Raw genomic sequence first — 141,275 nt, 5'->3', positions numbered from 1 at the left:
CAATGATCGCCGCTAACTTGGATGGCTTGAAAAGTGCATTGGGAAAATACATGGAGGAGAGGAACTCTTTTTAATAGCTCTTAGACATCATGGTAAGTGTGTGTGTGTGTGTGTGTGTGTGTGTGCGCCCCTCCGACCAGCAACCACTGCCGAATAAAGCTGACTAGTGTGCCTGTTCCTTTAAGTTTTAAATAGCAAATACAGTCATACCTCATGTTATGTCCGCTTCATGTTACATTATTTCAGGTTACGTCCCGCAGCGACCCAGAAGTACCAGAAAGGGTTACTCCCAGGTTTTGCCACTTGCGCATGCACAAAAGCGCAAAATGACGTCACGCGCATGTGCAGAAGTGGTGAATCGCAACCCGTGCGTGCGCAGACGTGCCGCTGTGGGTTGCACTCTTTTCATGTTGCGAACAGGCCTCCGGAATGGATTCCGTTCACAACCAAACGTACCACTGTATAATGGGGAGAGGGTTAATCAGGACCACAACCCAGGAGGGGCTAAATCATTTCTCCTCCTGCTGCTGCCCCAAAGAAAATTGATCTCCTGAGGCTATTCCTGGACACAGCACCTACTTCACCACTCCCTCTACCACACCTAGTCCTAAAGCCCCTTCCCCAGCACCTCTTATTTACGTTTTTAATCTGAGACACCTTAGTTGCAAGTACTGTATGCAGTTAACTTCATGAACAGATTTGCCCTTTACAAGGAGCTACAAGCCCAGTGATGAGGTTCAACCAACCAACCAACCAATCAGTTTATTACAGCCAGCAATGATGAGATTCCTGACACTGCAGTCCTGAGGTTGCATGTTTTCTTTCCTGGTTGATTTATGTAGCAGTGGCTGGTCCACACTTCTGTCACTGGAGAAGCATGACTAAGGAAATACTGTATTGTAAACACAGTGAGAGGGATGACAAGGGCATTTAAACTCACTGTGGATGGCAATGTGACCTAGAATCATAAAATTGGAAGGTACCGCCAAAGGTCATCCAGGCCAACCCCCTGCAGGAATCACAGGGAAAATCCATCACAGATGGCCAGCCTGTAAAAGATATACATTTAATGTGCATGAAGTGCTCTGTTTGTGTCCGTTGTGTATGAAACTTAGTGCAGCTTTGTACTTGCAGAATGTCTGTTTTCCAGGGAGCTGTATCAAGTGCAAAGGAAGTGGAGAAAGATGCTTGTGTAGCTTAAAGCTGTAACAAGAGAGTGGAATATTTGTTTCTGTGCTACTGATGTTAAATTGATGGCTCATCCCTGGGAGTCAAAAGCAGAAACATTTATCCCAACAATTACATCTGTGGGTGCTAAAAACTTGATGACTTAAAGAAAAAACATGAATCCCTTTGAATATGCTTGATAGTGAAAGATTCTGCATGTTTCTTTTCTTTTCTTTTCTTTTTATATTTCATTCTCATCCCGTACTTCTACCTGTTAACTTACTCTGATAAAGACTCTGGGCATATTGCCAGTACAAGAGGTTTGGGCACTCTTCCAGCATGTATATCAATCTACCACAATTCTGTTTTAATTAATTATTTTCATGGTTTTAATAGATTTTTATCTGTATACATTCAGTTTTAATTATATAGATGTCTAATTGTTTTTTTAATTATTCCCCTCCCCCATGTTTTTAGCTTTCTTATTTTTATCTGTAAGCCCTATCAGGGGAAAAAGGTGAGGTATGTATGAATAAATAAGAAAATAAGCAAATGTTCCATTTCCAGTCTGAAAGCTTGTTTCATGCTTCCTTGCAATGTGACATTTTCCAAAAGTCCCTTTTATTTATACACCCTGATTGTGGCATCACTTCCTGGGTGTGCAATGCTGGTACAGTGCCCGTGTTTAAAGAGGAACACATCAGAACTGTAAAAATAAACCTGGCTGCCCTTGTTCACTAGGCATGATCCCAAAGAGGGAGGGAGGGAGGGAGAAAATCAAGAGTGGAAGCTGTTCTGGCACGGTCCTTCCTGAGGGTTAAAAAGTAAACTCAGACGTGCAGGATACAGAGGACTCGTTGTTTGTAGCTCAGCTTCTGGAAGGGATTCCATGCAAATGAGTAAACACCTCTTTCTGTAGCCTGTTTTAAGCAACCACACATAGAATGGAATAGCTTGTTGATGCTGGAACTTGGAACATAGCAGGGAGCTTTGCTGTAACCTTGCCATTGGTCTATCTTGCTTCATAGGTCTCCTCTCCTGATTACGGCAATAGCCCATGAGGATTTCAGGCAGGTGGTATTCTCAGCCCTGCCTGCCGGGGCGGAACCTGGGACCTTCTGCATGCAAAGCAGGTGTTCTGCCCCTGAGCTACATAGGCCCTTTCCCAGGCCCACTGACATTGCTCTCAAGGGAAGGGTGGCAGTATACAACACACAGACCTCCTCCGAGCCTTTGGAGTTGAGGAAGGTGCAGGAGATCGCCAGGGCAACCCCATCTCTGCTGCACCTAGGTTGGCAGGAGGGCTGGGTGCCAAAGGGCAATGGTGTCACTTGGACTGTCGCGTGTGCAGATGCAGAAGGCTGGTGATGACAATGATTTGCCCCTGCTGGATCAGGCCCTCTTACACCAGTGTGTCATTCATTGGCAGAGCCAGGGGGCAGGCAGCGAAGCCATAGGGGTGTCTTTGCTAGTGGAGCCATAGAAGGGGTTGATTGCACAACGCCCTGGGCCAAGTGTCCCCATGCCCTTCAGCTCAGCCTCCTCCCTTTCCACAAGACTGCAGCAAGCACATCGTTGTGAAGATCCCTGCTCTTGCCAGGCCTCCTCTGCTGAGCCTATGATTTTGATTTGCCCAGGAGCCCAATGGGCAGATGACACTGGCAAAGGCAGTCCTGATGGCTTTGTGGGCTTGGCACCTCCCCCACCCCCCTGCTTCTGAGAAGGAGGAGTGTAGGCATCTACTCTGCCCTTGGCATTGGACAGAAGTCCCCCCCTCCGGGGACAGGGGGCGGCAGTGAGAAGAGCTTAGCTGAAAATCTGATTAAAACAGGAGTTTGAGGGCACTTCCTCTACTTTCCTTTTTTAACTCCAGCCCTTAAACTTTCTTCTTCGCCTCGGAGAGGGGAATGGCAAGCATTTGGATTAAGGGATTGCAGGGCTGTCTGCTTTAATTACAGCTGCCACCCGTGACTCTGGCGTCCTCTGCTGAACTCTTGCACAGAGTAGAAGGAAAAGGCCAGGTTTCCAAGGGTAAGTTAATGCGTGAGCCTGTTTCCTTGGTGCACCCATGTCTCCAGGCCCAGGGCTTACACATGACCAGAGGCACGGGAGTGGCTTTTCAACCGTGTATCGAGCATAACTGTCAAGTCCTTTCCCTGGGGGAGCACAAAGCCGCCTTCTCTCTTGTTCAGGTGAGCTGAGCAAAGAGGCTCGAGGAGGCTGTATGGTCAGGAGTTGTACCAGCGTGTGCAGGAGATCACAGCCTTCCAGGGTCAAGCCTGGAAGTGCCCCAGAAACTCTGATGTGAGAGCAGGGAAGTTCAGAGGGAAGAGAAGAAGGAAGGCGGCTTCTCTGCTCCGATGCTACTCACTCTTTGTCCTCCTGTCAACTCATACCCAGTCACCAAATTCTAAGCACAACAAACACCCATGGTGAAGTTTCCTCTTTTGCTGCTGCCCAGGCCCCCTGAAGCTTGGGAGTCTGTGCGGAAGCTGTGTCTGCCCAGCTCCCGTTAAAGCTGCCCACCTGGACAACCTAGTGCTGTTCTGTGCACTTTTGTCTCTACTGTTGCTCTTTGTGGGCCTTACCTCTTCTGTCTCTTCTGCCCCACTTCTGCCTGCAGGTAAGCAGTGCCCACCAGCGAAAATAGGCAAATTGGTACCAAATGCATCTCTCATTGCCCTCACCTGGACCAGCCCTTTTAACAAATTCTTGGCGGAGAGAAATAAGGGCAAACGGAGGTGTGAAATATGCTTTATGAACAGCCTCCAGTAGCTGAAAGCGGGGTGGGGGAGCATTTTGCTAGGAACTCCCTGATAAAAACAGCATCTTCGTGTTCCAGCTTTTGGGGAGCTGCAGTACTTGGGTCTCTCCACTGGGTGACACCCTATGCCCACATTGGCTGCAAGAGCTTTTCAGGTGAAAATGTGTGCGTGGTTTTCAATTGTGCCTTACACGAGGTTCTCTCTCTCCCCGCTCCCCACATCTCCACCCCACTGCTACCCAAACTCTCACACCACCCACCATTACTGCTTCTTCCACATCATGGCAGGGTCTGGTTCTTGCCTTTCTCTGGAGGAGCAGCAGCCAGTTTGACCAAGGGAGTGAGGATGCTTGCTTCTTCTTCTGCTGCAACATCTGGAGGGTTATTGTGTTGCAGTAAGAAGAAACAAAGCAATTTGAAGCTGGCGTTCAGCAGGGTTTGTAGGCAGAGGAAGGGCTGGTGTTTCCTTCCCGGAGTGAGATGCAATTACAGGGTGCTCAGGTAGCAGGCCACAGAGACGCCCCCGTAGCCCTGACACATGCGGCTTCCAGGGAACCCCCAACTTTGTGCTGTTCGGCCCAGCTCTGCCCTGAGAGCTAAGGGCAAAGTTACACACAGTCTGAACTCCTGGAATTAAACTGAAAGCTTTGTGGACACACCGTAGGTCAAGCAGACAACTCCCACCCTCCTTGACCATGCTGGCTAAAGGGCCTTGTCTTCCAGAGAGGCACAGCCCCTGCTCCCCACAACTGGCGGGGCTGATGTAGCCCAGCCCGAGTGGGTGTTCAGCATGGTCCATGTGTGTTCCTCTTCCTCCTCCTCCAGAGAGAGAAGGGGTTGTCTCAACTAAAGATAAGGCCCTGCTACTCTTTTCTGATCGGAGGCATCACTGCCCATTTAATGACACTTAATGACGTCTGATTTCCCAGATAAAAACATATTTGTTTATAACGGGGCTCAGGGATCAAAGCTCAGGGATCAAAGCAGAGCTGTGTTGGCTTTTGCCCTTCCTGTTGCTGGGGAGGGGAAGAGAAGGTGCCCCCTCACACTCAGGGATCCTTTGGTTGTGTTCCCTTGAACAGTGGCAACGTGGTTGGAGCCACCCTAGGCGGCAGCTGCTTGGACTCTGCTCCTTGCTTGGAGCGGAATGTGTAGAAGACCCAGAAGAGAGATGTTTAACTTGTCTTGTGAGCCACCTTGGGATTCTCCTGGTTCCTCAAATGTTCCTGCAATCCCAGACAATGACCCCCATTCCAGACACTCCAGGCCAGCCTAGTGCAAAGTTCCTTGATGGAAGGGAGAGCAGGGAAGGAGAGCAGAGGAGAGAGAGAGAGAGAGAGAGAGAGAGAGAGAGAGAGATCTAAAAGGTTATTCTTAGCAGCCCAGGTGGGTGAATGTCGCCAGGTAGCTTTTGCTGCTGCTGATCTGCCCCCTTCATTCCACCCACCCCACCTCTTATGAGATGTTTCTGCCCTTCCAGCTCATTGATCACAGCCCCTCTCTCAGCACCATCATGTTCCCTTCTGGCATGGCTAATATTTGGCTCCAGGGACTCCAGCCAAAACACTCTTATGGGCTGATGCTGCCTATTGCCCAAAGTGAAGGGGGTGATGGTGGGCCAGAGAACAGCCCTTTCCCTTCCAGAGAGACACTCTCAGGAAGTGACCGGGGCCTTCTTGGACTCTGTTGTCAGCCTGCTTCCAAGGAGTCCACCCAGTCTTTCCCTGTGCTTGTTTTTTGCCTTCTGCTCAGGCTCGGAGTAATCCTGACTGGTGCCCAGGACTTGTCACACAAGAGCCCGTTCCCATCATTGCAGAGGAATGGTGAAACCTCCAGAGCACCAGTGATGCTGCGGCATGTGGGGGACCTTCCCACTGGCTGCAATATTTACATAGAATCATAGTTGTAAGGGACCCTGAGGATAATCTAGAGGATCATCTTTTCTGCTTTCTCAGAAAGTCAGAAAGGGCTGTAGCTTCGTGGCAAGCGTGAACCCCTGCTGCCTGTTATTTCAGGCCATTGTGAGTTAGGTGGCCTGTTGGTCTGACTCAGGAGAAGGCAGCTCCCTTCCCACTTCTGCCTGCAAAGGAATCTGACCTCAGCACAAGCCATGGGGCAGCCTTCTCCATACAGCACCTGAAGGCAGCAGGCCAGTGCTCAGGGTGAAGGTCAGGCAGGGTGGCACCTGTAGCTGCATCTGCTCAGTTCCCATCAGCACCTGCCACTTCAGACTGCCTGATGGCAGGGGTGGCCCTTCGTTGTAAGGGAGACAGAGGAGGGATGTCTTACATGCCCTACACTCCCTAAGGGAGCATCTTGGCCACTGCTGTCTCTGCTTCAGGCAACAGGGGCTACAAAGTCCCCTGGAGCCAGCTTTCAAGTCCCTGCTTAGCCATGGAACTCACAGAGGGGGTGGCACCTTAGTCCCATCACACTCTTTCGTGTGAGACTGAAACACAAGCAATGAACATAAGAACGTAAGAAGAGCCTGCTGGATCAGGCCAATGGCCCATTGGAGCACAGGAGCCCTCTCCCCTCCTGTGGTTTCCAGCAACTGGAATTCAGAAGCATTACTTGTCCCATCCTCTTAAAGTAAGGTTACCAGATTTTTTCAATGAATCTGGGAACACTTTTCAACTTCAATGGATTTTGTATGGGGACTGATTTGTAAATCCGGGGACTGTCCCCAGGAAACGGCGATGTCTGGTAACCTTATTTTAAAGCCATTCATACTGATGACCCTCACTGCCTCCTGTGGGAGGCAGTTCCATAGGTTAACGAAGAAGGACTTTCTTTTCTCTGTCCTGCATCTTCCAGCACTCAGCTTCCCTGGAGGCCAACCACTCCTAGTGTTAGGTGATAGGAAGAGGTCAAGGGCAACAAGTGATCCACTAACAACCACTTTCAAGCTGTCTCCCCTCTTGCCTCTTCCGGGAGCAGCAGAGGGTCTATGCATTGTCTTGCATAGGTCTATGTATTGGGGCAGGGCCTCGCCCTCTGCCCCAGTGGGATTCAAGCACCTTGGTCTCTGTTTACTCTGTTATGCCCCTATTATCTGGGGCATTCCGGAGGCAGCTTTGACTGTTATCAAGGTTGGTGCGGGAGTCATGGCAGTGAACTTCATGCCCCCTCACCTTCTTATGTTATTTTATGGTTGGGAATCTTTGAAATCAGCCGACTCCTGTGTGTCATTAGGAAGCCTGGAAGGGAGAGGCTTTGGGAAGTGGCTGGCTGCCTGGCATAGAGGGGTCACACAGTTCGTGGCAGTGCCAGGCAATTGCTGCAAACCACCCGCCCCCCGCCTGCTTCCTTTTGCAGCCAGTGTGCACAATGGTTCATAGAAAGCAACAAATTTAAGTAGAATACTAGTAGCCCCAACAGATAATACCAGCGCAATGCAACATTTGACAGTTTGCCAATTAGCAGTTCATTGTAAAGCACATCATACATTCAAAGCACATGGCTTTCCCCCAAAGAATTCAGGGAACTGTGATGTACTGCTCAGTGCTGCAATTCCCAGCACCCTGAACAAACCACAGTTCCTAGAATTCTCTGGGGGGAAGCTGTGCGCGTTGAATGTATGGTGCATGCACCGTCCGCTGCACGTCTTGACAAGTCTGACCACCGTTAAGTTTACTGATGATTTTCTCTGCTGCTCTAGACCTTGGCAAGGCTTGTTACTAAATGCCAGAGGCATAAGCTAGAGGCTGGCGAAACTGGCAACTGGTGGTGGTGGTGGTGGGAAATGAAGACCCAAAAATCACCGTTGCAGATTGACTGGGAGAGATCCTGCAACAATTGGCAGGAGAGGAGAGAAAGTGCTTTCAGGATATGAGTCTATCCTGCTGGGAGATCTGAGAGTAAACCCTATTGAACTCCATGGGGCTTCTTTCTGAGTAGGCTTGCAGAGGATTGCGCCGTTGGCATTGCTGATGCAACGTTTTGCGAGCCTTGCCCAATATATAGGTCGAGGTGCACAGGGGCGGGTTGTTACTTTGCAAGTATTTTGGACTGATGCACACTGGAAAACTTGCTTTCAGAAAATAAACTGCACCCCAAAATAGTTCAGTTAGTAAAGGACTCTGCTTGTGTGCCAGTGTACAAGGCTTGCCAGATTTTCAAGTACTTGGGCCACCTAAACTGTAGTAATTTCTAATGTGGCTACTGTGGTAAAAGCCCCCCCCCCCCGATGGGGGGCACCGATACCCCTCTTTGTCAAGGAAGCAAAGGACTCCAGGAACACCTCTGCCAGTCAGTGTAGGCAGTACTAAGTTTGATGTACTAAGAGTTCGACATTCCCTGTCCCAGGTGGCAGGGGTAGGGGTGGAATGCAATGAGCTCTGGCATAGGTGCCAACGCCATGGGGCCCTGTCCATTTGGCTCCCCAATAAAATATTTAGGGACACTGCCCCTCAGTATTTTCTGCAAATTGATGCCTCCCTCCCTCCCTTCTTTGGCAGCCATCTCCCCCCCCCAGCCAACCACTGCCCTCTTTTCCTGGCTTGCCCTCCTCCAATATTTTGTTCAGATTGGCACCTATGAGCTCTGAGCAGCTGGCTAGCCTTGCACCCGTGCTCTTCCTTGGGAGATTCCAGGAGGTCCCAGGAGGCCTGATTTTCATGCACCTCCCTATCAAATTGGGCCCTGAATGTGTGTGTGTGTTCCGTTCAACTCTACCCCTCCCTGCCACCACCCAAAGCCTCAAGTCCCCCCTGGGCCCCCCTTCGTGTCCTGGTTTTTGCTCCCTCCTCTTGCCCCATTGATTCAGTGCTGCCTGTCTTGACACTGATGCTTCTTTGAAGCCCACAGACCAGGGCTCTCTGGCCCAACCACAAGGACTGGCACTTTTGCTGCCCCAAATCAGAAGCACCCAATCAGCCAGTCTCTCTCCTGTCAGGTTCTTTATTGTGAAGCCAGCCCCTCTGCCAAAGCCACGCTGCACCCACCCACCCACCCGTGGATGAGAGGCACAGCTCTTCAAAGGCAGAAGCCCAAATGGACATCATGAGATCTTGCTATGAGCACGCTATGAGTCCTCTTCAAAATACTCCAACAAGGGAGACATTCTTCCCACTTCATGGGCAGCCTGGTCTCGCCACGATGGGCTGTGATATGTGTCGGAGAACAGCTGCTAAGCAGTGCAAGGGCCCATCTGAGGCAGCCTCAGCCCCATACACTGTGTGACCTGGTATTTGGTTTTCTGTTGCGCCATCATTAGTCCCCGGTGAACTTCCCCTGGTTCCTGAAGCCAGCAGCCATGCAGGTCCCAAGAGGCACAACATTTCCCTCCCCCACAACTTTCCAAGTTCCCTAGGTATCCCTTGGGTACAGTGTCCCATACAGATCCGCATACATTTGGGAGACGGCCACTGAGTTTTTGGCAGGTGCCGTAGCCATGTCCTCATCTGCTCCATGTTCAGCACCAGCAACTTGATGCTTCAGAGATGTGGACTATGGACACCTTGCTTGGTTCTTCAGGGTGCAGAGAGGCTTTTACCAAAGAGGATTCAGCTCTGAGTTCCTCAAAGAGGCTGCAGCTACCAGGCTGTTTGCAAGCTGCACCCATGAGAAGGGCCTCTGGTGAGTTAGGGAGGAAATAGGTCCTTAAGGAAGAAGCTGTGTCCAGGGAAGAACAGCAAGGGTGGGAAAGATGAGCCCAACTGCCTGCCTCCTTACCTGGCCGGTCCATCCAAGCGGGCAACAGGATCCCCAGGAAGGTGTGCAGCACCCCAGCACCCTTAGACGTAGCCTGTCAGGTTATAAGCGTTGAACTCGCTCTTAGCCTTTGGAGAGGTAGCTGGCACTGGTTGGCTCCTGCCCACCATGGTTCGAGAACGGTAAGGGCTGTAATAGGTGGCATGTGGGTCTCGGGGTGGGCAGGAAGCGCAGAGGATGAAGCCCCCAATGAGAGACACCAGGGAAGAGAGGACGCCCAGGTACAGGGACTCCCCAAGCTCAAACTTCATGCTGTCAGGAACGATAGGGTTGTAGAAGTCACGGAGCACCACGTGGATGTTCCACACCACAGGGATGAAGCAGAGGAGCCCCCCGAGGACAAAGGCTACCCCACCTGCCACCGCCACCTTGTCTTTGGCCGGGGAGCCTTGCGAGAAGATGGTGCACCTCATCCCCACCACACAGATGATGGAGGCCAGCAAGGAGACAGCAATGGAGGAGGACATCATCGCCTGGGCTGCCTGGATGTCAGTGGGCAGGTTGAGCAGCGAGCTGTAGATGTCACACTGGGTGATGCCTGTGCTGTAAGTGGCGCACTCCATCCAGAGGCCTTTGGAGAAGCCGACCGCCGTGACGATGCTGGAGCCGATGTAGGAGCTGGTCCTCCAGCTAGGCAGCAGGGTGGCCACGAAGGCACACAGCAAGCCCAAGAGCCCCAGGGCATATCCCACCAGCTGGAGGCCCACAGAGACCATTTCCTCTCCCTCTCTTGCTGGGAGCTGCCTTTTCTGTGCCTGCCTGGCCTTCGGTGAGAGGCTGGCGTTGGCTGCCGTCTCCTTAGTCTCTCTTCTGCTGCTGGGGCTGCCAGGAGGTCCGTGTCTGCTGGTCTTCTTGTGGGGGAGAAAAGGTTATCTAGGAGGGAGGGAGGGAGGAAACCACATTTGGTTAATGATTGACTGGTAGCTTCTGAGAAATGCCAAACGCCCTTTTGATCCCTGTTATTGATAGAAATCACATTTGGAAAACCCCAATAATACTAATAATAAGCAGGGTGAAGGGAGAGAGAACAGCAGCCAGCTATGATGGTTCCTAAAAGTAAGAGATGCAGATAATGGGAGAGGGGTGGGGCCTCACAGAACCCTCCCCACCCTGCCATTTCTGCTGCTGGGTCAGCATCTGACAACCGAAGGGGGTGGGATGGGGGACAAGTGGTGGGGGAGCAGAGAATGCAACCAGCCTGTGAGGAGGAATTGCTCCCTTCTGCGCCTCTTCAAGAAGCCCCATTTTGACACTGCTGCCTTCTTTCCCAAGAAGAGCCCTGCTGTAGCTGGATCAAGCAAAAGAGAGCCCATATAGTCCAGCATCATGTTCTGACAGTTGCCAACCAGATGCCCCTGCACAGGACCTGAGCACAGCAGCTACACTCTGCCCATATGTGCTCCCCAGCAACTGTGACACTGGAGGGAGAAGGTAGCCATTGAGGCTCGTAGCCACTAATAGTCATGTTGCCTGCTTCTCCTCATGGGAGATAAAGTTTTGTGCTCAGGTTCCAGACCTTCCTCACTTTATTTTCAGCCATTGTTGCATCAATGGAGTTTTATTAGGCAAAGGCAGTTGATTTTGGGGGTGGGGCGGGGCTGAGGGGCTTTGCTGACTGCAGGGTGGGAGGGGGAGTTTTGCTGCTCCACTGCTGCCATGTTTCCCTCCCCAAATCTGCTGTTTGCATTTCAGTGGGGTCTTCCACTTGGCACCAGTGGAGGCTTCCTAACAGCTCCAGTGGATATGTTTTGTCCAGACCATCAGGTGAACTCAGGGAGCTCCCTAATAACGTGACACAGACCATCAGTCCATCCAGATTCTAGGATAGTATTGTCTATACCAGCAGTGACCAACACCCTGCCAATCTGATGTTTTGAACTAGGACTCCGATCAAGTCAGGATAGCCCAAAGGGGAGGGGGGCTGAGAATTGTAGCATCATGCTGGCAGACGGGTCTTTCCCAGCCTCACCTGGGGACTGAACCTGGGACCTTCTGCATACAGAGTAGCACTGGCCCCAAGGTGGCTCAGCTATTTACAGAGCAAAAAGAAATGTGCACAGCAGGTCATTGCCTTCACACAGTAAACATCATGCTTAGTTTGCTCCTGAGAACTGCAGTATTGGTGGGGTTGGCATTGTATGGAGCACTGTGGCAAATGCGCTGTTTTCTAGGGTACCAAAACAACAGAAACATGAATTTTCATGGTGGTACGTAAGAATCTAAGAGGAGCCCTGTGAAGTCAGATGCACTAATGGGAAGTCCACAAGCAGGGCATGAGGTGCTTCTGATCATGAAAGCATACCTTCCAAGTGTCCCGATTCTCCAGGGACAGTCCTGGAATTGCAGACGCCACCCTGGTTTTTTATTTGATCCCAGAATGTTCCAGTTTTCCTCCCCCTGTTCCACGTCCCAGAGAACGAACGTAGTGGAGTGATCTGGAACACACACACACCATTTTTTGAAACAGGAGCCGCCCCCCCCCTCTGTGTATGTAGGTGCAAAGCGGACTTTTGCTTATACTGAAAATATATTACCTGCACAAAATGAAGGAAATGGTGAAGCTGGCAAAAGAAACCCTTCCTATAATTTTGAAGGAAAATGTAACTAATCCACTTTTAATGCTTCTGATGCATTAAAAAATATACATGCTACTCTTAATGTAGTTTCATTAACTTTTTCTGGGCATCAGCGTCTCCCAGCACCAACCATTCTCTGAAGTCATGTTCTGGTTTGGGGCCTCACAGGGCTCCAGCTTTTGTCCCAGAAATCCTCTTAGACTCCTAGCCTCCCCCCCCCCCCCCGTGCACACACACTCTCTCTCTCTCTCTCATGCTCTCTCTCTCTCTCTTTCATGCCTCCCCCATCCCCCAGCTTTCCTTGCCTGCCTCTTCAGGTCTGGGGGTTGGTCCTTGATTAAGGGGGAAATGTCTGCAGGGTTCAGCCCCCTTGGAGCTTTGCCCTTCCTAAGGGACAGATTTATCCCTTTTTCTCCACACTTTCTCCAGGCTGCTCTGGCCTGCTACAGGTGACTCACATGCCTCCAGGTACCTGAAGGGTTGTCAGTCATGCAGGTGACAGGTCAGCATCCTCTTTCTTCTGTTGCCCCAGAGGGCAAGGGCAGAACCAGTAGGAAGGAAATGGCAGGGGAGCAGATTTCAGCAGAATGTTTGGAGAAAGTTTTTAGCACCAAGTGCTGTGCTGGGACGGAGGCTGCCTGTCTCAGAGACGCTAAGCTCTTCTTTCTGCTGCAAGCATTTTAGCAGCGCTTGTGTAGCTGCCTGTCAGGGATGCTGTAGCTGCACTGAGAAGGTGGAGCGTGGAAATACATTAGATGGCTTCTAAAGGACCTTCCAGCTTATAAATAAAGGTTCAAACTGCCTGGCTGGATCAGACCAGTTTCTGCCTTGTCCAGCATCCAACCATGGTGTTTTTAGGAAGCCCACAATTGGTGGGCGTGAAGGCAAGCCAGTGGCTAGCCACCATGCCTAATAACCTCATCCTCCCCCTTCCCTCACCAAGTCATTGTTCTAACTCCCTTTAGGAGGCATCTAAGCCACAGCCCATCATCATGTCTCAGGGCAGCAGCCACTCTCATTGCTGGCCACCTGAGGAAGTGAGATTCTCCTCGTTGGCACAGACAGGATCCCTGTAGGCCAGAGGGTGGCCCAGGAGGGAAGAGGAGAAATGAGAGCTATTTCTGGAGGGTCCCTCATAGCCCCTGCCTCCAACTCACTTGAGAACTTAAGTGGAGTGAGGAATGAGGAATAAGGAAGTGGGGGGGGGTGTCGGGTCTCAGGGGAGACAGACAAGGAGGTGGGCGACACATGGCTCTGGGAGACTTACCAAGGGAGCACCAGAGCTGCAGCCCCCAAGACGCCTGGGTGCCCACGGTCGGACATCGGCTGTGGCAGCTGCGGGAGGGTGCCTCAGTGGATGAGGGAGGAGAGGGCTGGGCCCAGAGGGTTAAGGGCTGCCTGATTGTTCACTGCTGCTTTGCCAAATCCATCTGCAAATCGTTGCCTGGGTCAGAGGCTTAGTCCAGATCAGAATTAAACCCTTTAAGGGCTATAAAAATCGAGGAGCCACCAGACCTCCCCTCCCCTCCCCATTACTTGTGTTTAGCTGCAATGAATTTTCCTAGACTTCCTGGGGGACGGGAAAGAGGAGGCACCATCAAACTTTCTTGTGAAGAGACAGGCACGAACAGCCCATGATCAGGGGAAGGGGCCCCTCCATTGTTGGGTTGAGTTGTTGGGTTTGAGTACAGTGCCCATAACAGGGGGGGTTCTTGCTCTGTGCCAGTAGAGTGGCCCAGCAGTCTGGGAGGAGAATTCACAGAGGGGGAGCAATTTTCCCTGGTATCATTCTTCTTAGGCTAGTGAAGAAGCCAAGAGGCGTGCATCTTTGCTCCCAAAAGACAGAGTCCATTTTCTCCCAGACGTGAAGGGAGGAGGGAAGCCAGAGAGAAAAAGATGGAAAGACAGTGTTCTGTGTATCACAAGTTGCCACATTTGCCTCGCCAGAAATTGGCAGCATGGCAGGGAATCTAGCAATTCTAAAGTAACAGTCAAGAATAGCTGTGGAAAGATTGGAGAAGTGTTTTCATGGTTCTTTGACCATGGGCTGTGAACAGTTGTCTCTGGAGGTGTCTTTGAGGTTCTTTGGAGCCAGGTAGTGGTTCCACATTGTCAGTGTCAGGAAGTTTGACCTGCAACTGTGGGTGCAGCCAGTGATGTCAAGACTTGAGGGGGATAGCTCAGAGCCAGTGGATTTTGGGCCATATCACTCTGGTATTGGAAGTTTGCTATATATTTCTCAATAGAGTAGACCAGATTAAGTTACTCTGTTAGAATCTTGATTAGGGTTTGTAAGTAGTAGCCTGGAGGGGGACACAAGTTTTTGTTATTTGTAGTTATTGCTTTAAGAGGTCATCCTCAAGACCAGAGAAGCTGAAGTGCTTTGTACTGTATATAGTGACTGGTCCAACTTGCCTGACTGGGAGCCAGTGTCTAGTATGGCGTTTCAGTTTGGCAATTCCTTGGTATGGTAGAAGTTCAGGGAGCAAACTGATTATTGCTGGTGTGTAACCAAATCTCTTAGTTTTTCCAGAGACATGCTCAACTGATTAAAATGTTGGGGTTTGCAGTGCATGATGTGTACATGGTCATGGTTCCTACTGTTTCGGTAAAAATGAGAGGGGGTGTTGGATATTCTGTGTGTGAGAGAATAATTTGTTCCAGAAATGGAGAAGAAGTTTCAAGAAGCAGCAGAAGGCTGATATTGTTTTGTCTATGCAAGGACGTTTTCTGTGGGAAGTGTTCTCTGGACATGTGCAGTGTGACAGGAAGTACTGATGACGGTTCTGTGTAACTTGTGACTTGCTTGTACCTTGCAAGAAGCAGACAGGGAGTCTTGGACTCTTGTTGGATTCTAAGCATGCCTTGACCACAGCATTGGTGAATGTCTATATATACTGTATTTGCTACCAATATGCTTTTATGGCTGTCAAGTAAACTTCTACAGTTGATTGAATCTTTATGGCATCCATGAGTGTTTATTGCCTACTGTGTATACCTTCAGCCCCGAAGATGCTTTCATGGAAGGAGCTGCGTTGAGATGTAATTGTGCTCAGTATGAATACTGGCACACACATGCAACAAAAGTGATACTGGACCCAGTCCTTCTAAATCATCCATCAGAGGTTGATGGATTGATCCAACACATTGTACGTCCTAGTTCATAATTTTGCTTATTTCTGTAAATGGCCTTTCCCAAAGTGGTTGCACTGATTCACATGTCCACCACATGTGGAAAGTTGTGCCAATCGCCTTGCACCCTCTCCAGCATGCTGAAGATGCTTTGTCTATATACCGTAGCTGAATCCAGAAACTCCAAGTGCCCCTATTTTCCAGGGACATCCCTGATTTACAGAAGCTGTGCCAGTTTCCGCTTTGATCCCAGAATATCCTGCTTTTCCTTAAAGGTAAAGGTAAAGGGACCCCTGACCATTAGGTCCAGTCATGACTGACTCTGGTGTTGCGGTGCTCATCTCGCTTTACTGGCCGAGGGAGCCGGCATACAGCTTCCGGGTCATGTGGCCAGCATGACTAAGCCGCTTCTGGTGAACCAGAGCAGCACACAGAAACACCGTTTACCTTCCCGCCGGAGTGGTACCTATTTATCTACTTGCACTTTGACGTGCTTTCGAACTGCTAGGTTGGCAGGAGCAGGGACCGAGCAACGGGAGCTCACCCAGTCACAGGGATTCGAACCGCCGACCTTCTGATCGGCAAGTCCTAGGCTCTGTGGTTTAACCCACAGCGCCACCTGCTTTTCCTTAGGATATCCCTATTTTCATCGGGGAAATGTTGGAGGGTATGGAGTTATCCAATTCCCAAGCCATCTGAAGGCAGCCCTGTATTGTAAAGTTTTTAAATGTTTAATGTTTTATTATGTGTTATATATGTTGGAAGCCACTCAGAGTAACGTTGTTGTTGTTGTTGTTGTTGATGATGATGATGATGATGATGATGAATAGGACGTCCTTGTTATCATCAGAGAAATCTTGGAGGTTATGTGATTCTTAGAGTTGTTAGATGCCACCTACATATTAATATGAAATAGTTTTCTCTAACGCGGGTTGATGTTGAAGAGGGTGGGGTTGTTGCTATGGTGTTCCAGTTTGTTTCTTCAATTTCTATACCTAGGCAGAGCCGTAGCTAGGTGATCTTGCACTCCTGGCAGAACCATCCAGATTGCACCTCCAGCCACAGACAAGTTAGCTCTTCTTTCCATCTCTCCTCCAACCCCCTTCCTCTACTCATTCAATTCACCCTCTATTTAAAACCTTTTCTTATGAGGCAATAATCAATATTTTTATTTATAGACATATTTATGGACATATTTTAGCTGATTTTGCGTGCCCCCTCCCTCGCTTGTGCCCCTGGTGGGGCCCCACTTCACCACTCCCTAACTATGGCCCTGTACCTAGTCCTTTGTTCAATAGCCAAGCATTGTCCAATAGCTAGGCCAGTATTTTGTACAAAATGGACGATTTTAGTACAGTCATTTTCAGAATCAGTTTTTCAAAGGGTGTCAATGGTCTAACTGCTTGAGATTTAACTGTTGAATCTGAGATAAAATATATCACCTGATAGATTAATAGCCAATTCATACTACATCCCTCCTTTCTTCCCAAAATTTCCCCTGCGGTAAGAGAAATATCATTTTCATAGAAGTGTACCAATCTATATGGGTCTTTTTCTTTCAATTTCATATAAATCAGTTTTTTATCAGATGCATAGAAAGAGGGGTGCAATGCAAAGGGAATCAATTGTGATGTAGGTGGTGTTAATTTTGATATCTAAAATCACCAGAAGACATTTAATTCTGCTTTTGAAAATGGAGTTGTTAATATTTCTAAGATAGTTTTGTTACGAATCAAGACTGGGATACCAGGTGTTCTGTGTTGCACAGGTTTATCAAATTCCAATTGTATGATACAATTTTTATCCAAATCTTCTCTTTTACAATATTTATCATACTAATAACATGTTGTATATGGGCAGCATCATGATCTTTGCAAATGTGGTAGACCCATGCCCCATCTCTAGGGGTGTTGATATAATACAGTCAGTGCTATTTTTCTAGAAAAAGAGGTTCCAGAACTCACTACGACTCTTCCCTTGGTCTCTTATAATGGCAACAGAGCCTACCTGAGAGGTGCCAGAACTGACTTCTAGTGAGTTCCAGCTGGAAAAAAAGAGCCCTGAATACTGTTAATCTCAGCCTAGGTTTCTTGCCTTGATGAATAAAACTTAAAATCATTTTTTTGCCATTTCTTTAGAGTCGTTGTTGAAATACATATATGCAGAGTTTGAAACAAGAACAATTTATGTTGGTAATATCATCATTTAAACTGATGCTACTCTTCCCATACAGGAGACAGATGTCTTTGACCATATTTCTATATATATATATATTTAATGGTTTTCACCATTGGTAAAAAATTAACTTTAAATAATTGCATCTGTGCCTTTGTGATGTTGATTCCAAAATGTGAAATATATTGTAGGCCAAGTTTAAAACTTGTTTTAAATTGTAGAACTTTTTTTATGTATGCCACAACAGCAGCAAGAATACTTATCGCAAAATACTGGAAGACACAAGATTTACCCACTTTGGAAGAATGGCAGATGAAGGTGATGGACTATATGGAATTGGCGGAAATGACCAGCAGGATCCGAGATCAGGGAGAAGAGTCAGTGGAAGAAGACTGGAAGAAATTTAAAGACTATTTACAGAAACATTGCAAAATTAATGAATTTTAGAATAATGTTGGATTGGAACTAAGTGGTTTCTAGCTGTAATGGGTTAAAAGAGTATGAAAAAATGGGTTTATACAAGTAAAAATTTAAGATTGTAATAATTTAAAAATAAGATTTGGGTAGTGTAAAGAGGGAAAGAAATTGTTGAATTAATAATTTGATTTGGAATACAAAAAAGGGAGGTATGAGGAGGTCCGAGAAACAAGTAAATGAAAAATAATGTGATGGAAAGATTGATTGTTTTTAACAATTTTTATTTTGTATTTTGTATTTTGTATTTTTTGTAATGTAAAAACCTTAATAATTTTTTTATAAAAAAATAAAAAATAAAACTTGTTTTAAATTGGTATAATTTTCAAAGTTCATTTTAGAATTGAAAGAAACATTTCCAATGAACTTTGTTGAAAGCTTAGTGGGCGTCTAGAGAGGTTATTACCTCGAGGCTTTTCCATAACACACTGCATTTTGCATTTTGCATATACAGTCTGTAATATGTCTATTTTAAACAAATCCTGCTTGATCAGTGTTGTGCACTGGTTGGATGCAGAGGAATGGTGGGAGAAACCAGTTGGGGAACCCCTAAGGGAAGAAGGCTCAGAGGCGGAAGAATGGTTGTGGGGCAACAGAGAGGGAAAACCCTGGGAAGAGGAGGTGTCAGAAGCTGAAGAGATAACAGGGCTTAGTGAGGTGGGCGAGTTTGCTGCAGAGAGAAGTCCAGAATCAGAGGCAGGAGCTGGAACAGAAGAATAGGATAAGGGAAGAGACAGAGAGGAGTCAGGCTAGTGAAGAGTCATGGGTGTCTCCCCCTCCTGCAGTGACAATCTCGCCTCCTCCCTAGTCTCCCAGAACCAGTAGAGACATGAAGAGGGCAGAGAAGAGACTGGTGACACACAGTCTCTGATTGCTTGTGGGGGAGGGAGAGAAAGCCTGGAGATGTGGGGACTTAGGCAGTTGTGGGGATGGGGGGAACAGCTACTCTCAGCTACTGCTTTGTGGGGGCAAGAGTTACCGGGGATGAACTGCTGTGTCATTAGCCATGACACTCCGACAAGTCTGAGCAGAATTTATTTATTACTACTTCAAGGAATTCTTTTTGAAATGAGCTCTTGGTCTTTTCAAGTTCTGTCTTCTTCAAATGAAATATTTACGAGCTCAGTTGGTAGAGCACAAGACTCTTAATTTCAGGGTCATGGGTTTGAGGTACATGTTGGGCGGAAGGTTCCTGCATTGCAGGGGTTGGACTAGATGACTCTCATGGTCCCTCCCAACTCTACAATTCTGTTATTCTATGTGGGGAAATCCAAATGCTGTACTGACACCTCTTTTTGTTTTGGAATTTCCAGAAGCTTGTAGCAGGGTTGTATATTTTGGGGGTTTCTTCATTTTTGTAGTGTCCCTACACATAAATCATTATACATTTGAATTTTCTGCCCTTCCATGTTCAATTCTATTGTTTCAGTTGCTGCTTTCATAATTGCTTCTTTTCAGGAATAATGTGCAATTTTTGCTAATATATAGCACGGTTGATGCTGTTATATTGCACGGTTGGGAGGTGGTGCCAAAACCTTATGTACTCTCTTCACATTGTTTAAATTTACATTTAAGATTGGAAACTGCTGATTTAGCCAATTAACAAAAAAGACTTTTACTGTATATCTGCTTTCTCAATGCCTTCCAGAGTGCCTTTAAGTTGTAAATTATTTCATCTACTTGTATCTTCTAAGAACTGCATACAAAGTTGTTGGTCTGATGTTGTTTTAGTGAATCTCTTAATGGCAGATTTGTTGCTTAGTCCTAGTACCGAAACCTCATTAGCTGAAGCAGACAATTAAGTAAATTTTGTAGATAAGTATTTCAGTTCCATTTTGATTTCGTCTCTGAAGTCTTTGAAGGCTGCATTCCATTCCGCTGCTAAATCTTTTTGAAATTGTTTTAAGAGGTCCTGGAAAGGTTCAAAGTCTTCTTTATTGAGACACGTTTTCGGAGCCATTGATCTTGCTTCTTCCTCACTTATGTCTGATCTTCCACTGTTATTTCTAGAGCTAAAATAGCTTCTGAATGCCATTTTTCTTTAGCTATTTGGTGTGAGATGGGCATACCTGTTTAGAGTCCAGGTATCCTTTAGCTTTTAGAAGCTTATAATAGCTTATAATAGCTGGAGGGTTGGAGCTAACAGATTATTCCGCCATTTTAGACAATGATGTCGCCATCCTCTTAATTCTACTGTTATTGCTCCTTTTGTTTCTTACTAATTGAAATTTATTGTTTCACAATTTGAATTCCATAGAATAAAATGCAAATATGGGAATTAAAATAAGGAATAAAATACTTACAAATCAATATGAATATTGAATGTGCCACAAATAAAGGTGTAAATGAACATAAGACATTTCTATCACATAAATTTATGTACATACTTTGTACATATGGTAATTTTTAAAATCTTTATGGAAAACAGGCCTATAGCTGACAGCCAACAGAATGTACCAAGTGTTGGCTGTGCAATACAGTCGACTCTCACCGCATGCTGGGGTGATGTTCTGGGGATAGAATGCAAAGCCAAAATTGTGCATAGTAAAAACACATTGGATTCAGTAGCAGGTAGGATCCCCAGTCTTTTACCCCCCCCCTCACTTTCCATGTATTTATTTATTTGCCAAGCATGTAAAGCTGAATGTGTGCAAGTTGTGAGCTACCTGTATTGCAACACAAGCCTGGGTGTGTGCCTTATTAGCTAAGTGGGGTTTTCTAAAATAAGAATAAAAAAAATTTGGCCACTTTGCCTGCCTTTCACATGTTAAGATACAGGGCAGATTTCTTGAAATGCACCTTTTGCAGTCCTCTTTCATCTTTTGGATTTCAAGGTTTCAGCCTATTGTTCCTTTGGGCTCTTTTGTTGTTGGGTGCTTAAAATGTGTGAGCCTTTGGTACATTCTGTTGGCTATGAGCCATAGACCATTTTGGGGGTAAAGCTTTTACTTTCCTGTATATCTAAGGGATAGAAATATATTGTGTTCACTTAGACCTGATTAGTATCAGCGATGACACTCTGTAGGTTTGGTATCTCCCGCCTTTAGCCACAAATCCAGATGTGTTGCTGAATAAAAAACCCCTCTCGCGGCCCCACCGCCACCCTTGCCGGAACATGGGCGTACCCAGGATTTTTGTTGCGGGCGGGAGCAGAACCTCAGATTTGTATTTATTTGATTTAGGCTACGCCCATATGCAGGAACAGTTCGTTATACCCTCAACACTGATGGTGGGTGTAGAAGAAGAGGCGCCAGGGTGGCTCCCAAGACTCCTCACATTCGCAGGCAAACGTACGGAGAAGAGCCGAATTGTAAGGGGCCTCGGCTCAGTGGTAGAGCAGGCGCTTTGCTGAGGCAGCTAGAGCCCCCACCCCGTGCCCTGGGATCGGGGCAACTTCCCAGGAACACACACACAGATATCCTGCCCAGGGCTTGATTTGCGTTCCATGCCAGTGAATATTCGAGAGACAATATTGCGCCTGAGTACAGTATAGCTAGAATGCCCGAAGCAGCGGCGGATCCTAGCAGGAGGAGCTCTCCCGTGGCTCCTTTTAGAGTAACAAGGGCTATTAGGGAACAGATGCACGCGAATGCCAATTCTCTGCCAGGTTTCAATATCCCACGGCGGCTCGGCTCAGCCCTGCCTCGTGGAGGGCGGAGCCTATTGTGGCTGGGCAGGCAGAAATCAACAGGTGAAGCAGCTCCCCCAGCAGCGGGGAGAGAAGCCTCGCCTGTGGACTGACTGCCTGCTTGCCTGCAGACGTCCTCCCTGTTGTGTTGCTTGGCTCTGAGCGCGCGGCTCGCTTGGCCTGCAGTGACCCGGCCCGGGCATGGCTATTTCGGGCTCGGCCGGCCCAGGCCAGCCTGCTGGAGCAGGGGGCGCGGGTTAGCGCCCAGCCAATCGCGGCGCGGGGCGACGTCACGGGCGACGGATGCTTGGCCGCGGTGGCAGCAGCAGCAGCAGCAGCAGCAGGTGCGTCAAAAAAAGTCCCGTTAAGAAAAGGGGGAAAAGATAAAGAAAGAAAAAAAAGATAAAGAAAGAAAAAAGAGAAGGGAGGGAAGCAGCAAGCAGGCCAAGCCCCTCCGGCATCTGCTCTCGCCCTCTGGCGGAAGGCCGAGGCAAATATCGAGGTGGGAGGCGCCTCTGAGCATGTGCTGAGTGCTGCCGCTCGCTGCCGAGGCGTTGCTCGCGAGGAGCCTTTCGCTTTGCGAGCTCCCCTGGAGCGGCCGAGCGTTGTCGAACAAAACTTACGAAGGTCTCCTCTGGTTCAAACCCGGGGTGGGGGTGGGGCTAGTGGGCCAGTGGGCCAGTGGGCCTTCCCTACTGCTTCCGGTAGACTGCTCCTATCTACGGAAGTTTCTTTGAGTTGCCTCGAGCGCGAAGAACGCTGGCGCACCTGGATGGTCTTCCTGCGTGTTCCTCATCACGTCTCAGGTTCATTCTGGTTGGTGGTGGTGGTGGTGGGTTTATTTATCTCTGCATCTCTCTCCCCCTCTTTTTGTAAAAGCTTCCCTGGCTTTTTGTGCTGCGAAGTTGTTTCAGCACATCGGCAAAGCCTCTTTCCCCTGCTGGCAAGGAAACAGCCAAGTCCAGAGGTCTTTCTCAGGACACAACAGAAGAACATTAGGAGAGCATCTGTTGGATAAGGCAAAAAGGGACCCATCTCTAGTCCAGGATCCTATTCTCACAGTAGTCAAAGGCCCCTATGAACTTAAAGGTAAAGGGACCACTGACCATTAGGTCCAGTCGTGACCAACTCTGGGGTTGCAGCGCTCATCTCGCTTTATTGGCCGAGGGAGCCGGCGTACAGCTTCCAGATCATGTGGCCAGCATGACTAAGCCACTTCTGGTGAACCAGAGCAGCGCACAGAAACGCCGTTTACCTTCCCGCCAGAGCGGTACCTATTTATCTACTTGCACTTTGACGTGCTTTTGAACTGCTAGGTTGGCAGGAGCAGGGACTGAGCAACGGGAGCTCACCCTGTTGCGGGGATTCGAACCACCAACCTTTTGATCAGCAAGTCCTAGGCTCTGTGGTTTAACCCACAGCGCCACCCGTGTCCCTCCTATAACTTAGCAATCCATATAGACTCCTTCCGGACCTGGAGGTTCCATAAGAGCATCAGAAGAACCCTGTTGGATCAGTTTGACATCATCCTGTTCTCATAGGGGCCAACCAGATGCCCATTATGGGAAGTTCACAAGCAGAATTTGAGCACAAGAGCACTCTTCTCTCTCCTGTGGCTTCCAGAAACTGAGATTCAGAAGCAGTTTTTGGAGACTGAAACAAATGTTCTGTTATAGCACGTTGTGATCCCATCTTTCTAAAGCAAAACATACGGGCTCTGCGTCCCAGCCAGTGGGGCCCACTTAGATTTGTGCCAGCAGCAATCCCTCCCTGCTCTCCCCTCCCCTGGGGGCTCCAGTCTGTGCTGCTTTTCTCCACCAGCCTGTAGTTGGGTGTGGCTCAGGGGGGCTAGTCTGTAGAGATTACACAACTCCTGGAGAAGCCACATGGGCCATCAGCCATAGGAGTTTCAGGATGCTCAAAAGGACATCCTCTTCTTGAACCATGATCAGAGGTAGGGATGCTTCTGAAAGCCAGTTGCTAGAAGCCACAGGTAGGGAGAGTGTTGCTGTTGCACTCAGGGTCCTGCTTGTAGAAGACTTCCCATTGGAGCATCAGGTTGGCCACTGTATGAACAGGAGGCTGGACTAGCTGGGCTCTCTTTGGCCTGATCCACTTATATCCAGGCTCTTCTTATGTCCTCTTGTTTTTGGCAGACATTGGAGAAATTGCTTTTCTAGCCTGCCTTACCTAGAAAGGTACCTAGGCTTCCTTGTGCCTTGGCAAAGAGCTGTATTGTGAACTCCTGAGGGCAGAGAGAGATGATCTGTTCCTCCATGCCAGCCCTTTGCCACAGGTTCACCAGCTTTTCTCTGCCAGTAAGGTGACCCAAGGGAGTAGGCTTGGAAGAGGCTGTGTCTTTGATGCAGGAAGGAAGGAAGCCCACCTGCATTCATTCACTGAGATGAATAGAGGTATAACAGAGGCCTGTGGGTTGGTAGCCCTCGCCAGAAGAGCCAGGTGATCTTCATACTCTCTTTATTGCTCTCAAACCTTATTGCTGTTGTTAAACAGCACAAGAACCTGGTGGTTGGATTCTTATTTATTTATAAAGAATATTTACATGCCACTGTCTCAAAAATGTATCACACTGGTTTGTAGTAAAAACGTACGGTAAATTGAAAGCAAACTAAAAGCAAAATAATTAAAAACAAACATCAATAGACCTTTGTTGGGGGATGTAGTATTATTAATGTTTATCCACACTTCTGCTTGTCTAGTGCTTAGAAAGCATGGGTCCAAGCAGTTTTCTGTTTGCCCCACTGCTTTTCCTGGGAAAACAATTAGATTGTGGCAAAACTCAGTCCGTGAAAAGCCTGATTGACATTTGCAGCCCTCTCCTGCTGCAGTTCCCCAGCATCCTGCCTCTGATGCTGAAGAGAGTTGTTTGTTTGTTTAATATATTGTCCTATTCCCGCAGGTCTCAGGGTTGTTCATAGGCAGCTTTATCCACTATTAACTTGACTAGCCTACTCCCCCCCCCGCCCAAAATGGCGGACCTTGGAGTTTCCATTGTACATCATTGTTGCAGCGCCCCCCCCCCGGGCTCCACACCCAGTGGGACTGCACCAGTTGGAATCCCCTAAATCTGCCTCTGCCCCCCACCCTGCTTATACACAGTATCTCCCACCTGTTGCAATCTCCCATCAGCCCACCAGAGGGGGCCAGAAGAGCTCTTTCCTTATGTACTTGCTTGCTTCCTTTTGCAACTGTACAAAAGCCTTGGGCTGTATTATTCATCTTATTTCTTGCTCCCTTTTGTAGGGGAGTTTCTCTTTCTGAGCTCCCTACATATGACAAGGGTAGACAATTCAGGGGGAGTTTGCTCAAGCGTTGAGCGCAGGGCCCAGAAGGGCAGCCCAGCCTGAGCTGCTAATATCCTCAGCAGAAGCCTTGAAGGGGTTTTTAGGCTGAATGAACGAGCATCATTCACGCTGAGGCTGGGTTAGGAGAAGTGGGTGCTGCAGGAGCCCTTGGGTGGAGGGCTTATTGGTGGTGGTGCTGAGGCCCCACAGGGGCTCCAGAGGAGATGCTAGCTTTTAGGAGGCTGGTGGAGGCTTCTGACCTAAATTTTTGCCTCTCGTTTCATCCTCACTGATGGAAAAAGCCTCAGAGCTCCTTCCTTCTCAGTGCACCCATAAAAAGAACAAAGCTGTGGGTTTAAAATTTCTTTATTTTTATTTACCAAGCAAATGTATTTTGGACGAATATTTCTGCCAGTCTGCACAACTGACCCTGAAGCTTACTCTGTTTAACATGTCAAGCCTTCTGGTTGTTTGCATTATTAAAAGCAGTGCATAAACAAAGCTTCTAGTGAAGTTCCTGGAAGGAAAAAAAAACCCCCTCCCTAAAACCTCAGGCCTGACCGTCCAAAGCACCCTGAGCAAAGGGTCCAAGAGAGCAAGGTGAGCAAGGGGGGGGGGGAAGGTGGATGCACTGGTCACCTGCTCCAGCCTTTGAGAGAAGGGGCCATAATGAAATAAGCAGCATCTGACTGGCCACTGTAAGAACAGGATGCTGAGCTAAATGGGGGGTCCCTTCAGCCTGATGCAGCCACAGGGCTTTTCTGATTTTCTTAAAGATCAGGAACAACCTAGTGTCCAGCAACTGCTGTTGTCCTCTCCGACCACTGGCCATGCTGGCTGATGGAAGTTGGAGCCCAAGACATCTGAGCAAAGGCTGGGCCCAAACCATGTGAAGCTTGATAGATAAAGGCCAGTGGTGATGTAACAGTTAGAGTGTTGGGTCTAGGATGTGGAAGAGACCAGAGTTCAAATCCTCACTTGGCTATATGAACTTCATTGGGTGACATTAGGACCAGTGCCCCACCTTACAAGGTTGTTGTGAGCATAAAATGGAAGGGGGCAGAGGAGTGGAACTACATATGTCACCTTGAGCTCCTTGGAGGAAAGGTGGGTTCTGAATGCAATAAATTCAGAGCTGCAGCTCCAATGTCATGGGTGTGCATTGCTTGTGGAAGATTGCAGTCAAATCCAACAAGGCATGCTGCTAGCTAGTAAGTTTAGAGGTATGCAGCCACAGAGCTGTATTGCGGAGAGGCAGAGACTCAGACCACAGAAGGAGCATATGCAACTTCCTTCCCCCTCCATTTTCTCTCTCTCTTCTCTGCAAGAGCCACAATAGCCATGGGCAGAATATGCCATCTGTGGATTCACGTCCATGTCGAACATCCATTTTAGGGAGAGGAGCAGCCCCCCAAGGCATATGTGAAGCCTGGAGAGCATCTCTGTGAGAGCACTTAAAGGTAGTCGCTGAATAGGCTTTTTTTTGCCTGCAGGAGCAGGAGGTATGTGGTCAGTGAGATTCCCTGCCCAATGCATAGGAACACCCAGTCCTTCCGAAGGGATTAATCTTGGTTTCCCCTTTTAATTTTTTAGCAGGAAGGAGGTGTCGTGCTCCATAAGTGTAACTGCCCCCCACTGCCTTGACCCCTGGGGCTAAGGAAGAGAGAACAGATGTGGCCCAGTTGGAGCATGCAGCTGGAGAAGTCTTCCTGCGACCTGGGCTTCACTGAAGCCATCAACAAAAGGATGCAGGTCCCCAGCCGGCTGAAGGTGGCAGAGGACCCCAGTGCAGGAGACCTGCAGGGGGCAACCCTGAAGGAATGCCCCCCATCCTACCAGATGCACATCCCTGACAGGATCCTTGTGGCAGGTAGGAAGAAGTGGCTGCTGTACACTAGGGAGTGAGATGGTGGATGAGATAGAACCCTTCTGTGCAGCATCTGTGCACTGGGGTATTGTATAGAGCAGGGATGGGGAACCCCAGACTCCGGGAACTGAATGCACCAAAGCTTAGGCTGAATGCCCTTAGGGGACAGTCTCTGCAGGCCACACCCCTCCCCAGGCCACAACTCCTGCCTGCCCCTCTCTGCATCCCTCCTGGTTGGAAGGTGCCTTTGAACTAAGATGACAAGTCTTCTTGCTTGCCTGGATGGAGAGTGGTGTGTGTGTGTGTGTGTGTGTGTGTGTGTGTTTGGTCACACACCCTTTGGCCAACCCACTCCTGGAAGGGAACATGCCCCATGGGCTGAAAACACCACCCCTCTGGTGTAGGGTAAGGTCTGAAGGCAAAAGCACTTAGTGCTGAAGCTCGAAGGTGAAGATGTCCCTGGGTCCAAGCAGACAAGGGGGTGATTGTGGGAATCGTGCTGTCTACAGAGGCAAGCTTTTCATAGCACAACCCACAAAATCCCATCAGTATCAAAATGCCTGCCTGTATTCCTGCATCTGCCAAGAAAACCTCAGGTGTACGCAGCAAGGTGGTGGAGACCAGCACCAGACTCTGGATAAAAGCCCTTTTTGGTCCCTGCGGGGAGATTGTACAGAGTGGTATTCCATCTGTGGGGCTATGTGAACAGCCTGCCATCAGCTGCCTTGCAGGGCAGATGGCGGTCCTTCCCCATCCCTCTCTCATCTCTTCCTTCCTCTGTAGAAATGACAACGAATGCTGCTGTCCAGCCTCACTTCCTTAGCCAGCTGTCGCACCAGCCCCCGATTCTTGAGGAGCCTCTGCTGGAGCCAGCCATCCAGCCAGCCATTTACGGAGAGCACCCCTTCCTCACCTTCATCTCTGGACCTGGATCCCCAAGGCGCAAACGGCTGGTACTGTGCTCGGGACAGGTTGAGGGAATAGCCACAGTTTTGGGAGGGACGGAGATTGGATCTTGTGGCTTTGCAGAAAGGTCCCCAAGGAGCCATGGGGTGGAGTTGTCAGGATCTAGTCTCATGGGCCACCTGTCAACCACCCAAATCACATTAGCACCAGGTGCTTCCAAGTCCCATAGTTGGGACTTCAAAGAACCATGTGCTGCCAGCCAGCAGACTTTGGCTCCTCAGCCCATCAGCTCTCCCACTTTGAGGCTCTCAGTTGTTGCTTGACGGCTGCATCTCTCTCTGCCCCTCACCTCACCTTATATATGATGCCAGGTGCAAGGCAGGTGGGCATGACTCATGGGGAATGTCCACTTGGGCCATATTTGAAACCCTGTAAGGCCAAGATTGACCCATGGGGTGGGGGTTCCCAACCCCTGCATAGGTGGGTCTTTGAGGAGAGAATCTCCCTTCATGCAGCTGCAGTGTGAGGAACAACAGGCAGGGCCAGGTAAGCCTTTTAAGGGGGGGCACCTGCAACAGGTTTTAATGGGGGGGGGAGGCACTTCATGCAGAGATTTAGCAAGGTGCTCTGTGGAGCCGCTTCCCCCTCCTTTAAAAGGAAGTAAAGCTAAGAGAAAGCTGTGAGGAGACAGGAGGGGGGATTGGTTAGGAGGGGAGGGCAAGGGGGTAGGTGGGGTTGCAAAGTGGTTTAAGCAGGGGTGGTAGAACCTAGTGTGTGGATTTATATCGTGTGTCTGCCGCACAGACCCTTTGGCAGTGCCGGCTGGTGTGACATGGTGCCCCACCCAAAGAGGCACTCCTTAGGGATGGTGACCAGCGGTGTTGCCTTTTGTGGCAGCACTAGGGAATAGTGTGCCCTGCCAGGCTGCTCTGTCCTACTGGGCTCCAAGTGCACCTGGAGTGACTGCCTGTGGTCCGCGTTGCCTAAGGGCAACCATTTTTGGAGAAAAGGGGTCCTGCTTTTAGCCCCCCCAGCTGGAGCTTTGCCTCTTGCTCCCTCACCCAGGCACATCAAAGCAGGGCCAGAAAGGAGAGGGCGCTGGCGAAGAATCCTCACCGGGGCTTGGGAACTCTCAACCAGAGGCAAGACTGGTAAGGGAAAGCTGCGGAGTGGCTTTGGCCAGTTCCTTCTTGAGTGTCCTGCTGCCCTTGTGGGGCAGGCAGGGGTGGGGTGTTGGGCTTTAGGGGCATTTGCAGCCACCCTCCCTTGCTCATCCATCCTCGCAGGCTGCCAGGTGGGAGTCTGCCTCTCTCCCCAGACATGCCAAGGGCTCCTGGCATGTTCAGTGGAGGTGGTGGCATCTTCTGGGGTAGCTGTGCCAAGGCAAAGCAGGTGCTGGCAGAGCCTTTTCTGACCGTGGTGCAGGTTGTGGCTGCTCTGGAGGCCAGGAAGTTCCCTTCTGGTGCCAGAGGAAGTGACCACTCTGGTTGTCTCCCTGTGCCCCTGCAGGCAGAAGCCAAGTGCACCGCCCCCTGCCTCCTCCACCCCCCAGCTTCCTCCGTTCCCTTTGGAGGGCAGGATCTACTCCCTGCAGAATATCCTTCAGGTGCTGTGGTTCCTGGGGCACCAGATGTTCCAGCTGTTTTGCAAGCCTGACCAAGCCCAATGCAGGTGATTCTCTCTGGCTTTGCTCAGGGCAGCATGCAGCTGGCTGGGATGTGTGCGAAGCAGGAGGGTTGTATGGTGCCTCTGGTTGGGAATGGGTGCTTCCAGCTGGCTGGGCCTCTCTTTCTTGCCCTGGTGGTATGTTCTATGCTCTGCTTTCCTGGGTTCCACATCTGCATGGCCAGCTCCAGCTCCATTACTGGTGAGGAAGAGACCATTGTCCTGGGGATTGTAAGAGTTTTGTGGGTAGAACTTTGCCTTCAGACCCAAGGTAGGACCCCAAAACTCCACCAACTTCTACACCTCACGAGTGAACCCCAGTTGAAATCATGAAGATGAATCACTTGGGCAGTTCAGAAAAGCTTTGGTGATAAATTCGGGAGCTTCTTGCGCACTATTTGTACAATAGCTGGATCTTGTCCCTTGTTTCTTAAAGAGGTCCCCCTACCTGACGGGCTACCTGTGGGTTATCTCTGGGCCCATACAATCGGTGTTATAATTTTATTATTTATATGCCACCCATCTGACAGGGTTGCCCTAGCCACTCTGGGCAGCTTCCAGCAAAATACCAAAACACTAAAAAACACCGAACGTTAAAAACTTAGGCCCTCGGAGAGAAGGTGGGGGCTTAGGCAAGATAAATAAATAGTAATAAATAATTTTATTATTTATATGCATAGGACCTCCTTATTAGTGGCACCCACCCTGTGGAGCACCCTCGCATCAGATGTCAAGGAGATGAGTAACGATATAACCAACTGGTTCAGTCATACTGGGTGCAGAGCCTGGGGGTGGGGGCCACAGGGAAACCACAACTATAACATAGGATGGAAGGCGAGAGGCGGTAGGGAGCGTCAAATTCTGGCGTTGCACAGGTCATCTGAGATTTGAGACCCCAAGGTCTGCCACTGGCACACTTGTGCAGGTACAGGAGGGGAAGGAAGGAAGCCTGAGGAAACCAGAGAGTGGTTGTTCTGCCTTCTGGCCTTGACAGCCTTTGTGCCCTAGGCAGAATGAAGCAGTGAGCTCAGAAAGCAGGTTGTAGGCAGCAGCCATGGCAATCTGGATGCCAGCAGTGATGCTCCTTCTAGTTGGCCTGGACTGACTTGCATCATCACCCTTTCCAAATGCATACTGGGAGAGCTGTATCCATCCATCCATCCATCCATCCATCCATCCATCCATCCATCCAGAGAACCATCCTATGCTACAGGGGGAGGCTTCCTCTACATTAGAACCAGCAAAGCTTCAAAACTCATGGAGACATTTAACCAGAGGAGATCTCTGTCTGATGTCTCAGCCTTCACGGTCAGAGGCAGTGGTGCTTCCAGATGCCAGCTGCTGCAAACCACAGGAGGGCTTTTGTGCTCGGCTCCTACTTGCTGGTTTCCCATTGTGGCATCTGGTTGGCCACTGAGAGGAGGCTGGACTAGGTGGGTCCCCTTTGACTTGACCCAGCAGGGCTCTTCTCATGAGTAGGCAGAGAAGTGGCCAGCAGGTGTCACGTGGCCACACTGCTGCATCGGTCAGAGAACTGGCACCGGCTGGCAGTGGTCAGCAAGGAAACAGGGAGGTGGTGTCGGAGGAGAGAGCTAAGTGTGCTGTCTGTGTGGCCTGCTTTGCACCTCCTTGGCTTCTCCTGCTGCTCTCAGGTGTGGTGGTGGAGCCTGTCACTCCAGCAATGTTTAAGCCAAATTCAGATTGTGCATCTTCTGTGGCACGGGGTGGTGTCATCTCACCTGAACAAAATGTCTTGGGCTGGCCTAGCTTTGGGGACTCACCATGTCTCTCTCACCCCTTCAAAACCTCTTATGCAGCTGCACCTCATCAGCTGTCCCCATATTTTCTCTCAAGCTCTTGTTTTCTCCTTCCACCTTTTAGTTCCCTGCAGAAAAGTGTGGCCTCAGAGAGCTCTCCGAAGGACTTCGGCACCACAGAGGCTCTGGCAATGAAGAAGCAGGTGATGGTTTAGTTATTTGTGAAAATATTGTTATTTGTTTTTGTTTTTTATTAAAAAAATAATACCAGGGCCATTTACAGCAATTATACATGACACTCTATTAGACTTAGAATCGGAAATCAGATGCTGTGGGAAGATGCCTTCTTAACTGCCTGCATAAGCTTGACAGAGACATTTTCAGCAGGCATTTAAAAGTGGCAGGGTGTTCCACAGGACTGGGCCAAAGACAGTAACAGCTGAGTTTTTCTCTGTTGCCAAAAGAGCCTCACCAACTCAGAGAATGACCAATGACGCTCCTGCTGCTGATGGGCTAGAATGGAAGGGTTCAGGCACACAGGACCTTGAGCCTGGTTCAGTTGTAGGTGGGCAGCCAGTGCAGGCATTTTAACAAGGCTATTGCATGTTCTCGGCCTGGTGCCCCCATCAGCAATCTGGTCCATCAGCAGGTAGCGGACGGGTGGGGAGGGTGGGAGGGGAAGCACTGAAAGTGACATATTTGTCTTGTCCCCCTGCATGGGATTGTGCTTGCCCTCTTGTTCTGGTGGATGGGCTTTGAGTGTTGCTACCCTTCCCTCTGGTGAGGCTTTTCCCTCTTACTGCGTCATTCCCCAGCAAAGCTTTTCCCTCAATGGCCTCTGTTTCGCATAGCAACCCGAGGCTGACCTCCTCTCTGTTGCTCTTTTTTTCCTCCGGGCTGCAGCTGATGAAGATCGCAGGGCGGCTTCAGCACCTGGAGAAGCAGCGTATGGGCTGGCACCAGAAGGAGCTGCTGTTCTACTCTGTGCTGGCCTCTTCCTGCCTTATCAACATGTGGCTTTGGCACAAAAGATGAGGAAGCCACCCTGCTCCAAGCAGCAAGACTTGCTGCCAGCAGTCAACCTTGTGCTTGTTAGTTTTCACTGAGCACTTGCCTAGGTGTCCTGGGGCTTCCTTGTTTGGGGTTGCAGCCAAAAGGGAAATGGGCTGGAGGGGATGTGCCTTGTGTGTGCAGAAGGAGGAAGGCCAGAAACTGGGCAGGGCTGGGGGTCCTCCAGAGGGCAGCTACTCCTTAGTCGGGACTCACCTTTCTTTTGAATATGGCTTCATATGTGTGATTCATCCAGGCATGATGTGATATACTTTCTTTAGGGAGGGGTCCAAGGCAGCTCTAGCTGCAGTTATGATGATGGGATTTCACCGATACAAGGGATGTTGAGTTGCCTTAAGATGATGGCTTCGGGATAAGTGTGGGTTGGTGTGCTTCTTAATGCTAGTTACCATTAAGGCAGGGTTGGGGAGTGAAGGAGAAGGATTAGGTTCTCACCTGCAGGAGGGTTGATGGGAACAAGAAGGGTAGGAAGAGATCACTGGAAAGTCTCAGGACCTCAGATCCTATAGTAAAATAGACTTAAAGCAGTGGGCAGTATTTGTGGTCAGCTTCTGATAGAAGTACAGGAGTAGGACTGAGCCAAACAGTCCCTGGGAAGGTCACAACCTCAGGGTTTCTCCAAGGCTTCTCAGGGTCCTTCAGCGCATGCCAAGTTCTCCTTAGTGCTCTGATGGTTTCCTGGCCAGTGGGCCTGTATGTAACAGTTTGGGTGTCCTAAAATTAAAATTAAAATTAAAATTAATGGTAAAGAGCTTCTGCCTCTGTCTCTCTCTGTGTGTGGGAGTGATGAAAAGGAGGGGTGGTGTCGGAAGAAGGTCTGTTTCTTCTCTGGGCTCCTATGGTGCCCACAGTCATTGGCATCAGAGGGAGAGACAAATGTCTCAGCCTCCCAGCTCTCCACAAAGTACAGAAGGGCATGCTTGGCAAGGAAATTGGGCAGCTCTGCAACCTTGCAAAATGATTCAAAGTTTGGAGTGAGACAGTGGCCAAAATAATTAACAGAGCATGAAATAACATGAGAGAAAAGCAAGCTGCAAAAGTCCACTGGCTCTTCAAGATGGTCTGATGAAGTTGATTCCCCCATAAATGCAACATCCTTTATATCTTGGGGGTAGAATCCCATCCATAGGGAGAGAGAGGCTGTGACAGTGTGAGGCAGGTCATACACATGGGGGAAACTTTAGGAATCAGTGCTGGGGTGTGTGTGATTATCATTGCTTTGCTTTGGAAAGGGAACAGGTATGAATTGGAAGGGCTTTCTCTTGAGTTCCAGTCAGGCAGATTTAACTAGAGTGTTGGTGGTAGTGCTTCAGGCATGGTCTGTCCATATGTGGAACAATGGTATCTTGGCACGAGGAAATGGGAGTGAAGAGATACAGGCAGGATTTGGGCCAGGCATGGTGACTCTGGTCTCTTTACGCTGAACTCCAGTTGCTGGAAACCACAGGAGGGGAGAAGGCTCTTGTGCTCACGTTCTTCTCCCTGGTTTTCCACAGACATCTGTTAGGCCACTGTGAGAACAGGATGCTGGCCTAGACGGCTCTCCTTATCTCTCCTTATCTCTCTGTTCACCTAGCCTGGAGAGATATTTTTGCAACTTCTCCCACCCTGAGCAAACTGGCATCATCAGTGAATGTGGCCACCTCAATGCTCATCCCTAACTCTTGGTCACTGATGCACAAGGCAAAAAAGCACAAGGGCTTTCTGCTTACCTGTACATGGTGGACCCCACTCCTTGCATCCCTGGGTTGGGAGAGGATTGTCCATTTTTTGTTTCTGCCTCTCTGGCCCCTCCCACTATGAAGAGCCTTGGCCATTTGCTCTGCCCCCTGGACTGACAGAGCCCACCTCACTAACCATTGGGGCGGTGTGTTTATTTGTTGCCAAAGGATGCACATTTCAGAGAAGACATGAGTAGCGCAAGGTGGTTGCTTGAGGGGGCACGGTGGACTCTCCAGTAAGTCTCTGACTGTCACTTACATCAGGCAAAGTGAGAACAGCACTGGGGGTGTTGTGCCCCCACTTCCTGTGATTCTGCTGGGAACAATCCAGCCAAAGGGAAGCTGTATCTCTATGGGAAAAAGAAGCACAGAAGCTGGGAGAGAGAGGGGGGAGAAGAGACCATTCTCCTTTTAGGTAGGTAGGTTGGCAGCCACCTGAACAGAAGTGGGAGTGCAAGGGAGGCCTAAAGATGAGCTGCTCGTCATGCCTTGAAACAACATACTTGTCCTCCCTGAGTGAGCTGCCTGGTGCATGCCTCAGTTTCCCCTCTGTGATCCCCTCTGTTTATTCAGCCAATCTGGGAAGCAACAAGCATGTTTAACATTCTCATGCTGCCCTTCCTTCAGCTGGCATTTTGCCTGAGCTGCCACTGCCGTTCACTTTCATCTTTCCCCAAGAGAGGAGGGTTGTTGTGTGTTCGGGAGTGTGTTTTGCAACAGAAGAGCACCAGGAGGCCAGAGGCATGCTTCAAAGGAGTGGCAACCTGAGGGCAGCTACTGCTGCTCCAGCTTAGGATTCCTCTGCCATCTGCCACACATACAAAGTGCCCCCCCCCCCGGAAGCAGATTGAGGATCTCCTTTGCAGCAAACAGCAAGCCCTGGGGAGAGGAAGAAGATGGAGGTGGGGGTAGGGGTCTTCCTCCAGCAGACTTGGCACTGGGCTCTGAGTCTGCCACATAAATGCAGGTTCAGTTCCAGACCACCAGAGTAAAGCGAATACAGTCATACCTCGGGTTGAATACGCTTCAAGTTGAGTGCGTTCAATTTGCACTCCGTGGCAACCCGGAAGTAATGGAGTGCGTTACTTCCGGGTTTCGCCGCTTGCGCATGCGCAGACGCTCAAAATGATGTCACGCGGATGTGCAGAAGCGGCGAAAAGTGATGCGCGCATGCGCAGATGTGCTGTCGCTAGTTACGTTTACCTCTAGATGTGAATGGGGCTCTGGAACGGATCCCATCCGTATCTAGAGGTACCACTGTATCACAGTGGGCTGTGGTCTTCCTTCCCCTGGAAGCAACTGGGCTGCCTTCAGGGGCACCTGTGTCCAAGAAAGGAGCAATATCTGTGGAGCACAATCCCTTAGCCTAACCTACCTCACAGGGTTGTCATGAAGATAAAATAGGGAGTGGGAAGCCGCATGCTCCACCTTGAGCTCCTTTGAGGAAAAGGGAGAAACAAATATGGCATGCATGTGTGTATTTATACACACATATATATATGGACAAACACATGCCTATTTGCAACAATTACAGATGGTTTGCAGTGATACTTTTATGCAAGGGATAGCTTGGTAGAGCATGAGAATATTAATCCCTGGTTCATGGGTTCGAGCCCAAAATGGGACAAAAGATTCCTTCATTGCAGGGGGTTGGACTAGATGCTCCTCATGATCTCTTCCAACTCTATGATTCTTAAGAGTGGCATGTGTCCCCCAGAGAGGATGTTTCTTACCAGGTGATGCCTTCTGCCACACACAGAGACCCATCATCTAGAAAGAAAAAGAAAAACAACAACAAGTGAATGCTTTTGGCTTCAGGGTTGACTAACTGATCAATTAATCAAACAGAAACTCAGACAAGGGAATCCCTCCTAAGATTTATTTAGTCAAATGACAGTCCTAAAGGTAACCTGACGACATTAGCTGTCAAAGGATTTTGGAAACTGCCACTGCAAAACAGATGATTTGCAGGACCCCCAGTGCCTGCCTTCAATCCTTCAGCACGTTCCTGCATTCCTGGCTCATGCTCCCATTCTGAAAGAAGAGGGGCTGCACTTCTTGCTAGCTAAATAATAGGTCCATATTTTGGGGCACAGGTCCAGTTCAGTAAACTACCCAGCCCTTATCAAATAAGCTCCGTAGGGAGGCAGCAGTGTGAAAGGGATCCTTTGGGACTGGCTGCCTTGCTAAACTGAAGTCAGAGGAAGGGTTAACCAGCTGAGGCAATAGGCGAGGAAGAGCCTCTTTCATCCCTTAGGCATAAAGGCTTGTGGAGCACACCTTTGCTCAGAGTTGGAGGCATGTGCGCTGCAGCAAGAAGTGCAGGTAAACTCCTGGCGCCTAGATGTATGCTTTGGCTTGCAGTTTAGTTGGTTAGGCCCCTGTGCTGCTGTGGCCAGCAAGCTCTATGTGTGTGGTGTGTGTGTGTGTGTGTGTAGCTGCTCCTTCATGCCACAGACCATGTTGGGCATCAGCTTATTTTCTGCCATCCCAGCCTGCTGAAGAAGACCCTCCAAACCCCTTGGGATGACTCCTGGATGATCCCAGCAGCCTCCTGAAGGAACAGAGCGAGAGTGCCACTCACCACTTACGCCGAAGGGTTGCAAAAGAAAACTGAGGCCCAGAGAGCGGGGTTGCTCCGCGCTGCCACCAATACTCATTGAAACCAGCTGAAACCAGCTGCCAGTCCTGCTGCCTTGCCCTGTTCTCATGCTGGGTTTGACCCTGAGACAGAGCCGTGTGCAGGACCCCTGACTAGTGAGTAAAAGTGTGTTTGGGGAGAGGGGGTGGCCAAACCCTTCCTGCCCTAGATGGGGGTGCGGTGTTGGTCTTTCCCCCTGCCCTTTGCACTGGGGTGTTTGCAGTAGCTATGAGTTTTGTAATGCCTTTCTTGATGTTTCCTGTTTCCTCCTGCAAGGGCAACCTGAGCCCTTGCTCTCTTTTAGAGCCACCTTGTGATGGGGTAGGCAAGAGGCATTAATTCTATTCCTAGCTGGCTGTTGGACAGGTTCTGTACAAACAAATGCAGTCAGTGTGCCTGTGTGTGTTTCCGTGGGGCCTTTTGTCTTCTGCCCATGCCAGGAAACAGTTGTACGTTACCCATGGCGAAGAGACATAGAGAGAGGGGATCCAAGAATGTGGAAATAAATAAGAACCAACCAGTGAATAATGTCTGCTCAATAATGCTGGCAAGGTTTTGTTAGTTAGTAGTTAACCAGGGGACGGTCACCAGCTGACAAGCCTCTTTCCTTCTCTCTTTGGCTTCCAACTGACTTCTTCCTGCTTCCGCAACAGACTCTTCCAACTGCCCCGGAATGTCCTGAGTGCAAGTGTTGAGTGACATCCTAGTAGGGTGTAGAGGGCATCTCTCTCACACACACATTGCCTTGTTCTCCCTCCATCTGTTGTCGAGTGCTGAGCCTCCTTCCTGGCTCCTTGCTGAGAATCCCTGCTTTACAGGACTACCTCTGTCTAGTAGGCACAAGGGAGAAGGTGCTGAGGACTTCTAGTATGTGACATAACCAGAGCTGATCTCGTGTACGTGTGTGTGTGTGTATGGGGCAGGGGACACTCTCTTCCCCCCCCGCTTCAGCTTCAATCCCTGCTCGTTGTCTGGAGCTACTCCCACCTCCCCAAAAGGCAGGACTAGCTCAGTTGGGATTCATCCAGCACCACCAAACCTTGTCCTCCCACCAGTGTTTTGGTAAAGCATGGAGGAAGTGCAACCTGAGCAACAAATGAAGTGAGAGGCTCGGAGATCTGCCCTTTGAAAGCTGAGGGGTGTTAACTGGGGTGCTTTGCATTTGTCCCCCTCTCCGTCTCCAACTCAACCCTACTGTCTGTTACATTATGAACTGACTTGGGTAAGTGAAGAGATTGGAACACCCTTTTGCTCATGCTGGGAGCCCAAGTCTTGGGATCTATATAGGCGTAACAATTGGGATTTCCTAATGCACCCATGAAATTAATCTGACAAAAGGGCACCAAAAGGCCTGTGGGAAGGAGGAAGGGAAGGTTTGGTGGTATCCCGGTCTGGGTGGTATCCAGACAGCTGTGATGTTGAGGTGGGCTAGGGAGCTGAATGGAGTTTAGTGACTATGGTTGCTGGGCTTCAACTGGCCCAGTTGCCCAGTTACTGCTGCTGTGAACCCTTATGTGCTTATAACTGGTGTTATCCCACCCGATTCCAAGATCCATCATTCAAGTAACAATTTGAGTTTTGGGTGCAAAGTGAACCACATGTTATACACTGTGCATATATTGCCATTAGCCTCCCATGGGATTTGATTGTTTACATTTGCTGAAATAAGCACAGTAATTGACAACCAGAGTTAACAAGGGAGGATTAATCAGCTGCAAAAAAAAAATAAAAAAAAATAGTATGGCACTTTAAGTATACTATAGCAACAGTTAATAGCTGCCATGCAAAAGTCTACCAGAAGCCATGCACCCCGCCCCCGCTAGTTATAGTGGTTTCCTTTGTCAACAGATATTTGCCATTTCCATCTCTCTCTTCATAACCATTCAAAAATCTAGAATGAACAGCACTCTTCCCCAGTGCCCCCCACCCATCTGCTGGGGCTCTCATTACTATTGTGGATCTATTGAGAATGGCTAGGAGAGCACCTCACACCTGTTGTTAGGGAAGGGCTTATGCTGATGTGGTTGCCTTGGCAACAGTGACAAAGATGAAAGCCTCTGGGAGAAGCCTTGAATAATAACATGGAGGGACCACATGGGAGAGAAAGCGGGTGTGGAAGGCAGGGGACCCTGAGAGTTTAAAGAGTGGAGAAATAGAGCATGAAGCAGAATTCCCCTGTACACTATAGAATTCAAATTTAAGTTTCAAGCATTTATGCATTTACTCAGTTAGCTCACATTTGCAGAGTCTGAAAACAGTGACAAAAACTGACATTTTAAAATGAAGCTTTCATTTCTCTTTATTGTAATTGAGAAGCAGATGAATCACATCTCTGTCATTCTGTTGAGAAACTGAAAATGGGGGCTGGCCACCACAAGCAATTGGCCGATTTGGGACAGCTAATCAGACCTTGAAGGCTGGTCTTCATCCCCTCAGTGATTGGAAAGAAGCTGAGGGGCCACAGGTCACTAAAGATGGCAGGTGGGCATTTGCCAAATTTCCGGGTGCCAGAGGGAACCTGTGCCTGGCTTGGGAGAATTCACTCTTCCAAGATAAAGGAAAGGTCGCCCATCTGATGGCGTCCCCAGGAGCTCCTGAGCAGAGCCAGAAAGCAAATCATGGCAGGAAGACTAAGCAAAGGGGACCTTTTGTCTCTGTGAGTTGGAGGGAACAGTGCCTGGTGGTGCATATGTGGGTGATGACATTCCTCCAACCATGGGCATAGCCAAGGGGTGGGAAGGAAGGGGCAGCTGCCCTCCCCTAAATCAAGTAAAACAATAGAAATACTTAAGTATCTGACCATTCACAATGGTTCTGTCCCCCCCAACAAAAGTCCTGCCTGCCCCCAAAACAAAAATCCTGGCTACACAGTCACTGCGGCTATAAGCAATCTCTAAACCTAACATACCAAAACAGGGAACATAAGCGTTAAAATACCATAAAATTCAAGCGAACTAATGGGTAAAATTACAAAAGCATGGGAAAACACCAGCAAAACATAAAAAAGTGACTACAATGTGATCGAAAAACTTCCTCAGGAGTTGGGGAAAACTTGCCTTGGAATGTACAGTTCTCTCAACTGATACAGTGCTCATTAAATATGCTGGGCTCTCTAACTATGCTGGGCTCCTCTTGAGTCTAGTGGCATTTTTCCTGATCTGTAGTATACCTTCTAGCTGACATTCCCAGGCCTACCTGGAAATGCTGCCATGTGTGGGGTTGAACCTGTGACCTTCTGCAAAGCAAGCAGATGCTCTACCCTTGTGCCATGGTGCTTATAACCTCTCAGGCCCCTTCAATGCTACACTCTCACTTGCTTTAATTTGGCAGCTGGCACCAAAATCAGTGGGGCTTTTGTGGGCTAGGAGAATGTACTTGGATGGTGGGAGGGGGTGAGTGAGCTCTCTGGGCCAGAAGCTGGCAAGCCCCATCTTAAACCAAGGAGGAGCTCCCTGGTGGTCTCTGTTTGCACTGGGGCAGCACCTACTCCCCACAACTCGTTGGAAGAAAGCAACATGAGGAGGTCTTGTTCCCGGGATTCTTTCCTGGGTATTCGTTTTCTGTGTTTCCTGGCACAGGTTCCTCTCCCTCCTGCCGCTGCTGCCTTCTGTGCATGGAGAAAGATGGAGAAAACCAATGGTCTGAAGGCTTCCCCTGCCAACCATCAGTCACAGGAGCCCATGAAAACTGCTGCCAATGGGGATCCAGAGAGAAAGGAGCTCAGCAACCACAGCAGGTAGCTCTCAGAGCAGGTGGCTTTGAGGTCTGCTGCAAGGGGTCCCTGGCCCAAGAGCCAGCTTGGCACTGGATACCCAGTGTTGAGGAAGGAAAGGCACCCAAAACATGCTCTTCAGTAATTGCTTGCTGCATACCCATACAGAGCTTGTCTGAGGCCCAGGGCAGGGGTCTTGTTCTTGGCTTGACTGTGTAAGTCTGTCATGCCCTTAGCAGGCCCCCCAGCTGTTTTAGCCCTCTAAGGCCCAGGGCAAGTGTATCTGGTTGCCCACCCCCCCTGCAAGGGCCTGGGCTGTTGCCTAGCATAACTGAATAGGGGTCAGTCTGTGCCTAAGGGAGGAGGGGAAGCCTTTGGGGTCACTTGGGAAGGAGTTCAGGGATGAGAGGAAATAGTCCTTCCTGGTGAGCCTGGAGGCCCGGGAAATGTTTCCTCCATGGGTGAATTCACAACTCTGAGTTCCAATAGGAAACACACTTTTAGAGTGTGGTGCTAATGATGCCGATGTTGTGGGTTTAATCCCCCTATGAGCCAAGAGGTCTGACTCCTGCACTGCAGGGGGTTGGACTAGATGACTTCCAACTTTGCATTTCTATGAATCTATGATTCTGAAAATGTATTGGGACCCTCCACAGCTGGGCTTTTGTGAAGCAGCCCTTTCAGATCCCACCCCCACATTTCTCAAGCAAATGCTTGACTTCTCTGCATCTCAGCACTGCATGCTCTGGAATAAGGGTGGCTGGGACAGGTGAGAGGAGATCTGATTTTTGTCTCCTCTAGGTTCTCCTTGCAGCCAGCAGGGATAGGATCTCAGATTAGGTCTCCACCTTGTGGTCAAGACAGGAGGTAGGCTGTAGCTCCCAAAATCCTCCAGTTTGCTTTCCTGCCTATGTTGAGCACAGTCACAAATCAACTCCCTTAATGTGTGTGTGTGTGTGGGGGGGGGTTCTCTAGGGCTAGACAATATGGGAGTCATTACAACTCCCAAGTCAATCAACTTGGATTGATGTGGAGTTCTTGCTTTGATGTGGGAAAGGAGCTTGAGGAGGAGGCAGTGGCAGTGAGAGGGGCAGACCCCTTTATGAGGGGAGGGTGTTCCGCTCCATTCCCACCTCTGTTTGGCAGCCAAGGGTCATGCTTCCTACCTGGTCTCTCTACAGAGTGCCGTCAGCCAATGATGACACATCTTCAGAACTTCAGCGTGTTGCCGCCTTGGATAATGTGGACGAGAAGTCCCACAAGACAGGAGGCCTCTCCAGGTACTTCTTATGGGGCTCCTTGTGGGGTTGATGAAGCACAACCAAGATAAAGTGTCTCATCCTCAGGCTTTGTGGTAGCCTTTGCAGTGGAGATGGAAAATGCAACAGGAGCCCACCACTCTGTGGAGCAGCAGTCTTTGGAAGTGGGGGGGGGGGTCAGCCTGGGTGGGTGTGGAGGTTGTGCTGAAATTGTGCCCATCAGCAAAACCAAAGAGTAGTCTCCATGAGCTACTCCGCTCTAGATGGGGATGTTACAAGAAAGGAGATTCCGTCTCAACTTTATGAAGAACTTTCTGAGGGTAAGAGCCATTCAACAGTGGGACGGACTCGCTTAGATGATGGTGGACTCTCCATTCATTGGAGGTTTTAAACAGAGGTCAGAAGGCCATCTGCCAGGGATTCTTGTAGCTGTGACTCCTGCATTGCAGGGGATTGAACTAGGTGGCCCTTGCGGATCCCTTCCAACTCTACAATTCTATGATTCTATTATTTTGACTCATTACCCATAGCTGAGCTGGTGTTTCGAGACTTAGGAACATAAGAGATAGTCATTTACTCAGGCAGAGCATTAGCCCATCTAACTCATTATTATCTAATCCTGCCTATGCACAGTTTCAGGCAGGAGTCCTTTCCCAGCCCCACCTCATGATGCTGCCAGGGGTTGAACCTGGGACCTTCTGCATGCAAAGCAGGTGCTCTGGCCACTGAGCTATGGCCCTTGCCCACAATTCCACCCTGCTGGGGGTGCTCTTGAAAGCCCATAAGGGCCATTTGTGGAGATGGCCTAGAACGTGGTAGGAGTTTCAAGGGAGGCCCTGCTAGCTGTGGCTGCTGAAGAAGCCTCTGCTGTTTCCCCTCCTAAGAAGCACTTGATTGAACAAGATGGGCAAGAGGAGGCTTCGTAACCCTCACAAGCCCCGAGGACTTTGTCTTCCTCTTTTGCTGATTCCCAGGAAAGCTGATGACAGTGAAGGTCACAGACTTGGATGGCTCTAAAAGTGGATTGGACAGATTCATGGAGGAGAAGATGGCTATCAATGGTGACTAGCCAGGATGGCTATATTCCACTTGCACTGTTAAAGGCAAAAATGCATCTGAATCCCAGTTGCTGGAGACCACGGGAGAGGGGAGTGCTCTTGTGTTTGAATCCTGCTTGCAGATTTCCCATAATGGGCATCTGGGTGGCCACTGTGAGAAGAGGATGGTGGACTAGATGGGCCATTGTCTTGATCCAGCTACAGGGCTCTTCTTTTGATCCCTCCTGGCAGCTTAGAAGGAGTGAGATGCTTCAGCACCTAGTTTAGGCACTTAGGGGGAAGCAATGGGCAGAGTGGGGCTGTGTAACTGCAGCTCAGAGGGAGAGAAAGGGAGAAAAACTGTACACTTCTCCTGCCCAGGGTGAATGTGAGGGGAGACTCTACTCCACTGCTCCACTGGAAATGTAAGGGTGTTCTCTCCCCCTTCCCCATTTGCAAAGCTTAAACCTTTCCCTTCTCTCTTCCTTTTCTAGGATAGCCCGCCTGGTGATGGTTATCCGGGGTTGGGCCAATAAAGGCTTGAAAGAAGAAGAGCGGCGGCCAGACTCCTTCCTGGAACGATTTCGAGGACCAGATGTCAAGACTTTGGCAGTAGCTGCAGCAAGGGGCGATGGGTTTGATACCCATGACAGAAAGACAAAGTGAGACTCCCTCCTGGCTGGAGCTGCTGTGGGAGGCTTTGCATGGGCCAGGAGAGGAAATCATAGGCCACCTTCCCTCTTCTTCTCATCCCCCATCTCCTTCTTCATCTTCATCTTCCTCCTCCTTTTTCTTCTTTCTCCCACATCCTACCTCTTCCTCTTCTTCCTCCTCTTCTTCACTTTCTCCTCCTCCTCCTCCTCCTCCTCCTCCTCCTCTTTTTCTTTCTTTTCCTCCTTTTCCTCCTTCTCCTCCTGCTTCTTCCCCCTTTTTCTCTTCCTTTTCTTTTTTCCTCCTCCACCATAAATAAGGGGCAGGCCTCATTGGTAAGGTTGGACCTTGCCATTAGCCATGGTAATTTGAGCAAAGAAGAAAGGGCAGACTGCTGGAGAGTGAAAGAGGCGCACAATCAGCCAGGGTCTTTGGCACTGAGCAAACAGGGTCTTCCCTGAGAGGTTAAGTGGAATGTGTTAATTACCAGAGAGCAGCAATGGTTCTGGGCTGCTGTGGCCCAGTGAGGCTTTTGCAAAACAGGAGCAGGCAAGAGTGTTCAGGCCATTGTGTAAGGCTGTTGTGCAAGTGCTGAGGTTGTTGGTCATTGTGGACAAGGCTGAGGAGAGTAACGGGGCATTCCTTTTCTTCCCATTCTACACTTTAGAAATAAAAATTGCCATACTTTGACAGCCTTCAAGGTATGCCATCAAGGCCTTTCAGGGAACAGGAGGTTGGGCTTGCTCTAGTGATTCTAGCAGCCAGGACCTCCTGCCTTCTCCCATCTAATGCCCTGTGAGCCAGCCCACCCCTTTCCCTCTCCCATGAGGTCTAAGATGGGGTTGGACACTTCTGTAACAATCTGAGGTACTGGATGGAGACCTCAGAACACACGAAGTGGAGAGCAGGCAGCTGGGGGGGGGGCTTTCCTTTGGGGCATCTTGTTGGCCACTGTGAGAACAGTATGCTGAACTAGATGGGCTCTCAATAATAATAATAATAATAATAATAATAATAATAATAATAATAATAATAATAATAATTTTTTATTTATACCCCGCCCTCCCCAGCCAAGGCCGGGCTCAGAGCGGCTTACAAGCAATAATAAAAACAAGATGAATGATTACAACTTAAAAACAAAAATAAAATACAACATTAAAATAATGGAACATTAAAATATTAAAATGTAGCCTCATCGCAGGAGGAGACGGAAAAGAAAGGGGAAAAAAAGAGAGGGAGGGAATCAAATTGGCTCCAAGCCAAAGGCCAGGCGGAACAACTCTGTCTTACAGGCCCTGCGGAAAGAAATCAGATCCTGCAGGGCCCTGGTCTCATGAGGCAGAGCGTTCCACGAGGCCGGAGCCAGAGTTGAAAAGGCCCTGGCTCTGGTTGAAGCCAATCTAACTTCCTTAGGGCCTGGGACCACTAGGGTGTTGTTATTTATGGACCTTGAGGCTCTCCGTGGGGCATACCAGGAGAGGCGGTCCCGTAGGTACGAGGGTCCTAGGCCGTGAAGGGATTTAAAGGTCAAAATCAGCACCTTAAATCTGACCCTGTACTCCACCGGGAGCCAGTGCAGCTTGAAAAGCACTGGGTGAATATGCTCCCATGGCAGAGACCCCGTGAGGAGCCTCGCTGCAGCATTCTGTACCCGCTGGAGTTTCTGGGACAGCTTCAAGGGCAGCCCCGCATTTAGCCTGATCAGCTGCTGCAGGGTTCTTCTGATGTTCTCGCCGGGCAGCTTAGAAGGTATGAGACACTTCAGGAACAGGAAGGCTGATTGGACATTTGGATGGAAGGAAGGGGTGGGCCTGGGGTGTTTACTTCTCAGTCACTGTGCTGTGGCCACCTCTGGTCATCTGTCTGGGTAAAGGAGGTCTGTGTGTGCTCACTTAACCCTTTCAGTTTCATGTACTCCAAATCACACCCACCCCCCACAGTGTGAATTTGTGCCTTAGCTGCAATTTAGACTAGGGATTTGAAGATTGCAGGCTCTCTCCACCACCATCTCCCCTCTAGGCCAGATCCATTGAAGACTCATTGCGGCCACTGAAATGTTTTCCTTCTATCTGCAGGAAGAAATGGAAAGTCTTTGTGATGAATCCCGCAGGGGACTGGTATTACCGATGGCTTATGGTCATTGCAGTCCCAGTCCTGTATAACTGGTGCACATTGGTAGCACGGTGAGTCCTTGGAACCCATGGCTTTGGGGGGTGGGCACAAGAGAAGGGGGGTGTGCAGATTCCGCCCAGAGCACCTATCTGCACCAATCTGCAGAGCATGATTTGAGTCCTTGTGACTCCTCTCCCCACTGCTGTTTCTCTCCTGATCCTCTCCCCCAGAACTTCTCTTCCTAAGAAGCATGGATTTAACAATCCTTAATTTGCTGGAGTTTCAGTAGTCACAGGGTTAACTCACTGCTGAAACTCTGGGAGGTTGCTTATGACACTTCCAACACATGGAATTATTTATTATTTCTATTTTATTCATTTATTAAATTAGTATACCATCCTTCATTGGAATATCACAGGATGGTTCCCAACATAAAAATACAAAATGAGAACACGAATACATAATAAAACAAGAGCAACCCGCCATAATGCCCCCAAACACATTTAAAATGTCATAGAATGTTTAATAAGTCAAAGGCCTTGTTATAAAGAAGCATATTTGCCTGGTGCTTAAAGATAATGTCATGAGGGGCACCACATGAGCTTTCCTGGGGAGATCATTCCATAGGTGGGGTGCCACCACTGAAAAGGCCTGCTGTCATGTTACTGCCCTCTAGAAACCTTGTGGAAAAGGCACATGAAGAAGGGCTTCTTGCGGTCCTTGATGAGTGGCCCCTGCTCCAGGAAACCTGCCAGGGAAACACAGTGTGAGGCATTTTGAATTGGGCCCAGAAATGAATTGGCAGCCAGTGCAGTTGGGCCAGGAAAAGGGTAATATGCCCAAACCATCTTGCCTCAGTGAGCAACCTGGCTGCTGAATTCTGCACCAGCTGAAGTTTCTGAACTGTCTTCAGAGGCAGCCCCACAAATAACATGTTGCAGTAATCTAACCTAGAGGTTACCTGAGCATAGACAACAGAAGTTAGGCTACCCCTGTCCAGATAGTGGTGCAGCTTGGCCTCCTTGCTTCCCAATCAGCTGCCCGAGCCACCAGAGGGGCTGCTGCCTTCTAATTGCCTCTCTCACCCTCCTCACCACAGGGCCTGTTTCAATGACCTCCAAAGGAAGTACTGGATCTGGTGGCTAGTTCTAGACTACATCGCAGACAGCATCTACATTGCAGACATTGTCATCCGCTTTCACACAGGTGAGGGAGCTGTGTGGGGAGGAGCCTGGCTCAGCCTTCATCTCACTATGGTGGTTAAGGATTCCACCTCCAGCACTTGTGAGACAGAAAATGGCCCCAATCAAGCAAATCTTATTAATGGCAGTTCTGAAAAATAGAGTTCCCCAATGAAAGATTTATCAGCCTTCACTGCTGAATAATTTTCTTAAAATTACCCACCTGGGCATCAATATTCAGGTCTGGCAAAAGCCTCTGCCTTGATATCATATTGAGCTGATGAATGATCTGAATGCTGTGGGGTGGGTGGGAGGAGTGCAGAATCTCATGCTCTCCCACTATCTGGGGCTGGGACATCTTTTCAACAATCACCACCCACCCTACAAGCTCACCACTCTAAGGATGGGAGGCCTGTTTTGCTTAGAATCCTGTGTGCTGTAAGTCCTGCCTGCTCTCCACAATGCTGCTGCTACCTGGCTCTAGTTGGCTTACGAGGCTGGAGATGGGTGAAATCCAAGGCATGTGGAATGAACAGATTGGATGGAAATAAACACATCACCATATCTGCAGTGACAGCACTAGGCAAAGATTTTGCTGTGTTTTAATGCCTCACACTGTGTTTCCCTGGCAGGTTTCCTGGAGCAGGGATTACTCGTCAAGGACCTCAAGAAGCTGCGTGATAAGTACATTGCCACCATGCAGTTCAAGCTGGATGTCCTCTCTGTTTTGCCCACTGACTTTGCTTACTTTGCCGTCGGCTTAAACCGCCCCGAGTTGCGCTTCAACCGGCTGCTGCATTTCTCCCGCATGTTTGAATTCTTTGACCGGACGGAGACACGGACCAGCTACCCAAACATCTTCCGAATCTGCAACCTGGTGATGTACATCTTGGTCATCATCCACTGGAATGCCTGCATTTACTATGCTATCTCTAAGGCCATTGGCTTTGGAGAGGACACCTGGGTGTATCCCAACATCTCAGACCCAGAGTTTGGTTATTTGACAAGGGAGTACATCTACTGCCTCTATTGGTCCACACTGACCTTGACTACCATCGGGGAGACCCCTCCGCCTGTGCGTGATGAAGAGTATCTCTTCGTCATCTTTGACTTCCTGATTGGTGTCCTCATCTTTGCTACCATTGTGGGAAATGTGGGCTCCATGATCTCCAACATGAATGCCACCAGGGCAGAGTTTCAGGCCAAGATTGATGCAGTCAAGCATTACATGCAGTTCCGCAAAGTGAGCAAGGACATGGAGGCCAAGGTGATCAAGTGGTTTGACTACCTCTGGACCAATAAGAAAACTGTGGAGGAGTGGGAGGTCCTGAAGAACCTGCCTGACAAGCTGCGGGCAGAGATAGCCATCAACGTCCACCTGGAGACACTGAAGAAAGTGAGGATCTTCCAGGACTGTGAGGCTGGGCTTCTGGTGGAGCTGGTGCTCAAGCTCCGCCCCCAGGTATTCAGCCCTGGAGACTATATTTGCCGGAAGGGGGACATTGGCAAGGAGATGTATATCATCAAGGAAGGGAAGCTGGCTGTTGTGGCAGATGATGGCGTGACCCAGTATGCTATGCTCACAGCAGGCTGCTGCTTTGGGGAGATCAGCATCCTCAACATCAAAGGAAGCAAAATGGGGAACCGGAGGACGGCAAATATCCGGAGCATTGGCTATTCCGACCTCTTCTGCCTGTCTAAGGAGGACCTCATGGAAGCAGTGACAGAGTATCCAGATGCCAAGAAAGTCCTGGAGGAGCGTGGGCGAGAGATCCTCACCAAAGAAGGTCTGTTAGATGAAGCAACTGCAGCAGAGGGTATGGAAGGTATGGATGTGGGGCAAAAGCTGAGCAGGCTGGAGGCCAGCTTGGACATGCTGAATGCCCGGTTTTCCCGCCTCCTGGCTGAGTATGATGCTGCCCAGATGAAGCTCAAGCAGCGTGTCACCTCCCTGGAGACCAAAGTGAAGCAAGACCAGCAGGATGACTTCTTCTCTGATGGTTCCGTTAGCCCATCCACAGAAGAGGGGAAAGCCAAACCTTAACCTACTGTGCTGCCATCTGGATTTGAGGCAGCAGCATTTCCTTGCATCTGATGCCCATCCAGACTGCCTTACAGCAACCCTGTCTCCACCAAACTGCTGCTCCCTGGCTGACTCTTTCTCTCCCCTTAGTCCATTCCCAGCTGTATGTTCCTGATGAATTTCACCAGGGTCCTTTTAAGTCTCTCTTGAACTGCTTTGAGAAGGTCAGACACCCTCCATTTCTTTCTTCAAGTTGCATGTTCCTCCACTCACCCCCAAATGGGCCTCTGGCAGGTGCTTATTTGGAACATTCCCATCAAGTAACCCACTACAGTAGACCACATTACCTGCTTACAATCTTATTTTGACAACCAGTCCAGGTCCTTCCTGTTCGTGGAGCACATTCAGAGAAAACCTCTCCCTGTGAACTGCCTATGCTCCCTAAGTCTGCATAGAGGGCAAAGGAAGGGGATGTGTGCACTTGGGTGTGTGGGATGTTGGTGTTTGCTAGGGCCTGAACCCACCTGCTTCAGTGAGGATTATAAGATTTTGGAAATGTGTTAGTTGAAGATTGCTTGTATGCCTGCAATCCTGCCATCCCACACAAGCTCTTTAGCCCTGGTTCTGCTGCCTGGCTGCTCAAGCGGGCAGTGCTGTCTCATTCAGTCTCATTCCCTTTCTGCTCTTTGAGGCTTTTAAGATCCCTCCTGACTGAGTTTCCCCCTCAGTTCTTGAAGACTTACAGCTCCTTCTGCATCGACTTTAGAGCTCCAATTGATGCCTCTCTTTAGCAAGCATTGCCTTGGGGGCTCGACACACCCCAGGCAGGTAGGGGGGACCCCGTATTTGTCCAGGGAAAGTGATTGAGCCCAACACAAATTCTGAACCTGGAACCTATCCCAGAAATGCTGGAGAGGAAAATCTCCTCACATTTCACATGAAGGATTAAGCTGAAGTGGCTGCCCCATGTGTGTTGGATAGAAATGGCCAGCTGAACATCAGGACAGGCTTGGTTGAGACCATACCCCTCTTTCTTGTTTAACTCACCAGTATCCCTTGGCTAATGCACAATAGCTCTGCCATTCTCAGGGAAACACCCCACCCCCTGCAGCCCTCTCCCTTGTCCATTCCTCTCTTGCCTCAGTTCATGACTGAGCCAGTTTACACAGAACAAGGAACTTTGGACCCAAAGGCTGTTTACTTGCCCGAAACTCAGATTTCAGTTTTGGAGCCCTCTTGTCAATTTCCATTTTTATGCACCAAATGAAAATGGGCCACTTTCCTCAGGGTTAGTTGTGGAGGAGGAGTATGCTTAGTCAAAGTGTTTCTATCAAGTTTTCACTGGGTCTGCTCAGATCCTGCCTGGAACCATGAATTCCTCCAGATCCATTTCTGGAATGAAACAGAAGCTCACAAGAATTTGGGGTGGAGTTGCTGGGTATGGGAGCAGGACCCATCACCCAAAAAGCCCACAATGCTTCCAGTGTGTGTGTGGCAAGCACATGACTTGATGTGGACTCTACATCTGAGCCAAGGAAGCCACAACTGACAGGCGTCCTGTGGGGCACGTTACACATCTTCAAAATAAAGAGCTCAGATGTGAGCAGCCAGTGGGTTTAGCAGATGGGTTGCATAGGTGCCTCCCTGCTCCCTCCCCCCAGTTTCCTGGCTGCTCTGGTTGGACTACGCAGACTGTGACTCTTTTACCCTGGGGCTTTGGGTCTGCTCAAGCTAATGTTCCATGAGCTTATTTACTTAACAAACAAATTGCCCTGCAGCTCTCCTTGCAGTGTGTGTGTGTGTCTAGCAATGTTACATAGCGGCGGCGACAGCAGCAGCTGCAGCAACAGCAGTACATTCCTTTCCAAATCCCACAGACCTCTGGCTTCCCAGCTGCAAATGGTGAGCCACAAGGGGGTGCTGTATACAGTGGAATGAATTGCAGTCCTGCCTGGCTCAGCCTGATTGGAATGGAGACACACTGAATGTGGGAGCGTCTCTCAAGCGGAAACCCAGAGCAGAGGGGCCCAGCTTTTCCCCTGGAGCCAGAAGCAAATCTTCTCTCTGGAAAGCAAACCTTGTTGTGCCGGAAGGCCTGGTGAGCTGGTCTGCTCATCCAATCCATGTGCTGTTGCATTCATTTTCCTTCGGGAGGGAGTCTGCATGCAAATGACTTGTGGGCCAGCATGAATTTCACAGACCTTCAGGCTTCTGAAGTGCCTATTGCATTGCCCTCCAACTGTTCCTGAACCTATCCCAGGGAAGGAGGGCTCATTTCAAGATGTCACACCCATTTATACTTTTTATAAAGAGTTTTCCTGCTGAGGTTACTCATTAGTTATAAATATGGTTGCTAAAACTCATCTTTTGTCATTTTGTATCTTATGTTTCAAGTGAGGGATGGTGTGACAGTGGCTCCTTTTTGCTCATGGCAGGGTCCTGTTCCACTGGGATCCTTTGTCTCCTTCCGCCTAACCCTGCCTGTCCCACAGTGGTGTAGCATGGGGTGTGTGTGCAAGGGCCACTGTGGCCCTGGGTGCAGAATTCTGATGGGGTCCAACTCAACACCTCCACAACAGGTTCCCTTACTGAGGCCACATGGCTGCACCACACTGTTGACTCAAGTTCAAATTGTGGTGATCGCATGGTTGGCGGTTCGAATCCCCACGGCGGGGTGCACTCCTGTCGTTTGGTCCCAGCACCTGCCAACCTAGCAGTTCGAAAGCACCCCGGGTGCAAGTAGATAAATAGGGACTGCTTACCAGCGGGAAGATAAACGGCATTCCGTGTGCTGCGCTGGCTCGCCAGATGCAGCTTGTCACGCTGGCCACGTGACCCGGAAGTGTCTGCGGACAGTGCTGGCTCCCGGCCTATAGAGTGAGATGAGCGCAGAACCCTAGAGTCTGGCAAGACTGGCCCATACGGGCAGGGGTACCTTTATCTTTTCCTTTATGACCCCCTAGATCCTTTTCACATGCCCTACTGTCAAACCAGTTGTCCCCCTTCCTATATTTGTGCAGCTGGTTATTCCTGCCTACATTTGTCCCTATTGAAATTCATTGTGTTACTTTGGGCCCATTTCTCAAATCTATTAAGGTCATCTTGAATCTTGATTCTGTCTTCTGTGGCATTAGCTACCCCTCCCATTTTTGTGTCATCTGCAAATGACCCTGAATTAATACCCTGTTAATAAACATAGAGTTGATGGCAAGAAGGGTGAGGATAGTTTTGGAGGTCATGTGTGCCTGGAACCCCTTTGGAGGAAGGGCAGTGGGTGTAGACAGCTTTGGAGTGAAATAAGGGTTGCAAAGGGCCCCTGGCACACACGACCACATGGTTGCCTGCCACTTGCTTTGTCATTACTGCTTTCTGCTTGAGGCAAGCTGGGCATTTGACTCATTTTCTGTGTGAAAATCCAGGATCCATGATGCACTTTGCTGCTTCTGAGACCACAACAAGAGCGTTTGTGTGGGGTGGAATGCAAGACCACAGATTCTGCTTAAGGGCAATCCGTGCACACAGTGTTTTGAAGGATTTTTTGTTTGTTTTTTATAACAGAGAACCCTCAAGAGTGAGAGCTGTTTCAGCACTCTGGACAGCGGCTGCAGGGCTCATCTGCAGAGATACAATCTCAGGGAAACACGGAAGAGCTGATGATGAGGGTGACAATGATGCATGCTTGCTCCTTGAAAAGCCTACCCAGCCCACCCTATTAACCTACTTGGGAAAATCCTAAACCTTTAAACCATTACTTGACAGAATTCAAAGCAGTCTGCCTGGTTTCTTATGGTGCTAGGAATTCAGAGGTTCCCAAATGCCCTAATGAAATTAAGGCTAGCATTTCAGTGGCTAATAAACAGACATTTGTGCTAATGTAGAGGACCCCAGTAGGGAGACTCAGCATTGCTTGGGGGAAGCTCAGTCCCTGGGAGAAGCTGAAGGAGCATCTGGCATCCCTTGAGGGTCTTCCTGGTACTGGCTTCAGCCTCAAGAATCCTGTGACGAGGGCAAGATTGGGGGAAACCATGCAGCCAACTGCAGCAGCCTGAGAGCTCAGTGGCAAATTTCACCCAAGCCTTGAGATCTGAAGCAGGAGAAAGAGGCCTCAAAGCATCCTTCGAGGTGCCTCCCAGGCAGTCTTCTTAGATGAAAAAACTGTTTCCTTCAGGGAGCAGCTTTCCCACTCCAGCGGTATTTTCACTGTTGGAAACTGGCTTATTTAGATAATACTAGGTAAAATCCTTGGGGCAGGTTATTTCCAAAAGGACACCTGCTGCCCTAGCCCCACTCATATACTTCACTGCTGGGTCTCTGCATATATCTGCATGCCTTTCATTAGTGTGGGAAATTATTTGATAACCTCATAAATCTATCCTGCAAAAGTGAAGTGCCGGAGCTGAAATCCAGGTGCAAGGAAATACTCACGATTTGTCACATGGAGAAGCAAGCCAGGAACTTGAACACATGCTCAAATTATCCATTTGTTCCTGAACACGCCAGCCCCAAGCACCACCCTCCCTCCTCCCCTGACACTAGCATTTACTCCAAAGTAATGCCATTCTGATTCCAATCCACCAAAGCCAAGGGAAATCAGACAGAAGGTTGTGGATAGCATCTGACACAACAACCTTTACTGCTGCCAATTTGGCTTCCCTGCTTCTGAACTCTAAGTGCTGTTTGGGGGGTTTAAATGAGGCCATTAGTGATTGGTTTGGGGTTCCTTCTAATTAATCCATGTTTCAAGCTCTGCAGCCAAATCAAAGAGTTCTGGATGCTCAGATATGAGATGGAAGCCTCCCTCTGCAGGGAAAGAAGGAAGGAATATCAGCCTCACCATCATAGGAAAGGCTGTTCCCAGAGCCAAAGAGTACAGCAGTCAGCTAGGCTTCAGCAAGAACAACACCCAAGCTTGAGACTCCCAAAAATGTGTGAGGGTGTACATGTAGGGTTACAGGATTTCAGGCAGGGGCCCTTTCCCAGTGTCACCTGACAATGCAGCTGAGGGGTTGAGCCTGGAACCTTTGGCATGCAAAGCAGGTGCTTTGACCACTGATCTGTGGCCCTTGCCCACAATTCCACCCCACCAGCGCTGCTCTTGAAAGAAGCCTATAAAGTGCCATTTGTTGAGCTGGCCCTGAAGTAGGAGAAGTTCCAAGGGGAGGCCCTGCTACCTGTGACAGCTGCACTGGGGGCGTGGGTGTCATAGCATACAATAAAAGAATTGTAGATTTGGGAGGGACCCCGGGTGTCATCTAGTCCAACTGCCTGTAATGCAGGAATCCCAGCTAAAGTATCCCTGAAAGATAGCCATCCAACCTCTGCTTGAAAACCTCCAAGGAAGGAGAATCCACCATCTCCCAAGGGAGACTGTTCTACCATTGAGCAGTTCTTACTGTCAGAAGGTTCTTCCTGCTGTTCAGTCAGAAATCTTTTTTGGGGGGGGTAAGTTGAATCCATTGGTTTGGGTCTTACCCTCCTGAGCAGGAGAAAACAATCTTGCTCCATCTTGCATATGGCCAGGGGCATACCTAAGGGTTGGTCAGGTTGGCCCCCACCAAGGATGCATCCCTCCTCTATGGCTTGGAATAGCTAGAAGCCCACATGCCCACACATTTGCATACTACATGGGCTGCTGCTCCCCTGCTCTGGTAGGCTGGGCAAGGCATGCAGGCTCCTCTGAGGACCTCAGTGGAGGAATCAGGTCACTGGTGTGAGACATTGCAGCAACCCTGTGGGGTCCTCCCCCATTCAGCTGACTGCACTCTTAGACGTGTGAGCAGAGCACCCAGCAGGGCATGGAAGGAAAAAAGATGAGAGAGCAGGCGAGAGTTGCAGGAGGAAGAAAAAAGGAAGGGAGGAAGGTTGGAGGCAGAAGGGAAAACAGCAAGCACAGGAAGGCAGGAAGACAAGCTGAGAGATGGACTGACAGAGGAGGAGGTGGGGAGATGAAGCATAGCAGACCCTACCCCGATGGCACTGGCAGAGTGCAAAAAGTTATGAAAGACAAACGTTTTGAGTTTCTGGTCCTTGCCAAGGGTGCAAGGGAACCTGGATACCCCTCTGAATCTGACAGATATTTGGCTTTCCTGTCTCCTCTCAGTCTCCTCTTTTTCAGGCTAAAAATACCCAACTCCCTCAACCATTCTGCATAAGGCTTGGTTTCCAGAGCCTTCATTATCTTGGTCACTTTCCTCTGCATGTGTTTCAGCTTGTCAATATCCATCTTAAATTATGGTGCCCAGAAGTGGGCACAGGACTCTAGGTGGGGTCTAACAAATCCAAAACAGATTGAGTGAGGGAAATTCTCCCTCCTTTCCTGATGATTCAGAGTTGCTAATGTTGTTGGATGCATGCAGTCTCCATTCTGGCACTTATCCAGGGGTGGTAGTGTTTGCAGGGATGAGATTGCACATGCGGATCAGCTCCTGAGCCAGAACTGCAGTTGGTGATGAAAGCTCCAGGTTCAAATCCCAGCTTAGCCCCTCAGAGAATCATGAGTTGCTCAGTCTCAGACCAAGAGAGAGATTTTGATTCATGTTTTCCTGGGTCAGGGGCTGTTGGGGAGCCTTCCCTGTCCTCTGCAGTCAGTTCATGCCACTGTGTTGAGTGGGCTGATCCTGCCTTTGAACAGGGATCATGGTCCTTTCATCACTCCTGTCCCTTTCGCTCCTTTAGCTGAATTCCCATCAGGATAAAGGAGACTTTAGTGAAAAGGTCGGATGAACAAGAGAAATGCTAGAAAGGCACTTTTGAAGTGTGAAGGAGGAGGGGCGCCTCCCCTCTCCACAACCCAAGCCAAGCTATACATAATTCAGACTTGTTAATTGCTCTTTTTACCACGCCCTGCGTACCCATTAATCATCATGGCTCTTTCTTTTCTTCTCTTTAATTCAAACCACCACTTTTGGGTCTTGCACTGCCCAGAGCCAATATTGATTAGTTTTAAATATATATATTACAAACAAGAATTTCTTCCAATGAGATTTATAAAGGATGGTGCCTTTTTGTAATAACACATTTTCCAATGAAAGGAAAAACGGAGCATAGGAGACCTCAGGCTTATTTCCTTTAACAGCCTGTGATTGAGGGTGCAGGAAGGAGGGGGGTGCAGAGGAGTTGAAGGTGGGAGATGCCTGGGTTCCTGAAAAGGACATCCCACTCTCTGGTCTTCTCCGGGGGCAGTACTATCCCACTTTTGTATAAGGAGGACACTTCTTTGGCACAAAACTTTGCAAGGCTCTTCTTCTACATGGAGAGATCAGGGAGTTTCCTGCCCCCGCCCAAAAAGAAACAAATGATTTGCCAGGAATACAGCTGGTTTTTTCCTCACACTTTGCAGCACTGAGTCATTCTGCTGCTCTGCTGGGTTTTGGTGGGGAGAAGAGAAATTCTGCTCCCAGTGTTCGTACCAGGGGTGACCTATCCCATTTCACCACCTAAGGTAAAATGCAAAGGTGTTGCTCTGCCAATGGCCTTCCCACCAGAGGTGGAGTGGGCCACTCCCACTTGTCTCACTTACCAGGGTCACAGGGTTGCGGGTTCTGGTGCAGTCTGTCTCACTGGGCTGGCCCTGGTTCCCATGCAAGGATGGATGGTGTGTGGTGCCAGTGTGCTGTTGCACCTGTTTCAATGGCCAACCAGGTGCAACAGCCACACTTGCCCCTCTCCTCCCCAGAGACTGGAGGTGACCCATAGCCTTTTACCTTGTAGCCACTGCTGACCTTGTCTTCCAATGGAGCATAAGGAGTATTGGAATCCTAGAAGCCAAAATCCAAGTTTGGGGCAAGTACTATTTGGTGACAGAACCCCAGCAATGTTTTAACATTGCAAAACATGCAGCAAAAAAGCATAGAAATATAGGCTTTAAAGCCTTTAGAATGTGCCTTTCTGGTGAACTGCCAAGTATCCCACTTTCCTAACAAAGCAGGCCACATGTCTGGTAAGTAATAAAATGGTTTACTCCAAATGTCAGATTCATGTGCTTTTTCCATACAGCAGTCAGAAAAAAGTTGCATAGGCAGTAAAATATGCCTGGTCACAAAATGGTAAGGTCCTAAAAAATTCATATAGGAAAAATGCTGGTTTTAGATTCCTTTGCTGTCTGAAACAAAAGAGGCTGGTTAGAGCCATGTGGCTGGAGGGAGCAGCTCAGAACTCACACTGAGTTCACATGTAGACTGAATACAGCAAGATACTTGATGGCCAATTTCCTCCCAAGGTGAGGGGAAATGACATAGGCTAAGCCTGGAAGTACAGCTTACTCTATAGTACTAACCCCTTCATGCTTTAATTAGGCTCAAGCATGCTGGTTATATGAGACAGGTTACCCCACAAGGAAGACAGAGTTCTGACAGAGAAACACTTTTAGTGGTGGTGGTGCTCCTCAAGCACTACTAATCCTTGGGACAGCCCAGCCCTTCCCTTGTTGCAGGAGTGAGGCAAGCCACTGCCTAGCTGTGCACAGAAAGAGATGCCGAACAGGTCTTCTCCTCAAAGCTGGTGAGTCTCACCACTGCATGCATGGCAGAAGTGTCCATGGGTGGGTGGCGGGGAGATTCTCTCAGTGATAAGAGAGACTCTTGGAGGTGGAGCAGGAGAAAGCAACACAGCTGCCCTAGCTAGGCTTTCTGTCCCAGGACTTTACATGCGTTCATTTTCTGTGTTTTCTTATGTAAACTGCATAGGCACCGACTCCATGGGGCCTGAGGGGGCCCGAGCCCCCTCAAAAATTCGTTTGGGGGGGCTCCGCCCCCCAATAATTTAAGAAAATTATTAGTTATATTATGCTTTGTAAAATCACAAAATTATGTTGGTATTTTTTATTTTCCTTGTTTGACGATAGTTACCTTTTAAAATACATTCAGTAATGAGTTAAAACAAAGCCACTCCTGATCTAGAGAGGGGGTGGGGTTGCGGGCTCTCGACCCATCAACAATCTCGCGGGGCTGGCGCCAGCCCCGCGAGAAGCGGGGATTCCCCCTAGCTCATTAATATTCACCACACACGGCGGCAGCCAATCGGCTGCCGCAAAGGGCGGGCCCTCACAGGTTCACTTAAGGTCGGGGCAGCCCGGGGCTCGCCCCTTTCGTTCCCCCAGCAGCAGCGGTTTGGAGGTCTTGGGCCCCCCCAATATTTTTTATAAGTCGGTATGGGCCCCCGCCCCCCCCAATATTTTTTATAAGTCGGCGCCCCTGGTAAACTGTAGACATTTGGTCTGGCGGTCTGTATCTTGGGCATTGCCTCTGGAATTACTGGGTCATCTGCCTGGCAGTTAAAGGTCTTAAGGATGCCAGCCCAGAATAAAATAAATAAAGGACTGTATGAGAGGAGTATTGCCAGGCAGGCAATAGAGGCAAATGGGGTTGGATCCCAGGGACATGTAGAAGATTTAGATGGTATTCTAATAGTAGGCAGAATGCAAAGAGCAGTGACTCACAGTGGGTCAAAATTGGCATGTGTGCATAGCAAGGATTATCCACACCAGAAGATAAAAGGAATTCCTAGCCCCAAAGAATGTAATTTATCCCACTGGGGAGACATAGTGTGTGTGTGTGTGTGTGTGTGTGTGTGTGTGTGTGTTTTGATTATTCAAGAGAACATACAGACTCTTTGTTCAGTGACATGGCCATCCTATACCATGGGTTTAAACCTTCTCTCCAGTGGCCTCCCGAGGGATCATTTGTACAAACAGTACAGACCTATACCCCATTCTCCTCTATGGAGCTGGTTAACTGGGCAGACAGCATGCCTAGATCAACATGCAACAGAACAGATATCCAAGTCCTATTAAGAACCCTTTTCAGTGAGTAGTGAGAGTTGCTTGTGCACGTGAAGGCAGTAATGAGCAAAATAGACCTGGCTGATAATACTCAAAGACCTACTTATGTCACTCAAATCTTAGGAACTGTGGCTTACGTACATCAGTAGTGGGACTCAAATTCCCCCACGAGCCAGTGGGGAATAAAAATGTCAAAAAAATAATTGAGCGCAGGAATAAGAAGAATGGGGAAGTAGCTATGACTTGGACTAAAGTGCAGGGAGTAAGTAGTACAGGATCCAGGAAAGCATCCATTGGAATACCATTATAGACTTTTGAATGCATTAAGAATATGGAGAGGAATAGACACCGAATATGCAGATCATTTGCCTCTCCTAAGAGGTTTCTTTAAGGATCAAAGCACTCCTGATGTAAAGAGAGTATTGGCAGAAAAGCCAGGCTACCCAGGGAAGCCCAGGGAAGAAATTTTACCATTGGCTGCCCACGTTTTAACTCCCAAGAAGAGAGAGACAGCAAGAAGAATGAGGAGGACACAAAGGTGTTAGCCCTACCCCTGTGATTCTGCTGCACAAGTAATAAAGCAGCACCAGTGATAATTATGGCTTTCCCCCAAGCAAAGCCAAACAGATAGACCTGAAAAGGGGTCTCTCTCCCTGCATATGCACACATGTACACACTTTCTCTGCAGTGGCTGGGCATCGAGTCTCCTTTTCAAGGGGCCTAATCTCTCTTGATTCATTCTTATCTCTTTCCCCAAATCTAGTTTTATCGATTCCATCTAATCTCTCCTTTAAAAAAAAAATCTAATCTGATCTGATCTCATTTATCTAAAACCACCTAATCTGTGCAGCTGGTTCAACTGCTTGTTCATAACATGCAACTGCAAAAGAGCATTAGACAGCATTAGAGAGGAAGCATGTTTGGGAAGGCAGGGAATTGTCAAGGAAATACCAGCCCAAAATATTGTGCAAGGCTCCACTTTGCATTTTAAGGGATCTTGCTCAGCAGCAGAGACACTGTTTATCACTCTATAAAACAATAATTCTTCTTAAATATTGCAAGTCATTCCTGCTATTTCTAAGCTGGACCCAGACATCTTGAGGGATAGGGAAAAGACATTTGGCTATTTTATTCTACTTATATTTAATTAATTAAATGCTAGCTCATTATTTGTTTCTTTGTTTCTTTGTTTGTTTTATTTGTTTGTGTTCTAGCTGATGCAGTTGCTGAAATTATATGGTTATTTGGCTATTTTAGGTGGGGCAAAAATTGGGGGAAGGAGATGGCTTCCCATTCCCACAGCCAGGCAGTCTTCTTTACTCCCAATGAGACCTTTTTCTTCCCCTCCCTGGGTTGCATTTAAATTTCCTTTAGTGTTTTATTAGGATAGTTTGTGCTCCTAAGCAGTGATGTAGAACTGAATTCACCATCTCTTTTTTAAAAACAAATTAAGATTTCAGATTTTATTAGTTCTAAGCCACATTTGGAAAGCAATAACCTTCCATGCAGTTTGCTGACTCTATTGGCTTGTTGACTGCATTGTATTGTTTAACCCTCCTAAACCAGCCAATATACAAGACACTTGTATATTGTTTGTCCAGGTTTGGCTCAGCCTCCAGTGGGTTGATTCCCAAACACCCAATACATGCATTGATGCTGATAAGACAGCTCCCACGTTGTCACTTACTGGGCAGCCAATATATTTCAACAAACTTACCTATTAGGAAATTGTTCATGATAAACTTCTGGGGAGGAAGATGCCAGACTAGATATCACCTGTTGGCAGTTCATAAACAGAGAGAATTATGTGGTGATTAATGACACTCAATTCATAAATCTTGTTTATCAGATTCACTCTGGTAATACAGAGGGAACATAGGATCAACCTCTGATGCTTTGAAAAAGCAGCTTTTCATGCTGGGAGACTGAGAAGCTTCAGGGAACCTGATGGGGGTGAGTGACTTAGAGTGATGGAATATTGCTCTTCCCCAAATACATAATAGCCCTTACGGTCAGCTCTTAGGGCATAAGGTCAGCAAAGCCTCCCTTTCTTAATTACTTTTGAGATTGTTCTAAATCATAACTGAGATGATCTGTCTGCCGGATGAAATTTACATCTGGAGTGTGAGCTAACTGCTGATTTAAGAAGAGACAATCATTAAAAGACTGTAAGCAAAACAAAAAGCATGTTTTAATTGTTTGTGACCAAGAAAGTTTATAAACAGCTAAGAGGTTTCATTTTAAACTTTCATTTCCTCAATGAAAGTGGTGTCTTCAAAGTGAAATTAATTTCTCTTCATCACTATGGGGAAAGAATGCGGTGTGATAAGGACCACTGTGAAGACCTTAAGCTGGAGATGGGAGACTGAAGCTCTTAAGGTAAATATTGCTCAAAGGATTCTGGGGCCATGCACATGGTCAGGAGCCACACAAATGAGGTCAAATTGGACAACTAGTAGCCTCACCTCAGCTTGTTTTGGAGGAGACTGCTAAGCAAATAAGCCACCTTTTAAGTGTGTTGTAAATATTGTGAAGACCCAAAAGTGGAGATTGAGCTGTTAATAAAACAAAGAACATTCAGTATGGTGAAAATATTATTAGACATCCCATTGATTGTTGGCATCTTACAGCAATTATTGGATGAACGACTAAAAGAGATTAGAGCTGAGATGAATAAAATGGTGAATGAAAATGGACCAGACAAACAAGACACAGAACCTTTGGAGAGCAATATTGATAACAGATTGTAAGAACAAGAGAGTAAAATAGTAAAGCTGGAGGCAGTAGATGATGAGATGGAGGTTGGTGAGTGGGTGGCAGCTGCCCATACTTCTCCTGGATGGATGGTGGCCCCCACGGGAAGAGGCAGGAGAAGGAGGGGCCCATCAGCATCTCACAACTCTCTCTGGAACAACATGCTGAGATATGAATCGGCAGCAATGCTCAGTCATCACAGCTATCCAAAATCTAGCACATGAACATCACTGGTGCTTTGGGGTAGGGGGTGGAATAAAATTATGTTACACATTTTGTATACTTCTGTTTTCATCATATTTTTCAAACAAAAATGAAGATTATAAAACAATAGCAATACAGCTCCCCTCCTTGGAGAGAGAGAGAGAGAGAGAGAGAGAGAGAGAGAGAGAGAGAGAGAGAGAGGCTGGCATAGCAAGATATGAACGTAGGAAGAGCCTGCTGGTTCAGGCCAGGGGTCCATCTAATCAGCATCTCCTTCTCACACTGGCCAACCAGATGCCCATTATGGGAAACCAGCATTACATCCAGTAGCTGGTATTCAGCTACTTCTGACTGTGGAGTCAGAGCACAGCCACTGTTCCTTCACCCTTTCCCTAAGGGGGTGGGCAGCTTGTGCCTTGATAGTTGGACAACTTGATTCAGAGTCATACACGTGTGGCAAATTTGTGAAAGGCTCTCTAATTTGATCTTTGCTTCCAAGAATCCTTTAAGATGCCATCTCCTTTGCTACAGAAAGGAGCGTTATGTGGGCTGGAGAGAAAGATATGAAGGAAACACAATTCTTCTGCCCTCTGGGGAGAAGCTGCCACAGCTGATCTGAATATTGGACTGAGCTCCTGAATATCAATCCACATATCAGGCATTGTGCACAGCTCCAGAGAGTGGCTTTGCTTTTGTTCAAAAATCAGGGTGGATTATTTGCATCTGGGGAAGCCTGTCAATGAACATTCCTTGACATGGGGTGGGGGCGGCGGCTTTGATATGCCCCTAAAGTGGTGAGAAAGAACCATAAAGCTAAGACTGAGGCTCCAGCTTGGTATCAAAGAGGCTGAGCCAGTGCCATTTCTCTGATGCTTGCTTTGCGGGGAGGGGTGGGAAAGCAATATATCGCCTATTATTATTATTATTTATTATTACTACTACTACTAAACCCTCTCATTGTAATAATCCTTCTGGTGCATTCAAGAGAAGTTGGCAGTGGCTCATGCATTTGTTCAGAAATGCATGGAAGAATGCATAAGTACCTTCTAAGTAGGTCCAATCAGAAAGGGAACCAGCCAAAGGAGGGAGGGAGGGAGGAAAAGAATCTATATTCCCTGCTACAGCAATGCAAGAGAGAGGGGCCCACATTTCTTGGCAGATAGGCAGAGAGATTGAATAAGTCAACTCTTCCTTGAAATCTCCATGCATATCCTGCCATGCATACACACCTCGATCCAGAGAGTGGAAGAACCCCTACCTATTTGCAAAAGCCTACAGAAGGGTCTGACAATTTTGGAGAAATGGAGAGGGGAAAGAGTATGCTCATCCTTAAGCACATGTGTGCTCATTCCTTGTGGGCGCTGAATGAAGGTCCCCATTGGAGCTAGGAGAACCCCTGACTACAAATTTTAGGATCCTTATATCCTTTTGGACAAGGCTCATCAATAGAGGTGGGGGTGGCCTTGACATGAGCAGCTAGTTTTATTATGAATTTGAATTTATCCCAGTATTTCCTTCTGGCTTCTCACCTCACTTGCACATTAAGTGTTTGAATGAAAATCATTCTAGTGGGCTGTGAACTGAACAGGTTATATTTTGTCTGCTCTCTGCCTTATCATTATCTTAATGACCCCCATTCAGGAGTTAAGTAGACTGTACTTGGCAACTAGATTTATGTGTGTTGACTTTTATGCAAGGTGTGAGAAACGTAGAATGTTTCCCTGAATGCCTTCAGGACATGTTTTGAGATGGGGCTGGTATCAGGCTTGTACTAAGGTCAAGCAAGGTTTGTGATGGAAACTCCCATGTCATATTTACGGTAAGTTATGTCAATCTTTATACTTACCGGTATGCTATGATTCACAGGACTGGATGGGCCCCCATCTGTCTGATCCAGTTACAGAACTCTTCTGGTATTCTCAAGGCCATACAATGACCTCTGCTCTTCCCTCCAAGGTTGGTCTTCCAGTTGTATCTCTCAAGATCTTATTTGTGGGGGCCCAAATAAGCCCCGCCCCACATAATCGATCACATGACACAGTGCACACACCATTTGAATGGGAATGCCCATCAACTTTGGGTGGCCTGGCCCCCTCAAATATATTATTCTGAGGGCCAAAGCCCCCATGGGCCCTAGGAATTGGCTCCTATGCTGATAACACGCAGCTTCTTTGGCCTCAGAATTAAGAATCACAATAACTACATGACATGGAATCTGGAATCTTGACTTGGATTTTCCCAAATAATCTCCCCCCCCCAGTTTGAATACCCACCCCACTGTGTGAAATACCCAGAGCCCATCTTTGTATCACTGGAATACAATTTCAGTTCCTTCTGACATGAAAAATATCAAAGGATTAAAAGAGAGGAGGGGGAGCGAGAGAGAGCTTAGCCTTCCGAAGAAGAGGCTGAGTCCTCTCCAAAAACCATTCCTCTAACAGCCAGCCCTGAAGCCTAATATGGATATATTCATGCTCTTCAGCAATTCATGAGCTGCCTGGGTGTGGATTCTACAACCCCATGAAAGGAATTAGATAAATTCATGAAGGAGAGGACTGTCAAAGGCTGCGCTCTGCCTCCATACAGTGGTTGAGGAACCCTCTCTGGCACCTGGGGTGGGATGGTGAGGGGCGGGGCAAACTGCCTGGTAGTGCATGCACGACATCCATACGAACTGAGCACGTGTGGCATCCCGTACAGAGTGCGCATGTGCGGCAGCCCATACGAAGTGTACACATGCGGTAGCCCATACGGAGTGGGCACGTGTGGCAGCCCGTATGGTCGCCCATATGGATGGCACATGAGAGGGGCAGCCCGTATGGACGCCATGCAAGCAGTGCCCATACTGAGTGCGTGCGCCCTCGGCCACTCTACAGCTGGGGGGAGACAGGGGTCATCTTGTCACACACACCCCAGAGTGGCACCCGGGGTGGCCTGCCCCCTCCGCCCCCCATTTTATATGCCCCTACCTCCATGGTGATGTTTCTGAATACCAGTTGCTTGACGCCACAGGAGGGGAGAGTTGCTCTTGTGCTCAAATCCTACTTGCAGATTTAACACAAGAAGCATCTGGCTGGCAGCTGTGACAACAGAATGCCGGAGTAGGTGGACCATTGGACTGGTCCAGCAGGCTCTTCTTCTCTTCCTATTTTCACTCAACATGCACTGATTTGGATGGAGCGTGTATTGCTTGCCTGAGCAACAGCCCTGGCTATGGTTATTAATCTGCATTCCAGGAGCTCCCACCAGTCTCAGCAGGGCTCAGGGCCTCTAATAGAAAATGCCCCCCTTCCTGTAGCCCAGCTGCCCTCAGTATCAGGTTACATATAGATCTGAGTGGCTGCAGCAGAGAAGTCAATGTGGCTGTTTGTGTGTGCTTGGAGGGAGTTTTTGATAGGGAGGCAGAGAAAGTGGAGGGGGATAGCACGGGGGAATCCAGCATAGACATCAATAAGTCATGCTGAATTTTAGATGTATCCCTCTCATGTGCTCTATCTAAACTCATTTATTTTAAAAAGACCAGGCTCTGCAGCTCTAGCCTGTGCCTATTAATTCCTAATCGCCTTCTTCATGCCACGGGATTTGTGACGGTCTGAATTATTTAATGTAACAGGGATGAACATGGTTGAGAACAGCGGAGAGGAGGCCATTCTGACCCTGATAGCAGTTGTGGAATGGGATGCCCAATGAAACCCAAAGGAGGGGGGAACATCGAGAGGCTATGGCAAGGCTGGGGGAAGCAAGATGGGAGTGATTGGTTCCCCCATTGGCCTATGGGGAGCCCTGCAGGAAGCAGAAATTATTTCCTTACACATAAACACACATGGTTGTAGTGTGCTTTTGGGCTCAGATCCTGTTTGTAGACTTCCCAATAGACACACCTGATTGGTCACTGTGAGAACATGTTACCAGATTTTTTAAAAAATGAATCTGAGGACACACTTTTTTATTATTTTATTTTATTTTATTTTATTTTATTTTATTTTATTTTATTTTATTTTATTTTATTTTATTTTATTTTATTTTATTTTATTTTATTTTATTTTATTTTATTTTATTTGAAGCTGAGTAGCAACAGAGTGTCAGTAGTGGGGATGGTGAGGGAAAAGACCCTGGGACCAAGCACATATGCATATTGTACAAAGGTGCAAAGCACTTCTTTCGCACCCTGTGAAACATAAATGCGCAGTTTTTTCAAAAACTGGGCAACGGTGCACTGCCCACCAAGTGACTCCCGAGCCTTCCCCAATCTCCTCCCCCTTTGTTTTGACAGATCAGGGGAGGCTTGGGAGTCACGGGTGGGCGTCCGTTGCCCAGGAGGGGCCAGCCTGGTAGTACAGTTGGCTCTGGATGGCTTCAGGAGCTGCTCACTGCTCGCTGCCGTGGCACAGGAAAAATGGGAGGTGCCACGGCAGCGAGCAGCTCCTGAAGCCAGCCAGAGCCAACTGCGCTACCAGGCTGGCTCTGGGCTGCTGAGGCTGCCACTGCCATGTTTCCCGGGGACAGATTTGCAATTCTGGGGACATTCTGGGGATGGAATTTGTCCGGGGACAGATTTGCAAATCCGGGGACTGACCCCGGGAACCAGGGAGATCTGGTGACCCTAGCTTAGACAAGATGGGTCACTGGTCTGATTTAGCAGGGCTATTGTTGTGGTCTGGTGCTCTGGCAAGAGAAAACACAGTGACTATGCTCTGGAAACCTTTTTGAACATTAACTCATGGAATGAAGTGTTGGGCTCAAAATAGCACATGTAGCTGTAAACAGGTTTATAGACACCTTTGGTGGACGTGCCCAAGGATTAAGGCTTTCTGGGAGATGATCTATAATGAAATGAAAAAGGTATTTAAATATACTGTACCTTTCTGAAGAAACCAGAGGCCTTTCTCCTGGGCATGGTTGGCCAATTGGTGCCAAAGAAGGATAGAACTTTCTTTATGTATGCAACAACAGCAGCAAGAATACTCATTGAAAAGTATTGGAAGACACAAGATCTACCCACCCTGGAAGAATGGCAGATGAAGGTGATGGACTATATGGAACTGGCAGAAATGACTGGCAGAATCTGAGACCAGGGAGAAGAGTCGGTGGAAGAAGATTGGAAAAAATTTAAAGACTATTTACAGAAATATTGCAAAATTAATGAATGTTAGAATGATGTTGGAATGAAGCTAAGCGGTTTTAGCAGTAATGTTACAAGGAGTATGTAAAAAATGGATTGTTAACAGGTGAGAATACAAAGTTATAATATATTAAGATAAAGGTTTAAGATAAAAACAAAGAGGGAAAGGATTTGCTGAATTAACTAACTGAACTGGAATACAAAAAAGGGAGGTGTGAGGAGGTCAGGGAAACAAGCAAATGAAAGATAAGACATGGAAAAATTGATCTGTTTTTAATTGTTTTTAATTTTTCTGTATTTTGTATCTTTTGTTTCTTTTTTCTTTCTTTTTCTTATTTTTGTAATCTTTTTTGAAACTTTAATAAATATCATTTTTTTTAAAAAAAATGTAAACAGGTTTATAGAAATTCACGAAGGATAGCTCTATTGCTGCCTACTATGGATAATCAACAGGACTAAACCCTCCACATTTAGTGGCAGTATACCATGGGTTTCTCAATGCTGGGGACAAGCAATTGGTGATCAAAGCTTCCCTGGGGTTTCTGGTTCGACGTCCCCAGATGCCAACTGCTTAGCTAGGTGGACACACTCTCTCTCTGTCTCTCTCTACTGATTCTTTCTCTGTGCTTATATGCAACTGAACACCTAGCAACACACTTAAATGGCTTATTTGCTTAGCGGTCTCCTCCAGAACAGGCTGAGGTGAGGCTACTAGTTATCCAATTTGACTGCATTTGTGTGGCTCCTGACCATGCGAATGGCCCCAGAATCCTTTGAGCTGATGAGAGCTGTTAATTAATTGCACCAAGTTGGGCAAATAAGCAAGAGAGATTGACATATTTCAAAGCAATGGTCATGCATGTTAATTTAAACATATTATGACTTGGGAAGTTTGGAAGGATGCTTTTTCCAAATGCATGAAAACTATTTTGTGGAGCAATTGGTGCTCTCATTTCCAGTTGCAGCCCCAGCTCTCCATGCTGGAAGGGAATGGAGCTTATTGTCTGTATGGCAGGGAAGGGGTGGGTGGGAGGAGAATTCAAGGAAAACATCCCCTCTGTGCCATGCGTTGGTGGTGCTTTGTATCATTCCAAAGCAGTGCACATCTCAGAGCTGGCATCACAGGTTCTGCCTGATGTGCAAGTAGGGAGGGCAGCAGCAGCTTCAGGTGCCTTTGCCAAATTCTGAATTCAAGGACTCAGGATTCAGATGCCAAGTGCTTCCTGATTCCATGAGAGAAGAGCAGCCCAGGCAGCTCCTCAGTAGTGCATGGAGCATGCATTTATCCAAATGCTCCTCAGGCTCAGTGGCTGGATAAACGTCACCATCCCTCCCACTCACTCATGATGAGATTTGCTCCCATTTTGACTGCTTAAAAAAAAATAAAAAATCAGATGTGTGTTTCTTTAATGCACTGCTTAAGGCCTTGCCAAAGGGATTAATTATAGCCTTGGAAAAAGCAGGAGTGGAAGCTGCAGCCCCTCATTAATCCCAAGACAGCATCCTGGAGGGAGGGTTCACTATTGGCAGGATATTATGCCAGTCACTGATGTGACTTGGTTTGTTATAGTGGTCAATGGGTCTCTGGGACTGTAGTACAACATCTTTTCAGAGGAAGGGGAGGAGAGAGGATGATACTGCCAGATGTGCTTGAGTCACCCTGTGCTAGAGGCCTCAGGTTAAGACATGACTGGTGTGTGTGTGATGAAGCTGGTAAAAGGCTCTCCTAGCCACAGGAGATACTGGGGCCATTAGTGACAAAAATGTATATAAGAGAACCCTCAAACATTGCACATGCTCCTCCAGAGGAGAGCAACCCCACCCAGAACAGCTTACTTGCTTATATCCCAAACAAGGAAACCACCCACCCAAGGAGCCTCCATCTTCCCAGGAATAAAGCACATTTTATTGGCCTTCCTCCAGTCCACCACTGAATCCAGACACTGATCCAAAACTTTCACAGCCTCTCCTGATTTGGATATTATGAAGAAGTAGAGCCAAGTGTCAGCAGCATACTGGCAACACCTTGCACCAAAACTCCTGCTGTCCACTATATAAATGGCTTCATATAGATATTAAATAAGGACTAAGGAGAGAATAATGTCCTGTGGAACCCCATAGCATATGCCAGATAGCCAAGGAACAACCACATGGCATAAGGACACCACAGTCTCTGCTGTGCCTCATTTCCAAATGGAAACACAAAGCCTGATGGAGTGTCTGGAACCTGTGGAATATTGCACTGCTCAGAGATTGGGCTGGGGTGTAACAATATGATCCCTTGTCTATCTCTTTGGCCTAACAGCAGATGCAGGCCCTCCAACCCCTCTCCAAGTCAGAACTTAAGAAGAGCCTACTGGATCACACCAATGGCCCATTTAGCCCACCTTCCTGTTCTTACAGTGACCAGCCAGATGCCTCCATAGGAAATCCACAAGTAGGACTTGATCACAAGAGCAGCACTCTTCCCCCCCCCCAAGGTTTCCAGCAGTTGGCATTAGGAAGCATTATTTACTGCTGCTGCTGACTGTAGAGGCAGAACATTATCATCAAGGCCAGTAGCCACTGATAGCCTCCTCCACCATGAATTTGTCCAATTCTTTTTTAAAGTCATCCAAGTTAGTTGCCAACACTACCTCCTGCAGGAGTGAGTTTCACAGTTTGATTCTGCACTGCATGAAGAAGGACTTTCTTTTATCTGTCATGAATCTTCCAATACTCAAGTTCATTGGATGTCCTTGAGTTCTAGTGTTATGAGAGAGGGAGAAGAACTTTCCCCTCTCCACTTTTTCCAGGCCATAAATGGAGGGGTTCACTGATGGTGGGATGGGAACTCCTATAGATTACAGCAGCACTTCTTTCTTGCAAACAGTTTAAAAAAAAAAACAACACACACCCTCTAATATAGAGGTTTTCAACCTTTTTGAGTCCATGGCTCCCTTGACCAACTACATTCTTTCTGCGGCTCCCCTGTGGGGCACAGGAGCCCTGTTATGTCACCCCTTGCCTGCAGAACTGGCAGCCTCTCACCCTTTTCCCAACACCCTCCCTTGTGGAGTGTTCCCTCAGCCTCCTCTCCTCTCCCCTCGACTTGGGAGTCCTCTGGGCAGCTGCTGCCATTGCCCTGGTCTCTGAACTGCCCCCTCCCCGCCCCAGTGAAAGGTGCGTCCCGGAGGCCACTGGCGGAAGAAGGGTGCAGAGGGTGCGGGCTACCCCAGGTGTCATCACTGAGGGGTGTGACAAAGTGACAAAAATATGAGTTTTATAAAATAATAATAATAAAATTAGGCTCCTGAAACTTTTTAGTTCAGTCAACAAATGTAACAAAATGCGGCTGGCACTGGGCACTACACCATGGGGGCCGGCACTTACTGCAGAGCCTGCAATGTGTCCGAGCCACGCATCTCTCCTGGGAGTGACGTGGTAGCTTGGGCGCCTGCAGGCTCTGCGCTGCCTGAAATGGCAGCAGGGGGGCTTGCGTCTGCCCACCGCCTCTCCCTCAGCCACCCTACAGCTGAGGGGGAGGTGGCGGAGAGGCTTCACGCAGCACACCCCACCCACATGGGCGGCTCACCCTATCCCTGGCTGCAGGCACATGTGCCGCACTGGGCACCCAAGCAGCTAGCTATGCCACTGCCGGAGGTACCATTCGCCTTCAGAGTTTGTAACCAGGGCTACTGCAACAAACAGCTGTGCAAGCCTTTGGGAAGCAGAGACTTGAGAGGGGAACAGAGGAGGGAGGGAATGAAGGAAAGAAAGTGGAACAGAGGCCAGTGTTTCCTGTGGCACCCCAACTATCATTCAAGGCACCCCATGGTGCCACGGCACACTGGCTGAAAACCACTGCTCTATCCAACAGTGAGCAGCATCTTTTCCTGCTTCTCACTCTTCTGTATTATGTTATCTACATGACTCCACTACTAATGCTCAAAGAAAGCCCTGCCCATTTCCAGAGGGATGAAGGATCCAGAACGCTTTTATGTCACCTGCTGGAATTCTATTTTCTATGGTTTGGATGCTCAACATTCACCATCCATGTCAGATGGAAAATGTGGATGTCTGAATTTATATTGGTGTGTCACTATTCCTTTCTCTCATTGTTTATTGTTTGTTTGTTTGCTTTGTATTTTATGTAATACCCTGCTAGTGCACAGGTTGTTAATAATGGCAATAAAGTTGTTTTTTAAACCCTTCAGACTCCCCCTTTTGTTGCACTGATTTGCACTATCAGGGTGGTTTCACCCTATCCCATGTTCAATATTGTTTGTGCCTGCAAAGTATTCCCTATCTTGTTGAAATTCTGTAATGGTTTTATACCTCAAATATTCTGGTTTGTTTTCCCCTTGCTTTTCTTTAACTATAGCCCATCTGGATGCAAGTTGGGATACTGGGGGTTCTGCTGCTACTTCCTCTCTGGGGGGTCTGGGCTTAGGTTCCAGCTGCAGAGATGGATGTCTTTCTAATGATCCTATGTCACAAGACGACCATCTTCACAGATGCCAAGGAGTCCAGTATGGTGGATGAGCTGAAAAGAATTGTTGAGGGGATTCTTAAGAGACCCCCCCAGAAGAACAAAGACTATACCAGGATGACCAGCTGTTGGATAACAGCAAAACCCTTGGAGACTGTGGGTTCACCACAGACCCCAGCAACAGTTGCCTTGGCCTTCAGAGCCGTGAAGATGCCTTTGAGTCCCTCCACATTGATCCCTTCTCCAGACCCCCGGAGCTCCCAGAAGTGATGAAGCCCCAGGACTCTGGCAGCAGCTCCAACAAGCAAGTGGTGCAGTGAGAGCTACAGGGCAATGGAGCGAGCTGCAAAATCCGTGGTGCCCCTTCCCCACCACCCACGCCCTTCCTCAACCCTCCAGTGTGGAGAGAGACATGGCACTGCCCCACTCCTCTAATCCAGGTCTCCCTTCTACTCTGCCCCTCTCTAAACATGACACACACCTCCTTCCAAGCCTCTCCCCACTCATCAAACAGAGAAATGCTTTCATTTTTGGTTTTGGATAAAATAAAAGCTCAGCTGTTTAAAAAATAAAAAAAAAGCCCCTTTGGAGAGCAATAATGTGGCAGCATTAGGGAAGCATTGCAGAGCAACTGATAAGGCAGAATAAATCACAACTAATGCACTATTGTTGTGTAAAGAGCATATGGCAGAGGCACACCCACTGCAACAAAACACCAGCTTGGAGGGTCCCTTGGACTAAACAAACTTTTGGATTCAAGGGAGGGCTCCAGGCTGAACAAACTTAGAATTCAGAGTCTGAACCCCAAAATCCCACAAGTATATATTTAAATAATGAGATTGTTCCTCCTTACAGTCACTGCAATTGTGATAAGAATTTAAAACAACAAGTCCAGCATTAGCAACCTCTACACTGATCCTGGAAGGTTCTGGCAGTCACACTGGCATGGGGCCATTTTAACAGGGAAGGCAAAACAGCAGAAGATTCAGCCATCACCACTGAGAGGGTATGTGTGAGAACTGCTTCTGGCACACCACAGGCTGGCCAAGTCTTGCATCAAGTAGCAGATCAGCCATGGGATTGTCCTGAGGAGGCGTTTTGCTTTCCTTGTGCCATATACCAGAGCTGCCTTTGGTCTTCCATGTCTGCTTCCACTGGGATACAGTTTGCTCTCCCTCCTTTATTTTCTCCAGGTCCAGAACCACAGGAGGAAGGCCACAGAATGGTTAGCAAATGTCACCACCACACTGTGATTTGTCTGTTGCAACTCTTGTGGGCGCCTGTTGCAATTTAGGACCAAGCCCAGTGATGCTTTCCTGTTGGGCAAAGGATGCCCCTTCTACCATCCCAATCACCACCATCACCCGACTCATGCTGAGCTGGAATTATAGAATAGAATTGTAGAGCTGGAAGGAACATTGAGGGTCATCTAGTCCAACCCCCTACAATGCTGGAATCTTAGCTAAAGCAGCCATGGCAGATGGCTATACAACTTCTGCTTAACAACCTCCAAGGAAGGAGAGTTCACTACCTTCTGAGGGATTCTGTTCCACTTGTAACTTGATTCTGTTGGTTCAAGGGAGAAAAGCTTGCTCTATCTTCCATGTGACATTCCTTCCAATATTTGTAAACAGTTGTCATGTTTTCTCTCAGTCTCCTCTTATGCAGGTGCTGCAAGGGGCTTAGTGATGGGCCATGGGATGGTGTGGATTGGAAGCAAGATGCACAGGCAGGATCTGAACAGCAGACATGACTTTGCTTCCAGCATGTGGACATCATAGAGGTGGTTTGCAAAACGCGTCTCCTCCTCCCACATAAGGCATTGGCATGTTCAATGAGCCTAGGAAGAAGGGGGTGGTAAGCAGTGAAAGGAGGCCTTACTCCCTTGGAGTGGTGGTGGTTGGGAAATAATCAGTTCCAGTGTAAGAGCAGGATGCAGCGCAGAGTCTCTGCTCCACACCCAGAAGCAAGCCAGGAAAAGCTCTGTCTGGACAATAAAACCATCACCACAGACGGCAATTAATTATTCATGTGTAGAACATATTGTTGATGTAATAAATCACTACTTGGTAGCAATGAGATTTTGTCTATTCAGATGCAAATGAAACACACACACACACACACCTCCTCTCTCATGTATTCTCCCCAACATCTTCTGTTTTCTCACTAGAACCTGGGGGCTAGTGCTTCAGTTTTCTTACACAGCGGGCTTAGACCAGTTAAAGTTAATCTAACAGCTTTATTTCAGCAATTAAAATTAGATGGTGAAGGGCACAGAGAAGGTCCTTGCTCCTGAAATACTGCCCCCACTTAGACTGTAACCATAAGTGAAGGAGGTATAATAAAGGGCAGCTGAATGATCTAAAATCCAAAGCCCTCCTGTACTTTCACCAATGGGATGGAGATTGGAGCCAAGACTCGTCACCTATTTGTTAGAAATAGAAATCAGAAGAGGATGCTTGATCCAAATACCTACCCAGTCTGGGAGCATATCAGGTAGCTGCTTTGTGGTGCTCCAGATCCAAGCTGCTTCCTGTTCCTCCCCAGCCCTCCCCTGGATCACTCCCCCCCTAACAAAGTCCCTTTAGGGCCTGGGCCAGATTGTCATCAGCCATTGTGGAGTGGGGGAAAGGGGAGATCCATTTGCCCACCCCACCTCTAGGAACAACCAGTGCCTTTCTTTCCCAATGCTGAGTGTAAGTGGTCTCCAGAACAACCATTGCTAACTCAATCTCTTTTGATATGGATGGCTGGTTTCCATGTCTCGTTTTATGGGAGCTAATTGCTAGGAAGTTGCTTCTTAAGCCATGTTGAATAGAAAACAATAGTACCGCTCCATTCTGCATTGGTCAGACCCCACATGAGGTCCTGTGTCCAGTTCTGGGCACCCCAATTTGAGGAGGAGATTGGGAATCCAGAAGGTGTGAAGAGCAGAGGAGGGCAGCCAAGATGATGGTCTGGAAACCAAGCCTTATGAAGAATGGTGGAAGGAGTTGGCAATGTTTGCCTGGAGAAGAGAAGAAAGAGAGGTTAGATGAGAGCCACCTTCAACTACCTGAAGGGTTGTCACATGAAAGATGGAGAAGGCTGCTGCTCCAGAAGGGAATGCTGGATGGATTTTGATGAGCAGGAGAGGAGATTTTATTTAGTATTCATGCTTCCTCTTTCTTACAAATATCTCTTTTAGCAGAGTGAAAAGCACCAGCCATGTGCAACTTATCTCTAGAAGCTATGAACATTACAGATATCCATTGTCCAGTTCAAAATGGAGATTGCTCTCTGAAGAGGAGCAAATGAACATCCTTCTCCATTGCAGGTAGGAAAAAGAGTGTGAAGTGGACAGAAAGAAGTAGATTTAGTTTCTATGGTTCCCTTTCCCACCACAAAAGTTTAGAGGATAATACATCATAGAGTCCCCTGACTATTATGAAATCTGTGATTTGGTTGCAGATCCTTCCACAGAGAGCACCCAAATCAATAGATTCAAATGACAAGGAGATTCCGCCTAAACTCTAGGAAGAACTTTCTTCCCAAAGAGCTGTTCAGCAGTGGAATGGACTCCTTTGGAAGGTGGTGAATTATCCTCTACAGGAGGTTTTCAAACAGAGGTTGGATGCTGTCAATGATTCTTTAACTATAAATCCTGCAGTAAAGGGGTTGGACTAGATGATCCTTGGAATTCCTTCTAACTCTGCAATTCTATTATTCTAATTTCATGAGGTTCCTCCTCAACTTTTTCAGCTCCCTATTCGTGAATCCTCTGCTCTCTGTGACCCACTAAGGTTAGTGCCCTGCAGATTTATTTATTTTATGATATTTATTTGGCAAGATTTATATCCTATTTTATTGAGAAAGACCTCTAAGTGGTTCAGATAAAATATTCATTGAACGGTCCCTAGAGGCCAAATCATTGAGCTGGAGTGCTCAGAGTGACACAGACTCTGGGGCGTCCCTCTACATGCTAGGCTGCATTTTCCTTCTGCAGGATGAGGATTCTCCTAATGCCCAAACCTGCCCAACACTCAGCAAGGACAAGGGACATGTGCCCTTTTGCAACCACCTGGTACCAGGTCTGATAAAGGCAGCATGAGGAAAGGGGGCTGCCAGCTGCAGCTGGAGTGCTCAGAGTGACACAGACTCTGGGGCGTCCCTCTACATGCTAGGCTGCATTTTCCTTCTGCAGGATGAGGATTCTCCTAATGCCCAAACCTGCCCAACACTCAGTAAGGACAAGGGACAAGTCATGTGCCCTTTTGCAACCACCTGGTACCAGGTCTGATAAAGGCAGCATGAGGAAAGGGGGCTGCCAGCTGCAGCAAGGAAAAACCTCCTCTTGGGCTCTGCTCCTCTTGCTTTCTGGCATTTGCTTCCTCTCTCCCTTCCTCCCCACGAGCCTTCAGCAATTTCTAGGCCAGCTGTCCACAAACGTTAGCCTCATCTCACTCCCCTTTCCTTTTCCTCCCCCCTCCAACCTCTTCCACCACATCCTGGTCTGCTGCTGAGATCTTTCTTCGCCTTTGGAAAAACAGTGAGGAGGTGGCTGCCAACTGTGCCAGAGAGACACCAGCCAGCCTGCACCAGACCATAGCTCCTGGGCCTTGATCCATCAGCCACATATTTTTTTGTGGGGGGCAGTGTGCATGTTTGTGTGTAAGACAAATGACTTTAAAAAATGTAATTCTAGGCCTGATCCAGCCCCAGTGGTGTAATGTCTAACCCTAAGCAGATAAGAATATAGGAAGAGACCTGCTGGATCAGGCCCAACAGAGCTCATCTGGTCCAGCATCATGTTCTTATGGTGGCCATCCAGATGCCTGTATGGAAGCCCACAAACAAGACCAGAGCACAACAACAATATTGTCCCCTCTTGCGGTTTCCTGAAGCTTGTGTACATAAGCATTAATGCCTGCAACCATGGAGGCAGAGCATAGTCACTATCACAGCTAGTAGCCATGGGTGTAATGCACAGATGGTTGGTGGCGGTGGCAGTCTTTCAGTAGTGATGTAACTGGTTCACCAGTTTCCACAGAGTCTTGCAAGTGATTCCTCTCTACCAAGACCTTATTACTTACTCAGATGGTAGCCTAGTTAGAGTAGTGATAGATCTGTCTGGAGTTGATCTCTTCTGCTGCCCAGTTGTTCTAGTCAAGGCTGCTGCAGAGGTAGAGTTACTTGTCAAGATGGCCAAGGATGCCTGGAAGGGTTGAAACTTGGCGACCTGTTTCAAAGAGTTCACCCAGACTTCCTTTTGTGCCATGTTTGTACAATTTGTGTCTGAGCAATTCTTCTTCTTCTTCTTCTTCTTCTTCTTCTTCTTCTTCTTCTTCTTCTTCTTCTTCTTCTTCTTCTTCTTCTTCTTCTTCTTCTTCTGTAGCTTTCCCTGCGAAAACCCACTACCACTGAATCAGAAGAAATGGCACTCCAAGGAAAACCTGAATTGCTATTTGTTACAAGTCAGCAATAAAGAGCAGGTTTTCCAGGGGAAAGTGAGGGTGGGGGAGGACTCAGACACAGAGCTTTAAAGCACAGACATGTGCCAATAGCATGGGGCAAAAGCTAAGTGTGGATGAGCCCAAGTCTCAGAGCTCATTCTTTCTGAGCAGGGAATCTGTCCCAGAGGCTTGAGGCTGATGAGTGACAGGGTGGGGGTTCTGGAAAGTGCTTTTAACAAAAGCAGAGGTCCTGAAATCCACTTAGCTGATCAGAACCATCTTGCTTTTTTGAAGCATCAGCATCACACTTCGTGCTCAGGAAAGGTGATGCTGCACAAAGAGGAGAAGGTAAATGCATTTGCAAGATGCATCAGCAGTTCCAGCCTATGGAAGAAGACAGAAGGGGTGCAATTATTCTGCCCCACTTGGCACTCATCAGGTGCCTGGTGTCCCCAGATCACATCCAGATTTAGATAATACACTCAGTGGCACTCAGAAGAAGTTGGGTATCCACAGTGGCCTTGGCCAACAAGCCTGCCCCCCCCCTCCGCGCATCATTTCTAGTTTACTTGGGTGAGGACAGCAGTGTACTCAGAAAATTGTAGACCCTGGACTCAGTGGACTCACAGCCCTCTCTCCTTTGAATTGTCTCCTATATTATTATTCCAGCTGCAAAGCACAGAATTCTATCTAATCCATTGATCCATTCGTCATCTGTAGCAATGACTGACCAGCATCTATAATAAGGAAGCCCCAGCAGGCCCAAGAATGCCCACATTGGGTGGGTGCTGATACAGACCCTGATACAGGTCCTGTTTCCCACCATCCTCCAATGCTCTGTGGGGGTGGGGGTGGTGTGGGGACAATCTGGGGCTGTGGACTCCAAATGTTGGCCCCAAGGTCCAGCCCTCACTACACCACTGTGTGGTACAACTGCGGCTAATTTCCCAGAGCTGCTGTAAGAGTAAAACTAATCTGGGCCTCTGATATTCTTTGGCACCACAATGTTGACAGCGCCATCAAACAGACTTATGAATAAATCAATGTGAAGGGCTCTGATCTGGCACCAACAGAGCCAGTTCAGACTGGGCTGCATCCGTTTCACAACAACTTCAAAGCCTCCAACAGAGCTTTGATTTGGCTTTTGTGAATTAAACACGCAAGTACCCCCCAGACAAATTGGGGAGGAGGAAGGGACAGAGCAGCAACTGCCACATGTGTCTTCCTGTGCAGAAAAGAAGGTCTGGATCTGGCACAAGCAATTGCCAAAGTTCAGAGCTGGGACAAGGCACTCACAACTTCATCTTTTATTCATCATTTATGCCTGAATCATCTTCATTCTCTTTTTCATATATTATAGAATTATAGAACTGTAGAGTTGGAAGGCATCCTGAGGGTCATCTGGTCCAACCCCCTGCAATGCAGGAATCTCCACTAAAGCATGCGTGACAGATGGCCATCCAACCTCTCCAAGGGTGGAGAGTCCACCAAGGGAGTTTGTTCCACTGCCACACAGCTCTTGTTGTCAGAAAGTTCTTCCTGATGCTTAGTTGGAATCTCCTTGCTTTTTACAGATAGGTAGCCGTGTTGGTCTGCCATAGTAAAAAAAAAAAAAAATTCCTTCCAGTAGCACCTTAAAGACCAACTAAGTTAGTTCTTGGTATGAGCTTTCGTGTGCATGCACACTTCTTCAGATACACATATATCTGAAGAAGTGTGCATGCACACGAAAGCTCATACCAAGAACTAACTTAGTTGGTCTTTAAGGTGCTACTGGAAGGAATTCTCCTTGCTTTTTGTTTTGTTTGTCTGTTTTGAATTTTAAAAAAAGATTTCCCCATAATACAGTAAAATTACAACTAGAAAAAATACAAATTGAGTAAGTAAAATGCAGAGTCCTCTCTTAAAACTAATTCTTGACTCTTATCACCAAAGAGGACAGTAGCTCCTCCCAGCTCTCACCTGGAACTTTTCCTTTCTTCTCCCAGCCTCTGGCCCTGGGAAACCAACCTTTTCCTGTCTCTCATCCAGGGTACTGCATCAACCATCAACCACCCCCATGACCATACAATCTCTGCACTTACTAAAGGCCCTTAACACTGGACAAGAAAGAAAGAAAGAAAGAAAGAAAGAAAGAAAGAAAGAAAGGAAGGAAGGAAGGAAGGAAGGAAGGAAGGAAGGAAGGAAGGAAGGAAGGAGAGAGAATAATAAAATAAAAAATATAAAAGGGGGGAAAGCATTAGAAAAAGAAAACTTCCAGTTTTCCAACTACCAATTACATAAAAAAGAAAATATAATTATTTAAAACATTCAGTCCATGCTAACATCCATCTTCTCCACTTTCTGTTAAACAATATTTCTTTTAAGTCAAGGTGTCTCAGAATCATTTATTTCTTTTTCACATGAAAACTCCAAGAAAGTTTCCCTATTATTATTGATAAATCTTAACTTTTTTCCCCTTGTAACTTTCCCTCCATTAATTCCCACCACCCTTACTCCATATTCAATTATAATAAATTCTTCCATCCATATCCATCTTAAAGTCTCACCACTTTGATCACACATTGAACTAATATTCAATATTTTTACATTATTATATATTCATTAGTTCATGTCCTGTTCAATGTTCAATTCCATTTCCTGTTGAATTTCCATCTCTTGTATTTACGATAGTATCCTGACCTCCTTCTCTAGGACCTTCCATTTTCTTTTCCCCCAGTTTTTTTTTCAGGCAAAGTACCATAATCTTAATAGTATCATTCTCTGAATTTGTCCCAGATCATATGCAGAATACTTCCTCTTTGCTAGAACTGAAGAAAAGCCAAGACTGAAGTTTCCCCCAAGCATTCTTCCCTCTCAATTCCATCGGTACCACATCCAATTAATATTCCATCTCACCATTTGTGACTTTATAATCTCTTTTCCCTCCAAATCCTTGTCTGGAAGTCATTTCCATTTCAGCAGGTTCGAAAGCGTACCTGCGCAAGTAGATAAATAGGTAGGTAAGGTAAATGGTGTTTCTGTCATGGTGTCCCATTGTGCCAGAAGCAGTTTAGTCATGCTGGCCACATGACCCAGAAAGCTCTCTGTGGACAAACACCAGCTCCCTTGGCCTGAAGCGAAATGAACGCCACACCCCATAGTCTCCTTTGACTGGACTTAACCATCCTGGGGTCCTTTACCTTTACCGTTTTACACAGATATTTCAATGTCACAAATTACTTGGAGCAGCCCTAGAGCCACACTGAGAGCTTGTACACACTTCTGCTTTTTCCTGCCTAGAAAGCATGGGCTTGAGTGGTTTTGCCTCTTCCCTGCCTTTGAAAACCCACACTTCAGTGCTAAATTGGAGCAAAAGTCAATCTGGAGAAAACCCAATTAACGTTTGCTTTGATTCAGAGGTAAACAGTAGGTCTTCCCAGGGGCAAGTTGCAGGGCTAGTGGAAATGTGGATGAGCCCTGAGTCACACACACCAAGCAAGTGGCTCCACATGAAGCTGAAGGATGGAAGGTTCAGGACAGACAAAAGACAGTCATTCTTCATGCATGCCTATGGAGCTCACAAATACAGGAGGCAATGATGGCTTCAAAAGAGAATTTGATCTATCAGGAGACCTTGCCAACAAAGCTCCGTATAGTTAAAGCTATGGTTTTCCCAGTAGTGATTCATGGAAGTGAGAGCTAGACCATAAAGAAGGCTGATGGCCGAAGATTGGATGCTTTTGAATTATGGTGCTGGAGGAGACTCTTGAGAGTCCCATGGACTGCAAGAAGATCAAACCTATCCATTCTGAAGGAAATCAGCCCTGAGTGCTCACTGGAAGGACAGATCCTGAAGCTGAGGCTCCAATACTTTGGCCACCTCATGAGAAGACTCCCTGGAAAAGACCCTGATGTTGGTGTTACCGGAAAAATCCAAGGGCTCCCTTGGACAAAAACAAAGACACCAACCAGGATAACTTGGAGCAAAACAGCAGCCTGTAGGCTTGGCATTTATTGAACTGTTGCAACAGGGTGCTCCCCTCACTTGCAGGAGAGAGGAAGGAACCAGAAAAATGGTGTGCAAGACCTTATAAAGACTTTTGAAATTGCCATCCTGTAGATCAAGACCACCCCCAGAAACATCATACATACATCACAGAAGGGGTGTAACCTAAGACCACCCCTCAGATACATACATCACAGAAAGGAGGGGTTGAGGGAGGAGTTGTGGTGGTAACCTGAGTGTCCTGTCACCTGGCTGGTTCTCCCTTTCCCCCTTCCCATGAGTACTTTCCAGGTGACAGAGGGGAGTTTGCAGTTTCCTGCCCCCAGGGGGAAGAGCTGATTATTGTCTTTTGTTCCAGTCCATGCTGAATCCACTCCCATATGCAAGTTCTTTGTGAACTTGATGGTCTTCTGACTAGGACCATCAGGGTTGGCATAACAACTGGGCAGGGCTCCTGTGTATGTACTGGTATGCTCAAGGATTATGGCTGCCCTGTATCAAACCTTCCCCATTTTGTAGTCCTTCCTTCATGGAGTAAAATAAAAGTGGAACAGTGCAAATCCGGTTGATTTTCTATGAATTTATAACAGAAGCGTAGCGTATGTAGTGTGTGAGTGTGAGTGTGAGTGAAGTTTGTACAAACTGAATGGGGGGGGGTTCCTGCTACATTGGGAAAGATGGGGGGCACAAGGAGAAGGGGACGAGAGAGGACGAGATGGTTGGACAGTGTTCTCGAAGCTACCAGCAAGAGTTTGACCAAACTGCGGGAGGCAGTGGAAGACAGGAGTGCCTGGCGTGCTCTGGTCCATGGGGTCACGAAGAGTCAGACACGACTAAACAACTAAACAACAACACTAGCCATGTAGGCAGTGCTTTGCCCCCACATTCAGAGGCAGCAATGCTACTTAATATCAGTTGCTGGAAACTGTAGGAAGGGAGAGGGCTCTTGTGCCCAGGTCCCGCTTGCTGGTTTCCTCTCATGGGCAACTGGATGGTCACTGTGAGAGCAGGACCAGTTGAACCATTGGCCTGATCGAGCAGGCTCTGTATTTGTTCTTATGGCCAATCATTAATTTACATTGGCTTACTTCCTTCCCCAGTTGATTTCCTCTCAGATCAAAACCATGCATCCTCTCTTGTGGAGCATCAGGAGGATCAAATCCCAGAATAGCAGGAATGGGACACCCCCCACCCCAGGTTTCCCAACATTGCAGAGCTGCCTGGTCTGTGAGTCCCCAACATTCACACCTCATGCTAATGATGTTCTCTTTTCCTTAAATGCAACAAAGACATTGCAAAGAACATCTCCAGCTGAGTGCTCACGAAGGTGCTGGCAGCAACTGAACCAACCCCTAATTTAGGTCACCTTGTGTATCAACCACAGCTAGTTCAGAATATTCCTAAATTTAATTATCAGAGGATAAAAAAGACAGACACAATTTGACATGATTTCCTCTCCCTTACATTCTGCCTCAACGTCTCTGCCCCCACCCTCCCACTCTACACATTGAGCTGCATTTTATTCTACTGGGAACATTGAGGGTCCTCCTAGCATCCCCACCTTGAAATAAAACACAAATGCTTATTCTGCTCACATCACTTCATGTTTGCATCACATTCCCCTTTAGTTATTCAGTTTACTTTGGTAGCCTCCCCTTGCAATACCCTCCCCCATTTTGGATTCAAGTTGGCCTTTTCATTCTGTGCTTAAACAGCTCTCTCTCACATACACACACCTCAAAGCACAGACAGTCTCAGGCCCATGCCAGGGAGTTCTTGTAGGTCCTTTCCAAGGCTTGCAAGACCTGCTGCTCTGCACTTTAGCAGGGATTTTGTGTTCAACGTGCTAAAAGATTAAAAAGCTGATGGAACCATCTTCAGGCTCATCCCTCTTGTCCTATGCCTAGAAACCACAGGTCTGAGCAGTATCTGTGCTTTCTATGCATGAGTCTGAGTGGTTTTCCCCTTGCCCCACTCCTTTGCCAGGGGAACCCCACCCTTTAGTGCTACATCAGAGCAAAAGTCAATATAGAGACAACCCGTTTGTTCTAATTGAGTGCTAAAGAGACATTTTCCTTGGGGGAAAGCAGTGGGGAGAGAGGAAGTATGGATAAGCCCTTATTGAAATATTGCAGTTGGGTGCATGTTTGTGCATGTAGGAAGACAGGGACAAGTTACAAAAAAACAACTTGCTGCTTTCCTCCAACCCTAACCATGGCCATTTCCCCATGACTATTGAGCATGGGCAAATGTTCACAGGCAGGTGTGTGAGAGAGAATGCGCTTCCACCAGAAAGAGGGCTGAAAAGTGAGATGAGCGCCGCACCCCATAGTCACCTTTGACTGGACTTAGCTGTCCAGGGGTCCTTTACCTTTTACCTTTGCTGGTGGGAGGGCCTTCCTTAATCCATCTTCAAGCAGAGCCCTGCTGAGCTGCACACTGTGGGAGCTGAACTAAATGACCTCTGAGAATCCTTCCAACTCAGCAGTGCTGTGAAAAGCAGTATCAATGCAGTGCTGCCCACCTTCAGCCCACCTGTGACACAGAAACATTCCCTAGCAACAACTTCATGGCTCAAGCACCACCACTGATGGGTTTAGGAAAGCCTTCTGAGCCTCCCTGTGACCACAACAGGCAATACTGGGCTCAGTGAAAAAACTGTTCTGACCCGCGTGGAGGTAGCTTTCCGTCATATGTTAGGAAAGCCGGGGGGGTCCACCTCCCCCTTCCCTAATACCTCCTATGGCAACACCTATCCGTCACCGTGCTCTTTATGTCAATCATCTACATGGCAACAGGCCTGTGAATCAATCCTCAATCCTTTGCACATGAAGCCTTGGTTTGTTTGCAAAGAGAGATTGAGAGGGAGGCAGTTAGCACCTGAAACCCACCCTTCCCAGGCCAGGAGATCCTGGCTTGGCCTACATGGGCAGCAGGTGCCTGTGGGTAACCTTAGAGCCAGCAGTACCTGTCCAGGGGGCAGCACTATGTATGTGGCAGGGGAGGGGAAACCCCCATGCAGGGCCATTGACCCACCCTCCCTTCCCAAAGCCAGAGGCCAAGGACATGTGTCTCTCCCCACCCCCATCCTGCTAGTCCTTGATGCAGCCGCTCAGGCCAAGTAGCTCCTGCCTCGCAGCTGAATCCTGGCTTGGTCTCACCAGGAGCTCCTTCTCCAAATGTTGGGCCTGCTGCAAGGTAGTGAGGTTCACCCTCCCGCTTCCCCAGAGTCCCTGTGAGGCTCGTTTTGTGACTGAATTGAACATGACACATCATTATTCGGATCATATTCCACAGTGTCAGAGCCCATCTCCCAGTCTGCCTGGATTTCCTCTCTGAGAAGAGGGCCTGGCTATCCCTGTCAGCGTCTTTTCCACATCCCACATGATCGCTCCCAGAGACAGCCCTTTAATGTAGCACTCACTCGTAAAGTATGTTCTCTTTAAAACATTTATTTGCAATTTACATCATGAGTAAATATTAATGGGATGAGGCTTTGAGCAAATGGAAACAGATTGTGAGGCTGACAGCAGGGGCAACTGCCTTCCCTGTGGCTTACACCAGTTCAGGATCCTGTTCTTCAGGGAGATGCTCTGTGCTTTTCACTGAACTGTGCATTTTCCAGCTCTGGTGGGGGCTGCATTGACTGCCCCCATGTCCATTTATTTGACCTGCAAAGGGGGGGGGGATGAAGTAGAAAGGTCCCCTCCCACCACCTCCCCTCATTCTGTTTAGCAGATTTGTGTGAAATGGCCAATGCTGAAAGCACCAACCTTGATGGGAAAGCTGGCTGCTTGCATCCAGCCCATTACATTTCCAGCTACCTATAAGAACATAATATTGGGATGTGAATAGATGCTAGGAGAGGATATAAAGGTAAAGGTAAAGGGACCCCTGACCATTAGGTCCAGTCGTGACCGACTCTGGGGTTGCAGTGCTCATCTCGCTTTATTGGCCGAGGGAGCCGGCGTACAGCTTCCAGGTCATGTGGCCAGCATGACTAAGCCACTTCTGGTGAACCAGAGCAGCACACGGAAACACCGTTTACCTTCCCGCTGGAGTGGTACCTATTTATCTACTTGCACTTTGATGTGCTTTTGAACTGCTAGGTTGGCAGAAGCAGGGACTGAGCAACAGAAGCTCACCCCGTCATGGGGATTCGAACCACCGACCTTCTGATCGGCAAGTCCTAGGAGAGGATATATTTATTAGTTATTATCCATCCTCCCTCATGTTTGTGAGTTCAGCAGTGCTATCCCATTGCAGCTTAAAAGAGTATCTTAGGCTAATTTTAGCCTTTTCATTCAACTAATTCAGGATGCTTTAAGGCAGACTGGATTTTCCTGGAGTTTCCCCCTTTACTCCCCCTTAAAACAATAACCACACAAACAGTCTTGTAAAAGGTAAAAATAACATTTACTCACTCAGAATACTTTTTGAAGAGTAACAGATACAGCAGCTTTGTTCAGGCAGGCTTAAAATGGTAATTCATCTACAAAGACATACTTAAGTCTAGCTTAAAATGGTGTCTGAGCTGGAGCTCAGACTTGGCAGATGTTCTCACATTGCTGGCACAGCAGAAAGAGATGAAAAAGAATAAGGAGAGTCTGCCAAGGCTGGCAGGAGAATATATACAGCTACACCCTCCCCCCTGTCAGGGCACAGTGGGAGCATCTCTCGCAAAGTTCTCTAGCAAGTTTACAGGAAAACTCTGTGAGCTTCAGCTCCTATTATGTGCCTATCTAGCAAAACATGAATTGTTGATTTGACAGCCTTTTAAACGTCCCACACATAAGATGAGCCCTGCGAGATCAGGCCAATGGCTTATCTTTGTGTAGTATCCTGTTCTCACAGTAGCCAGCCAGATGCCCCAAAAGGGAAGGAGCAGGACCTGAGCACAAGAGCCCTCTCCCCTTTGTGATTTTCAGCAACTGGAATTTAGAGCTGTTTGGTCTCTGGCCATGGAGACAGAGAACAGACATTGTAATAAACTACAGGGGGTGGGAGTGGTGATGGAATTTGGAGGATATGCAGTAGGGTGAGTGAGGGGACAGCAATGGCTTTTTCTCAACTGAATATTACAGACAAAAGCATTTTAAAGGTGTCAAGCCTACATACTTGATCATAGAAAGCCTCCCTGGCCACTACAGCAACCCCAAACCCCTACATGTCTTAGCCAACATGGGTCAAGAGGGAAGCCTCACAGTCTCCAGGGGCAGCAGCTCTTTAGACTGGAGGGGCCTGGCAGCTGCACCCTGCAATCCCAGCTTTGGCAAGTGAGGAGGAAAGGAGAGGCGAACTTCAAAGTCCTCCTTTTGTGCAGACCTTTACTGGAGGAAACTCAGAGATAGAGATAAGCAATCCAGTACACAATGTTGAACAGCAGGAAGGCTGTGGGGAAGAAAACCCGGGAGTAGGAGTCCAGGCGGGAAATGTGGATGCGGATTCTGCCCTCTCGCCAGGTGCCCGTCTGACAGTCTTCAATGCAGCAGAAGAACCGCTGACACTCCTTCCCTTCCAAGCAGGAGGGCTCCAGGTCTTCGCTCTCCACCTCTTCACTGTTGCCCTCGACTTCAGGGGGCCAGTGCACCAGGCTGTTGATGTTGATGGCAGTGTAGGAGGGCATCATCAGGTGGGCATGGCTGGCTGCCTGGAGAAGGACAAGGAGCAAATGAGAGAAGCAGAGAAGGGGCACAGGGACTTCCCCCCTCCTGCCCAACCTTGTGGAACTGGCAATCAAGTGCTGGCTTGTAAGGTGGCAGCAGGTGCAGCTCAGAGGTGTCCTTTTCTCCATCCCTCTGGCACAACTTTCAGAGGGGGAATAGACCAGCTTGACCCCCTCCCTAACCAATTAGCCCAACTGCCTTCTGGGACAAGATTTGGGGCCCCCAAAGGATCATCTGGAGTGAGGAGCCCCCCACCTCGCCCCACATCCTTTTTAATGCAAATTCCTGATGAACTTTGTGCTGTTGATGCTACTGGGGTGGTTGCACACCCCAAAAGCATCAAGAGCACAATAGAATACTATTTGCAGCTGCAAAAAGCTTCAGGGCAGTCACAGTGCTTCACTTCCAGTCATCACATCTCCCGTAATTTGCTGCTTGAAACCTCATAACTTTGTTATACTGCAAAGCGCTCTGGTTTATTTTTCTCTGGCTTTTCCCTCTGGACAGCAATAATGTGGTAGCATCAGGGTAATACCACAGAGCTACTGATAAGGCAGAATAAATCTACCACTAATGTGCTATTTATTGCATCAAGAGCATGTTGCCAAAAACATACTGGCTGCAGCAAAATGCCAGCCTGGAGGGGTCCTTCATCACTTTCCTCCCTATGCTGGCTCCTTCCCTTGTCTGGATCCTTTGGAGGGACCCTGGGTGAGGCACCTAGCTCTACCGGGCACTGTCCCGTCCCCCCACCATCCCGCTCACCAGTCTGGGCTTCCTGCTGCTATGCTGCGTTGGCTTCTTGTTTCCTGCCAGGTAGTTGAGGGTGGCATACTCCATGAGGGCTGCAAAGACGAAGATGAAGCACACTGAGACAAAGAGGTCCATGGCAGTGATGTACGAGACCCGGGGCAGGTGCTTGCGGGAGATGGTGCTCAGGGTAGTCATGGTGAGCACGGTGGTGATTCCTGGGAATAGGAGGAGAACACCTGGGTAAAACTGCTGGACGCCTTGTTGAAGGTACAACTTTAATTGTATATAAAATGTTGTATTTAATTGCATTGTATTCAAGTTGTTGTAAAAGAAGCTCTAAGCATATAGCTAGTAATTTTTTCCACTTGGTGTGGTAGGCTACCTAGTGACTAAGCCTTGTGACTAGATCAGGAATACAGTGGTACGTCCAGTTACGAACTTAATTCGTTCCAGAGGTCCATTCTTAACCCGAATCTGTTCTTAACCTGAGGTCCGCTTTCACTAATGGGGCCTCCCACTGCTGCCGTACCACTGGCGCACGACTTCCGCTTGCATCCCAGGGCAAAGTTTGCAACAAGGGGTATCTACTGCCGGGTTAGCGGAGCTTGTTACCCAAAGCATTTGTAAGGAGGATGGTATGTAACATGAGGTTTCACTGTATTAGATTTGCTACTCAACAGGCAAGCTGTAATTTGAGTGCTTCCATGTATGTGTAGAAGTGGTGGCCATTTTAGGCACATCCAACTGACATGCAATTGCCAATGCGCAGGTCCTTTTGGATCTGGAAGAGGGCAGAATGGAGGAGGAACAGGGTGTAATGCTTATAAGCACTCCACCAATGTGTGTATGGGGCCAGGAACAGAACCCCCCCCCCCACAAAATGGTTGCCACCTGTATATATGTAAATGAGTCTGTTTGCAACACAAAGATGCAGGTAGGCTGTTGACAGCAAGCAGGAGAAGGACAAAAACACAGCATGTTGACTTTAGCAGAAAGCTACATTTTATTAAAGACATTTAAAACCTCGCCCTAGGATTAGTGTAAGCAAGGTTTGTAAGAATGAAATTCAGTGCTTGGGTTTTTTTTGCAATGTATCTTTTTGTTACTTTGTAATATTTAAAACCATGCTCTACAAGTAAAGCTTTAAAAGTTTATTTCTTGAGCAGAAGAAAATATATTCTACACAAGGGTCAGATCAGAAATCTTCCTCTGGCACTATATCTAACATGCCTATGGCCACCAAGTGGTGTGAGTAAGCCATGGGAGACCGTGGACATTGGGGCTTGGCTTCACAGGCTTCGGGGACGGGGCTGGAAGGGGTAAGCACAGTTGCTGTGGAAGTGTATGAAATCCACGTGGATTTGTTTTTCAATGCCACTATTAATAAAATCAAATATATATTCTTCCTAATTCTCCTCTCCCCCCTCCACACCCATTTTAGATGATGTTTCATTTAGACCCCCACCCACCCACCCAAAATATTTGCCATTAAAATACCATGTTTGAAAAGCATCCTTAACTGTCTTAAAAGCCAAACAAGATTCAGGATGCAGAGAATTCTAATGAGATTGAGACAAGGAGTTGCTTTAGGCAGTGGTTGAAATTGCTGATGGAGATGGGTTTGTTCCTCCTAAGGAACAAGAAACTTGGCACCTCCCCCCCCCCCCCGTGGGCAAAGAGGGGGTGATCCAGAGATCCTATCACGCAGAGGACAATAATTTGGCATGTTGCAGGGCAGGAGGAAGTGCAGAGAGACAGGGGTGCAGAGACAGGGGAAGAACCAACTCTCTGGTAGGAAAAATAGCCTGCCTGGAGCCATGAGCTCTGTGTTTGTTCAAAGAGCCCTCTGGTTTTCTCCAGCTGTGAGTACCAGTTGCACAGATGCCATGACAGGACCTGGGGCTGGGCCAAGAAGATCCCCATGTACCCTAAACCTGCCCCACAAAAGAGGCTGTGCATGGAACTGGAATATCACCCGCAATCACCAAGTAGATTATTATTGTTGCAAAGGTTGCACACAACCCCAATTCTGCCAAGCAGTGCATGAGATCCCAGGGGGTTCCAGATGCTCACCCAGAGATGTGTATCTGTTGAGAATCAAGACACAGTGGAGGTTCAAGTGTCTTTTAAAAATATGGTTTAATTACACATATTTACACCTGAGTTTATGGAATGTGTGGGGCTTTAGGGGAGGGGTAGTACTTCTGGTTATGCTCCTTCTGAGGATGTTTGTCTACCTTTGGTTCCCACCCTGCACTCAGCTCTCAACTGTGGCTCCTAGAAGCTGTCAGAATGTGACAATGGGGACACCGTGGGAAATGATTTCAACTGACTGGCTAAACCAGGTAATGGTAGCCAATGGGTCTCAAACCCTCAGTGAGTTAGGGACTTCTCACTGCATGCAGTCAATGTTGGATTGAGTGGATGAGATCAATAGTCAGTCCAACGGTCAAGAAGGCAGTTTCTGCACATGCTGTAGAGGGAAGTAAGGAGCAGATGGGGCTCATCAACCTGGGAAGGTAGCCCATCTAAGAAAAGGTAAACTGATTCTATACCTCCACTGCCTTGCAGCTTTGCTCATTCATCAGAAAGGCTTCGAGAGTAAACCCTGATGAACAATCCATACCCCCTGCCTTGTGGGTCATATTTGGGAGAAGAAAAGGCTAAGGAGTAAAACCTACACAAACCAGGAGTCCTTAAGGCAGTTGGATAGTGCCTTGTATGCTTCCTTTAGGCAACTCCTGCAGCTGAGTCGGTGCCAAACATATAGCTCTGCTTTCCTTTGGACCACTGGAGAGGTGCTGCTAACACAGCAGTTTCACCCCTAATGATATATTCCATTGTGTCTTGAGACAGATGACTGCCAACAACAGCAGTGGTGTTGGACCTCTTTGCCTTTGGGCCACAGCCCTCCCCTGCAAGGGTCTTCCCCTCCTCACAAGAGTCACTCTAATTCCCTCAGCTTCCCTCCAGCTTGCTTCATCTCTTCCCTCTCAGTTTTGAGCGAACTAGCCTTCTTGCTCCATCACGCCATGCTGCCTGGTTTAGTCATCCCACTGAGATGGAATAACCACTGTACTTAGCTCCACCTCTTGGGTGCTGCAGGGGTTAACCAGAGCTGAGGGCAATGCCTTCCTTACCCAGAGATGTTCTGGCTGGTGTAGAGTCTCTCTTGATCCAGAAGGAGACCCAGGAAAGGACCACCGTCAGGATGCAGGGGATGTAGGTCTGGATGGCAAAGTACCCCATCCGCCTGCTCAGGTCAAAGGAGACGGTCATGACTATGTACTCCCCTAGAGAAGGCCACAGAGAGGCGGGCAGGTCAGAAGAACAGGCCACTCTGCAAATCACATTGCCACCTCTGCATGCCTTTATTTTATGCTGGGCTGCTGCAGAAGTCACGGCTTCTAGCTTGAGAGGCCATCTAAAGGCACCACACATGGTCTGATACTTGTATTTTCAGTTGAGGTAACACAGGAAATGACCCAATACCTAATCTGACCATTGGTCCATCCAGCTTAGTATTGTCTTTGCCAGGCATGGGCAAACTCGGCCCTTGAGATGTTTTGGTACCACAATTCCCATCATCCCTGACCACTGGGATGATGGGAGTTGTAGTCCCAAACCATCTGGAGGGCCAAGTTTGCCCATGACAGGTCTATGCTGACTGGCAGGAATGGCTCCTCAGGGTTTCAGGCAGCGAATGTTTTTTAACACTACCTGGAGATGCCAAGCATGAGACTGAAACTGGGATCTTCTGCATGCCAAGCAGGTGTTCTGCCAGACATAGGCCCTTCCCAAGGGGGAGGCTGTGCTTCTGCAGCAATGCTCAACAATGTCTGGAACTACCTTCACCACTGGAGCTGCACCTGCTCCATTTCCCTCCTTGGCTCCTAAATCCTTTTGCTCACCACTTTGTAGGAAACATGTCTGTGAGAACTCTGGGTGTGGCCGACACGAGGGTCCAGAATAAGAGACCAGGAGGAAGACCAGAGTTCAGTCCTGCCCCCCTACAGTCTGGTCTGTGTGATGATCTATGCGTGCTTACAATGTGCTGTATTTGTGCATATATGAGGAGGGGTACTTGATTGCTTTGTGAAAGGAAAGTCAGGTGGATAATTGCCCCTTGGAGAAAAATTATTTCCTTGCTTTCTTTTAGCCAAATATTACAACATATTGGACAATGCAGGAGACATTCTGAACATTTTCAGTCACAGAGGTCAGCCTCCAGCAACCAAATTCAACTAGCCAGGAAAATGCATGATTAAGGCCTCCACCTTCCTGGAAGAAGGAACACTTGCCTTTTAGGCCTATCAGAGAGAATGGCTCCAATTAAAACCTTCTTTTTCCAAGCAATAAAAAATACTCATTTGCAGTCTGCCAATCATAAATGGATTAAGAGTATGGATTAATCAATGCATGATTTTAGCATAAATATTTCCTTTTCCAATGTAGCTTGTAGGAGTTTTGAATGTGCTCAGTATGTGGGGCTCAGGAACTGCAAGGGGGCTTCCAGGGAAGTGGACGTATTAAAATGAACTCCAGAGAGCCCAAAGAGGTCCTGTGCCAAAGTGGAGGGGAAGCTCTGAAGGAAGGTGTTGTGGTGCCCTAAGGACAGCCTGGTACCTGCTTTTGGGAGCAGGAGAAAGAAAAGGAAGCAGATACAACTTCTGTGGGCTCTCAGCAAGAACTGGGGGGGCCCAGAGAGAGGCTGCCTCTGCACCCTCCACTCCCGCCTCCTCCTGCCCTCCCAGCCCTCCAGTCTCCAAACTATTCACTTGTTTTTCATGTGAAAAAACCACCACCTACAATGTGCCCAACTCCTGTGGGACAAATGTCTTACCAGCACCTGTCCTGAGCACCTCAGATGTGTTCCTCAGACCTGTGAAGTCAAACTGGTAGAGCCTCCAAGTTCGCTGGTCAGAGACTTCAATAGAGTACCTTCTCCAGCGGTAGATGATCTCCTCTCGTGGGTAGCCATCTGGAAGGAGCAGAGCAGACACAGGCAGGAAGGTCAAGGCCCATGCAGAGTGGATTCTCTTGCAAGCCACCTCACAGCTCCTCCCTCCTGTTAATTTGATCAAAGGGGCTATACACTCTGTCCCCCTTCTGGGCTGGCTCAGAAGAACTGGTAGCCAAGGAAGATGTGCAAGGACTCTCTTTAACCACTTTAACCACCCTGCCCATCTGTGGAAGGTTCCTGATTGCATCTCCTCACCAGGGAAGTTTCCATATAGCTCAGTGGTAGAGCATTTGCCTTTCATGCAGAAGGCCCCAGGTTCAATCCACAGCAGTATCTCCAGGTAGGGTTGCAAAGAACTCCCTTCTTGAAACCCTGGAGTACCATTGCTACCAGTCAGTGTAGACAATACTGAGATAGTTTCCTTTTTTGCTTCACATTATTTTCAGGGCAACAGAGGGGGTCAGGAGGCCATGAGCTGCCTGGTAGAAGCTGGCAACCTCCCTTCCTAACAAGGGGCAAAACAGGGCAGCTGTCTACCAGCTCCATCTGGTACACAGGCTGAGACCCTACCTGCCCACAGACTGTCTCGCCAGAGTGGTGCATGCTCAGGTTATCTCTCACTTGGATTACTGCAATGTGGGGCTACCTTTGAAGGTGACCCGGAAACTACAACTAATCCAGAATGTGGCAGCTAGACTGGTGACTGGGAGCGGCCAGTGAGACTACATAACACCAGTCTTGAAAGACCTACATTGGCTCCCAGTACATTTCTGAGCACAATTCAAAGTGTTGGTGTTGACCTTTAAAGCCCTAAATAGCTTTAAAGTATACCTGGAGCATCTCTACCCCCATCGTTCTACCCAGACATTGAGAACCAGCTCCGAGGGCCTTCTGGCGGTTCCCTCACTGCGAGAGGCCAGTTACAGGGAAATAGCGAATCAGTAGTGGCACCTGCCCTGTGGAACACCCTCCCACCAGATGTCAAAGAGAAGAACAACTACCAGACTTTTAAAACACATCTGAAGGCAGCCCTGTTTAGGGAAGCTTTTAATGTTTGATGGATTACTGTATTTTAATATTTTGTTGGAAGCCACCCAGAGTGGCTGGGGAGGCCCAGCCAGATGGGCAGGGTATAACTAATAAATTATTGTTATTGTTGTAGATCTAAGGTTGCCATATGTCTGGAATTTCCCGGACACAGTCGGTATTCGGCCCTCGTAAACAGTCACCAGGTAAAATTGCTGAAATGTCTGGGGAAATCTGAACATGTGGCAGCCCATGTTGGAAGTGTAGATTTTGCCAAATTAAAAATAGCTCAAAGACTCAGCCTTTGTCAGAAGCTGTTTGTGGTCTTGAATGTGATCAGACTGCCTCTCTCAAAAGTATAGCTGTTACCCTCAGACGTCCTTTCATTGGGATCCCTGTGTTTTTTGACTGCTAATGATTTCAGAATATTTTATATTGTTATATTTCATTATACCTATGTTACAATTTTTTATGATTTTGACTGGGTGCATCCATTTGCTAAATAGTAACTTAGCGAACTGTTCACCCCCACATCTTAAATTATTGCTGCATTAATTTAATATTTATATAAATGTTTATACAACTCAACCCACTTCGATCTGCAGAACTGGCCATGTTACAGGTGCCACACAATACTCATTCTGCATTTGGGAGGAATCAATCTTTTAGTGTGGCAGAACCCACACTTTGGAACTCCCTGCCTATTGACACCAAGCAGGTGCCTTCCCTGTACTCTTTTAAGCGCCTACACATGTTTACATACGTTTTAATCTATTTTTAGCTTATTAAATCTTTTAATTATTATCTGAACATTTAAACAGCTGTTTTCAACTGTTTTTTAACAGATAATTGTTTTATTCTTTTTGTAAACTACTTTGAGGTTTTTCTTTCAATTCACGTGGTGTATAAGTTTTATGAGATAGGTAAATAAATAAGATAAATATTGATAAGATAACAAAAATAAATCACTTGGCTGGGTAATGTTTTATCTTCTTTTTCTCTTAGGATGGTTAAGTGAGCCTTTTTAAAAATAATAAAGTTCCCTGTTGAACTTATGATAAATAAAATTTGCGGACATTGACTGAGGAAATTTGGAACATGGGGATCCTAAGATTCTGCCTTATGCAGCCTGCAATTGGCCTGGTCAATGTTTTGTATGGGAGACCACCTGGGATCCCCCACCCGTGATGAGGAAAATGCAGTATACAAATGTAAGGAAGTGCCTTACGTTCTGAATCAGGCTCTTGGTCCACCAAGCACAGAGAGAGGCTCCTCTCAGCAGCTCATGGCATCTCAGGGGCTTCTTGGTGGTGATGCTGCCAGGGATTGAACCCAGGACCTTCTGCGTGCCAAGCAGGCGCTGAACCACAGAGCCAAGCATGCATACATGCACACACCTGTCCCACTGCTGCTTTGGGTGGTGGTTTCCTCTTTACCATTCCTCCCTGGGCAGATAACCTTGAAAAATGTCCCAGGGACTCCTCCTCAGGGTGCCCCCATTGGGGCATTTGGAGAGTGGTATGGGGAGGTGCCCATGCCCTTAACTGGCCCATGCCCTTATTTGCTTCTGAGGAGGCAGTATAAGTGGTGGCGTACTGGTTAGGGTATTGGACTAGGACCTGGAAGACCAGGGTTCAAGCTAAGTGTGTGGCACTGTCATGTGTGAGTGTGGGAACATCTTTTCATGTCTCCTTAGCTTCCTATCAAGCCACTAGCAGCCTCTAGAAGCCCCCCAGGAACAACAATGGTGGTGGTTGAGGAGGATGGAAGCTGCCAATCCCCAAAGGGCCTGGAGATAAAGCAGGAGGAGGACACAGTGGCTGTTAGCTTCCCACATTTGAAACGGGCAGCATTGTGCAGAGCACTTTGAGTTCTTTCCTCAATCAGTGTTGTCTTTTTCATTTGCAGTGGTACCTTGGGTTACAGATGCTTCAGGTTACAGATGCTTCAGGTTACAAACTCTGCTAACCTAGAAATAGTACCTCAGGCTAAGAACTTTGCTTCAGGATGAGAACAGAAATCACGCAGCGGCAGTGGGAGGCCCCATTAGCTAAAGTGGTACCTCAGGTTAAGAACAGTTTCAGGTTAAGAAGACTCCAGAACGAATTAAGTTCATAACCCGAGGTACTACAGCCCTCCCTCTGCCCAGGGATTGGGGCACAAGCCACTTCCCTCAGGCTGCAAATGCTTTGGGCGCCTCGCTCAGCTTTGTCTCCAACTGCTGGAGAATAATAACTGCCAGCCATGTTGCTACCCAAGGCCCCTCAACTGGGACACAGGCTGTGGGCAAGACATGCAATCTGCCCCTCAGCCATGACAGCCTACCCTCCTCAGCTTGAAAGGACTCGTGACCTGTTCACCCTTGTCAGGCAAGCAAGAGATACAAAGAGCCCCTATATCCTCTGACCAGGAGGCCTTCCCCACCATTCTCTCAGCACCTGGTAAGATCCAAACAGGTCTTATGCTGCTGGGATTTATACTTGTTTACTACCAAAAATCTGACACAGATACAAGGGCTGCTCAGAAAGATACAAGTTGGTGTGATGTGGTCTTTCTCTCAAGGAAGAGAAGGAGGAAGGGAGGGAGGGAGAAGGGGAGAGAGAGATGGCTTTGAAGCCATGTTTGCCCTTTCTGGAACATCACTGGCCACAGACAGGTGTTTAGCTGACCTTCTGGCTTGGAATGAAAGGACAGGACAGCATCTGGGACTTTGGACCCTGTTTGATCAACAATGGGCATGCAAAACTTTCCATTGCTAGTCCAAGCTGACACCCTGCTGGCTGTGACAGAGCAAAGACTTTGCAAGCCAATTAGCACATTTTTGGAAGTGTGTCTGACCCATGTGTGCCCTCTAACCTCAACAGACCACTAGTCGTATTCTGGATGGTCTCAGGGGGCTTGACAGCACAGGTTCTTATAGACAACATCCATCATTGTTCCACTTGTAATTGTTGGGTGCAGGCTGATTTGGGGATTGATTCAGACAGTTTTCTTACTGCTCATCTTTTGCAGGCGACTCCCTGCCCCATGCACACACACACACACACACACACAAAACAAACAAGGGTCTGAATCTGAGGGGGTATGGAGCTTCCGCACAGCAGGAGCACAGATGTATTCAGGGAAGAGTCTCAATTTCTGAGTCCCTCCATAGGCATAAATAACATCCCCTCCCCCAGCAGTCTCACCATCAGAGTGGAAATGAGTTTCTATAAGGTTCCGAGTCACGCATCAGGGCCACATGAGAAGCTATGAGGTGGGATTAGCATAGGGCCACCACTGGGCCCCATCTGTAGAGTTTCTGCATGTGCAAATCCTCCCCCCCTTCTTGGTACTCCCTGCTTCTCCCTGTGTTTAGGAAGTGAGGATGTGGCAGAGGAGGCAGGGAAAGCAGAAATGGGGACTCCAGCGAGCTGCCAGCTGCAGCTGTCTCTAGCATCCTGGTTTTCCTCTGCAAATTGAAACGTCAAAACTGTTTCAAAGCAGCGATCTTGATGCCTATATATGATAAATCCTCCCGGGGTGGTGGGAGATACCTCGTAGCATAGCTAAACTATGTTTATAATTAATTGCCAGGCATGCGTGGCGTGTACTGTTAATTAGCTAAGATGCAGAGGAGATGGGGACAGGCTGGGAGGGACTGCTCAGAGCCACGTGGGTGGGCAACAGGGAGAGGGAGGAGGCTGTGCACAGGATCTGTAGCAGTGACATGACAGGCGGTGGCAGGCTGAAGGGCTGGTGCAGTCCAGGAAACAGCAGCAGCACCAGCCAGAAAGCAAACAAATGAACAGGCTGAAGGCGGGGAGCGGGAGGGGGTTTGGAAGGCGACTGTCCCATTAAAAAGGCAGGGAGGGAGGGAAGGAAGGAAGGAGCAGCATGATGGCGTCCTCTTTGGCTCCCATCCATACTCAGAGCCACTAAATCAGAATCTGAGTCTATGGGCTGAAAGGGGCTTTGTGTGTTTGGAAGCACATGATGGCCACTGTGAGAGAGAAAGAGACAGACAGACAGAGAGAGCTGTCATTGCCTCAATCTACAAAGAAAAGGACTCCATGGGCCACGGCGAGGGAGGGAGGCTGCTGTGAGGACTGCGCCCACACAGAATTTACAGGGATCTGGGGAAGACGGAAGAACATAAGAAGAGCCTGCTGAGTCAGGCCAAAAGGGGCAACCTAATCATAGAATGGTAGAGTTGGAAGGGACCTTGAGGGTCATCTAGCCCAACCCTCTGCAATGCAGGAATCTCAACTAAAGCATCCATGACAGATGGTCATCTAACCTCTGCTTAAAAACCTCCAAGGAAGGAGAGTTCACCACCTCCCAAGGGAGTTCGTTCCCCAGTCAAACAGCTCTTGCTGTCAGAAAGTTCTTCCTGGTGGTTGATTGGAATCTCCTTGAATGCATTGGTTTGGGTCCTACCCTCCTGAGTAGGAGAAAACAACCTTACTTCATCTTCCATGGTGGCAGCTCTTTAGATATTTGAAGATGGCTATCATATCTTCTCTCTGTCTCCTCTTATCCAAGCTAAACATACTCAGCTCCCTCAACCATTCCTCATAAGGCTTGGTTTCCAGACCCTTGATCATCTTGGTCACCCTCCTCTGCATACATTCTAGCTTGTCAACATCTTTCTTAAATTGTGGCACCCAGAACTGGATGTGGTCTAGGTGTGGTTTAACCTAGGCAGAACAGAGTGGTACTATCATGTCCCTTGACCTGGGCACTAGACTTCTGTTGATGTTGCCTAGAATAGCATTGGCTTTTTTGCTGCTGCATCACACTGTTGACTCATGTTAAGCTTGTGGTCTTCTGGGACCCCCATTTCTTAGAGACAACAGCCTCCACTGTATCTTGATTTTCAATGGAAACCCAACCCTGGATGAGCACATGGAACGCCCTGGATTCTCGTGCACTGCTCAGCAGAGATTGGAGGTGGCATGCAACCTTTGCAACAACAATATTTGCTTGGTGATTGACGTGGAGTGTTCTAGTTCCATGCACAGCCTCTTTTGTGGGGCAGGTTTAGCATCTTTTTGCCCTACCCTTCAGTCCCATAGCCCTGCATTGACATCTATGCAACCGGTACTCACAGCTGGAGAAGACCAGAGGGCAGGAGTGGGTATCCATTGGGAAGTTCTGCAGCTGGAGGAGGCACTCAGCTTCAATGGTCAACCTGGAGAGGAGATGGGGATGGGGAATACTGGTTGGACACCTGCTGCAGAAGTACAACTAACCTTGTATGAACATCAATACTTCTGGAGCCTCTCTGTAGCATTTTAGCATCCCCTCAAAAGGTGTGTCAGAAGCCACCTGAGGCCACCAAACCCACATCTAGGCCCATTTCATGATCCATTTATTTCATTCTAAGGCTGGATGTCTCCTTCCCTCTGTGATCCAGTCTGAAAGCAAATGGAACTGGGTCCATTCTGCATGAAGAGGCCAGTTGGCTGGTCTTTTTGTAGGTGAAAGCCAGGGAGAGACAACCACAAAACCACTTGTGATGTGACCCCGCCCCCAATCGTTCCTGAATTTGCTTATTTTTTGCTGCCCTTCTCTCCCCTGACTCTTTCATCCCTGTTGAATGATTGCCTGGGAGCCAGGGGGTTTACCTGAGCGTATAGAGGACTTTCCCATCATTCCAGATCCGGAGCAGCTGGTTGGGGGTGGTGATCCAGTGGGAGTCAGCCCTCTTAGAGTTCCTGAAAAAGGTGTCTGGGATCCAAATCCGGCTCACCATATTGGTGTTGAGGGTGAGAGCTTTGAGGGTGCTGTTGAAGCGAAGGCGCCGGTCATACCACGTTTGGGCGAAGAATATGTCAATGGTGTATTCCTGTGAGAGGCACAAAATAACATTATCCACAGCCTGCATAAAACTGAGACCTGCAGCTCTTCACCCTGATGGGTGGCATTTGGTGGAGATCATTATTAGCATTTGTATTGCAGAGGGTTGGACTAGATGACTCTCAGGGGTCCCTTAAGTGGCTTTTCAGGGTGATGCACATCAAGGAATGATAAAAGGTTCCATTGACTGTACAATCACTTGCTCAGGATCACATGAGTAATGAACCCCCTTAAGGAAAGGAAGCAGTGAAGAGATGAGTTTCCAAGGTCCTTTGCACTGAAGGGCAAGTAACTCAGAAAGGGGCTCCATAACTGTGAGGCTCCTCTCAAGAAGACCCTATCTCTCATACATATTAAACTATTGGTTTTACTGGTAGCAGATCCTCTGAAGCACATGTTAGTCGTAGTGTACAGGTAGGGTAACATGGTGGTCCCAAATCTGCGTTATCCAGACTGAGAGATGATCCAAAATAAACCTATGCAAAGACAGCCTTGAAAGGTGGGAGCACTCACTGAGCAGCAGCAGCTCACCAGCAGTGTAAGCCAGCAGAGAGAGGGCAAGTCTGTCCCTGTGACATCAAAAAAGGGGGCTGTAGAGGGGACAGGTTAGGGTTAGGGCAAGAAGGAAGCCAGTCAAACCAGCTCCCTCCTTCTGAAATGCTTGAAAGTTTGAATAAGGCAGCAAATTGGTGCCATCTATGGGGAGCTATGGAGGGCAGGACCCCCCAATATTTTCAAGAAGGGCCCTAGTCTCTCCCCCCCCAAATTCCACTGTGATTCTCAAAGCATGTGGCAGCGGGAAGCGTCTTCACCCTGGCGTGTCCCTTTGAGGATCACCAGAGTGCCTTCTAGAAAAGTGCTCTGGTAAGCTCCCCAAAGGACACACCAGTTGAAAGCATCTTCGTGCTGGCACATCTTCTGCCAGGGATGCAGTGAAGGTAAGGTGGCTGGTGGTCAGGAGGTGGCAGGTGGCAAGCCAAGTCAGCCTGGCTGGGTTGGGGGGCGGAGAGGCACATATGCAACATTATATACACGCGATGGTCCCTTGCAATGTTGGGGGGGGGGCAACTCAGTGTGCCTGGGTGACAGTTTTGGACAAAATGCTTTTAAAAGAGAAACCTAATATTACAGTTTGAGAAGTTCAGGGTCTCTTTTCAACCTTTTCTTGGCTTCTTTCTTCAACAGCAATGCAGCTCTCCCACATCACTTTACTTTTTTTGTTCCATTCTGTTGACTGTCTTTCTAAACACCCTATTTTCTAGTTTGACATACAATATTTTCACTCCCTTCCCCTGACAACCTTTCAATCAACCAGAAGGAGAGTACCATCCTCCTTAATTGCCAGGTTCCTGGGCTGAACATTTTGCTCTCCTTTGTAAAAGTAAAACCTTTTCTAACGAACTACTGACACTCCTGTTCTTGTGCAAACTTTCGACCTTCCTGTGAAGGAGAACCAAAGACAAAATGGCTGAAGGTCCTATTCTATCCCACTGCTCCTCACCTCCCATGCCCCAAAGTGGTGCTCATGGGTGTAGCCAATATTTATTTAGGGATGGCAGGCTTTATCTTGGTGGGGGCAGAACTGAGTTATTTGCAACGCAATTGGTCAGTTAGTTATTTTTATTCATTTACAGTGGTACCTGGGGTTAAGTACTTAATTCGTTCCAGAGGTCCGTTCTTAACCTGAAGCACCACTTTAGCTAATGGGGCCTCCTGCTGCTACCACGCTACAGGAGCCCAATTTCTGTTCTCATCCTGAAGCAAAGTTCTTAACCCAAGGTAATATTTCTGGGTTAGTGGAGTCTGTAACCTGAAGCGTATGTAACCTGAAGCACGTGTAACCTGAGGTACCACTGTACTTGATTGACCCATGGTGGTGCTGCAGATTCCCTGCCCTCTAGAGCAAATAATGAAGATAAACCTTGCCTGGTTGGGTTGGGTTCCTTCTAGGTGCTCCCTGGTGAGCAGTTGCTAAACTAATCCTCTCAGTCTCGTGCTGGGATGGGTAAAAGGTCCCCATAGTTGCTAAATGTCACATGCTACCTTGTGACAGAAGAATACATCTGTATGGAGGAACCAGAACCCAGGTGCTTCTGCCAAGAACCTTGAGGCTAGCACAGACTATACAGGATCAGAGATGAGGTGTCATTGCTGTCTTTGGCTCAGTCACAAGGCACTTTTCCAAAAAGCAAATTTCTTGGTCACCTGAGGAGCAGGAGGCTGATGCACAGGACTGTCCCACAAGGGCAGTTGGAGAGCAAGAAAATCGCCTTAGATTTTGCAAGGTAGGAGGTTTCTGGAAGTGCAACCTAGAGCATATAGCTCAGGATTCCCTTCCCCTGCTATGAGCTTTGAGAGTTCAGTTCAAAGACATGCTGGGAATATTTCCTGCAGGTAGAGGACACACACAGAGAGAATGGAAGCAATGAAGCAACACGGCCCAGAACAAAGGCCACCTCCTTGCAACTTGTAAGCTTCACTGGGACACAAGTTAAAGACATAGGCAACATCCCAATAGTTTAGTGAATATTTCATGTGTTTCATCATTTAATTCATCTGGATGCCCAAGCCTGCCCAGATGCACTCAAGAAATCTGAAGCACATTACTAAATACAGCCCAGTCAAAACACACAGGGAGGATATGTTGCTGCTTTGGTTCAAGGGCAGCTTCTTTTCTGCTCCCCTCCCCATAAAAAATCAAAACTGTCCTCCCATGTATGTTCCACTCTAACTTTTATGGAAGGGGGCAGTTGAAAAAAAACCTGGAGCAACTTTTGGCCCTGGACAATTGTCCCCCATGCCCTGCTATGTGCAATAAATCAGATATTAGCCCCCTGGAAACATAGTGACTGGAGTGGCCTTTGTTTGGCTTTGATGTGGCTGCCCACACAGCTCTTGAATGCTGCTGAGGTCCTGCGCTAGTACTTTCAGCTGGAAGTGGAATTAAAATGCAAGCTCACACATAGGTATAGTGCTGTTTGCCCCATCAAACAGCACTGCCTGTCTCTATGGGTAAGATCTTACATGCTTCTGTGGGGCTTAGGTCCCATTCCACTATGGTCCTGTTTCTCACTGTCCCTTTGATAAGCAGTTTCCTCCTTGCTCCTTCCCTTTAAAACACCTAGTTACAGTAGTTCCTCTTCCTTTCTAGCCATGTGATTCCTGGGCTGAAAGTTAATTAGTCAGTTTTGGCTTTCAGTTAATTACTGGTTTCCTCACTCCAGCTAGAACAACTTGTATTTTATTTGCAATTGCTTTTGTTTCAAAGAAGAAACCAGCAATTAAATTCTCCTTTCTTGCTCCTAAGGATCAGGAACTGACCGAGGATTCCACCAGATGGCCTGTCAATTCAGCCTTCATCCTGATTTGCTTGAACAAAGCTTATGTAGTAGTTAGACTATATCCACTTTTATTGGCTATTCATTCTGATTTCATTACAGGTTGGGTATGCAATGATGAACAATCATCCTAAATTCATCCTGGTTTGCTAGTGGTGGGTTTACGCATATTTCTGTCAATGAGTTGTTCATCCCACGATTTCCCCATAACTTTCCAAACTGTAAAAAGTCATTTTTTAAAAGTAGATTTATTGTGCTGTGGTGACAAGAGTGCTTTAATCCACTGTAAACATGCCAATCAAAAAAGTTACAGTGTGCCCTTGAATCCCTCCCTCAAAATAATGACAGACTGGACACACCATAATTATTGTCACTCAAGAAGGTGACAGAACCAGAAGCAACTAAACAGCTGCTCAAAAAGGAAACTTTCACTTAAAGGCACAGTAACCCTGCCAAGCCTCAGTGGAACTGCACCAGTACACACTGGCTATGCTGGTGTTATGACTGCATTCCTTAAGTGAGGAAAGTGCTTCTACAGATCAGGTGTAGAAAATGGCAACAGGAAGAGAACCTCAGAACAATGTCATTGGGGTTCAGTGTCAAGAAATAGTGCCTTCCAGTAGCACCTTAAAGACCAACTAAGTTTGTTATTGATATGAGCTTTCGTGTGCATGCACACTTCTTCAGATACCTAAAGATATATGAAGAAGTGTGCATGCACATGAAAGCTCATACCAATAACAAACTTAGTTGGTCTCTAAGGTGCTACTAGAGGGACGCGGGTGGTGCTGTGGTCTAAACCACAGAGCCTAGGACTTGCTGATCAGAAGGTCAGCGATTCGAATCCCCGCGACGGGGTGAGCTCCCGTTGCTTGGTCCCAGCTCCTGCCAACCTAGCAGTTTGAAAGCACGTCACAGTGCAAGTAGATAAATAGATACCATTCCGGCGGGAAGATAAACAGTGTTTCCGTGTGCTGCTCTGGTTCGCCAGAAGCGGCTTAGTCATGCTGGCCACATGACCCGGAAGCTGTACGCCGGCTCCCTTGGCCAATAAAGCGAGATGAGCGCGGCAACCCCAGAGTCGGTCACGACTGGACCTAATGGTCAGGGGTCCCCTTTACCTTTACTTAAGGTGCTACTGGAAAGAATTTTTTAATTTTGTTTTGACTATGGCAGACCAACAAGGCTACCTACCTGTAACAAGAAATAGTGCCTGCACTTGACCAGCTGGTTGGTGACATGGAAGCAAAACAATTTTCTCATGGAGAATCTGAATTATTTTAGAGCCTGGCCTGGCTCAGATGAGATTTCCCCCAAAATGGCTCAGTTGGTGCTCTCACTTGTCTCCCTTTTCTTCAGAAAGATTGCAGGACAAACATGACAGCTGCTCTTCCTGTTCTCTTTCTTTTACCTGATCAGAGCCTGCTCCTGCTCCAGTAATGGTTGCCATATGGCTTGGAAGCAACATCTACCACAGACTCTCTGAGAAAGGCTGAACAATCAAACTATCCTAGGGCCCCTGCCCCCAACCTACTGGGGGAATTTGGGAAGAAGGGCTAGATATAAATTAAATAAACAAACAGAATATACACATAATGCAGAATTGCTCATCAACAGGCTTCTTCCACCAATTCTAATGCACATTGCAGTTAAGGTGGCCTTTAAGTAACCCAGGTGCAAAGAGTCAACAGGCATCATACAGTGGCTCAAGTCTTAGCCTTGGGGTCAAATGAGGCTTAGCTTTGATTAACTTTTCTCTTTTGGCCTCTGTTCCTCAACTGCCCATTGGGCCTGTAAGGGGACAGAGAGCCTTTCCAGGAAGGTCAGGGCACCCTCTACCGGCTACAGCAATGAGATGTTTGTCTGCTCCTCCCCATGGACCATTTTTACAACACACACCCCCAGAACACATGCAATGAGGCCAGCTATGCTCCTGTAGCACCTCCTGTGGCAACACCACCTCCCAAGCAGGTGCAGCCTGACACTATTAGCAGCAGATCATAATGCCCTAGATGCATATGCTCAGCTCATGACTAGCAGTCTTCACCTAAGAGACCAGGAGAGAACTTGAGCATGACATCAGCCAAGTTCTGCTCAGGATAACACAACATGTCTGTAGTTAAGAAGACAAGGCTTTTGATAGGAAGAAGCTGGAGGCTGTACAGCATAATTATGGGATTGGAGTGTCACCACCACCACTGGGCCTCCTGCTCACTGACCTTCCCCTATTCACAGTACTTTAGCACTTCCAATCAAAGTTGGGGAGGGCTGCAGCTAAGCTGGGGTTATGCCCTCCAACAGGCAAGAAGTGTAAGAGATTTGCAGTCAAAATCTAACAATACATATTCTTGTAATTAGTAAGTCTAGGGGCTAATGACCACAGAACGAAAATTTCTAGGTGGGCAGACTCAGACAACAGGAATGCAATTGGTGGAGAGAGAGGGCTATGTGATGTCATTTCCCCTGTTTCCAGTGGCAGGAAGAAATGAGAGAGATACCGTATTTTTCGCACCATAGGACGCACTTTTTGCCCTCCAAGAATGAAGGGGAAATGTGTGTGCGTCCTATGGTGCGAATGCAGGCTTTGCTGAAGCTGGAGAGCGAGAGGGGTCGGTGCGCACCGACCCCTCTCACTCTCCAGGCTTCAGGAGAGCCCCACCGCCAGCCCCACAAGCTCGGGGGACAGCGGGGAGGCGGAACGCCACCATCCTGCTGTCCCCCGACTTGGTTAGAAGGGTGGCGGGGGGAGAAGCCTGCTCCTCCCTGTCGCCAGCCCCGCAAACTCGGGGGACAGCGGGAGAGGCGTAGCGCGCCCATCCCGCTGTCCCCCGACTTGGCAAGAAGGCTGGGGGGGGGGAGAAGCCTGCTCCTCCCCGTCGCCAGCCCCGCAAACTCGGGAGACAGCGGGAGAGGCGCAGCGCGCCCTCCCGCTGTCTCCCGACATGGTTTGGAGGCTGGCGGAGGGCTTCCTCCTCCCTCAGCCCCGCAAGCTCCCAGAGCGATGCCAAAGCTGCGCGCAGCTTCGGCATGGCTCTGGGTCCCGTTCTGGGGGAGGGGGAAGCTCGGGCTTCCCCCGCCCCAGCCCCGCGTCTCCAGCCGGGAGACGGTTGCGGGGGGCTGCTTTAGCCCCGCGCATGCTCTCCCGGCTGGAGAGGTGACGCGCGCCTATGGCAGGAGCATCCATAGGCGCGCGTCACCTCTCCAGCCGGGGGAGCACGCACGGGGCTACAGCAGCCCCCCGCGACCCTCTCCCGGCTGGAGAGGTGACGCGCGCCTATGGCCGCTGCTCCCTGACCTGCTCTTTGGGGCTGGTGGTGGGCTTCCCCCGCCAGCCCCAAAGAGCAGGTCGAAAGGAACCTGAAGCCTGGAGAGCGAGAGGGGTCGGTGCGCACCGACCCCTCTCGCTCTCCAGGCTTCCAAGGTAGCCGCCTGAACGCACCTTAAACGGCACCTTGTTTTAGAGCGGGAAAACAAAAGGGGGAAAATTCTCCCACTCTCTGCGCAGTGCCTCCTGCCGCTTCGCTGAAGGGGCGCTGGGCAGAGAGCAGAAGAATTTTTTTCCCTTGTTCTCCCCCCTCTAAAACAAGGTGCGTCCTATTGTCCGGTGCGTCCTATGGTGCGAAAAATACGGTAATCCCTTATGCTTCCTGTTGCACACTTTCTCTTTGTTCTTCTGCACCATGTCTTCAGTGGAGATGGATATATGTCTATGCTCTCACTGAGTGCAGATTCCATTTTAGAAGTCAGCTATGTATTTTGTAACCTAGAAGTATTTTTACCTGCATTGCTTTTGCTGCTGTTGTTTGCTGAAAATGTGTACAATACTTTAAGTAAGTAAAGTCTATTTTTAACTTACTTTACAGTGTGGTTTGATTTTTTCACACACACAGTATGGTTTGATTTTTTTCACACACACACACCAATTGTGGTAATTATAGAGGGGGGAATCAGCTTGCTAAATATAATGAGCTGTATCAACCTTTCCTAAGCTTCTAGTTTTCTGCCAAGGGGTGGTAATCTAAAGCTCCACCCTACTCAGCTTCTAAGTGCAAATGCTAAACTGATTATTCTAAATGTTTAAGTCTCTCACACATAATGGGGGACTGGAAGGATAATTGTAATTAATATATCCTCTCCTACCTACTAAATCCATCCCACAAGAAGAAGATGGGCTATAGTGTCCCTTCCCCTTCTCTGGTCTAGGGGTCATTAGAAAAGGATCTGAAAATAAAAGTGCCAGTATCATAATACCATTATTGAAATCTATGATGCAACCACATTTATTATAGCGTGTGAAGTTCTGGTCACCTCACCTCAAAAAGGATACTGTGGACTTGGAAAACATTCAGAAAAGGGCAAGCAAAATAGTCCAGCAAGATGCTGGAATGACTCCCCTGTGAGGGAAGATTGCAGCGTTTGGGATTTTTAGTTTAATGAAAATGGAATGAAAAGGTGGCATGATAGTTTGTAAAATTATGCATGGCACAAAGAAAGTGTATACAGAAAAGTTTTTCTCCCTGTCTCCTGGAGCTCATGGACATCCTACAAAGCTGAGTATTGGGATTCAGGACAGATAAAAGGAAGGACATTTTAGTTAAATTTTGGAGCTTGTCCCCTCAAGAGGCAGCGATGGCCACCAAGCTGGATGTCATTAAAAGACAACTGGTCAAATTTGTGGAGGAAGAGGGCTATTGATGCCTACTAGCCATAATGACTATGTTCTGCTTCCATAGTCAGAGGAAGGAAAGCTTCTGCAAACCAGTTGCTGGAAACCACAGGAGGGCTCTTGGTCTTGTCTTCTAGGCATAGCATCACCCTCATCAGCGGCAGCCAGCCAGAGCTTCTACTCTTCCTCCTCCTCCTGGTTATCAAATTTGTCGTCCAAGTATTTAATATTTACATTTTTCTGCTGTCTTAAGAATAGAGTGCTGTCCTTGGTCCTGAAGCCTTACAGCACTTTACAGAATATAAAAAGAGCCTCTTAAAATTTGTTAGTTCAAAGGAAGAGTTTTTGCAGCCTTCGTTCCTTCCTGTGAGCAGGCTTTTCACGAATGAAAGCTGCTGCTCCCCTAGCACAGCGCCCTACCTCTCCTTTCTTAGTATGCATGGCAGCAGCTTCAGCAAAGAGGCTCGGCATTATAGCTTTAAAAAGGTTCTTATTATTTGCCGAGGAAATGCTGATGGCTTACTGAAAACACATGTTCAGTGGTTTAACAGGGAAAGGGTCTCTTCACCCCTTTGAATAAGCAATTGGCAATGAAAAAGGGATTAGCTGAGCCTGCTCCAGTGGAAGGCTGAGCAACGATGAGGCCAAGGGTGGAGGGGGAGGAATGATTCTGTGGGGCTGGAAGATTCCTAGTCTCAGCTGACCATATAAGAAAGAGGACAGGGCATGAGCAACTTCAATCCCAGCTGACTTCAGGGGGACTTTGCAGCTAGTAATTCTGGCAGCACTAAATCCCTAATATATTGGTGGTGGGTGGGTAGGGGGTCATCTCCGTGTGTATATTCTCTGGTGAGTATACAGATGAGATAAGAAGATAGCAACATAAGAATAGTCCTGCTGGATCAGGCCAGTGTCCCACCTAGCCTAGCATCCTGTTATCACAGTGGCCCACTAGATGCCTCAGTGGGAAACCCTCAAGGAGGATTCAAGCACAAGAGCACCCTTCCCTTCTGTGGTTTCCAGAAACTAGGATTCAGAAGCATCACAGCCTCCAACCACAGAGGCAGAACATAGCCATGTTGGATAGTAGCCACTGATATTCTTCACCTCTTCCAGTAATTTGGAGGATCCTCTGTTAAAGCCATCCAAGTTGGTTGCTATCATTGCCTCCTGTGGAAGCAAGTTCCATAGTTGAACAATGCACTGTATGTAGGATTTAATTTTTTTACTCTACCCTGAATCTTCTAACATTGAGCTTCACTGGATGCCCACAAGTCACTTTCTTTCTTTCCTTCTCTCCTTTCCCCTCCCCAACCCACTTATACACATATCCGCCACTCCACATTTCTTCCAGTTTCCACTGTTCTCCCAAAGGGTTCAGCACTCACCATGTGGATCACAGAGACAGGCCCAATGCTGTTTACATAGATGTCCACATCAATGAAAGTGGGCTTGACTGTAAAAGAGACCGCAAAAGAGAAGACAGGTCAGTCATGGGAGAGGGTTATATGCCAAGGGCAGCCATGAGGATAGGTGAGCTCAGTGATTTATGTGTTCCCAAAAGTACACCCAAAAGTGGCTCTGAAAACAATACAACAATGCAATCCAATGAAATTCAATGAAAATGTGCAGACAGCAAACTTAACAGCAGTAAAAGAAACACAATAATTAAAACTTTTTTTAAAAATGCCCATGAACACAAATCAGTTTTCTGTGTCTACTTAAAGGTTAGCCATGAAGGGGCCTGGGGCGTCTCTCATTGGGAGGCTGATCCATAATTTGGGTGCCACCCACAGTCAAAAAGTCCACACCTGCTATGCCTGTGCCCAGAACAAGGTTGCCCCAATGATGAGACATGGAGAAGCAGCCACCTCAGATGGCAAAAGATCCCAAGGCAGTACTTTCATGGGCACCCCACCTACCCTGCCTGTGCCACCTGCGTCTGCTGCCACTGGAGAAGTAGCACTGGTGCCAATTTCCTCCAAGATCTCATAGTGGAGGCGATAGGGCAGGCAGTGCAATAGTGGTGTAGCTTGGGAGGGTCTGAGGGGGCTGTCACCCTGGGCACAATTGGGGGGATCACGTGCCCTGCCCCATCATGATCTGCTGTGTACTCAGCACCCTGAAGCCTAAGGGCGCTATGAGAAGGACATAACGAGTCATGGTGTCCTCCCTGTGAGCCAAACAACACTCGTAAAAGCAGTGCTGTGCTCCCAGGGCCCAGGGTGCACACCTGCTCACAGCATGTTTTTGTGACTCTTGCAAAGCGACACTGGGCCTGTGGGGCACCATGAGTGCACCCTGCTTTGCAGCAGTGGGTAAGGCTCACTCCGGTAGCACACCCTGCCCATGGCCCTGCCCCTTGGAGCACCCTCTGCATGCCCATGCACCCACCCACCCTGAGGGCATGCCACTCCTGGGTGAGGCTTTGCAAGGGATCCTCCTTAAGAAGCTCTTACAAAACCTCATTGCTGAGCAGGAAAGGGGGAGATTAAGCAAAGACTTCTCTTTAAGGAAAGGCTCTTCTTGAATCTCCCCACCTCGCTGTTGGGGGTGGCATGGCTTTGCAAGGACTGCTCCTTGAGGGGAAGCCCTTGCAGAGCCTAACAGCTGCCCATCATGAGGCCAACAGTGGGACAGTTTGCTGCTGGTGCCAAAACACCTCAGGCTGCCCCTGGCCCAGAGGAGAGCACCCTTAAGAGAAGTTCTTGAAAAGGTTCCTTTGGAAGTGGGCAGTTCCTTGCAGCTGAAGCAGCCGAAGCCACTGCCTCAAATTGAACCCAGAAACATTTTAGACTCCAATGCATAATACAGTCTGCTCTGCTGCTCCCAGAAAACTCTCTGTCAGCTAAAGTTTCTGGGCTCTCTTGGAAGGGCAGCCTAAGGAGTAAACTAATGCAACTTGTGGCTAACATTTTTTTTTAAGTAGCCACAATAAAAAAAGAAGCAGAAGCAGCAGGTGCAGAGCCCTGATCCAGAAAGTGTTTTCGATCTGGATCAGGAGCATGTGCTAGTTTTTCTGCTGAAAATTGTCCCCCTATCTAGCAGTTGGGTAGGGAAAATTTTCCAGTAGAAAACTGGCCTGGGACCCCTCTATGGCTGCTTTTCCTCAAAAGTAAAAGTGGCCAGATTAAGCTGCACCCAGTGTACACCCACCTGCCCACCCAGACTGACTGTAAGTAAGCAAGTGGTAGACTGAGACTGGGGCCGCACCCCTTTTGCTCTCATTGCCCACCCTCTACTACTTTTGCCCTCTGCCTCTACACCCCAGTGCTGCTGGACTTGGGAACCTGGTGCTCAGCATACAAAAATCAGTGCCAGCAATCAATCATGTTCCACGTACTTCTCCTTTCTTTGCAACCTGCACCCCTCAGTCAAGGGTGCCTTCCAGCTGAGGTCTCCCTTGGGAGGAGGAAAACTTACTGCTGATATCGGGGCGCAGCTTGTTGTCATAGTTCTGGAGGAGGGAGTTGAGGATCTGAGTGGCATCCGTCTCCTGGGCTTTGGGGGTCAGGACCCAGGTTTTGTTGGTGTTGCTGAGGTAATCGTAGTCATATTCCTCTGTGCTCTCTGCCCTGCAAGAGAAACAGGAAGTCCATGGAGGAGCGGGCAATGGGAAAAGCATATCTCGATCTCAGACCCTGGAGAGCTGCTGGCAGTCAAAGGAGCTACTCAGGGGCAGGTGGGGGCAGCAGGGGACATTTCTGCCCACCAACACCATCACAACATTTTAGAGAGGAGGTACCGTATTTTTTGCTCTATAGGACGCACCCGACCATAGGATGCACCTTGTTTTGGAGGGGGGAGTACAAGAGAGAAAAAAATTCTCCCCCTCTCTGCTCAGCCCCCCTTCAGCGAAGCGGCAGGAGAAACAGAGCCCCTTCCATTTCTCCTGCCGCTTCGCTGAAGGGGCGCTGTGCAGAGAGGGGGAGAATTTTTTCCCTTGTTCTCCCCCTCTAAAACAAGGTGCGTTCAGTGCGTTCAAGGTGCATTCAGTCGCCTTCAGTGAAGGCAACCCGAAGCCTCTGGAGCACAGCGGGAACTTTCAACCTGCTCTTCCTGTTCCTTTTGACCTGCTCTTTGGGGTTGGCGGTGGGGGGAAGTGCGCTTCCCCCCACCGCCAGCCTCAAAGAGCAGGTTGGGGCTGGCGGGGGAAGCCCGGGTTGCCCCCCCCAGCCCCGTGGACCACACATTCACTCCATAAGACGCACAGACATTTCCCCATAGATTTTAAGAGGAAAAGGTGTGTCTTATGGAGCGAAAAATACGGTATATAACACAACAGGCATACGTGAACCTCAATACAAGTTGATGTGCTATAGCAGTACAAATCAATATAGGACTATCTGTGTTCCTGGTACTTTACATAGCACAAGAGGAGAACTCCATGTCCCAAGGAGCATACAATCAAAATTCAGCACAGGGAAAAGCAGGAGCAGTTTGGGTGAAAATGACCAGCAGGGGGTAAAGCAAGAAGCAGTATGCAACTGCGACAGTTCCCCCTGCTTAGGCTTACTCTCAGGGTAAGGAATCATAGGGCATGGGATCCAGGGGGTGCTCATTTGAATAAATGCTGTTCAAGTCACTGAAGCAGAGTCCAAATTGTGGGGAAATAAATATACGAATCCCTGTGACCCATGTGTGTGGGGTAAATAACAAAATAATCAGCTGGGTAACTGGATTCAACATGTGGGGCTAAACTCACTTTCTTTTTCTTTTTTGATTTTCTTTTTATTGAGTTTCTCTTCAAAAAAAACCAAAAGAAAAAACAAATCAACAAATTCAAAAGAAATATCCATACATAGCACAAAAATAACATCCATTACAATTCTTTGTCTTCTTCCTTGAATCTTTATATTTTTAGATATTTAAACCTTTCCTCTGTGCACCTATTGACCTCCTTCCCTCCCGATTTCGGGCTTCTTAATAAAGATTCTTTCTTTTTTTCTGCAGCTATTAATTGTTGGGGCTAAACTCACTTTCTAGTAGGAGAGAGCACCCAGTAGCAGAGTTCAAACTCACAAAAGTTTAGCAGCAGTATAACATGGGAAAATAGGTTCTTAGACCCCTTATCCTGTTTGGTAGTATAAAGAGCTCCCCTCTTTCTATCTCTCCTGCAATGAACAGACCACACACTGTTAAGTACATTTAAAATGCTTTGCTTAAAGGTGTGTGGTCTGTTCATTGCAAGAGAGGTATAAAGAGAGTAGCTTGTTCAAAAGGTCAGATTAATGCGTTTATCCAAACAGCAGCAAGAAGAACACAGGCAGAATACTTGAGGGGGGGGGCAGAATACGAAAAGATAGTTTCAAACACATGGTCTGCACTTGGAGTGAAGATTAGACACGTACTTCCTGATAGGATACATGGTGAAAAGGGTGATAAGAGGAAGAGAATGCTCCACTTCCTTATTCATTGGAGAACGTGTGTGTGTGTGTGTGTGTGTGTGTGTGTGTGTGTGTGTGTGTACTAGTTGAGTCTAGGAATCCAACTCTGTGGTTTTAACCCCTTTTCACACTAACTAGCACTCATGCATAGTTATGTTTTACTGCAATTTCCCCCACACATGACATGCTCATGCAGAGATAACTCCTGACAAAAGTGAAGGCTGCAAAGAACCAGGGCTGTAAAGAACTGGAGTCTTGAGTGGCAGGTGCTCTGCTACACTAAATCTGTACAGTTCTGGCTATCTCATCTCAAAAAGGAGATTGAAGAGCTGGAAAAGTTTCAGAAAAGGGCAACAATAATGATCAATTAGATGGAGCAACTCCCCTATGTGGAAAGGTTGCAGCATTTGGAGCTATTTAATTTAGAGAAAAGGCAAGTAAGAGGCAACGTGATAGAAGTTTATAAAATCATGCATGGCATGGAAAAAGTAGACAGAGAAAACTAACCCCCCCCCCCCCAGAAACACTAGAATTTGTGGGCATCAAATGAAGCTGAATGTTGGAAGATTCAGGACAGATAACATGAAGTCCTTTATGCAGCACAGAGTTAAACTATGGAACTCCCTTCCACAAGAGGCAGTCATGGCCACCAACTTGGATGTTCTTAATAGAGGATTAGACAAATTCATAGAGAAAGCTATCCATGGCTACTTCTTCCTCCACAGGCAGTAATGCTTCGCAACGGCAGCTGCTGGAAACCAGAGGAAGGGAAAGTGCTCTTTTGCTCAGGTCCTGATTGTGGGCTTCTGTTTTGAGCATCTGCTTGGCCACTGCAAGAACAGGATGCTGGACTAGATGGGCCCCCTTTGGGCTCATCTTATGTTCTTAATGTTCTTTTGAATCCCAGGCAGGAAAACTGAGAGATCATTTCAATATGTGCCATTGGGTACGTTGGCTGCTGTGATGTGCCCCAGCACACGTACACACACACACACACACACACACACACACTGTAATACAATAAGGCACTGGATTTAAAGACGTGTGCCTCGAGATGCCCCTTCCTCTGCCTGCTTATTGATTCAATTTTAGTGAGAAGTTTACAATCTCCCCTCCCAGCTTCCACTTCCCAGTAATAAGCAGGGGAAGCTCTTCCATCTCCCAGGTGTAATAAGTGATGGCAAGGCTCCTGCAGGCACCAAGCAATTAGGGAGGTGCAGGGGACATGCCTTGTGCCTGTTAATGGAAATGTCACACGCAGCAAACATTTTGCAATCAAGAGCTGAGCAGGCTGGAGGAGATGTTGTGTCAAGACACAGCAATTCAATCTGGCAACTTGTGAAAGGTACAGCCCAGCTCTTGTCTTGCTCAGACAGAATCAAGAGGAAAAGGTATTCATGCCTGACATACTGTAAAACCTGCTTGTCAAAACAAGCACCTCTCTTGACCAGGCAATTCATGAAAAGGCAGCTCAGGTGGGAGAGACCTACTGGAGCACTATCATCCTGTGTGCGTGTGTGCGCGCGTGCACACACGCATGCATTCACACACACACACATTTTATGGAGGGTGTGCATGATGGGCTGTGAGGGGCAGGCAAGCTAAGGGACAGCTTTCTTCCCTGGCCAGGGATGTGTCAGCCATATTAATTAACAGATTCAGAAGAGAAAGATGGATTTTGACATCCCCTCCTTGGGTGATGCTTGACATTATCCCAAAATCAAGCCATGTCAGCAGAGGCCAAGCACACTTGGTTAAAGAAAGAGCACCCAGACCTCAGCTACTGTAGTCAGCTCAGAAGGGGGCAACAAAAACACACCAGATTGGCAGATTCAGAGATTAGTTTCCAGACCTGAATTGTGCTGTTTTTCTGGTCCAGACACTTCTGAGGTGGTGTGTAAGCTCATCAACTCTGATTGGCAGTCCATGTGGGAAACAATAGTTCAGCCAAAATAAAATTTCATGTGTTGCTAGATAAGCAAAGGCACATGGGGCTCCCCTTTATATTCGTAGAGAGAGCACTCTGTGAGGTCACATCCTCTGCTTATCTTCACAGGGAAAGGTAACCAAAAGAAGAAGAATCCTTACTACTTATGTCCTGCTCGGAGCTCAGTCTTCTTCCCCATGTAACAAAAGAGAGAGGATGCTTGATTGTGCTCTCCTGAGCACAGACTCCATTTTGATCTCAACCATATATTTTGTAATGTACAAGTAGATTCTGCCTGTCTTGTTTTTTACTGCTGCTCACTGCTCAATCAAATCTGAAGCTTTATGTAAGTAAACAAAACAAAACAAAATATTCTTGCATTACAGACTTCTCTGAGTTTGTTTTGTTTAGAGGGATAAAAAGGGGAACATACAATCTGCTGAAGCATCCTGGATATTAATATTAAGGTAAAGCAACCCTTTGTCTCAGGAGTTTCCACATTTTATAATGCAAAGAAATGTCAATTTTAAACTCTGCTTACTAGACATTAAGCTCATACAAGTAAGAGGAGGGATAAATAAGAATATCCTATCCTACACTCCAAATCCATCCAACATCCCACAGGCTTACTTTTGTTCAGTCACCCATAATTAGTGGTTGCCACCAGTCTCTTCCCCCCTGGTAGGTACAGAGAACAGGGTCACCTCTCATTTGCAGGGGGTGTCAAGATGAAGGGCTCGGGGTAGGCTTGGGAGTCACGGGCAGGTGGCATGCCGAATGTCACCACCCCTCAGTGATAACACCCAAGGTGGACCAACCCCACTGCTCCCCTTCCTCTGCCCCTGTATGAGGGAAGGCATACAGTGGAGTTGGGGTTGGAAAGGGAGGATTAGCTTGGGGAAATGGAGGCAGAGAACAAGGTGACCTGATAGCTGATTGATAAAACTGTGGGGAGTGGAGGAGATTCTCTCAATGCAGTAATCACTTGAGGACCTCAGATGAAACTTGTTGCCAGTAAGAATGCCCAATAAGATGCCCGTAATGGGAAACCCACTAGCAGGACCCTGGCACAACAGTGACTTTCCCCTCCTGTAGCTTCTAGCAACTGGTAATCTGAAACATCCTTCGACTGTGGAGGCAGAGTAGAGCCATTGTGACAGAAAGTTTAGACTCCAGTTTTTGGGATAAGATTTGTTAGTTTTAAGGTGTTACAAGACTCTTCCTTGCTACTAGAGCAACAAATCTTGGCCTCTACCCTTGAAATGGCTGTCAGCAGAGAGCAGATGGAAGGAGAACATCTTCATAATTCACAGACACGGTCCATTGCTGAGATATTGGGATGGCCTGTCATACGGATGATTTTAAAACTCAGAGGTGAACAGCCTAACTTCAATTATTAGGGCAGCCACCAATCCCCCTATGTAGCAGAACAGCCTGCTGCTGAACACCAGTTGTGGCAGAATACTGGGCTACATGGACCTTGGCTGACTCAGAAAGGTTATGCTTATATTCCAGTGCAAGTCCCCCCCCCCAACTTTGGGGCCTGCTGGAACATAAGGAATTCTGAGAGGCTATCATTTTTGGGACCACTCACAAAATTGCTTTTTCAGGGCAAGGAAAAGGAGGAATATAAAAGCTGGATAGAATCCTCTTTAATTGGCCTGATTTTACATGGGGTTTCCCCAAGCCACCATCCCCATGTGACAGCTGATTCTGAAGTCATCTCTAGCCTACCATAGTTAGGTTGCTCCTTGGGATGTTTGCAAAGGGAGAGGACCATAGTTGATTGACATACTTTGCATGAAGAAGGTCACAGTTCCATGGATCTCACAGCCTGCAGCCTGTTTGGCTGGATAGACAAGAGTTGCCATATATCAAAAAGTAAAATTCCTAACATCTGCAAAATTGACAAACCCCAAAATTGTTGAGCATTTTTGGGAAACAAATCCAAATTGTTTAGCTCTTTTCCCCAACAGTAATTTTTAAGGTTCTGGAACTGTTTCCACTGCTTTTTCCATGTTGCCATACATCTGGGATTTCCCTGACATTTTGCTGCTTCGGCAAATCCCCCCCCCCGGCCCATTTTTACACCCCAAAACCAGGACATGTCAGGAATTTTCCTTATGCGTGGCAAGCCTAGGATGGACTGAAGGCAGCTCCATCTGTTCATGAGAGGGATCAATCACTGGCCCCCTGCCTGCATTCTGGCAAAAGAGGGATGTAGGAGAAGGGCATTATTTGTGACAAGGAGGCTTGTTAGCAAGGAAGTGATCAAGGTCTCAGTTTACCATCTTCACTCTTCTCTCAAAGTGCCCTCTAACAGCATGTAGTAATTTGCATGGATAAACTGGTTCCTCACTTAAAGCCTGCTGTGGATTTCCCATCACATTTTCAAAGAAGTCCTGTGAGACGATGGTTGATCTGCTGACAGCATTGTTGCCAACACAACAATATACACCTCAGCTCCAGTTTCAAATGATTTTCCAAGCAAGGACTGGGTCTTCCTCTCCTCCCGGGAGAATATCTGTCATGGTCATGCTATCTTCTAAATAGTGTATGCACTGAAATTTGGGAGAGGATTTCTTTAAACTAGTCAATTAATCACCTGACATATTTAACGAATTAATTATCTCAGACCATATCTGTATTGGATTTGAAATCCTTTCTTATACAGTATATATGAAATTGTTTTATATGTGTTTTCATTGCTAAATTGTTCAAGGTGTTTCAAAGGAAGTGATCTGTAAAAGAAATTAATTAATCATCTGATGTAAACTAAAGGCTTAGGATATCTCTCAGTCCAAGTTGAAAGCTCAGCTTTTGGTTTAGTTTCAAAATCAAAACTAGTTCAGGTGTTGTTGTTGTTTTAAGGTGAAGAAGGTAGGAGGAGGAGCATGGCAGCTGCGGGCTACAGGGGCTGGCAGTGGGTTCTGTGCAGGGTTGGTGGGGGTTAGGATCTGGCCCTTGGCAAATGCCTCCCCTTGACCTGAGGATTGTGGCTGCACAAACCTACTGAAAAGGAGCACTAATGGGTCTATTCAGGATTTAGAGACAACAGCCAAAGGAATAGCCACAGATATCCAGGATGGAGAATGAGCTGAGCCTCATCAGAGGGCTCTGTCCCAGAACCTGTTAGAACATCATCCAGAGGAGAGTTGTTCTTTACCTGTCTGTCCCCCATCACTGGATAACTGCATCTGGGACCGACCTTTCAAACTGCGGGCCCAGGCTTCTTATTCTGTGTTTATGGATCCAGCCCCAGGACTTTTCTCTTGAGGTCATCCTCACAGCAAATCCCCCCATCTTTCCCTCCCCCCCTTGGAAAAGCATCATGGCCTCAGGGTGCCCTGGACAGGGCTCAGCTTGCCTCCTTGCCTCTCGTGTTGTTGTCTGCTGCCTCTAGCCTTTCCACAACTGCCCTCAAAAGGACACTGTGACTGCTTAGGGTGATGCATGGCAGAGAAAAGACAGGTGAGAGGCTCTGCACTGCAATGGGACCAAAGACCCCTCTGGCTCATGAGCAGACTGTCTCTTTGTCAGTGAAGTTTTTCATTTTGAATTTTTATTTTTATTTTTGAATTTGGCATTTTTCTCAATTTTTCAATTTTGTGACCCCCCCATTTTTTTTAATATTTGAGATTGCTAGTGTGAATGTTATTGTTGAGGCAAACTTTAAGCTGTCCAAACTTACAGAGGACAACTATATCTGCTGGAGAAAATAATAATAATAATAATAATAATAATAATAATAATAATAATAATAATAATAATAATAATTTCCCCAGACACTCTAGGTGGCTCCCAACAGAATATTAAAAACATGATAAACCATCAAACATTAAAAACTTCCCTAAACAGAAACCAGATTTAAATGAAATGCATTTTGCCATGCATTGAGCTAGAATGGATCAGAGGAGGGAGCCAAGAAGCCGTAACAGCAAAGGGGAAATGGGATTAAGAGAGTGATATAGCAGCATCACTCCCCTTTGACAATATTTCAGCTTCTGAAATGATTCACACAGCGAAAGACGAAACTGCTGCTCAGATGCTTGATAATCAAGAGGCTGCATCTGCATATACAAGCAAGACCTAGGGGTTTTAGTAGACCACAAGCTAAACATGAGTCAACAATGTGATACAGCAGCAAAAACACACACCCTAATGCTCTTCTAGGCTGCATCAATAGAAGTATAGTGTCCAGATCAAGGGAAATAAGTAAGTACTGCTCTATTCTGCCCAGGTCAGACTACACCTAGAATACTGAATCCAGTTCTTGGTGCCACATTTAAGAAAGATATTGACAAGCTGGAACATGTACAGAGGAGGGCAACCAAGATGATCAAGGGTTTGAAAATCAAGCCTTATAAGAAACAGTTGAGGGAGTTTTTGAGGTTATTAATACTGCACATTTGGAAGCAGTTGGATGAATAAAAACTGACTCTTCTTTGAAATAAAAATTCTCCAGTGCAAAAATATGGTTCAGAATCTTTACTTACAGAACTTTAACTCCAAACCTAACACTAAAAAGTTACATTCAGTTAGATGCATGATTTCTTACACTGTTCCCATCATAAGGCATAATGTCTTAGATCAAAAATATCTTGCATGCTGAGCTAAAAATCAAAGCTCTGACTCTTCTCCATTCCCGCCTCCATTATCCTGAGGCTGTTTACTGGAAACAGAATCAACACACCCTTTCTCTTCAGTAGCTTGAAAAACAAAAGAGCACCCCCACCTAAGATGCCTGTCTACAGATTAGCATATGCATAGACCTGTAGCACAATCCTTTTTCATGAGATTTAAACATCTTGTGACTGGGCCACAAAGATACAGCCCCACTTAATGATTAACTAGTTAGGCTCCCTTCAGCTTCAATGGAAATTTCCAGTCATGTTTCACAGTATAATGCAGGCAGATTATATATTTATTTTCCATTCCAATACAGTGGTACCTCGGGTTAAGTACTTAATTCGTTCCGGAGGTCCATCCTTAACCTGAAACTGTTCTTAACTTGAAGCACCACTTTAGCTAATGGGGCCTCCAGGTGCCGCTGCGCTGCCGGAGCATGATTTCTGTTCTTATCCTGAAGCAAAGTTCTTAACCCGAGGTACTATTTCTGGGTTAGCGGAGTCTGTAACCTGAAGCGTCTGTAATCCGAGGTACCACTGTATATATTAAACAGTTAACAGGAGTTTAGCTTAGAAAATAAAAGACTGATATGAGATATGATCGCCATCTTCAAAAATCCAAAGGGCTAATACATGGAATATAGAACAAGCTTGTTTTCCCTTGCTCTGGAGGGTACAACCCAAACCAATGACCAAGTTACAAGAAAGGAGATTCTGACTAAACACCAGGAAGAGATTTCTAACAGTAAGAGCTGTTAAGATAGTGTGACAAACTCCCTTGGAAGGTGGCACACTCTTCTTCCTTGAAGGTTTCTACACAGAGATTGGATGGCCATTTGTCCTGGATGCTTTAGTTGAGATTTCTGCATTGCAGGGGGTTGGGCTAGATCAGTGTTTCCCAACCCTGGGTCTCCAGCTGCTTTTGGACTACAGTTCCCATCATTCCTGACCACTGGTCTTGCTAGCTAGGGATGATGGGAGTTGTAGTGCAAAAACAGCTGGAGACCCAAGGTTGGGAAACACTGCTAGATAATGCTCTGGATCTGTTCCACCTCTACAATTCTATCATTCTATAGGTTCAGGTATACTAAGTGGCAATTGAAGTGAAAGAGAACCCTTGCAGTGAGTCCTGTATGTTGCAGAACTGAACTGAAACACGATGAATGTGTCCACTTTGGGCAGAAAAGGTTTCAGTGTATTGTTTCAGAAAACCCTCAACCCTAGTCACAGATAATGGCAAAGAGTATTGTTCAAATGACGTGGCAAGCCTTCTGGAAGAGGGGTGTTCCCTACACCCCACAACAGAGTGCAGCTGCAGAGAGAATGATCTAGTGCGGAAGTGGCAAGATGCATGCAAATCTTCCCAAACGTATGTGGGGAGACGGAGTAGCCACTGTGGAATGCCTCCAAAACAGACTACCAACTAAGGGAACTATATACACACCTTTTGAACTTTCACACCCAACTTGTTACACATATATGTTTTTGGCAGCATTGTCCATAGCTACATATTCAAAGAGAATAGGCACAAGCTGGACTCCAGAACAGAAAAAAAATGAATTCTACTTAGTTACTCTTCTGGAGGAGAATGCTACAGAATTATGGGCTTAAAGAAAGGAAATGTCAGCTCAAGACATGTAGTTTATTTTGATGAGCACAGCAAAGCTGACAAAAGAGGAACTGTTGTAAATTTCTCTGAGCAACCATAGGAAGAAACACAAGACGTCATGTACTTCCCACAACTAATATAACAGCCCAGATCTGCAGTCTACTGTAACAGCACCCTTGTACAGGGGATGAACAGGAAGAAGGCACAGAGGACTAGACTACCAGCAGTAGCAGCAGAAGTGATGAGGACCAGTCTGATGGGGAGATGCCTGAATTTGAAGAAAGTGATGAGGAAACTGAGGCAATTCCAGAACCAGAGGTCAGGCACTCAGCCAGATCAAACAGAGGTGTTCCACCACTAACACTGTCCTATACTGTGAGGTTGGTGCAACCCCTAGAACCTTTCACCAGGGAAGAGCTAGAAGGGATGCTAGACACTGAAGCTTGCCTCTGGATGAATCCTGCACAGGAAAAAAATAGATGAACTGCACCAGAACAAAATCTGGTATCTCACCAAGCTTCCTCAGAAGAAGGGGATTGGAAGTAAGTGGATGATCAAGTTAAGCAGGGTACAGATAATTCAGGGCTATAAAGTGAGGTTGGTAACCTGTGGCTCCTCTCAGAAATATGAAGAAGACTATGATGGAACATTTGATCCTGTTGTAAGATACACTACCATTAGAATTATTTTAAGCATAGCAGCTTCTAAGCAAATGGAAGTGAGACACATAGACATTACAGCAGCATTTTTGCACAGCAAAATCTCTGATGACAAGATTTACATGAAGTAACCCAAAGTTTTTATCTAACTAAATTAAGTACATTTAGTGTACTTAAACTTCAGAAGTGACTCTATGGCCTCAAGCAAGCTACTAGGCAGGGGTCAGCAAACTTTTTTCAGCAGGGGGCCGGTCTACTATCCCTCAGACCTTGTGGGGGGCAAGACTATTTTTTGGGGGGACAAAAAAACGAACAAATTCCTATGCCCCACAAATACCCCAGAGATGCATTTTAAACAAAAGCACACATTCTACTCTTGTAAAAACACCAGGCAGGCCCCACAAATAACACAGAGATGTATTTTAAATAAAAGCACACATTCTACTCATGTAAAAACACGCTGATTCCCAGACTATCCACGGGCTGGATTTAGAAGGTGTTAGGGCTGGATCCGGCCGCATCCTTAGTTTCCCAACCCATGTGCTAGAACATGGAATAAAAAGTTACATAGAATGCTCATACAACTAGAGTACAAACAAGGCTACACAGAAAAGTATTTGTACACTAAATGCAAAAATGGACTATTTTTGACATTATGGACATTATGTTTTGGCATTTGCTGATGATTTTTTTATTGCAACTGAAAATGACCAGGACCACACAAAAGTTGTAAAGCACCTAAGCAAGGATGTGGAGGTTAAAGAATTAGGAAAAGCTCACTACTATTTAGGTTTTCAAATAGAGAAGAAGATTAATAATTTCTTCTAAGTCAAAAGCAGAATGTCACTGAACTGCTTGACAATCTGGAGATGCAAGAAGCACACCCAGTTGCAACACCTATGAACACTGGCTTTTTAAAGAGCCAAGAACACTCAAGACTATTGCCTGACAACAATCAGTACAGGTCAGCAAAAGGAAAACTTTTGTACCTGACCACCACCACTAGGCCAGATATTGGCAACACAGTTGAAATTCTGAGCAAAAAAGTAGGATCACCCACTGAACTGTAAACTTAAGTTGCCAGCTGACAGCTACCCTGAACTCATAGGTTAAATGGACATTGACTAGGCTGGGGACTCTAAAGAATTTAAATCCACAGGTGTTTATTTTTCCTCATGTTTGCAAAGGCTCCCATTTCTTCGGGCAATTATAAACAGAATGGTGTACATTTATCTTCCACAGTCTGAACATGCAGCTGCCTGCTACAGAGGTGTGCAGAGAGTTAGCCTGGCTCGATGAACTGACCAAAGACTTTGGGTTAGTGCAGGAGAGGACCTTTTGACTGATAGAGGACAACCAGAGTTGTCTGAAGCTGTCATGGAGTGAGAATTTTCACTCAAGAACCAAGCATATTGGGGGAATTTATCACCTTGCGCGTGAGGCAATTCAAGATGTACTTGTAGAACTGGCTTATTGCCAGACAAAATAAATAACTGCTGATCTTCTCACCAAACCTCTACTGAGAGACAGTTTCCAGAATCTTCGAGTCAAGATGGGACTCAGGGTGGTTAATAAAATGTGCATGAAATTGTTATATATGCCTAAGAAGGGGGTTGTGGAGAAATGATGCTCCAGTCACAAAATGTAAAATTCCATGTTTGCTGGATGAACAAAGGCTGAAGACACAATGCATCCCCTGTAAATTCCTAGAGGGCACTCCATGAGGTCACACCCTCTGCTTGGAGGGGCAGGAAAGGTAACAGTAAGAATATAATTCTTATTACCTCCTTCCTGCTCAGAGAACACCCTCTCTCTCACCATGCAGCTGTAGGATAGGATGCAGGGTCTGTGTTGCCCTGATCTAAATAATGTATTTTGTAATCTAGAAATGTACTTTGCCTGACTTATTTCACTGCTATTTTCTACTTGATTCGAGTCTGCAACTATGTAAGAAAACAATATTTCTATGTCCTTACCTTACCGACTCCTGTGTTGTTATTTTATTTAGAGGAATAAATAAAGGAGAAGATCCAGTCTGCCCAAGGCATCCTGGATAACTATAACTAAGCTGCACAGCTTAGTTCCTAGTTTCCTTGTCAAGGCTGTGAAGGATGGTATATTTTTAACTCTGATAACTACATGTGAATCTCACTCAAGTGAATAAAAAGAAAGATAGTTAATAAAAAAATATATCCTATCCCACCTTCCAAATCTATCCCAGCAGCTGCCTCTCTCCCCCTCTTGGTTCTGAACCATCCTAACTTGAGTCTTAAAAAAGGTCAGAGAAGCCTCCCAGCCAGGGGACCTGATGCTGCTCCACTAAGCGCTTGCAAAGAGCCTGGAATCCCCCCACACACACACATACACCCCCATTTTACAGGCGCGAAGGGTGAGGCCAAGCAGGCAGTTCCCATTCCACCTTTCTCCGCGGGACACGACTCGGAGTGCCTGCGCTCAGACTAAAAGGTCCCCAGAGATCTCCTGCGCTCCTCAGTCACCATGCAGGGAACAAGTGTGGCATTCTCAAACAAGTTGTTGGGGCTGGGGTATGCCAGAGCGCGGCGGCGGCGGCGGCGACGTGTCCGTGGCCGACTTGTCGTAGGTCCCAGAGAGAGTATGGGGCATGCTGGAGCCGTAGGCAGGGCGCTTGCTCACCTCGTTTGGGAGGCTGGACCGAGGACCAGGCACATCAGGAGAACTTTCCCAGCGCTCATCCTCAGGAGGGCGCTGCCCGAGCCCCGCCGCAGGCGCCCGGAGGTACTCCTCCACCTTCGAGGAGGCAGGCAGGCAGGCAGGCAGGCAGGCAGGCAGGCAGGCAGCCGGACCACCGGACGAGAAAGGCGTCGGCAGGAAACCCGTCCTCCTGGTCCGGACAGTAGCGCATCCGCCGTGGGGACGGCCTCTGCGGGGACGGGACGCGGGACTACACGGTCTGGGCTCCGGAAGCGCAAACACTTGTGGCTGCCGCCGCCGCTACCAGCGAGCAAGTAAGAAGGAATCGGTGGAGAAGTGGCGGCGGCGGCAGCGAAGGGACCGGCATTCCCTCAGGAGGGTGCCTCGACGTGCTGGCAGCAACGAGCACAGCCGAGCGCAATCCGATCCGAACCCCAAGCCTGGAGGGCGCGTGAGTGGGGGAGTCGCGCCAACCCTCCGCCGAAGCGCGACTAGGCGCTGCCGCCCGTCGGGCGAGATCGACACGTCCACAGCCTCTCAGCCCAGCCCTCTCCTCGCTCTCTTGCTTGGGCTACCGACTCCTGGCTCCCCCTTATCCTTCGGGAGAGAAGGGTAAAAGTTTAGCATCGCGCCGCCTAGCCGCCCTCCGCTGTTTTGGCCCAGCAAGCGAAGTGTGTGCGTGAGACGCAACCGGGCCGGGCTGGCGGGCGTGCAGGAGAGCGGCTCCCATCCTACTGGGTCCTAACGCCCCATCTGCTGGTCTTGGGTGGAGGAAGGAGCCGGCGACATTGGCAAAGAGCAGCGTCCCCAGGCCCCCAAAGGCAGTGTCCCTCGATATGCCAGAGGGCTACTCCCGGGGGAAGGAGGGTCTGGACGAGCCCAAGGAAGTTAGAAGGGGCTGCGCGGGAAATGCTGGAAGGTCTTCACCCGCTGTTAGAAGGAGAGCAAGGAGGGAGCCAGTATAACTTCTCTAGAGAGGGAATTCCAAATTTGCTTGTGAGCAGCTACCACTGAGAAGGCCTCTCCCATTCAGTGGACCTGTCAAGTCATGAGGCTCTCACAAATTTCTAACTACTTTGGGGGATATAATACACACAAGTGGCTACCAGCCATGATGGTTATGCTCTGTTTCCACAGTCAGAGGGAATAATGCTTTCTTCTACTAGTTGTTGGGAACTGCAGGGTAAGAGCAGAGCACTCTTGGGATTGGGTTCTGCTTGTGGGCTTTTTCTGAGAGGAGATAGGATAGCCATTTTCAAATATATATAAAGCGCTGTCAAATGGAAGATGGTCCAAGCTTGTTTTCTCAACCAGCTACAAATCCACATAACAGTTACCTCGTCCAGCCAACATTTTACCAAATTTTCTGCAAGAATATCAAGATACACTACATCCACAGAATTCCCCTGATCTACCAAGCTTTTAACTCTATCAAAAAGAAAGAGATTTGTCTGGCGTGACTTGCTTTTGAGCAACTCATGCTGGGTCTTAGTAATCACAGCATCCTTTTGTATGTGCTCACAGATTGATTGTTTAATTACCTGTTTAATTAGGACCTTTCCTGTTATCACTGTAAAGCTCACTGGACAGTAGTTACCTGGGTCTTCTCCCCTCCCCCTTTGAAGATGGAGACAACATTTACCTGCCTCCAGTTTGCAGGGACTTCACCTGTTCTCCAAGAATTCTCAAGGATTATAGACAAAAGCTCCAAGATTACATCCACAAGCTCCTTGGCTTCAGCTCATCAGGCCCTGGAGATTTGAATTCATTTAAAGTACCGTAACTAGGTGTTCCTTTACCACCTCTTTTCCTATCTTCGGCTGCAGCTACTTCCTGGCATTGTTTATTCTGTTATCACTAGGTTTGGCACTGCTTTCCTTTTGGATGTAGACAGAGGCAAAGTAGGTGTTCAGCAGTTCTGCCTTCTCTATGCCACCCAATAGCATTTTTCCACCTTCTCCACACAGAGCATGTATTACTTGCTTGTTCTTCCTCTTGCTTCAAACATAGCTGAAGAAACCTTTTTTATTCTTTTTAACCTGTCTCGCAAGCCTGAGCTCATTCTGAGCTTTGGCCTGAGTGACATTCACCCTGCAGCTGTTGGCTATTCATGCATACTCTCCCTTTGTGATTTCCTCTTTCTTCAATTTATTATACATGCCCTTCTTAAATCTTAGCTCATCTCTAAGCTCCTTATGCAGCCCCACCATTTTCTTTAGATGCCTCCCACTTCTCTTTCTTGTTAGAATTGTCTGCATTTGTGCCTTCAATATTTCACCTCTAAGAAATTCCCATCCATCTTGGACACCCTTCTCTTTTGATTATTTCTGACATGGGATTTCACCTGGTAGTTCCTTCAGCTTTTGGAAATCAGCCTTCTTAAAGCCCAGAGTGCATGCCTGACTACACTCCACTTTCTTTCACCTCTATATAGTGAAACTCAGGAGAAAACAATTACTTCCTCCCAAGTTCTTTTAGTACTTCCATTTTGGTGATCAGTTCTTCTCTTTTGGTAAGGACCAGGTCCAAGACAGATGATCCCTTTGTTGCTTCTTCCACCTTCTGGGAAATGAAATTGTCAGTGAGGCTATGGAGCAATTTGTTGGACCTTACATTCATGGCAGAGTTTGAGTCCCAACAAATGTCTAGTCTCCCATTGCAACTATATCTCTCCTTTTTGAACCTTTGGTAATCAGCTCTAGGAAGGCGTTATCCAAGTCTGGCTTGGCGATCTATGGCAAACACCCACTGTAAGGTCACTGTTGTTTCCTTCTCCTACAATTTTTACCCATATACTCTCAATATGCCTTCTGGGTCATGGGTCACTTTACAAGCAGAATGCTACTACTCCTCCCTTCGTGTTTAGTCTATTCCCTCTAATACACCTGTATTTCTACATTCTAGTCCTTAGTTTCATCCCACCAGGTTTCAGTAATGCCTACTAGGTCATATTTGCCACCCTGCATTTAAAGCTCTGATTTGTCCTCCTTGTTTCCCATACTCTGCATTTGTGTAGTGCCAATGATACCATAAGTCATTCTCTCCACCTGCTTCCTTCTTGTAGTTCCTTGCCCTTTAGCAGGTTTCTGGAGTACCACCTCAGTTTCCTGTGCATCAATGAAGCTATTATCCCCAGGACCAGGTGTTCCTCTGTCATCTGTAGTGTTGCTTCCCTTGCCCTCGGGATTTAGTTTAAAGCTCTCCTGATCAGGTTCACAAGACTCTAAGCAAGCACGTTCATGCCAACTGCTGTGAGGTACAACTCATCCTTTTTACAAGAAGGTCTTCCTCAAAGAAGCAGAGTCTTGTGCTTTCCAACAATGGATCATGGAGGCAGAGAAGAGCCACTACATAGATTTTCCCAATACTGTTTTAAATCTATCAGATTTGGTGTCCATCACTGCCTCTCATGGGAGAGAATTCCATAGCTTATGTGATGCATGGTAGTACTTCCTTTCATCCATACCCAGTCTTCCAAAATTCACCTGCATTGGATCCCCATGAGTTCTAGTGTTATGAGAGAGGGAGGAAAACTCAGGCCTTTTCCTCAAGAGGTAGACTGGGGCTACAGCAGAGATAAGAAGTTCGAGAAGGCAGCTCATGGTGGCCTGGCAATTGCCTCATGTGGACAGTTGTTGCGCTGCTGAGTTCTGCAGTACAAGTGGCAGTTGACAGTCATGCTGCTCAGATTCACACTGATAGTTCCAGTCCTTGGTGCAGGAAGGCTGAATCTCCCACCCCTTCCTGGCCAAGTGGTTTGTTGTTAAGGAGTGTCTTTTCTGTGTTTAGGCCACAGTCTTCTATTTGAGGAGCTCAAGGTTCTAAGCCCCAAACAAAATGAACTTTTTCATCCATTGCCCCCTGCTCTCTGTGCCCTCCCTCAAACTTGCCCTCAGTGCTTGTCCTCAATGGGCTCATTCTTATTGGGCAATGATGAGGCAAAATTAGGGTTCTGCATTGTTTGTCTCTTAGCAAAGGTAACCCCAGAGGAGGCAGGTGTATTTGGGCACCAGTCACCACCTGGTATTAGCCAGCCCTTACCTGCCTGCTTTCTTACTTCCAACCAGTGCAGAAGATGATCTGCTTGTCAGTTTCCTTCTCCTTAAGCTCACTGTTGCCCTTTGTAGAATCTGGCAGGGAAGAGGAGGAGAAGGAGGAGGAGGAGGGTGGAAAACTAGGATTAATTGGCTTTGCTGGTCACTGAATTTGGCTTCATTTGGGTGCCAGCCTACAGCCCTGTTCTGTTGTATGATAATTGGAAGGCATGTTGTGGCACTGCTGCCCCTACTCACTGAAGGGTAACCTGGCCTGTGGGCCTTTGAGAAGCCCAGCCGTACTGAGGTGATGATGACTCTGGGTGGAGCAATATGCTCAATGATGTAAGCATCTCTCCTGTCCTATGGTCCCTCTTCAAGGGCAGTTGTCCCACACCAGACAAGCCAGCTGGGAAGAACCAGCACAGAGCAGATGCTCTGTCCTGTCTTGCACATCATTGATCAGCCCTCCAGCTGGTCTCTGCTTCCAGCATCATTAGAGCCAGTGATGCTGCATGGATGAAGCAGGAAGGATTCATTTGGCTTCCAGGAGCCTGGTTGTGCTCCATGGGCTGACAGAGGGAACAGAAAGTGTTTTAGAAGTGCAGGTTGAGCTGTTGTGACAAGATAGAAATTCAGAAGAGATGGAAAGGGGAGGGAAGAAGTAGCTTCCCTCCTACTCTCTCTCCCCTCCCCAATATATCTGAGCACCTCTGTTCTTCAAGACGGCCAACTCCCAGTGTAGAAAACCATTTCCCAGTAGAGCAGGCAAAGTGGAAAAGAGATAAGGAAACAGATGGCATAATGTGAGATTAAACAAAAGCATACATGGAGCTCCGCCTAGAAACTCCTTCCCTTCACTGTTGTCAACAAATGTATCCTCTGGTGACTTTGAAATTTCCTGTGGTGTGGCTGAAAAATTGGTGTCTGAGTGCTTCTTCCCAGCATATCTAGGTGTTATTAGTAGGGCCCACACCCTATTATTTGTGGTGCAGATTTGCTAATTTCTCTCTCTCTCTCTCTCTCTCTCTCTCTCTCTCTCTCTCTCTCTCTCTCTGTGTGTGTGTGTGTGTGTGTGTGTGTGTGTCTGTCCCCTTCCTTCTCTGCTAAATTTCAGTTTGGTTTTGAAACATAGGAATGCTAGTGCTGCAAACTGTGGTTTACACCAAAATCCCACATACCCTAATGCTCAGAATGCAAATAGTGATGCACCTCCTTGCACAAATGATCACACATACGCAATTCACAGTCTTTTTGACACACACACAACTGCAAATTGCTGTGTCACTTGGCTGTCTTCTCTCCCAATGTTTGCTAATCTTGTTTGTCACCCCTAAACCCAGGATAAATCTGTTGGTGGCAAAGAAAAACTAAACATATAACACAGAACTCTCTGGATGGCAAAATACAAATTAGGAGCAAGTACTCTTTGGTCAGAGCTCCTGCAGATATGTAAAATCACAAAATATCCAGCAAGGAAAAGTGTGAAAATATATGTCGTTAGACCTTTAAAATATGCCCTTGTGAGTTCCTACCAAAGTTTCCCTCTTCCCCTAGCATAGTACAAGGACCACATGCATGGTAAGTTAAAAACAAACTCTCCAGAAACATTACACAGGCAGTAAAGCTTGGCTTAGTTAATTCCTAAATTATTGGCATAGGAACCAAACAGCGGCTTGTCAGAGCCATGCAGTCTGAGCTGCAGCAACCAGCTCAAAACCACATCACATGTTGAGCTTCTCTTGTAGACTGAAGGGGAACAATAGGCTTGAATACCTTCCTCCCAAGGTGAGGGGAAGTGACCTAGCTAAATCTGGCAGAACAGTTTTCTCTATAGTGTTAACCCCTTCATGCACTAATTAGACTTAGGCATGTTAGTTATATGAGGGTTGATATCCCACAGCCTGAGATGCTTAGAAGAGATGAAGGGGAGATGCACCACAAAGAGGAAAACCCTTCCAAGGAGAGAAAGGAAGGAGGCCTCAGGAAGCCCCAGTGACATGAAAAGCAGAAACAAGGAGAATGAAAGGGAAGCAAAGGAGAACCTTGCAGAGAACCCTCTCAGGAGCAGGCAAACAGGGTCCCCCTCAGAACAGGCAAACGGGGCAACTGTGGTTCACTACTTTACATTTAATAGGACGCCAAGCTATAAATAATGCATTATTATGTAATGATAATTATTTCACTTGAAACACACTTCTGTGTCAAAAGCATCATCGTCTCAACTCCAGTTCTCACCCTAGTGTCATGTGAGTTGACTCTACTCTGAATCTCTTCTGCTACTAGGTCCACTAGTGCCTGGAAAGGGTTGGTCAGGGCAGGAGGCTCTCAGTGTGGAGCTCTATGTGGAGTGTGGAGTGTGGAGGAAAAGGCCCTACCTTGTTGAGGTATCAGTCTGGCCAGTGCTCAGCCCTGATGCTGAGGCACCACCTTTCATTAACCCTGACAAACAGCCCTTCCTCTAAGTTCAGTCTAAGTTCTGGACAACATTCCCTGGAGCCCCTAGTCCAGCTTGGCAACCTTGTAAGTGGGTTGCTCTTTGATAGCGCAGAGAAGTTAAAAACATAAGAAGAGCCATGCAGCTGGATTAGTACAAAGGGGGCCCATTTTGTTGAGCATCTTCTTACACTGGTCAACCAGAAACCCCAAAGAGAAGCCTGTAAGCAGGACATGAGTGTACCTGCTGTGGGAGACTGCAGTCAAATTCAACAAATGTGTATTCTTGTTGATGAGTAAGTCTAAAGGTAAAGGGACCCCTGACCATTAGGTCCAGTCATGACCAACTCTGGGGTTGCGGCGCTCATCTCGCTTTATTGGCTGAGGGAGCCGGCATACAGCTTCCGGGTCATGTGGCCAGCATGACTAAGCCGCTTCTGGCGAACCAGAGCAGCGCACGGAAACGCCGTTTACCTTCCCGCCAGAGCGGTACCTATTTATCTACTTGCACTTTGACGTGCTTTCGAACTGCTAGGTTGGCAAGAGCAGGGACCGAGCAACGGGAGCTCACCCCGTCACGGGGATTCGAACCACTGACCTTCTGATCAGTACGTCCTAGGCTCTGTGGTTTAACCCGCATCCCTGAGTAAGTCTAGGTGCTGTAAATTTCTAGGTAGGCAGACACAGACCATAGGAATGTAATTGGTGGAAAGAGAGCTCTGTGTGGTGTCATTCCCCCTGTTTCCAGTGGCAGGAAGAAACAAGAGATATAAACTCTTCTCCTTTCTGTCGTTCTCTCTCTCTCTCACTCACTCACTCACTCTCTCTCACTCTCTCTCTCTTCTTCAAGCTGCAACAAATGCACACATGGCTATGCTTGATCTAGCTCAGGCAGAATCCTGATAGTGGTTATGCTATAAATATAAGTATTTTACCTGCATAGTTTTACTGCTACCTTTGCTGTGAACCAATGCAAGACTGTTAAGTAAGTAAACAATATTTTTAAAGCTTACTTTACAAGTCGTTGCCTGATTCTTTGTTATGTGGGGAAACCAAGGCGAAGCCAGCTTAATTCCTAAGCTGCAATTGCTCAAAACAGAAGGCTTTGCAAGCTAATTTTCCAAAGCTTCTATTTTTGCTGCCACGGATGGGATTTTAAAACACTGTATAAACCCTCAAACATGGGAGACTGGAGGAATAAATTGTAAATAATATATCCTCTCCTACCTACTAAAGCCCAACTCACAGCTCCTACACCTGAAGGTTAGTCTAAAAAGGCTCCTGCTCTTGCTCACTGAAGGGAATTACTCTTCCTGCCTTCCTGGAACAGTTAGTATAGAACTTTGGCATTGCAGAACATGACTCATGGGGAGACTGTTCCACAGCAATTCCCCTCAGCATTAGCTGCAGGATGGCATCCTCTGCAATATTGCTTGGCATGGGGAAGAAATTGCTGCCACCTCCACCACAATTCTTCTCTTTCCCCATGCAGTAGAAGGGCTGTCCTGAGTCCAAAGCAAGCAGTGCTGAGCCTGCCTGTGCAGCAGGGAAGGAGCTGGGTTTTATCATGTGGCTTCTGCTCTAGTGATATTGCCCCAAGCTTTCTGGACTCACAATTCCTTTAACAAATGCAGCCCTGGCCAGGTGGCGCCCATGCCCCTTCTCCTTCCTCCCACTTCTTTCATAGCAGTGACAGCCTCAAGAAGGGAACCACTGGGAAGATTAACAATATCTGACAAGTGGAAGACTTTGCAGCACAGCTGAGTGGGCCTGCCTTCTGTGTTTGCAAATGGACTCTGATTCCTGACCTGCCTAGTGGTGATAGCTGCCACTTGAGCCTGCCTGCTTCCCCCAGACACATGGATCCCGGCCTGCCCAGAGACTTGTAGAGGCAGGCATCATGTCAAGAACCCTCTGATTCTTCCACAACCTGACACACACTTTGTGGACTTTCTAAGGAAATGGGCTGGAAACTGACAGCCCCTGCCCCCCACAATTCTTTGCAATTGACAGCAGGCTGGAATACAGGAAGGTGGAGTCCTAAGGCACTTTTTACACAGACATGACGGCTGTGGCAATGACGCTCTATTAGTTATGCAAAGCGAAATGGCAGCCAGCCCTTTGGACCTTGTTGTAACCTGCTGGGCGAATGATGCTCCAAACTCCCAGAATTGCAGCATGGAGGGCGCCAGTCAGTTGGAACCTGGGTAGCACAATTGCCAAAGAGAGATGAGAAAAGAAGCAGCATCTTTCGTTTTAACAAAAAGTTTATTTGTTGAAATTTTCAGCAATGGACAAGAAGGGGAGGGGGGAGAACAAATATCTAAAAAATGCATCCTTAGAGGTGTTGAGTCTGGTGCCAGCTGGCAGAAGTAGCCTAAAGTGTGTGTGTGTTAATGCACCTTTGCAAACCTGATTAATGACATATCTGTATGTGGGCTGGAGCAAAAACCAGCGAGGCTGCCCCAGATCCAGCAATCGAGCTTCCACTTGCTGGTTCTTTTGCTGGGTTGGGAGCTGTGCAAGCAAATAACCCCCACTTCAGACACAGTGCAGCACATCCACAGTGCAGCACATATCTCTGCCTCAAGTCACTGGCCTTCTTCTCAAGGCAGCCACAGCAGTTCCCCCTGCCTTTTCCTCCAACACTAAAACTCATGGGCATCCAGTGAAGCTAAATGTTGGAAGATTCAGGACAGATCAAATACATCACTTCTTCATGCAGTGCAGAGTGAAAGTATAAAAGGTAAAGGTAAAGGTACCCCTGCCCGTATGGGCCAGTCTTGACAGACTCTGGGGTTGTGCACCCATTTCGCTTAAGAGGCCAGGGGCCAGCGCTGTCCGCAGACACTTTCGGGTCACGTGGCCAGCGTGACAAAGCTGCATCTGGTGAGCCAGCGCAGCCCACGGAAACGCCGTTTACCTTCCCGCCAGTAAGCGGTCCCTATTTATCTACTTGCACCTGGGGGTGCTTTCGAACTGCTAGGTTGGCAGTCGCTGGGACCGAGCAATGGGAGCGCACCCCGCCGCGGGGATTTGAACCACTGACCTTTCGATCGGCAAGCCCTAGGTGCTGAGGCTTTAACCCACAGCGCCACCCGCGTCCCCTGAGTGAAAGTATAGAACTCACTCATTTAGAAGGCAGTGATGCCACCAACTTGGCTTTAAAATAAATTACACAAATACATGGAGGAGGAGAGGGCTATCAGTGGCTACTAGCCTTGATGGCTATGCTCTGCTTCCACTGTCAGAAGCAGTATACCTTTGAATACCAGTTTGCTTTCACACTCATGTCCTTAACAGGCTTCCTTGGAGGGCATCTGGTTTGCCACTGTGAGAACAGGATGCTAGATTCCCTTCGTCTTGTTCCAGCAGGTTCTGCTTATGTTCTCATAGTCAGCTGCTCTTAATAGCACTTGACATGCAACTGCCTTTGAACAGAAAGCAACAGGCACGTGTGTTATCCTACAAATAAAATTAAATAAATCTGCATTACAGCAATACCTTTATGTGACCAACCAACCTGTCACAAGACTGTGTGCCAGCTTTCAAGTGCTCAAGACTCCCTTGGTCCATATTAGATTCAGACAGAGACAGCTTAATCAACAGGCATAGAGCTCAATGCAACTGTTGTGCTTCCGCAAGCTGAATCAGCACCTGCCAAATCACCCCCGCAAACTCACTTTTGCTTTCTTTGCCATGTCTTTTTCTGACATTTTGGTTGCCTGCATAATGGTGTCACTCTAATGTGAATCTCTGGGCAGTGGCCCATAAATCTCTAAAGCCCTCCTTCCTCAATCCATCTGACCTCATGAAAGGCTCCCACAGATTTGGGAAGGGGGAGCGCATAAACCCATGTGCAGTAAGTTGTTCTTCTGCCATCTTCACAGGAGATACCCACCAGTGTCCCTCTCTCCTGCAGCTGTCAAGAGGCTGATGCTGCCACCTTCAGCTCACCAGTCATCTGCTTCAGCTCTGGAATTCATCCATTACTCACTCAGACATGCAACCAGCAGATTTCTGGCACCCTGTTTTGCCTGCAGCACATCCTTTCCCAGCCCTAGGGTGGGCGAGTTCTGTGTCGTGCTTCCCCAAGCTGAAGCAGCACCAGCCAAATCATTTTGCAGAAAAGGAGGCTGGTGTGGTCCTCCTGCCAGGAGCTGCCATCTCCTCCTCCTTGGCAGGCAAGGTCCCCTACCTGTCCAACATTTCTACTTGAAACCAGAAGATGAATGGGTCATACGAACATAGGAAGCTGCCTTATACTGAGTCAGACCATTGCTCTATCTAGCTCAGTATTGTCTACATTGACTGGCAGAAGCTGTTGAGGATTTCTGGAAGGGGGATCTTGTCAAGCCCTACCTAGAGATGCCAGGGATTGGACCCGGGACCTTTTGCTTGCAAGACAGATCCTCTGCCTCTAAGCTATGGCCCTTCCCCATTGTCTTCCCCACTGCACTTCTCCCGCAGAAGAGAATGGTAATGATGATTAATAGTAATAATTTATAGTAATAGTAATAATAGTGGATGTGCCTGCTTCCAGGCCCTGGGGAAAAAAGAGAAACTGGGGCGTCTCTAATGAAGCCCTTGAGGGACAAGGAGTGTCGTGGGAAGCTCTGGGCTGGAGGGACTGTGAGGCCGACAAAAGGAACAGGGCTTTCAGGAGGAGGGAAGTGACTGGAATAGCAAGTGAGGGACGGGCGTCTTTGAAGGGGACTCTAGTGCTGCCTCCGCGACTGTGTGTCTTTGCTCTGACCTACTTAACGGTGTCATAATCTGATGCAGAAACTTCCTCTAGATGCTAAATATAAGTGGCATTTCCATTGGCTTTCCAACGTTGTTACTCACTTCTAATCCATACCCCCACCCACAAACACACACACCCTCCTACTATGGAACTGCCAACCTGTGGGAAGCAGGGAGAGCCCCCCCCCTTACTCCCCATGGAAAAAACAAGGAATTGGATGCAAGCAGAATGGGGAAGAGGGCAGAGAACTGCTTTTACTAAAAACAACATGCGCTAAAGAAAGCTCTTTTGGAGGTGCTCCTGCTCCTTGGTGGTGTCCTGCCTTCCCTCCTTTGCTTGCCAAGGGGCTGGGGAGGGGGAATGGGCAACTTCATTCATGAAGGAGTGGTTTGCTGTCAATGAAGGATGGGAGCCCTGGAGGTCAGGGAGGGGATGTGCTGGCAGCCCAGCTGATTGGAGCAAGCCAACTGGACCATCAGGTCCCCACTAGTCCAAAGAAGGCAGCTGGGGGGGGGGCTAATTATCCAAGGGAAGGGCTTTTAGTGGCCAAGTCCTGACCCTGAGGCTGTTTCAAAGAACTTGCCATTTCCAGCACAGGAGGAGAAGTATAGATGAGTGAGATTAGTAAATACGTCAAAGCTATGGGGAGCCACCTTGTCTATATAATCTTACATTGTAACAGTTATTGTTCATTGCAGAAACCACTATGTTGTAAGTTCCATTATCTTGATACTTCGTATATGGTATGTACTTCTCTAGCTCAATTGTTTATATAATTTTGTCAAAATATGTTGAATTACGACATTATATTCATTTATATTACTTAGAATATGTACAACAATTGAAGACCAGGAGGGCGAGTCCTATGACTTTGATATACTACATATGAACATGTACCACTGATGAAGCACATGAGAGCAAAACAAGGCATTATTCCGGAAATCCTTGACAACACTGTGGAACTGTAGTAGACTCCATTTTGGACTTTATGAACATATGTGGAACAGAAACTAGCAGACATTTGGTATTTATGAATGAACTGATTTATTTATGAATGAACTGAGGCTTCCATTTATATTATTGCACTTTATTTGTTGTTTATGCACAAGATAAACATTTGATGTTGTGATAAGAATATATAGAAGAGTATTGTTTATGTGAATGCACAGCTGGTTACGTCTTGTGTGTTTGTTGAATGTATGTCACATAATGCAATGTTTGATGTTGTTTTGCAAGACTCCTTGAGTCTGGCATCCCCGCTTTTCACTCCCCTCCAGGCTTTTCACACTCAGCCTCTTTGTGCAACATCCCTCAGCTTATAGGGTGAGAAATGCCAGGCTCAAATATGTTGGCTGGCAAGGAAAAAATATGATACGTATAAAAAGGAGAACTCCCTGGATGGCAAGATCCAGGTTTGGAGCAAGTACTCTTTGGGCAGAGCTCCCACAGATATTTAAAGTCACAAAATATGCAGCAAAGTAAAGCATTGAAATATAGGTTGTTAGACTTTTAAAATATGGCCTTGTGAGTTCCAAAAACTTCCATCTTCCCCTAGCACAGAAAAAGTCCATGTTGGGTAAGTTAAAAATGGTTTACTTACAAACTTTTCAAAGATCAGTTTCATGTGTTTTTCCATACATCAGTCAGAAAACACAGGCAGTACAACTTGCCTTAGGTACAGTGGTGAAGGTTCCTAAATTATTGTTATATGAACACCAGAATGTCTTGGAGCTTGGAGCAGCCAGCTCATACATCTTTCCACACTGAGCTTCTCAGGTTGAATGAAGGAGAACAATAGGCTTGATAATCTTCCTCCCAAGATGAGGGGTAGTGACTTAGCTAAGCCGGCAGGACAGTCTATGGCATTGACCTCTTCATAAATTAATTAGACTTAAGCATGTTGGTTATATGAGGCTGGTTATCCCGCAAAATCCTCACCTGGTCATGAAATCATGGTTGGAGGCAGCAGTTGCTGGAAGCCACTGGAGGGAAGAGTGCTCTCATGCTTTAATCCTACTTGAGGGTTTCCTAGAAGAAGCAACTGGTAGGCCACTGTGAGAACAGGATGGAACTATTGACCTACTCCAGCAGGCTTCTCTTAAGCTCTTAAATGTTCTGGGCCTCCCTCTCTGAGCAAATGGCTTGCTCTCCACCTTGCACATCTCTCCACGTGCCTGTGAGTCTGGAAGGATGCCACTCTCTGCTCCAAGGGGGAAAGGATGTTGTGGGATGCAAGCAGCACATTTATCGGAGCCTCCTGACTTGGCCTGGCCAATACACAGAGCGGCTCATCACTGCCTTGCAATTAGCAAAGTACTGGTGCCACACCGAGGTGATCAATTTGTTCCACTGTTGAGCCAGGCCTCTGGAGTGCTGGTATTTAAGGAGAGAGAAAGGCCTGGCAGGCAATTCCAGTTCTGCCCTGCCCCTGGAATAGGAACAAGCTCGTAAAGTTGGCTGCCATTCAGAAGTTTGTCTCCAACAACCGGGCTTGTGGGATGGAGGGCTGGGGAACAGATAGATGAGGAACTTCCACATTTTCCAGAATTCCCTCTCATCTTCCCTGCAGCTTCCTAATCAAAACAACAGCTACAGTGCTGTTTGCCCCCCCCACACACACACCTCCCTTTTCAAGAGGCATCCTCCCCTTGCCCATCCCCTCGTCCCTTCTAAATATAACACTGTCTCTGCTTCTGGGCTGACACTCCAGGAGGGTGTCATGCCATCAGTCATCCTTCAACTCCTCAAAGTGGTGTGGGTGGGTGGGTGTCTTAACCACCACCTGGGACATGAGCTCTTTGCAATCTGAAGTCTGAATTCCTGAAAGGAAACTCTCTAACGCCTAAAAGAAGTAGAAGTGACAAATTCAGCCATCTTGTGGGGGGAAACTTCCTCTTCGAGGGCTAAGGTGTGCTGTACTTAACCCCTGAAAAAAAGGTTCTTTGGTTATTTCCCCTTTTGTGTTGAATTGTCATCACTAGAGTTGCACCAAATATTTGCCCATTTTGGTTTTCAGATTTAAAAACCCCCTCATTTCCTTTGCCTATTTTATCACACTATGCATTGTAAACACCACCTCAAGAACTTGGCTTCAGTGTTGGGGTGTAAATATTCAAAATGAATAACAAAGAGAACATGCTGTACCATCTTTAAATTAACATTCAGGAATGAAAAGCGACAAAAAGCTCTTTAGTTAAGTTGCCAGCAAGGGAGTTGTTTTGTTCCGGATGTCAGGGTATTTGAAGCACACTATTGTTTGAGGCTGCTGTTCATGTGGGCTGAGGAGTCCACACGGCAAGTGCCCACTTCACTCCATTTGCAGCGCTGTGAAGTGCTTTCTGGATCCCTTGAGCACAAAAATCAGATCCCACTTCCAATCTGTTCCTCCCAATAAAAGGAAGCATTTTCCTCCGCCAGAAACAGCAAAGAGGCCCTTGAAATTCTACTCATTGCGGAAGGGTGAAAGGGTGGCGTCCTTTCAGACATTGACCTGTGCTCTTCCTGTTTCACCTTCCTGCCAAGGAAGTTACCATGGCAACAAACCAAGTCAGATCAAACAATGTCTAAATGACATCATCAAGTGGCTTCAGCCTAACCAAAGAACAGGCTTTGTCCCCACAGAGCTGCCATGAATAGAGCAGATGAAAGGGGCAGGTCAGAAAGATGGAGCAAGGCAAAAATCAAGCAAACAAAGAAATACGCTTAACCTCACAATATCAGAAAGGCTGTCAGTAACATTTCCCCTAAAGCTTACATGAAAATGGATTACATGTACACCTCACTTAACAGAAGATCTACACAACACACACAACACAGTGTGTTGTGGCCCGTCGCTTGCCCGTTTCTAGTAACTTCATGCATGAACTGGTTGGGGCTAGTTGGGGCTCATGGCTTCTGGGACCTCCTTGCTAGCGGGAAGAAGTTCCTGGAGTGGGGTGCGAGTGGGTGGTTTAACTGCCTCGCAATGACTGCATTTGCAAAACGTTAGGCACTCTGTTGGGCTTCGATCCCCCAAATCCGGGTCTCACTCACCTGAATTTCACTGCTGAGACTGAATAAGCTGGCTTTGTCTTCCAAAATTTGCATTTTCAGAAAATTTAAAGCTGCATGTGTGTGAATTTAAGTGTTCCATTTCATAGGCACGACTGCCTGGTTAGTTTTCATGCATTGCACCTGCCACTCTCATTAATGAATAACCTCAGGCGCCCACTCTTGCCTTTTGTGAACTGATTCATTTATACTCTTGGCAAGGATGACATCTGAAGGTGATGAGTTCCAAAGTATAAGGTAAAGGACAGGAAGCTGTGTGTGATCTGCAACATAAAAATATGTCTGATGCCTTATAGGAAAAGTCCTTGATTTTTATATCATTTTTAATGATGTTAAAAGTTTTGTGTTAACCTACTTGGTTGGTTATATAAAGCAACACTTGACAACAGAGTAAATGCCAGGCATTTTGGTGTTGTGCACAACCCAGCCAGCTGCCGGGATAAATGGGACAGCATTGAGCCCATCACCCAAAGGGCAGTTCACAAGAGCAGGAGAGCAGCATCAGCAGCAACTTCAGGGCTGGGGGGAGGCAGCTTGGGTTTGTAGTTTGGTAAAGAAGACCCATGATTTTCCCCCATCTGCTCAGCAATTCAGCCCATAGCTCCTACCTTGCTATAAAAGCTATTGAAATCCCACTGAGTAAAAAGGTGATACAACACTATCTTCTGCATGGATCCACCCGTTTGAACCACGTGCTGATGTGCCAATTTAGTTGTGTCAAAAGTCATGTTCAGGTGGCTAATTGCAGGTTAAATAAACAGAGATACTGCCCATTCTCCATAGAAAGAGCTTCCTGGGTCAGGTCAAAGGGTGCCCATCTAGCCCAGCACCCTGTATTCCCAATGTCCCAATGGGAAACCAGCAACCAGGACCTGAGCACAAGAGCAACACTCTTTCCTCCTTTGGTTTCCAGCAACTGGTATTCAGAAGCATGACTACTGCCAATTGCGGAAGTAGAGCATAGCCATCATGACTAGTGGCCACAGATAGCTTTATCCTCCATGCATCTCTGCTATCATAGACAGAATAGTGTGTGTGTGTGTGTGTGTGTGTGTGTGTGTGTGTGTGTGTGGTTTATAAGAGAATTGTCCTTCTGTATGTAGTACATACTCCCAATTTCCCAATTTTATTAAACTGGATACAAAAGAAGGAGCAAGTAATTTCTCCAAAGTGCTGTTCCCCCAAACCCCACATATTTGTTTAACTGCTTAGGAAATATAGGAAGCTGACTTGTATTCAGCCAGACCATTGATTCATCAAGTATTGTCTATTTTACACTGAACAGCACCATCTCTCCAGGGACAAGAATCTTTCTCAATTCTACCTGGAGCATAGCTGTCAACCTTTCCCTTTTTTAAAAAGGAAAGTTCCCTTATTCCGAATAGGATTCCTCACAAGAAAAGGGAAAAGTTGACAGCTATGACCTGGCAATGTCAGGGATTGAACCCAAGACCCATTACTTGCAAAGTCATACGATCTACCGCTGAGCTATGGAACTTTCCTAATTATAAGATCTCTTTAAAAGTTTCAATGACATGAATAAGCAAGACGTTGAAGGTGGGGAAGTAGCTCCCTTAAACCATATATTTCTTTTTATTTCTTATTGCTGTCTAATGAGGTACCTTTGTGTTTTTCCCTTAAGATTGGAGACTATTCTAGGAAAAGCTGCACTTAATGTTCTCAAAAATGGGGATCAGATATGACTTCTGTGCCCCAGAATCTTAGCTGTGACCTGACACCTCCAGCAGCTAGCAGAGACTAATTCAATTTGTCTGCAGTAATCTCCATGGAAAGGAATGGTGCCATGGTTCAGGTGGCAGCACACCTGCTTTACATGCAGAAAGTCAACCCCTAGAATCTCCTGGCAGGGGTGAGAGAAACCCTGCCTGCAACCCTGGAGAGCCACTGCTGGTAATTGTGTTTACCAAACTTGGGTCTCCGGGTGTGTTTTTTGGACTACAGTTCCCATCATCCCTGACCACTGGTCCTGTTAGCTAGGGATAATGGGAGTTACAGTCCAAAAACAGCTGGAGACCCAAGTTTGGGAAACACTGGTGTAGACAGTACTGAGCTAGATGGACCTGTGGTCTGACTGAGGCAGCTTCCTCTGTTCCACCTCGAGACTGAGATTCACAGGGGAATTGTCCCTGGCGCTGGCTGTCCTTGATGGAGCTCATTCCTCAAGCCAAACAACCAAGGAATGTTGTGGGCAGATAAGAAGCAGGAATGCCAGTAGAGACCTAAACATCAACACATTGATGCAGAAGGAGACACCACTGAGCTGTTCTCATTAAGGAGCAGGGGGTGTTCCTGTCCTCCCCACCCCCACCCAGAGTTGCCATTGGGGATTGAGCCTGGCCCTTTATCCTTGCCAGGCAAATGGGCCACCACCCTTCCCCCAAGCAGCCAGAGAGGTAAGCTATGCTCATTTAAAAATGCTGTTCCCACTTCTCAGTGCCACAATGGCTGGAGAAAAAAACCACAAGGGTTTCAGCTGGCTTTCATTTCTTTGGGGGGCATTAATTTGAAAACATAAATTGTTTGCTACTGCCCGTTGGGAATGGCAATATTTACTTCCTGCTAA

At 47.6% G+C, this 141,275-nt stretch overlaps 4 protein-coding genes, 2 long non-coding RNA genes and 1 pseudogene across 16 annotated transcripts in view; 4 read left to right on the top strand and 3 right to left on the bottom strand.

Moving 5' to 3' along the window:
- LOC309362324 overlaps window positions 1–1,660 on the top strand; it is a 4,117-nt gene extending 2,457 nt beyond the window's left edge. The window contains exons 2-3 of the long non-coding RNA XR_014164910.1: window positions 1–92; window positions 1,151–1,660. The exon at window positions 1–92 is cut by the window's left edge and continues 4 nt beyond it. This is a non-coding gene — a long non-coding RNA (uncharacterized lncRNA). The remainder of the gene's footprint in view (window positions 93–1,150) is intronic.
- Window positions 1,661–9,271: 7,611 nt separating this feature from the next.
- Window positions 9,272–10,519, bottom strand: CLDN2 (claudin 2). The gene has a single exon (XM_081897982.1). The coding sequence runs from the start codon at window positions 10,360–10,362 to the stop codon at window positions 9,670–9,672; it is 693 nt and encodes a 230-aa protein (XP_081754108.1). The 5' UTR covers window positions 10,363–10,519; the 3' UTR covers window positions 9,272–9,669.
- An 11,163-nt stretch (window positions 10,520–21,682) lies between these two features.
- Window positions 21,683–33,139, top strand: LOC309362298 (mitochondrial fission factor-like). Of its 5 annotated transcripts, none has more exons than XM_081897952.1 (7): window positions 21,683–21,979; window positions 26,540–26,806; window positions 27,587–27,756; window positions 28,775–28,860; window positions 29,219–29,380; window positions 31,256–31,334; window positions 32,035–33,138. In XM_081897952.1, the coding sequence occupies exons 2-7, from the start codon at window positions 26,608–26,610 to the stop codon at window positions 32,164–32,166; spliced, it is 828 nt and encodes a 275-aa protein (XP_081754078.1). In that variant the 5' UTR covers window positions 21,683–21,979; window positions 26,540–26,607; the 3' UTR covers window positions 32,167–33,138. The 5 variants fall into 5 exon arrangements, with proteins under 5 accessions (XP_081754078.1, XP_081754082.1, XP_081754081.1 ...); XM_081897955.1 differs by lacking the exon at window positions 21,683–21,979 and adding an exon at window positions 22,113–22,133 and having other exon boundaries at window positions 26,530–26,806; XM_081897953.1 differs by lacking the exon at window positions 21,683–21,979 and adding an exon at window positions 22,385–22,437 and having other exon boundaries at window positions 26,530–26,806.
- A 2,302-nt stretch (window positions 33,140–35,441) lies between these two features.
- On the bottom strand, window positions 35,442–37,231 carry LOC309362321. Its single transcript, XR_014164906.1, has 2 exons — window positions 37,083–37,231; window positions 35,442–35,693 (listed from the first exon to the last, which is right to left on the bottom strand). It is a non-coding gene; the product is annotated as an uncharacterized lncRNA (long non-coding RNA).
- A 31-nt stretch (window positions 37,232–37,262) lies between these two features.
- Window positions 37,263–52,300, top strand: CNGA2 (cyclic nucleotide gated channel subunit alpha 2). Of its 6 annotated transcripts, none has more exons than XM_081897830.1 (8): window positions 37,263–37,431; window positions 40,143–40,300; window positions 41,458–41,556; window positions 43,067–43,234; window positions 45,299–45,406; window positions 46,435–46,541; window positions 47,149–48,303; window positions 52,098–52,300. In XM_081897830.1, the coding sequence occupies exons 2-8, from the start codon at window positions 40,188–40,190 to the stop codon at window positions 52,112–52,114; spliced, it is 1,767 nt and encodes a 588-aa protein (XP_081753956.1). In that variant the 5' UTR covers window positions 37,263–37,431; window positions 40,143–40,187; the 3' UTR covers window positions 52,115–52,300. The 6 variants fall into 6 exon arrangements, with proteins under 6 accessions (XP_081753956.1, XP_081753955.1, XP_081753951.1 ...); XM_081897829.1 differs by having other exon boundaries at window positions 47,149–48,342; XM_081897825.1 differs by lacking the exon at window positions 52,098–52,300 and having other exon boundaries at window positions 47,149–48,811.
- An 18,476-nt stretch (window positions 52,301–70,776) lies between these two features.
- On the top strand, window positions 70,777–71,188 carry LOC309362378 (elongin-B pseudogene; annotated as a pseudogene). The gene has a single exon. The product of its transcript is annotated as an elongin-B pseudogene (transcript).
- A 13,494-nt stretch (window positions 71,189–84,682) lies between these two features.
- Window positions 84,683–124,653, bottom strand: LOC309362261 (gamma-aminobutyric acid receptor subunit gamma-4-like). Its single transcript, XM_081897874.1, is given in 10 exon segments — window positions 84,683–85,938; window positions 86,720–86,922; window positions 89,848–90,000; window positions 91,551–91,688; window positions 97,787–97,869; window positions 98,306–98,526; window positions 107,930–107,997; window positions 109,965–110,116; window positions 123,407–123,567; window positions 123,570–124,653. Coding segments are annotated over 10 exon segments (1,554 nt in total). The 5' UTR covers window positions 123,636–124,653; the 3' UTR covers window positions 84,683–85,629.
- Between the last annotated feature and the right edge of the window lie 16,622 nt (window positions 124,654–141,275).

The sequence above is a fragment of the Podarcis melisellensis genome (genome assembly GCF_964234715.1).
Source record: "Podarcis melisellensis genome assembly, chromosome: Z".
In the NCBI taxonomy this organism is placed as follows: domain Eukaryota; kingdom Metazoa; phylum Chordata; class Lepidosauria; order Squamata; family Lacertidae; genus Podarcis; species Podarcis melisellensis.
Note: the sequence above shows the minus strand (reverse complement) of the source record. Positions and strands in the feature narration are given on the sequence as shown.

What these genes read in the sequence shown, in the direction of transcription:
- CLDN2 (XM_081897982.1), bottom strand. Translation starts at nt 10,362, where the DNA reads ATGGTCTCTGTGGGCCTCCAGCTGGTGGGATATGCCCTGGGGCTCTTG.
- LOC309362298 (XM_081897952.1), top strand. Translation starts at nt 26,608, where the DNA reads ATGTGGCCCAGTTGGAGCATGCAGCTGGAGAAGTCTTCCTGCGACCTG. An exon ending in CTCAACCAGAGGCAAGACTG is followed by an intron (nt 28,861 to 29,218) that starts GTAAGGGAAAGC and finishes GTGCCCCTGCAG; the next exon opens with GCAGAAGCCAAGTGCACCGC. An exon ending in CTCTGGCAATGAAGAAGCAG is followed by an intron (nt 31,335 to 32,034) that starts GTGATGGTTTAG and finishes TCCGGGCTGCAG; the next exon opens with CTGATGAAGATCGCAGGGCG.
- CNGA2 (XM_081897825.1), top strand. Translation starts at nt 40,188, where the DNA reads ATGGAGAAAACCAATGGTCTGAAGGCTTCCCCTGCCAACCATCAGTCA. An exon ending in ACCCATGACAGAAAGACAAA is followed by an intron (nt 43,235 to 45,298) that starts GTGAGACTCCCT and finishes TTCTATCTGCAG; the next exon opens with GAAGAAATGGAAAGTCTTTG. An exon ending in TGGTGCACATTGGTAGCACG is followed by an intron (nt 45,407 to 46,434) that starts GTGAGTCCTTGG and finishes TCCTCACCACAG; the next exon opens with GGCCTGTTTCAATGACCTCC.